Source organism: Lissotriton helveticus (assembly GCF_964261635.1).
Source record: "Lissotriton helveticus chromosome 1_1 unlocalized genomic scaffold, aLisHel1.1 SUPER_1_unloc_88, whole genome shotgun sequence".
Taxonomy (NCBI): Eukaryota; Metazoa; Chordata; class Amphibia; order Caudata; family Salamandridae; genus Lissotriton; species Lissotriton helveticus.
In genome coordinates, this window is record NW_027611734.1 from 572,670 (window position 1) to 716,848 (window position 144,179).

The following is a 144,179-nucleotide window of genomic DNA, read 5'->3' on the forward strand; positions in this document are numbered from 1 at the left end:
CCTTCATTGGCTGGTTTGATAGAAGTGCTTAAACCGATCCAGAATGTACGGGGTAGTACCTGCCCTGGACTTGGGAATAAAACTGATGGGCAATTTTGCAACGGTGTCCTCCATAATGTTAATTAACATAAAGAGGGAAGAGGCAAACGTTGGCTATATGCCAGCGTTTAAGGATTTGGCTCTTGCAGAGCAGGAGCGCAAATTTCCTATAATTATCGAAGAAACATAAGCTACGCTGGATAGAGATAATTTGAGTGCCAGACCTGGTAAACCACAACTGAAGAGTTATTCTGCAAATGATAACTCTAAACAAGCACCTGACTTTTCAACAAAGAAGTAGAAGGAGAATAAGAAAAACAAATATAAAATAAACTACAGGGTGGGTCTCCTACACAGGAAGCTACTGAAAAAAACTACAATCTGCTTAACTGCGATAACATTAGACCACCTAAGAGGTATCAGGATACTGATATATGTTCATCTCGTTCCTTTCAGGAGTTATCCGAAAAGCATTTGGAGAGAGGTGGATGGTCAAAGCCCAGATCGGAGGAGAACGTGAAACCGAAGGATCCCAATGCTCATCTGACTACATCATTAAACAGGTTAAACAAGTTAAACCTTCCAAACCTCAATTCAAAAAGATGAAAGTAGCTGGACTTACGGTCAGGGATGCCCAGCATATTCAGGACACTGCTTCTGAGCAGGGAATGGGCAGTGACCATGCTAAAAAGCGCAACAGAAGTCACAATAGTTCGCCAGAACCTGCTGGATTGTCTGGTGGGAGTAGCGCTGAGTGAGTACTTCACGGTCGAGGCACCCGATATTAGGTTAAGCGTCCCCCATATTTTATACGAAATGCAACTTCTATTGGAGGGGGAGGTACCTAGAAACATTAATTTTCTCTTTTGGAAGGACTTCAATAAAGGTTAAGAATATTCTTTTGGCTAAAAAGGTTTGTCGACCTGATTTTGTAATGGATGGCCTAAACGGAGAAACTGTGATTTTACCTGCCTTTTCCGAGCTTGTTCAAGAATCGGTTATACACTTGTATGCCAAGGAGTGGGCACTAACACTAGCTCCTGCGTTATACCCCAACCATGAGGGTGGTATGACAGTTGCCTTTACCATGAAGTACCACTAAGGACAATTCCATAACCTCAAAGATAATACCCCATTAAGCATGAAGCTAAAAAACAAGTTAGGGAAATCCTGCAAGAACTTGAGTACCGGGGTGTAATCGAAAGTTGCACCTCATCAATGAATAATCCCTTGTTTCCTGTGATGAAATACGATCATTCATATAGTCTAGTGTTAAACTACAGAAACTTGAACACAGAAAGTCGCACATTTGTAGTACAAAATACACATAGTGTCGCACTAATAAACAACATTGTGCGGAAAAAATACAAAACCAAACTTGATATCTCAAATGGATTTTTCTGCCAAAATATATCGCCTGGAAGCAGGTATTTGACCACATTTTTATTTATTTATTTTATTTATTCATAAAGTTTAATATAGCGCGAACAAGATCCCGAAGGATATCAGAGCGCTTTACAATAGGCAGAAAGAAAGAACAAGGGGGTAGTATAAACATCAATTTGGAAACAGCACCCAAAAATGGAGGATAACACAGTAATCAGGTGTACGCATGTGAAAAAATAAATAAAATAACATAGGAGATGATCCATTGTAGCTGGAGGTACCATGGTGATAAGAACAAAGTCAGACGAATTAAGTGTGCCTCCTCCCCTTACGGTAAGAATTTGCTCATTAGGAATCTTTTGGCTTCCAATTTGAACACCCTCGTCGAGGAGAGGCTGCATACTTCATGTTCAGAATTAAAGATGGAATGAGGAACAGCGTGCTTAACTTCCTTCAGCAAAGGAGAGGAAGGACTGCGATGGTTTATGTGTTATATAGCTTATCGGACTGTTACTGGATTGGACTATTGGTTCATGGGAGTTGTAGTATTGTTGCTGGGTTGTTTTTACTTTTACCTTTGAACTTGCTATTAATAAAGATATGCATAATCCTCGCCTCCGCATCCTTAATAGAACTGAAACTTTCCTTCATGCTAACTAGGACATTTTTCAATCCTCAGCACTGAACCCTGTTCTCAGGTTAAGGGGGAACTCGATCGTTAACTGCGTATGGGCAGATTTCACTCATCCTCACTACGCATGCGCAGGAGATTCACCCCCCATTGCACATGCGTAGTAGATTCTACTTGCCTCACTACGCAGGCGCATCAGATTCTGAGGAAAGACACACCCTCCCTTAGAGGCGCACGCAGGGTCTTGAGCTTCATTAAATCCTTGATTCAGCTGCAGCTTGTGTGTGTGATTTGTGGTATTAATTCAGCAGTGATGAGTGGGGTCGCCCCGTGCATGGGCTCAGAAGTGGGGCCCACCCTCTTCTTGCGGCCCTTCCGCAGAGGCGGCTTTCCTCTTGTGTTATCGTGCTTAGGAAGGAGGAGAGATGAGTCATCTGGGTTCAAGAAAGGCTCCGGTACAAGAGACGTGCTGCTGGATCCCGGATAAATGTGAAAGCAGCAGCACTAATTTCCATCTTTTGGAGGTGGAGTTGGGGCGAGGGGGGGGGGCAGGCACTGACTTGGAAAGAGTATAATTCTGGTGGGCACCAGGCAGTATAAGTCACTCAGTCCTGGTCTTTCAGGAACTGGTCCTTCTCGGTCTGGTCCCACAGGCTCTCCTTGTCCTCCATGGCACTGGTACTTGTACACTTGGCCGTCATGGTTCTTTTTTATTTACTGTATTTATAGAGTGCAACACTCATCCCTAGAGGGATATCACAACACTAGTCGTCCAGCTGGAACTCATTCTAGTCTCACTAATCCAGATCCTTGGTTTTCCTAGATCTGGTCCTCAAGGCCTGGTCCCAACCTTTAACATCTGGATATCCAGGTCTTGATCCATGTGTTCTTGCTTTTTTCTCCTGATCCTAGTCCTCAAGTGCCCACTGGTCCTGCTGTCTCTGCAGCTCGTTCTTGAGGTCAAAGTGCTTCTGGGCCATGTCCTAGTATTCTTTGTCCTCCTCGTCTTTGTTCTTGTAGCCGAGACTCCTGGTTCTTGTCTTCGCGGGTTATGGCTCCCTCTGTCTTCTCAGTCCTGCATACCCTTGTTGTCCTGGTCCCTTATCCTCCTGGCGTAGTCGCTGGCCAACTGACTCCAGTCCTCATGGTCCAAATGCTAAATGTCATGAATCGCTCCCTGCTCTCTTGTGCCCACCACCATTGTGCTGAATTGTGAGACTCTCCAGGGTTCTAATAAGCTTCTGGACCTTCCCATCTATGCATATCTTGACCTACAGCCATTTTGATGCTATTTGGAAATTCCCATCCATTCCCAATCCATGCCGGGTTTTGAGAAGCCAGTTTCTCTGATCATGCTTGAAACTCCATTACCTATAATGCCCTGCTCACTACTCCCTCTCCGCCCCTGCAGGACAAGCATGGGTGGAGGAATACAGCACACCTGTAGCTGGCAACTGTTAGCCTGCTCACTCCTGCTGCATGTCCGCAGTACAATTTTACAATTTTTATTAATTAACTGCACGATTACTTAAAATCTTTACAGTAAAAAATAGATAAAAGCTTGATAAACGTCCCGTCTCCCCCCCCAAATGTCCCGTCCACTCCTAAAAGTAAATATCACTTTAAGTTAAAATGCTAACAGTTAGTACAATTTAGTTGTCCAAAGCAAAGTTCTTTTAAGAGGAGTAGAGTGTAGGTTGCTCCGTTGTTTCACAACAGATGAAGGGAGGCACATGAGAGTTCGGTAAAATCTATTCGTACCCCACAGGCGGGTAACGATAGATGGATTCCTTGTTAGACCTTTGAACCAGCCCAGGTTGGATGACTGGGGCCGAAGAAATCCAGTTACTTTGCAGACACACTCGTTGAGTGGGAGTCAAGGGCTATTTTCACCTGGTGTATAAATTTGCCAACTCTGGCTATCAAACAGGTCGTGGAGACAGAGAGGCACCAGTCCGAGGCCTCTCTGCAAGTTCTGTAGCCCATATTCCGTAAAATTGGAAGCAACAGACGATGACGGTCATTGACCAGCTTTGTGCAGCAGCACAGCAAGTGTAGCCAAGATTCTCTGCGATAATTGCATAGACGACAGGCTATGGCGCCATCCGTTTGTGCCGATTTGGGGTTGAAATCCGCGATCCTGAGGGCCAAAAGGCGAAAATGCAGAATTTTCTTTCCTACGTGAGTGGATACTGGGTCTTGCAGGTATGGTTGGGGTTTACCAGGAGTGTATGATTTGTCCAGGGCCTCAGTTAATGGATCTTGCCGAAGAGATGCAAGGTCAAGCCCAAAAGAGATGGTCAGGACTTGGCGCTTAACAGCTTGGGCCCAGGCTGAGAATGGGATTTCGTGCAGGGGCAAACTCCTTCTCTTGATTTTCAATGCTTCAATGGCTAGTTCTACCTTTGAGTGCCAGGGAGAGCCCACCTCACCAAAGATTGATTTTAGGAAGTGCTTTAGGGTGTGTTGTGGCACTTTCAATACTCTAATATAGAATTTTAACAGGTCCCCCAGTAGTGCCAGCTCTGGTCGCTTAAGGCCTATTTCTAGCCTTAATCTGTTGTTCCTTGCATATCTGGGGGCCTGTAGCACCATCTTGTAGGCTTTCGCCTGGGCCGCGTTGACCACTTTGTCAAATGCGCCTGGATTGGCTATGTGCCCATACGAGATGGCGGGGATCAGTTTTGCCCTGAGCACTGTCAGCATTGGTTCGGCTGAGGGACTGTCCAAGCGATGACTTAGGCGTCTTAACGACAGAATGGTAATGTCTGTTTTTGGTTTAAGCTCCTTCAGGTGTTTGACTGCAGTGGCACTCTCAGAGACCCAGATGCCCAGATAGTTGTAGGATGGGGCAGTAACAATACGGTGCTCCCCCAGGGTCCATGAAGCTTCTTTTTTATGGGGGTATTTGCCAAAGATGACGATCTTAGTCTTGCTCACGTTGATCCGCAAGTCATTTGCCTTATTATATGAGGCAAGGCTGCTTAAGGCTCTTTGGAGCCCCACCCTAGTGTGGTCCATGATCACCTTGTCATCTGCATACTGGAGCGTTCCCAGGACAAGCTTCCCCAGTTTTGGGGGTGCTAAGTTGGCATCTTTCAGGGCTGTCCCCATGTCCGCAGTATACAAGTTGAAAAGCATGGGGGCCAGGACGCACCCCTGCTTAAGACCGGAATTGGTGTTGATTCTTGCAGTTGTTGTTGTAGGACTTAGCTTCACCTTGACCCAGGTACCCTCGTAGAGTGCTTTTATGGCTTTCAGCAGAGCCTGTGGTAACCCCCAGGACTCAAGTTTTGCCCAGAGCCGGCCTCTGTTCACTCGATCAAAGGCTGTGGAGTAGTCTATGAAACAGCAAAACAGGGGCGGCTTATTCCTCGAATTGGCCTTCTTCGCGAGGTAGGAAAGGGCTATGATGTTGTCGAGGGTGGAGCTGTAAGCTCTAAAGCCGGTCTGTGTGGGCGGGAGAATACCGTTCTTGACAACCCAGTCGTCCAGATCACTGAGAAGAAGGCGGGCGTATATCTTTGCTTCTATGTCGAGGAGAGCTACAAGCCTGTGATTGGCCGGGCTCGTATGATCCCCCTTTTTATGGATAGGGAATAGAATTGAACCTTTCCAAGAGGTTGGCAAAATTGCAGTGGCAAAGGAGTGGTTGAATAAAGGGGTAAGTCTAGATGCAAAAAAGGCTGAGGCGGTTTTCAGGACCTGGGCCGGAATCCCATTTGGGCCTGGTGCGCCATCAGTTCTAATGGCCTTGATGCACTTTGATACCTCCACCTCTGTAAACTTTCCAGGCCAGGTCAAATTTAGCCCTTCTGTCGTGGAACTTTCGGGTTCGCTGATTTCCGCCGCCACCTTGGACCATGCAAGGCTTCCTGGGGTGGACCGGTTTGACTCGCAGGTGTACAGCCCCTTGGCATATTGTTCCCACACTTTCCTTGCAACATTGTTTTCCTTTTGCTCTCCTCTGGGGGTCAGACTGTTAATAAAGCGCCAGAGCTTGCTGTTGTCTTTTCCTTTTATTAAGGAGAACACAGTCAACCAATTCTGTTCGGTCTGCAGTTTTTTGTGGTCCCAGACTTTCTTTTTATAATCAGTTCGCAAAGCGCAATGGAGTGCATCCCTGACAAGCGAGTGCCTTTCTTTTGTGCCCTAATTGCCTTGTTAAGAGCGCGCTTACTCTGCGATTTTAAACGGCAAGGCCCAGTGTGGTAATTGCGACTTCTTAAATGGTGGTTGTTGCCCAGACATTCCAGTAAGTCGGAGGTCAGAGTTTCCCAGAGGTGGATGATGTTTTCAGTGTGGACTGGGTTAGGTTCTTCCTCCCTTCTGTCTACATAATCTAGCAGTCTCTGGCTGAGATTGGTTGTCCATTTTATTCTTTTATGGACTTTATGATGTTCTTCCCCCGTGGTAGTTCCAATGACTACTTGTGATTCTGCTTGTACCCGCGCCAGGTTGAATGTGGCGCGGAGGGGCCTATGATCGCTTTCGGTATGCAGACAAAATATCGAAATTAAAATATCGATATACAATAATATCGATGTTTTAATTTCGATAGTATAGAATATCGATGTCCAAAATATCGACAGACAGAATATCGTTTTGTTACGGTATGTATGTTACTAATATCGAATTTTACTAATATCGAAATTTTGTTTAGTGTTATGTATTTTATTATGTTGTTTATATGTTTGTTAAACATGTTTTGTAATGTATGTTTGAAAATTTGTAAATTTGTTTACATTTTGCGTTTTAGTATCAGAGCGGGTTGTGGGTTTATAGGCGAATAGGGTGGGAAGTAATTTAATAATAATTAATTAATTAATATATGTTTGTAAATATTTTTAATTAATAATTAATTGGTAATTAATTCATATTAATTAGTTAATTAATTAATATAATTTTGTACATATTTAATTAATAATTAATTGGTAATTAATTAATATTAATTAGTTAATTACATTAATTAGAGTAATTTAATATATATAATTTTTTGTTATTGTTAATTAATTAATTGGGAAAAAATAATATTAATTAGTAAATTAAATTAATTATAGCTAATGTGCTAATATATTTACTTTATTGTTGTTAATTAATAATTAATTGGTAATTAAATAATGTTAATTAATTTTGGGTAAAGGAGTATTTTTAGGGTTCAGGGTCAGTTTTCAGTTCTTGGGTAAAGGGGTATTTTTTGGGTTCAGGGTCAGTTTTCAGTTTTTGGGTAAAGGGGTATTTTTAGGGTTCAGGGTCAGTTTTCAGTTTTTGGGTAAAGGGGTATTTTTAGGGTTCAGAGTCAGTTTTCAGTTTTTGGGTAAAATGGTATTTTTAGGGTTCAGGGTCAGTTTTCAGTTTTTGGGTAAAGGGGTATTTTTAAGGTTCAGGGTCAGTTTTCAGTTTTTGGGTAAAGGGGTATTTTTAGGGTTCAGGGTCAGTTTTCAGTTCTTGGGTAAAGGGGTATTTTTAGGGTTCAGGGTCAGTTTTGGGTTTTTGGGGTACAGGCGTACAGGGTAAAAATAAAATAAATTTACATTTAGTTTAAATCAATTAAATTAAAAAATATAAAATTACATTAAATTATTAAGTTTTTAATTTATTTTAAATGTATATGTATTAGTTTTAATTTTTTAATTATGTTTTAATGTTTTTATTTAATATTTGTAAAATTATATGTATTTTAAAATTATTTTTACATTATTATTAATACATTTAAAAAAACTATATTTTTAATTTCGATATTTTTGTACTACGATATTAATTTTTTGATATTTTTGTACTTACCTTTATGAAGATATGACTCCGATATTATTGATTTCGATATTTTTGTGTCGATATTTTTGTATGTAGATATTCTGTCTGTCGATATTATGTCATACATTCATCGCTTTCATCTCTGTCGTCCACTTTAAAGTTGCAAAGATTATGGGCCAGCCCTTCGTTGATGAAGATGTAGTCTATGGTAGAGACATTTTTAAAGGTCGGCTTGGCGGTCCATTCGGGGTGGGTCTTTTTTTGTATGCTGTGGGCGGAGTGCAGCTTAAAATTTGCGAGAAATTCATTCAGTGGGGCTGACTTCTTACTTGGAGGTGCCTCCGTAATTAGTCCCAGGCCTCTGTGATTGAAATCGCCCGCGATTATTACATCTTGGTCCTCATGATTTATTAAAAGGTCTTCCAAAATTGTAATAAGTGATTCCATGGCCTGGGAGGGCTGATACTTAATTGGTTTAAGATAGCAATTAATTAGTATAAGGGGGCGGGCTTTTTGACCCGATAGCAACCCCTCGATTAAGATGGCTTGAAGGTCAGGAGACCCCAGATTTAGTTCAGTTGTCTTAATTTTGCACGCATGACTTACATAGATGGAAAGGCCCCCTGACGAGCGACCAAAGATTGTCCTTTTGGTCGCTGATTTGAAATGTTCGTAAAAGCCACCAATGGCGGTTGTTGCCCTTGCCCAGGTTTCCTGAATGCACAGTATGTCCCCCTGTGCGAGGTAATCAAGTGTAGTTGTGTCCCTAAAGATGTTGCTCAGCCCGGCGATATTCCATGAAATAATGGTTAACTTGCGAACTAGACCCCTGAGTGGATTTGAACGGGCATTGTTTACATGGCTGTTTATTAGGTTAGGGACACTGTCTCCCTATGCCCTCCGAGTGATCTGAAGCCTGCTGAGGCCGCTGCACTCTCCGTTGCCAGTCATTTTGCTGGATTTTGATTTTTAACTGGGTTTTTGCCCGCCCCTGATTTCGCCCCCATATCTGGGCGGGTGGGCCCTGTGCCTTTGAGAATGGATGTCGGTTCATGTGTGTCGTGTTGCGGCATCAGGACATGTGGATATTTCAAAACCCTTGGCGCAACGACTTCAATGCCCCACTCAGCGAGTAGTGTTGCTTCCTTAAGGACGGCCTGTTGGGCTTGCTGGCTCACAAATCCGATTATAGTGGAGTCGTCGTGGGTGTCTGTTGCATGTGAATACTATGAGCTCTATGAAGCCCCAGCTCCTTTCACTCCAGTGTTGGTCACTGTAGCTGTGTTCCTGCGAGGCCGACCCTTGTTATCATTGTTTCCAGAGTTCCTGAGCTATACCTATTCCTTGCTTTCTGAGCTATAGCGATTCCTTGTTACTGAACTAGCACTGCTTTCACGGCTATCTTCACTCCTGAGCCTTAGCTACTCCTTGTTTGCTTGATTCCTGAACCAGTACTGTTTAGTGCACCCTTGCAGCCTCCCTACTGTATTTCCCTTTTGCCAGTCCTTGCTTACCCTCCCATTACCTTTGTTCCCGTTCCAAGTTTGCTGTCTTCCTGTGCCTACTGTCTTGCTACTGGTTTCCCCTGTATGTTTGTTACCTGCTTTCTGCCAAGTGTGCAATTTCTTTCCCCCTATTTTCCTGTACCTTGAATCCTTGATTTCTGAGATAGAGTTAATTCCTTGTTCCTTGAACTAACACTGCCTTCAGGGCTACCTTCTTTTCTTGATTCCTGAACCAGTACAATTTAGTGCACCCTTATAGTCTCTCTCCTTTTATTTATCTATTCCGAGTCCCTGCCTTTTTATTTTATTTACCTCTTATTCCAGTGCCTACCTTCTTGTCTTCATGTTCCTTTAGTCTTAGCTACCTGTATACTAGTGTTTTTTGTTTTTTACTTTCTGCCAAGTGTGTCCTTTGTTTTTAATTATTTCCTGTTAAGCACTCATCCTTGCTAACTCTTTTTCTATTGTGGCTGTATATTTAGTTAGTCACCCTTGCTGTTAGCATCTTGCGGGTTACGGTTTGATCGCCAGGATCTGTGGGCACAGCTGACAACCCTGGTGTGTTTCTTGTTATTTTTTAATATTGTGTTTTAGTTAAATTTCTATTGTCATTATAGGTATTTGCTCCACAGACCCTGTCTTTTCATGTATATCCTATATGAAGTTTGAAGTTTATTGACTTGTATAGCGCTGAATCACCCATGAGCGTATCTCGGTGCTTAAGACAGTGGGGAATACCAGAAACGAAGGAAAGATTAAAAGAGGTGGGTTTTTAACATCTTTCTGAACTGAGCCAGAGTAAGTCCAGAGCGCAGGTGTGAGGGTAAATTATCCCAAAATGCCGGAGCAAGATGAGAGAATGCTTTCCCACCACTACGTGCCTTTTTGACTCAGATGCTCAGAGCATGACCTAAGAGTTCATGCCGGGGTGTAAGCAGAGGGTTTAATTGCAAGATACGAAGGGCCTTGACCATTGAGGGCTTTGTGAATAATACAGCCTATTTTGAATTTTACCCTTTTCCCTATAGAGAGCCAATGTAGTTGGTTCAGGAGAGGTGCAGAGGGTGTTCTAGCTGGGGCGTTGACAGTAAGTCGGGCAGCGGTATTCGGCACCACCTGAAGTCTTTTTATGGCAGATTGATTAGCTGAGAATAGGAGGGCATTGCAGTAGTCAAATCTACTAAGCACCAAGGCCTGCATCAAAGTTTTCTTAGTAGAAGAGGGTATAAGGGGAAAAATCCTTCACCGGAGGCCAAGAATGTAAAAGCAAGATCCTGCAGTAGTGTTAGCGTGAGTATCAAAGGTAAGTTTGTGATCCATCCTGACACCTAGGTACTTAAACACTTCTTTAGGGGTAGGGGCAGTACCCAGCTCTTCCGGCCACCAGGTACGCGACCAATAAGTGGCAGCTCCTCCAAACGACATAATTTCAGATTTGCCCGCATTAAGTTGTAAATAGTTGGCACGCATCCAGGCAGCGATGGCTTTCATGCCTTCAGAGAACATCCATTCGATGTTAGGTGTGTTCTTATCTTGTAGTCATGAGGTTGGTGACTCCTCCTTCGGTCGACAATGTGCATGGGCTTCGGCTCCATCGTAACATTGTTTTGCCAGTAGGGTTAGATGGAGAAGTGAGAAATAGAAAGGTGTAAATGCGTGATGTATCCAATTCAGATAATACTGGATCAGATAAAAGTATCCGGGGAGGAGGGTGGGCGTGTACAACTCTGCAACTCTACATGCCAAGAACAGATGTATACAGGTAAGTAGCATTTTCCGTTCGAGGCATATGAGCTGCAGATTGCACACTATGCATAGACTATATAGCAGTATCCTGCTTACCGGTGGCTACCTGTACCTGTTGCAGTAGTTTGAAAAAGTGTTTAATACAGCCTGGCCCACACTAGCTTGTTGTTTTGCATGCACATCTACAAAATATTGTTTTGTGAAGGTGTGTGGCGTGGCCCAAGTTGCTGCTTTGCATATGTCATCTAGGGGAATGTTCCGTAAGAATGCCATAGATGCGTGTAGAATGAGCTCTAGGGGGAATGGTTAACGTGTATTTGGCTTTAAGGTAGCATATTTATATGCATTTTACAATCCACCTTGCAATTCCTGTCTTGGCTATAGGATTGCCTTTATGAGGTGGGGAGAAAGCTACGAAAAGCTGTTTGGTTTTCCTAAAGGGTTGTGTTCTTTCGATGTAGTAAAGTAATGCTCTTTTAACATCAAGGGTGTGTAGAGTTCTCTCTGCCACTGAGTCTGGTTGGGGGAAGAATACTGGTAGTTCAACAGACTGGTTTGGATGAAAGGCGGATACTACTTTGGGTAAAAAATTTGAGTTTGTTCTAAGAACTACTATGTTATGATAAGATTTGAAAAAATGTTCTTGTATGGTTAATGCCTGGAGTTCGCTCACTCTTCTGAGAGAAGTGATGGCGACTAAAAAAGCTACTTTCCAAGTAAGGTACTGTAGTTCACATTTGTGTAAAGGTTCAAATGGAGGACCCATTAGTCTGGATGCGAAGCTTGGGCATGTTGCTTTTTGGCGTGTGGCGAACAGCTCTATGTCTGGCTCTCCCCACATGTGAAAGAAAGGAAGAAGTATTTGAGGATGAAGTTACCATTTGTGGATCTGTTGTGTTTGGCGACTGACAAGATCCGCTATTTGATTGTGTACTCCTGATAGATGTTCTGCTAGGAGGTATATTTTCCGTGGAATGGCCCACCTCCAGTTGCTCTGTGCTAGACGGGGTAACTGGGGAGAGTGTGTCCCCCACCTGTTTTTGTATGTAATACATTGCTGTCATGTTGTCTGTACGACTTAGGACAGCTTTGCCTAGGAGTTGTGGTTGAAACGACTCCAGCGCTAGAGAGATTGGCAACAATTCCAGGTAGTTAATGTGGAATTGCTTTTGTTGAGAGTTCCATAAACCTTGAATGGTATGGTTTTGCAGATGTGCTCCCCAGCCGGTGAGCGATGCACCTGTTGTTAGCCCTACCTGTGGAACTAGCTCGAGGAACGACCGTCCTTTGGAAAGATTTTTTGTAATCCACCACTGCAGAGAGTGATGGGTGCGGTCGTCCACCAACATCAAATTTGTTAGTTGACCTTGAGCTTGGTTCCACTGGCGTGCTAGACATTCTTGTAATGGGCGCATTTGCAATCTTGCATGAGGGACGAGAAAAATGCAAGATGCCATCATACCTATTTGCTGCATGAACACTCTTGCTGATAGTGAGTGCTGTTGCTGAAATCTTTGAACTAGGTTTTATATAGCATTTATCCTGATGGGATTGGGATATGCTAGGGCTGTAGAAGTATTCACTGTTGCCCCATGATATTGTTGCATTGTAGACGGTTGGAGGTGGGATTTGTCTAGATTTACTGTGGATCCCAGACTGTGAAGCAACTGTATTGTCCGGAGTGAGCCAATCGTCTAGATAGGGGAAGACATGAATTTGTTGTCTTCTGAGATGGGCTGTAACTACCGCAAGGCATTTGGTGAAAACCCTGGGTGCTGTGGTGACTCCGAATGGGAGCACCTTGAACTGGTAGTGTTGACCATCTACCACAAATCTGAGATACTTCCTTTGAGCGAGATGTATTGGAATGTGGAAGTAGGCATCTTTTAGATCTATAGTGGAGAGAAAGTTGCCTTGCTGTAGTAGTGGAAGCACTTGTGACCATGTGGAAGTGGTCTGATTGAATGTAAACGTTGAGCGGTCTGAGGTCCAGTATTGGTCTTAGAGAGCCGTCCTTTTTTGGGATTAGGAAAAAAGGGAGTAGACTCCTGTCCCCTGATGAATTAGAGAAACTGGCTCTATTGCATCTTTTTGCAACATTGCTAAGACTTCCTGTTTGAGGAGCGTTAGGTGTTTTAATGACATTGGACACGGTCTTGGAGGAATGTTGGGGGGGAGTAGAAGTGAGTTCCAGGCAATAAGCATACTGGATAATTTGTCTTACCCACCTGTCTGTTGTGATGGAATTCCAGACAGGTAGGAACTGTGAGATGCGTCCCCCGACCGGAGTGGGCTGATCGGGGGGAAGCGCAGGGAAGTCACTCTTTATTGTTAGGGGAGATGCGGGTGTTATTACCTCTGCCTCTACCCTTATTGTTGTTACCTCTGTAACCTCCTCTATTGTATCCCCTAGAAAAGGAGCCCTGGTTGGGACTTTTATAGGATGATGTGGGTGTTCTTATGTATTAGTTTTGGAACTGGCTCTATAAAAGGAGCGACGAAGGGAGCCTCTGGCAGATGGTGACTGTAAGGCGCCCATAGACTTTGCTGTTTGTATCTTTTTTATTTTTTTTTAGAGATGCGTCAACTGCAGGTCCAAAGAGGTGCTGTTGATCAAAAGGTTGATTTAGGATCGTATTTTGCACTCTTGCTTAAATCCAGATACCCTGAGCCAGGAGTGTCTATGAAGCAGAACACTAGTATTTATTGCACGTAACGCGGTGACAGCTGCGTCAAGCGCACATTTGATTGAGGTAGTGGTTAATGTGTTTGCCTTCTTGTATAAGGTCATTGGCTTTGTCCTTATATTCTTGGGGCAGATGTTGAATGAGCTTTTCCAGCTCTTCATAGTGAGCACTATCGTATCTTGCTAGAAGGGCTTGTGTGTTTGCTATTTTCCAAGAATTAGCAGCTTGAGAAGCCATACGTTAACCTGATGCGTCTAATAACTTGGATTCTTTGTCAGGAGGTGATGTGTCACCTGACCCTTGGGAGTTTGCTCTTTTGCGTGCATTGGCAACTACTAGTGAATCTAAGGGAAGTTGGCCCTTAATGTACATTGGGTAACTGGGAGCTGCCTTGTATTTTTGATCTACTCTGGGTCTAAGACCCCTAGCTCTAACTGGGTATTTGAACACCTCAGGAGCATGTCTAAGGAGGCCTTGTAGCATGGGTACGACATGAGTAGATTTTTGTGGTTGGGCAAAAGTCTCCAATAAAAAAATCTTCTTCTACAGGGTCTAAATGAAGCTTGACCATGTGATATGTAGGGTTGGATGTGTATTGCTGCGTTGTGAAACCGCTCTTCGGGTGCCCCTCAGTGCGCAGTCCACTCTACCCTCAACGGTAATGTTTCAGTACCCGTTTATCTGATCTCCGTGTTTGAAATAGATCGACAAACTCTCCATTTTCAATAGAAAACCTCGTGGGCAACAGTCAGGCCTTGCTGCGTAGGGCCAGCCATCTGCAAATGGAACGGACTCCATTCCATTTCTGTCCTGGACGTTTTTAGAATTCTGGTGAGTCATGTCCATAAAAAACAAAGGTTATAAATTCAATATTGTGTCAAATACTTAAAAAATGGAACTGGATGTGCTGAATCGGATGTTGTCCCAGGTCATGTGTGACACCTTCCACCACTATTGCTTATGGGACTTGTAGTTTTGTTTTTCTCATTAAAAGGATGGTTTCTAAAGTCCCAGTGTTCTAAGCGATGTTGGTCAAAATCAGAGGCCTGACGGAGGATGAAGCATGACATGGCTCTGCTTAGCAGTGAGATGACTGACAGTTTCCCTACCCTTCCATTCTTTGACCTACAGAGGCTCGTTGGCGATTCATTTTTTTTGCAAAGACTGTGGAAAAGTAAATTTTGCCATGTTCTGTGTCCCTACGCCTCATCCATCATATGTTATGTGTGCATGACCAATATGCATATGTTATTCCCCATGTCCGATTAATGACGCAATTATAGTTGTGTCCACCTCTAGTATGTTAGTTTCCAGTCCTCGTGAATACTACGAATATCAGGCCTATGTAAAGTTATGTTGCCACGTTTCTTAGTGTGCACGTTATTCCATTATAAAGTCCCCGTTTCCAGGCCTCAAAAGGGCCCGGACCCTGGATTCAGCTCCTGTCTCCTGAAAGCCTCGCTGAGGAGCGATACAGCCCCCACCTGTATCCTCGACCCTTCACTTACTTCCTGCCTCGCAGTGCCCGGTGCAGCTTGGCTCTGCCTCTGAGTCTGCCAAAAGTATGTTATAGTTCCAGTTATCAGTTCAGTCCTTCTTCTCTGCATTCCTAAGCTACTGAACTGCATCAATAGTTTTCGTCATTGTCTAGCCTATTCGGCTCCACGTTAGAGAAATACTGTATTTAATGGTCATTTAATATTCTTCATCACGCACTACATGTAGAATAATGCATGGTCCAGTCTTAGAGTCAAGTTAGCTTTTCCCTTCATGACTTCTAGTTTATATCAACATGTTCCCTAAACATCAGATACCAGATAGGGTTTAGGTACATGTCGCTCCGACCCTCCAGACTCTAGTCTCTGCTCCTAGCACAGAGTTCGTAGCCCCCAGCTTCTCCTAGTAATACGTCATTGCCAGTTTTCGCGCACCATTAGGTTAGAGGTCCCGGCTCCTTAGGTAGCCCCCTCCTATGTTTCCGCCCATTCATGACATATTCTGTTACGTTTGCATCACATGTCTATGTATACTCCCAGTTACACCTCTTTTTACTGTTATCTTTCGCGACTGCTACGCGTCACGCCTTCTGCTCCACCCACTGCTACGCCTACTGCAATGTAATGCTATGTGTTTGCGCTATGTATATAAGTTGATGTATTGTTATTAAAAGTTAGCGCGCTCATCCCAGACCAAGCCCCAGCAGCTGCTGGGTCATCCTATGCAGGTTGTCCTGATCCTATCTTTATGCTGTAATAAACCTGCAGAAACTCCTACTACCTCGAATCTTGACTCTTATTTTATTGAGCTATCTGTTATTCATTCATTAATTCAAAAATAGATCCGGTATTATTTATTTATATACCACATAATGGCGCCCGAACAGGGACTTGCCCTTTCCCCACGCGTCGGTGAAGCCACGCCGACCCCCTGACCCTCTGCAGTCGTGACGGAACCATACCGTGCACTGGCAGATATTTCTGCTCCAAGTATCCCTCAGGCCCACGGAGGAGACGGAGGAGGCGGTCCAGCATCCAAACGAGACGGTGGAGGAACGCGGCGAGTCCCGACCAGAGCCCAAGCCGAGAGTCCAAGGTCCGAGGTATCCGGAGGCCCATCCGTAACTGAAGTCCGAAGTTCGTCGTCCGTCGTCCAGTCCAGTCCGAGGCCTTCCGTTCCGTGCTGCCCGGTGAGTACCATTGCTGGGGTAGTATCTAGACAGGACCAATCTAAATTGACTCCTGGTCCGTGGGTTGGTGGTGCCCAGACTCACAAACGAAGTGTTCACCTAGGTGGATACGGGTCTTGATGCGTCCCTTTATGGGACCGGTATGTTCCGTACTGTTACAGCAGTGCATCCAGTAACTCTAGTCTGTTCCGTTCTCGAGAAAATCTGTTCTATTTCTGTTCTCAGTATTCCAGGTAATATTCTGTTCGAACTGTTATTTATAATGTTCTTCATGTATTTTACTGTTGTGGTATGAGTGCGATGTGATTTCGTGTTTTCATTGTATATTGTATTGTGTCTAGATTACAGTTCAGTCATGCCGCTCTTTTCCAAGTTACGTCAGATAAAAACTAGAAAGGGTCTGTTAGAGGAAGCGGTTCCTGTCCCGCCCAGGGACAGTCCAGGTCACTTTATGTATCAGAAACATGGCATAAGTGCCATAATGTATCTAGATTTATGGGTAGAGTATACCAAACAGTTAGAAGAAAAGTATAGATGGCCCGTATCGGGTACATGGGATGCCGAATGTATCATGCGAGTAGAAGAAGCATTATGGAAAAAGAAAGCCAGACAGTCACAGAAAGATGCCATCGAGTTATGGCGTAAAGAAGCGCATAGAAGAACCGAAAAGGAAGTCAGAAAGTCAGAGTTAAGTAGAGAATCCCAGGAACGAGCCCAAGAAAGGGAATTAATCGAGATAGGTGAACAGGTCAAAGCCGAACAGTCAGACAGACAGAGGCATGCCCTTATTAGGGGTATGTATCCTCTTCTTGCCGAAGGTGTGCCAAAAGCGACCCCAGAGGCATCTAGTAATTTCCCGCCACCGTTAGTTCCGACCAAGCTACGTCACAAACCGACCGCAGCTGATATTTTTATTTCGTCCTACCTGGACGACACAGTCCCAGAATATGCAAATCCTGTTCGCGCTCCGCCAGTCCCTGTAAATCAGGCACTTCCCGCTCCTCCAGACACCGGAGTACCTGTTACGGTACCCCCGGTCCAGCCCGCCATACAAGTCCAGCCCACGTTACAATTACCGACCCTGCCAGGACGAAGAATGTCAATCGACGATTCTAGTCTAGGGGCCGCAGGAGGAGGTCTTCCTCAAACCCCGCCGCCACACAAGCGTTTAACATTACTCGAATTACATGCTCAAGCGTTACAGCGCACGCCCAAACATCAGTCTGTTACAGAAATCAGGCAAACCCTTAACGAATGTGTCTATGATCCAGTTCCAGGCGAATATAATATGGTTTTATATTCCTTACGTGTAAGGAGAGTGACCGAGTATCTAGTCACCTTGCCGAATATGAAAGAAGATCTAGACAGAATATATCGTTTCATCCGTACAGGGGATGATCCAGAAAGTATTGGCGAGATTATGTCTCAAAGGAAAGCCGAGATTCAGCTCATGATATTAAAGTTCCTGATCAATTGTCTAATAAGAGAACAAGATTACCCGTCTAAAGATTCTGCTGAAATGAGAATCCTGACAAGGTGGAGTGATAATATAGCCGAGGGTAAGCACAAGACCGTCGGTGCTATGGAGAGTATGTACAAGAAAATTCGTAAAGAAATAATAAGGTTACACGACCAGCGTAAAGCAGCACAAGTAAGCGAGAAAGAAAGTATCTCTGATCCTGAAGAGGAAGACGAGAATCCCGCCAGAATAGCGTATGTAGGAAAATCTAGATTTCCAGATCGTCATTTACGTCTAGAACACAAGTCTGTTTTTCATCATTCAGCACCAGAACAAGGTTCTCTAGAACAAGTATTTCAAGCTACCGATCACATTCTGAAATCACGAATCGGCTATAGTGAGTTAAGTACCATGCACGAACAAGAACTAGCCCGATCAGCAGTCCGATGGATTACTGATTCTACCACTTTTCCAGACGAAATAGTGGCACAAATGTTCCTGAAACTGCCCCCAGCCGAGCAACGACTGGTGGGTATGTATATGATCCAGCACCTCATTACTCTGTATGAGGGTCAACATTCTGATCCAGGTCCGTTGCATGATATCCTGAACGAGTTACTCCAGTATAGATGGAGAGGTCTAGGTACCGATTTAATTAGTGTAATTCTAGAACAGCGCCACAAATATAGAACGTTCCTGAACCCGCATTTTGTTCATGTCTCACCCCCAGAAAGTAAATCATTTTACATAGACAGACAGAATCCGTTACGAGAAGTCCACCCAGTCCAAGGGGCGGGTGGCGTAATGCAACGAGTGTTTGTATACACTCCGATTTCAAAGATGGAACTTCTTGAAATGAAGAAATTAATTCCCTGTCATGACAAAGATCCAGCAGGGTTCCATAGAGAATTAAAAGACATGCTCCGTATGGGAGAATACACTTACCCAGACATCATTAAAATGTTAAAGGTCCTGTTACCCGCAGGGGTGTATGAAAAGTTAAAGGAAAAGGAATGGGAGGTGGGAGAGAAAAAGATCGATTGGGCAGCTCTAGAAGCTGAAGACAAGGCACGAGTACCAGGTACCGGTCTTGGAGATAAATGTAAAGAATTACCAGAATTACTGATTCAAGTTTTACCCAGATTATTGACAACTAGGAAGGAAGACTGGGATGCAATCTCAGCCTGTAAACAGAAACAAGATGAAGATATTAGTGATTTTTATTCTAGATTTGAAAAATGTTTTAGTATTAACAGTGGTCTCAAGACAAGTAGTGAGTCATACCCTCACCTTTTCGTTACCAAATTAGTCGAGAATTCAAGCCCACAAATTAAAAATCGAGTTTTGAAAGTCGAAAGCACCTGGCAAGCAAATACTCCGTCCCAGATGCTCCAGATGCTCCAGTATCACCAGAATAGAATCAGAGAAGAGCAAGAACACGAGAGAAAACGTATGAAAGACACGAAAATGAAAGTGCTAGTTGCACAATCTGTTCCTCAAGACAGTCAGAAGAGGGGTCCGAATCAAGCCAGTCATCCTGCAGCTCCCGTTAAGGGGAACTGCAATTATTGTAAACAGCCAGGTCATTTTATAAACGAGTGTGCAGTTCTGAAACATAATATAGCTACTGGTAAGACTAAAGAAAGACCACGTCCGCCTAGACAAGAACAAGTTTCACAGATTCCTCAGTCACAGAATGCACAACAGACAGTTATAGTACCGCAGCCTATAGCTGCAACACAGCACGTTACATCGCAGATGTACCAGTATGCACAGTCTGAGTATCCAGAGTACCAGCCATATTCATGAAACAGCCTAGAGAGGGAGGTAGGCTTGCCTCTCATCGAGATACCTGTAGATCAAGAAGGTCCCTATGTTCACAGTCAAGTATTAGGGAAAGACAGAAAGTTTTTGATCGATACAGGGGCAAGTAGGACCACAATTAGTCATGCCGAAGTTCCAGGGGCTCCGCTCTCAGGCTCAAGAAATGTTTCCCTTGGATTTTCAGGAAAGCCAATAGTTAATGAGATATCAAAGCCAGTTACTCTAGAAGTAGGTCCATTGTCCCGCACTACTGATCTGTTACTTACTAAGTCATGTCCAGAAAACCTATTAGGCATAAAGACACTGAAAGAATTAGGTGCAGTTATTTGCTGTTCCCCAGAGGGAATACGATTGTTCCTACGTGACTTTAAGGGTCACTATGTATTACGAGATTTTGATTCCAGATTGTCTAATGTTCCACAGCACTTATGGGCGCAAGGTCCAACTGATGTAGGTTATATGCAAATCACACCCCATCGTGTGACTCTCAAACCAGGTGTAGTGTTACCACGAATCAGACAGTACAGATTGCCACCTGAGGCTGTAGCAGCCTTATCCAAAATTATTGACGAGCTCATGGCTCAAGGAGTAGTTGTAGAAACTGACTCCAATGTATGCAATTCTCCGATCATTCCAGTCATGAAACGTACTGACCCGAATGCACCCCCAGTATATCGATTAGTGATTGATTTACGAGAGCTTAATAAATGTATTATTCCTCAGTACCCAGTTGTTCCAGATATCTCTTCCCTGTTAACTGCTATTGATTCCGAAGCCATGTTCTTCACTGTCATAGACCTTAAGAATGCATTTTTTAGTGTTCCCATTCATCCAGACAGCCAGTTTCTTTTCGGATTTTGTTTAAATGGAAGGAGCTATATGTTCACACGCGCTCCTCAAGGTTTCACAGAAAGTCCTAGTATTTACAGTCAAGCACTTAAGAGACAACTAGACAATATTCACATGCCAACTGACACTGCCCTGCTCCAGTATGTCGATGATCTACTGATCACAGCCCGTTCTGAACATGCCTGCGAGCGAGCGTCCCTTACAGTCCTGTATTTTCTAGCCGAGATGGGGCACAAGGTGTCACCTTCGAAGCTTCAATTCTGTGTTCAGCAAGTGGTATACTTAGGACACTTGCTGTCCAAGAGGGGTAGGCAGTTGACACCCGACCGTATCCAGTTAATAGCGAGTCTTCCCCAGCCCAGAACCCAGAAGGAGGTACGTGCCTTTATCGGCCTTACTTCTTATTGTAGACAATGGATTCCCCAGTATGCATTTCTAGCCAAGCCACTGATACAGTTAACGACACAGGAGGCAGCCGTATCGACTGTCCTCCCTTGGACATCTGACCATACACTTAGTTTCAACGAGTTAAAGAAAGCCCTATGTCAAGCTCCAGTTCTAGCCACACCGAACTACAGTAAGCCTTTTACACTTTTCGTTACTGAACGCGAAGGTACAGCATTATCTGTTCTCACACAAGATCAAGCAGGACAATACAAGCCCTGTGCTTATTTTTCGAGCACATTAGATCCAGTCGCCCAGGCTTTGCCTGCGTGCCTCAAGTCAGTTGCAGCCACAGCTCTAGCTATCAGACAAAGTGATTCCATAGTTTTAGGACACTCCCTGACAGTACAAGTCCCACATTCAGTAGAAGTTCTTTTAAACCGAACACAGACTCAACACTTGACAATTGCACGTTTAACAGGTTATGAATTGACACTGTTCCAGCCACACATAGAAATTAGACGCTGCAACGTCCTGAATCCTGCTACACTGTTACCATCAGTTAATTCAAATCCAGACCCACATGATTGTGTGGAAGTAGTTAACATTACGACAAAGCCAAGACAAGACCTGACAGACATTCCGTTACCAGATCCTGACCTGACACTTTATGTGGATGGTTCATGTATGAGAACTAGTACAGGAGAACTAGTCGCCGCGTATGCAGTGACTACTGACACTGAAGTTATTGAAACACACCGTATTGACACCCTGTCCGCTCAAGCAGCAGAGCTAGTCGCTCTGACACAAGCCTGTATACATGCCAAGAACCTGAAAGTTAATGTTTACACAGATTCACGTTACGCATTCGGAGTTGTACACGACTTCGGAGTGCTCTGGCAGGAGAGAGGTTTCATGACTTCTCATGGAACCAAGATTCAGCATGGTCTCCTTATTCAAGCCCTGTTAGATGCCATACATTTACCGACATCCATTGCTATCATGAAGTGCAAAGCACATACGAAAGTTACTGACATTATTTCCCAAGGTAATGATCTAGCAGATCGCACAGCCAAGCTTACAGCACAGACTCCAGACATTCCAGTTAATCAGACACATACTCCAGATCCGACTACATGCATGACAGTTAAGGACCCTACACAAGATGTCATAGATATCCAGTTACATGCTACCCCCGATGAAATCAAGAAATGGTCTGAACAAGGAGGGGTCCAGACAGATCAAGGATGGTTAACGAAGGGTAGAGCCACATGGTTTCTCCCCGACTCTATGGTTCAAGTCATTATCAATACCGCACATAGTCCAGCACATTTAGGAGAAAAGGCTATGTTAGACAGTATCCAGAATATTTGGTTCAATAAGCATTTACGAGCTGCAGCCAAGCAGAAAGTTCGTACCTGTATGATATGTTGTCAGTTTAATCCAGGTAAAAGTGTCCCGGTGGAACAAGGTGGTTTCCAGCCCCCTGACCACCCTTTTGAGGTCCTCCAGATGGATTATATTCAGATGGAGCGATGTCGAGGTTTCAAGTATGTCCTTGTAGTTGTATGCGCTTTGTCCAGGTGGACAGAAGCATATCCAGTCCCAGATTACACAGCCGCGACCACTGCCAAGCAGTTGGTTCGTGAATTTTTCCCTAGATACGGACTCCCTAGAGTCGTATATTCTGATAACGGTCAGCCATTCTCCTCAGAGTTAATGAAGCACGTTTCCCTGTTGTTAGGGTACCAGTGGAAGTTCCATTGTGTACGCCATCCTGAAGCAGCCGGTCTCGTAGAGAGACATAATCAGACTCTGAAAATCCGAATTGCAAAAGTCTGTAAAGAAAAAGGTGTGGACTGGCTAGTAGCTCTGCCAGTCGCTCTGTTTTATATGCGCATGGTCGCACATTCCAGATCAGGTCTGTCCCCGTATGAGGTCGTATTCGGCCGCCCCCCTAACATGTGGGGTACTCCTAGACCCCGAAGTATTACCGATGTTTCATGTAATATGCTGACAGATTACCTAGCTTCCTTGATGTCTGCCCTCAACTCATGTCGTTCACAGGTTGCTGCCGCATTTCCAGACAATACCGAGGTGGCACCGCACGAGATCGTTCCAGGCTCCTTGGTGATGATCAGAAATTTTGACAGATCAAGTCCGCTGGAACCACGTTGGAAGGAGCCACGTCAAGTCCTCTTGACCACCCGTACTGCCGTCAAGTTGGAAGGCAGAAAAGGATGGATCCACCTTTCTCATGTAAAACTTTTTAAAGGACTGAAATCCGTTTCTAAAAACATTTCCCAGGATTTGAAGGACTGCCAGAATATTGCTCTTAAGGACTGTCCCGCACAAGACATTATTACAACCCCTCCCTTGTTAGAGAAAACTCTGCAACAGGAGTATAAGTTAAAGCTCAGGTCTAGTAAAATAAGTCAGTCAGTTTGATTGTATAAGTCCTCCCCTAGGTGAAACGGTTAGATTGTTTCTGACATGTATAAAATAGACCCCCATAGTGAGAGAGTCAGTCGAAGTTCAATTCAATGTATCGTTTTTCTAAGTTTCATATTATTCATCAGCATTATGATTTCCTGCACCAGCTATGCATTCTATCTGTATTTTCCAGTTCCTCATGTAAATATGTCTGCTAATGCTACAGTAGAGCACACGTTTAGTGATCTGCCTCCTCACGAATATTCTTACCGCCTCGCTATGCGCAACAATTCTTTCATCCGTATGTTACATTACTCACACCAGACCAGCAATGCCACTAATTGTTGGGTGTGTGGTCGACTCCCCCCTTTCCAGACACCGAAGGGAGTTCTGCCACTCTTTCCTTATCCATTCTCACACAATGGTTCGTGTGGAGCATGGTCCACGTTAACGTCATCCTCAACAGATATGTCTTTTCTTAACAGTACATGTTTCCCAGACAAGCAAGGTTTCCCCCACAGAACAGGTTTAGATCTAGAAAATGAAGTGTATAATTTAGGTAATTATTCGTCGAATTTCATGGTCCTGAATGTTCAGTCTGATACTACTCCAGACTTACCTGCTATTTCAGTACTACCAGTCAAAGGTGAATTATGTGTCCGTAGTTATGGTTCCATACATGTAGGTCATAGTGATTGTACTACTGTTATCCAGTATAGTGACAGTAGGAAATCTGTTTTCAAAGCTTCACGTCATTCTTATTTTGTTTGTGGTCAAACTGCATATGTCCGTCTGCCCCTCGATTGGGAGGGAACCTGTTACATTGCCTTCCTACTGCCACCTGTTTTCCTAGCCCCATCTGATTATCACAGAAACACACATCTAGTACACATTAGACATAGAAGGGAGTCCCCAATTGTCGATTATACTGAAACTACTCTAGAACAGTATACAGATTTCAATAAAGGTTTCTTCTTCTTTGTAGGACCTGTCCAGAATAGTAAACTGATCCGTAGGTTAACAAGAACCCTTGAAGCTGTAGTAAATGAGACTGCCTCTGCTCTAGGTAACCTAACCGAAGAACAATCTGCTATGAGATTTGTCGTTTTGCAAAATCGTCTCGTCCTTGACGTCATACTGGCCGATAGGGGCGGGGCCTGTAGAGTCATCGGATCTAGTTGCTGCATTTTCATTCCAAATAACGCGCCGTCTGTCTATTCAGCTATAACCAGACTCCATAAAATTGCCCATCTGTTACACCAAGATCCAGGCACCTGGACATGGTCCGGTTGGTTCTGGAATATAATTTCCGCATGGGGATGGAAAGTCCTGTCCTTTCTAGGTATTGCAGTAGCGATCATATTTAGCTGCTGCCTCTGTATACAATGTGGCCCTGCGATTTGCAGCATGTGTGCTACCTCTTGTATTCCTAGTCCCAAGCCCCGTTCTAAATCCCGTTCCAAGATAATTCGAGACGAGCAAATGGTACTGTATGAAATGATAGATGGTATCATGAAAATTGATGTTTCCTGATGGAAACGTAGTGACAAGGAGGGAATGTGGAAAAGTAAATTTTGCCATGTTCTGTGTCCCTACGCCTCATCCATCATATGTTATGTGTGCATGACCAATATGCATATGTTATTCCCCATGTCCGATTAATGACGCAATTATAGTTGTGTCCACCTCTAGTATGTTAGTTTCCAGTCCTCGTGAATACTACGAATATCAGGCCTATGTAAAGTTATGTTGCCACGTTTCTTAGTGTGCACGTTATTCCATTATAAAGTCCCCGTTTCCAGGCCTCAAAAGGGCCCGGACCCTGGATTCAGCTCCTGTCTCCTGAAAGCCTCGCTGAGGAGCGATACAGCCCCCACCTGTATCCTCGACCCTTCACTTACTTCCTGCCTCGCAGTGCCCGGTGCAGCTTGGCTCTGCCTCTGAGTCTGCCAAAAGTATGTTATAGTTCCAGTTATCAGTTCAGTCCTTCTTCTCTGCATTCCTAAGCTACTGAACTGCATCAATAGTTTTCGTCATTGTCTAGCCTATTCGGCTCCACGTTAGAGAAATACTGTATTTAATGGTCATTTAATATTCTTCATCACGCACTACATGTAGAATAATGCATGGTCCAGTCTTAGAGTCAAGTTAGCTTTTCCCTTCATGACTTCTAGTTTATATCAACATGTTCCCTAAACATCAGATACCAGATAGGGTTTAGGTACATGTCGCTCCGACCCTCCAGACTCTAGTCTCTGCTCCTAGCACAGAGTTCGTAGCCCCCAGCTTCTCCTAGTAATACGTCATTGCCAGTTTTCGCGCACCATTAGGTTAGAGGTCCCGGCTCCTTAGGTAGCCCCCTCCTATGTTTCCGCCCATTCATGACATATTCTGTTACGTTTGCATCACATGTCTATGTATACTCCCAGTTACACCTCTTTTTACTGTTATCTTTCGCGACTGCTACGCGTCACGCCTTCTGCTCCACCCACTGCTACGCCTACTGCAATGTAATGCTATGTGTTTGCGCTATGTATATAAGTTGATGTATTGTTATTAAAAGTTAGCGCGCTCATCCCAGACCAAGCCCCAGCAGCTGCTGGGTCATCCTATGCAGGTTGTCCTGATCCTATCTTTATGCTGTAATAAACCTGCAGAAACTCCTACTACCTCGAATCTTGACTCTTATTTTATTGAGCTATCTGTTATTCATTCATTAATTCAAAAATAGATCCGGTATTATTTATTTATATACCACAAGACAAAGAAACTTTTATTGCAGCTTGTGTCACTGAAGAGATTAAACACCTGGACATGTTTCATTAACTACTGACAAACATGAACTATCAAGAACATGAGTTTCTGGAAAACTATCAAGCACCCAATCAGAATCAGCCGCCCTTCACACCCAGGAATTCTTGAGGCTTTGGAGAGGGTGAATTGCACGTGGTATAAGAGGAACACTACATCAACTCAAAGCTCACTTCTCAGGGATGTACTGAAATGCCAGCTTCATGGCACACTTAGCCAGCTCTTCACCTCCTTCTCCTCAAACTGTTGACCAGCTATCAGGGCAAATGAGCCTACAGCAAAGCATCGCTGGCTTGGTTCCACACCAGACCAGGCAAGGTGGTCAACTCCATGCTCCTCCAAGTCAGCAAGCACTCTGGTCGAGCCAGTCCTAACTCCACATGAATGTTGCCCATCACAACTCTATTAATGGTACTAAGTTATGTTTCTGCCAAATGATCGAGTCAAAAATTGAAAGGTTTTACTATGAAGTGCTGAAAGGGAAGTCATGAAGTTTTTCAATATTTCGGAGTCTGCCACAGTACACAGGATCATTATTTCTCTACAGCAGCAAATCATGTATGTGCCCTGTAGAAATCACGTTTGAATGAAGCATTGCAGCCAACAATCTATGCAACATCATAGCAGAGTGCAAGATAACGTGTGTTATTATTCCAGCAGAACGAAATGCCATTCCTAATGTGTACGTCATTTTAAAGACAAACCCAGAAAAATGTATGGTCATTGTTGTTCTTCTGCCAGTTAAAAGACAATCTCCATTAATGTGCCAGGAAATAAAATACTATGAGAAATCCTACTCTATGGCAGGGTGCTGCCTGCCACTATATTGCAAGTTACTTCAACATAATCTGATTTATACATACATACTCCAGGGTGCTGCCAGCTATCGGGTCTGCACACAGCAGTCTGGAGCCACTCAGGAAGGAGGTAAGCTCTTCATTTCATCTTAACCCCTTCGACGCTCATGACGAGCTGGGCTCGTCATGAAGTAGCCTCCTCGCACGCTCATGACGAGCCCAGCTCGTCATGAATAATGGGATTTACAAATTCTCAGCACAGGAGGGGAATATGCTGAGCATCCAAAAGGTTAAGCCTTTAGGTTACATTCACAGCCTGATAGGTGCGGAGAACTTTATCCGCGCTCTAACTGCGCCGAGCAGATAGACGTAGCACATCATAGGCTGTGTTGTGTGCTGGCATCTTATTATCGTTGGCGGGGGGATGAAGCTCTGATAGGAGCTACTACAAGAAGAGCAGAGGAACAGGACCACAGATAGCCACAGAGTGACAACTGCCCAGAAGCTGAAGAAAGAACTCTGGAACAGCAAAACTCCTCCACCCTGGAGATTCTCCAGGATAAGCAAATGATGGTAATGAAATGCAAACTGCAGCATTAAGGTCACACACTACAACATCTTTCCCTTTAAACAGAATATAACAGCCTACAATAAAAAACGAACCAAAAAGCAACAAAATAAGAAAATGCATTTCCAAATGCTGCAAAAGAGAAACAGTTAATACAAATTAATAATATTAAACTTTGTTGGTACCTTAGTAATGTGCTTACTTCTTGGCTTCACTCCATCTGCAGCAATAACGCTCTGAAAGGAGAAATTACTGCTGTGAGTCTCAGTGTCTTCAGCATTACTGGTCTCAGTCACGAAGACTGCGGTGTCGGAAGATAGATTTCACTTATTTGGCTTTATAGTTCCACCAGTCACGCCATCGCTTTTAGCAGACACTGTCAGCAGCATCATAACTTCAGGCAGATCTGCAAAGCGGATATCACCACTCGCATTGGGTGAACAGACTCGTTTCTGCAACATACATCCACTCTGTTCTCAAATTTGCTTGGGGCTGTCAAAATGCTGCAATATATTCGCCACACTTTCCTGACTACCTTGTTTTAAAAAGTTATGACATTCAAGCGTAATTCTTGGTTCATCTGCAAACTGAAGTTTTTTAGCGATTCTATTGCCACACAATACTCATCCCATATTTCAATCTGTCCACATGGTGCTTCAACCCTGGTAGGTTATCAACTGCCTGTTTTGCAGATAATGTTAGATAGTTTCTGCAAGAAACTGAATTATTATTTGCGGTAGATGTGGAACAATCACAACCGTTGTCAGAGTGAACTTTCAAAGCCATTCAATTAACCTAGGATCAACCACCTGGTACCTAAGCACCGAACAGGCAGGCTTAACTTAAGGTAATATGTAAAATATGTATGCAGAAACCAAAAAACTAAAAGTCAAAATGCAAAACAATAAAAAACAAAAAAAGAAATAGAAAAATAAAGTAAAGTGTATTGAACAAAATGACACTAAAATGACAAAATCCAATAAGGGGAATGAGATATGAACTGTAACGCTGTAAGAATCACAAGGTGCCAATGGATGAGGGGCCCGGGCATGGATTAGTCTCTCTGGAGCTGACTGCCAAGTCAGAGGAAACCGGAGGCCACGGCCTGCAAGCACATAATGCAGGAATTAGCCGCAGTGGTACTAGAAGACATCTAGTGCTCCAGGCTCAGATAGGGCTGCTGGCCTACAGGGGGATTCACAGCAGGTTCGGGCGCAAAGTGCTTAGAGTATTGAGAACAAGCATCAGATGCCCAGCAGGGCAATAGCAGACGGTCGAAGACAGCATGGCCCGTACAAGACTGAAAGGGAGTGACACCTAGGGCCCTCACCATCAAGCAACAGCGTAGTGGAGCTCAGCGGGAGGACAACCCGGTGACAGCCACCCACTGGGGCTGGGACCCCCACGACAATGTATGCGGGTCTGGGGATGTGGTAAGAGATATAGCAGCCATGTCCTCGGCGAGAAGCAAGAAGGATCAGAATATAAAAAGATGCTGACCAAGCTCCCGATGACCGGGAGCGGAGAAGGGAGGCTCTCCCCAATGACACAAATCAGCCAAGATGTGGACACCTCTGAAGCTCCAGTTACCCACGCCTTTTTAGAGTCTATATTCGGTGCATTACAAGGCGACTTGCAGACGCTGTAAAGGGAAATAGCGGGGGAGATGAAGGAGATAACCGATGGAGGCCACACGTTCCCAAATGGCATCAATGTACCGCCTTTTGATAAGGCGGGACGTCGATGCCGCTGGGGACCGTATTGCCTCTGCGTCTTCGAAATCAAGGATTACCGTATTCTTTGGGTCACCCTTTCTGGCTTATTTTCATATGGCAGGGCATACTCCTCCAGCTCAGATCCATGCAGGACACTTACCCGGTGCTGGGCATTGAGAATCCAATCCAGGAGGCGACAGAGGGCCCACAGACCAAAACTCCTCGAGAAAGATGGCATAAGGTCTACGGGAGGCGTAGCACAGAGTGAGCAACGAGACCGGACCCCAAGACCAAAGCACGAGAAATTCTGGCAGTGCTGGAGACATTGTCGAAAGAGACATTCCACTATGATGACACCGTGAACGACTGAGGGACAGATAAGTGACATTTGCAAGGCTGGGTGGGCGGCGAAGAAATCTGCTGGGAGCGTAGAGACACGGGGAGTGCAGCGACACGGGGAACAAGCCACACACGTTCCCAACTATTCCGACTTCCAAGGACGCGCACGCACAAAAGGCGGGCCCTGGACAATTTGAGGTTAATGGGTTTCTAAGTTGGAGTTAGGGAGGGGAGGGTGGAGAACTGGTATGCAGGTTAAAGACGTTGAAGAGAGGATCAAAGGGCAATGGAGGCCGGGCAGACATTGGGGGCTCAGGGGGAAAAGGGATCACAGGGACCCAAATACAGGCTAAAGCTGGTGCACTCACTATGGCACGCTATTTCCCAGCCCACACTGAAAATTCTCACTCTCAATGTGAGAGGTCTCAACAATCCCAATAAAAGGAGGTCCATCCTTTCCTACCTGGATAAAATGGAGGCAGATGTGGACCTCCTCCAGGAGACACAGCTCCTCTCCAAAGATTGGCATAGAATGAGGTCACAACTCTTTCCCCAGCAGTTCTTTTCATCTACCCTGGATAAGAAGGCGGGTGGCTATTTTAGTAGCCAAGCGTTTTAAGGGGAGAATGGGGGAAAAGGTGGCCGAAATCAAAGGGGTTGATGGGAGAAGGGCCATCATTAGTGTAGGTGTTGGTATGAATATTTTAGATGCCAAAATTGGGTCGCAAACCGCCAGAGTTACTGCTCCCGCAATCACCCTTCACCCGATATATACGATCAATCCAGGGGCTGCCTCAATTGCCTATAGATAGAAACGGGTCCGCTCCCTCACCCCCCTATACCAATAACCATTTCAAATACCAACCCCACCAGGGATGGTGCTAATAGGTTAAACAGGCCCAGGGGCTCGAATCAGAACAGGTTGTCTAGTACCTCGTGCATTAATGACAGAATATGGTGCTGGAGATATATCACCATCCACAGATAACCGCAGACTGGTATGGCGATGCATTAATAACGCAGACCGATTCAGTTCTATGGTTAGGGGAAACATGAATCTTATTAAAATCTGCTTAGAGGCCCTGTTCCACACCCAGTGGCTATCAGCTCCTTTGCCGAACTCAGTGGAGCAATTAAATCCTTGCTGTCTAAACCCATTTGTACAGTAGTCCGCGAACCTAGATGGCTATCCAATTTATCTGAACAAGAGTCTCAGATAAGATGTTTATGTGTTTGTAAAGTGCATAGCTGCCCTTAGGCTTCCCAGCGCTAAGAGAAACATAACTACGGTAGACTGAGTCAAGTTGCCTCAGATCGGGAGTTTTTAGGGAAAGAGCAATGTTTTGAGTCTTTTCCTGAATGCTAATTTGTTGGTTATCATGCGCCTGTCCCTGGGTAGTGTGTTCTACATTTTAGGAACCAAGTGCTTGAAGGACCTTCCTCCCCATCTTGCTCTTTTTATTCTGCCCTGTTGCATAAGAAGATCCTCTGATGACCTTAGGGTCCTACTCGTGTTTCTCCTACCCAGACTTAACACCCTGCTGGCATCAGTGCGGCCCTCGGTCACATCATAGAGCAAACTTTGCGGCCCCGGGAAAATGTGAGTAGCCGTGATCTAGATCAACAAAAGGTGGGAGTAGTTAGACACGAGGACGAAACAGAAGCATGCATCTCTAAAAGGCACAAACAGAAACCAATGAAAACAAGCATTGGCATAGCCAATAGGTCTCGCCTTTGGGACCTTATAAGTGTTTAGCCATGCAACAGTTGATGTTGTTGCACCAAGGATATTATTGTGCTGGATAACTAAACACTTATAAGGTCCCAGAGGCGAGACCTACTGGCGATGCCAATGATTGTTTACCTGATGGGCATTGGCTGACCGCTGCCTGGTCACTGAGGCCCTAGTGAGGTTGAGTCATATTTGGGGGAGTTTTATCCTCATCAGATGATGCTGTGCAGGCCCAGGTGCAATGAGGCGCATTCGGTGCTGCCTGGTTACTGAGGCCCTAGTGAGGTTGAGACATATTTGGGGGTGTTTTAGCCTCATCAGTGATGCTGTGCAGGCCCAGGTGCAATGAGGCGCAGTCGGTGCTGCCTGAGAGTGCGTTCTTTCACTTTCGATTGACGGGGTCGCCCCCCTTCACTCTGGTGAAAGACACAAACGGGATTCAAGTCGATCTTCTCATCACAGACTTTTCAGGTGAAAAAATGTTGCCGTTTGCTGAGGCCTTCAAAAGAGACCCAACTCCAGCAGTGAGGGCCAAGGAGCATTGTTAATACAAAATAATCATCGATCGATGCAACAACAAATGAACCCCTTACAGCAGGCTCGAGACCCTACAGCACCAGACAATCTTTGTATCTCTGGACCTCACCTGGGGTTCAATGTGGGTCTTGTGCTCCCTGCTGTGGGTCTGGCCTCACCTGGGGTCCCAGGTCAAACAGGATTACTTTAGAAGCCATCCTAGAGTCATTCGATGGTCATCCAACTACATTAGAAGTCATTTTCACACCATCAGACATCATCAAGCTCTTGAAGTCATCAGCAAAGCTGAGAAGCTGAGCCTGATGATTTACGGATGACTTGAAAATGAGTACCCGATGACTTTAATAGGTGTCATTATTCGTAATGATTTAAGGATGACTTGAAAATCAGTATCTGATGACTTCAGAAGGTGTCGTTTTTCCTGATGATTTAAGGGTGACTTGAAAATGACTATCCGATAACTTTACGAGATGAGATGTTCCTGATGACTTTGGGATGAATTGAAAATAAGTATCTGATTACTTCAAAGGTACTATTGTGTTTTCTATTAGATGTTTTTGCTTCTGGTGATTTTAACAGGAATTGCTTGTCTATTTAAAGAGCCTGTCCACCCCTTTTTTTTCAGTTTTCCTAGAAAAATACAAACTGTTGGATGATTGCCAGATTAATTGCAGATAAACGCAAAACGACATCTACGTTTTCTATTATACACAACTGAGCATACAATGTGCTTTACCAAACTGTGCATAAGTCATAGGTTATTGTGTAACACATTTTTTTTTATGTTTGTCACTTTCTCTTTGTACAAAACATGTAAAATAAGTATCCACTGTAAAAGGATCAATGCCTAACATTAATAAAGATGAACATTGGCCATTGTATGCATAGTCAATGAAGTTAAGGGACAATGAAGTATGAAAATTTGTCGCAGGATAGACTAAATAACGTAACAGAAATAAATGCTGCACATTATGCAATCACTGGAGGCATATTATGCAGACAAATCTTTATTTATCCATGTCATATTTATTGATTTTCACCGCAAAATAATACACAAGATGACAGAAACAAGCATTCATCAAACAAATACACAAATTATTAAATATTTCATTGAATTCACAAACAAATGCAAACTTTTTTTTAATTTTAATGGGAAGGTTGAAGCTTTTCTAAACTCAATTGAGACCAGCCATTAGGCATACTATATTGTATTTGATGTACTTGCACTGCTTCACAAAATCAATGTGAGGATACCAAATTAATTATTTGCTGCACATTTATAAAAATGTTTAGATATTTCAGTTGTACATTTTGCTTCTATATTGATATGCACTTTATTATTTGGCCAACAATTCTGTGTTTTATGAGCAGTCTAGGACTCCTGCGTAGGTGTTGCGGACCCCTAGGTGTCCTTGGAGCACAGGTTAAGAATGCTTATCAAGATGATTTCTAATCAAATGTGCTATAAAAAGAGACGTGCATGTAGGAGAAATTTCTATCATGATTTGCCTTAATCTATTTCAAATCGATTTGGCATTTCACTTACAAATGATTCATGTTCTACCTGAATGTAAAAACAGGCACATTTTATCATTGATAGCCTGATAGCTGTGATGTTGTTATCTACTACTACCAGATGAACTGGTTCCCTGATGTCATAGTATTCACACTTAAGTGGAACCATGAGAGCTAGGTTAACAGACACGTCTGCCTGCTTACACTGAATGAATCTAGTGACTCTGCCATAAGCAAACACTCCAGGTTCTGTTTCATATTTTATTACACTTTGGTCTCTCCTCTGAATACGAGTGTAATTAGAGCTGTAAACAAGAAGATTGCTTTGTTCTAAAAATATTTTGTTAAAGGCTACTACATCCGAGCCTAAAATATGAGTGAGCTGAGTTACTGCTATATATTCATTCTCTGTTAAGCTGTAAGGGTATGTAGAACCAACACTGTAAATGCATTTTTCTATTTTTAAGTATCGCTGTCTCTTTCTATTATATGAACACATCATACTCTGGTAAAATTCAGCCTCCACACTATCAGGAGGCAAATGATTTTCCATTAACACAGGTATTACTTGTATCATATTTACTGCATCTAGAATTTGTGTTTCTATGCCTACTGTACCATGCACATGTTGTAAAAGAAAACCATTAAGATCTTCAAAAACAAAACAATTAGCAGTAAACAGAGGCCCTGTTGCTCTTACACTGTCTACTAAGTGGACCAATTGATGAACGTTCATTGTTAAAAATCTTTTTTCATATAAATCATTAAACAGTTGCACAAACAAAAGTAAACACTGTTCTGCTATATTTAAATCTTCCTGGCTAATGTCATCATTTAAAAGCTTATGAATTGCTTTCATAAGTAAACAAAAGTGTAAATAGCGTGATCTATCTAAAACATGTTTTAACACAGGCATTCCATAAAATAAAAGAAAGTTTCGAAACTCTGAGGCCTTCCAATATGGTAGTTCATCAACAGACCTTGGAACTCTACTAACGTCCAGTGTGGGTTTTATCTGTTTCAAATATACATTAACTATTTTGACTTTATCATAAAAAGAGTATGAATGATGCTTGTATTCTTTAGTGAACCAGATGGTCATCAACAATTTCATAATGCCACTGCAGACACCATGCATGTAATCAATCACAAACCCTCTGGTTACACAAAAATGTTTCAAAAACATGAACCACATGGGACCTTTGATCCCTCTTACACTGTAATCAGAAAGTCCACTCTCGATATTAGCTATTGCACTGTTTACATCAGATTTAATAGTATCGAGTGTCCTTGGTGGGCCTTTTGGGTTTTCAGCATTGTAAGGAAATACTCTACAGTGCCCTTTTCCTGAAACAGTCACTTCACCCTCTTGTAGACAATGCCAGCACCCAAATTTCCCATTAAACTGGGTACTGTTTGAAACAAGACAACGAGCTGGTAAATCACATGTGATTGTCAGAAGTGTAGCATGGCAAGTAAAACTACAATTGTTATGATCTTGAAATGACACTCCACTTTCCAGCTGTGCAAGTTCCTCATATAATGGTTTTAAGAAAGACCACATTATTGGCTTTTTTGTGGAAACCCAAATACCATACAGTAATATATTTTCACGCAGCTTTCTTTGGGATACAGGCAGCTCATTTACCATTAAGTACACTGGCCACATTGATATTTTAGAACTTTTAAATACAGGAACACCATCTGTGTTCATTGCAAATGAAAGGCTGTTAGGGTTTTTCAGGAATCCACTCTTGAATAAATCCAAATACATTTTCCCATCATATACATCTTTCATTGTTTGTTTCTCATTCTCCATATAGTGATCAAATCGATGTTTCCTTACCTTTTCTGTAAAATGTTTCCGCCTAAACATAGTCTGTAACTGTGCAATTAGGCTATGCTGAATGAAATAAGAGACTGAGTCACTTTGAATCAAATCTTTCAAACAATGTTGGTTAGGACAGGTCTGAGTGTTTTTATCAACATGTGTATAGCAAGTGGCACAATAGTAAGTAATATGTGGGGCCTTAACACTTTTTTTTATATATTTGTGAAGGTGATACATAGTTTTGAACATTCTATTATCACATGGCAAGAGCAAATAGATGAGATTAAGCATATAGCCAGCTGCCTCATCACTCAAGCGAAAACGAATAATAAAGCAACAAAGCAATAGTATGACCACCCCTAAACATTTGTTGGAGCCCTCAAAAATAGGTGTTGATTCATCTGTGGTATTAGTTTGATCAGAACAAATTTTAATTTCTTCGTACTCATTTTGAATGGTATATCCAACTTGATCCATAAGTTGTTCAAAACCAGAATCCGAGTCATTAATTAAATCATCTTTAAGCTGAGCATCCATTTCACCTTTTAAGCTGCTACAAAGTGTATCCCAAACAGCGTCAATTGGATCTCCATCTGTGTCATCTACTGGTGGGGTATAATCTGGTAATGCTGTACTGTTGTCTGAATGCAATGTACAGTGCTCTGCAGAAGGTGATGTATGAAGAACTGTAACAAAAGAAAATATGTTATTGTACATTTAGTAAGCAAAATATGTTTAATTTGATTGTAAATGTATTATGTGTCAGTAACCAAGTACATTTTATGTGGCAGAAACTCAATGTGGGTTGATGAGGCCCTTCATTTTTGCAGGTGATGCGCTTTCAAACTATACACTTTCATGCATCAAATTGTTAATGCAAGCGGTATAAAAGAGAGTATATAATTTCATACTGTACCTGTGGGGATACTGTCATCTGCTGTGCTTGAAGTCTGCAAGGATCCTTCTTTTACTTTCTTTGGTGCTGCATATTGTATAATGTTGTCATCTGCTTCCTTAATGAAATGTTCTGTCTACTCTCATACAGAAAAAGACCAATTAATTGAATTTAGCACTTATAACGTGTAGCACAGGACTTTTTGCAACTTCTAAAAGTCAAATCAGAGAAGATAGTTTGGTGACTTATTCGGTTAATAATGTATTCTCAAAACTGGACAATTTAACTTTGTGATCACGTTAAAATTACTGCGCCATTTAATTGCAAAACGCATTGTTTTGTCTCCGCAGAACATGAATTTGAAGACGATTACAGTAATATATTAAGTGCATAGACAACATTTACTTACTTACTTACATGTTTCTTCTATTAAGGACTTGCCTAACTAAACAGTCACACGAAAGAAATCAGCAGGGTACATCAAAAATCATGCAGAGCAGATCATTCTCTTTCCAAGGAAGCCTCTTTGACACTGCTGTTTCAAAAAGAAATATGAGCCATCTGAAGTACTATTAACTAGATCTTAGTGTCTCTGTATATTGGACAATTTATATCACCCTAATCTCTAAATACAAACCTCAATGCAATTCGAGGCAAATGTCCAGTTGAAAATGACTAGTGTAGAAAGCAGGCTTTAATATAATTGTCATTATAAAAGAGAGTGTCTTCTGAGGTTACTGGCCGCTGTGAGTAAAAATGTTTTGTAGATTGAAGTGTCCTCTGAACAGATTCAGTGTAATGTTTTATAATGTGCGCTTACCTCTAATAACCATTTTTTGTATGGCCCACGTTTCTTTCCTTTTCTAAGTTGTCCTCCTTCATTCACTTCCATCATTTTTTCTGCTTCCAATAGTCTTGAATAATTATTTGCACATTCAACAGATGTACATACTGTGGAGAACAGATTGAAACACTTTAAATATGGAAATTGAGCTGTGGGTCTTTCGCGCAGAGACAATACTTTGAGTTCCTCGCCTGGTATTATTCCACTTTGACTTGGCATTTAAAACTACTTGGTAAACAATGAAGAGAGAAAGGGTATTTGCCTGTACAGGCAGTAATGGGACTCCCTGTCTGTCCCCTGAATATATAGATAAACAACAATAAGGGAGATGAACCTTATGGGTAAATCCCAGCCTCAGTAGAGGGCAGGAAAGTAAGTGTGTTAGCCACAAACCAAAACAAGCATTAAAAATGCAATAGGTCTCGCAATAGAAAAGTTTGACCTTTTGGTGTTGCAAATGTAATTTTTTTTGTTTGTTTATATTTTTTCAAATTATAAAAGTATTAATTTTGTTTTTTGTAAAGTGAATAGTTATAAATCTACAAAATGTTACATTTATAGCATTAGTAAAGTTACATGTTTAGTTTTGTCCTTTTTTACATGTATTGATGTGCAAACTCACAATTTTGTGTAAAATGTTATAAATAAAGGATAGTGACCTAATATTGTTGTTTTTAATTTTTAATGGTAAAAGTTTTTACATGTAAAAAGTGTCTTGTTGAGTGTGTGGTTGTGTGTGTGGTTGTGTGTGTGGTTGTGTGTGTGGTTGTGTGTGTGGTTGTGTGTGTGTTTGTGTGTGTGGTTGTGTGTGTGGTTGTGTGTGTGTGTGTGTGGTTGTGTTCGTGGTTGTGTGTGTGGTTGTGTGTGTGTGTGTGGTTGTGTGTGTGTGGTTGTGTGTGTGTGTGTGAGATTGTGTGTGTGTTGTGGTTGTGTGTGTGTTGTGGTTGTGTGTGTTTGTGTGGTTGTGTGTGTGTGTGTGCGTGGTTGTATGTATGTGTGTGTGCGGTTAGAGAAGGATGTATGTGGAAGAGAGCAGCAGATCAGCACAGCAGAAGAGAACAGGGAGTTAAAGAAGGAGACAGGTGGAAGAGAGCAGCAGATCAGCAAAGGAGAAGAGAACAGGGAGTTAAAGAAGGAGGCGGGGTGGAAGAGAGCAGCAGATCAGCACAGGAGAAGAGAAGAGAACAGGGAGTTAGAGAAGGAGGTGGGTGGAAGAGAGGAGCAGATCAGCACAGGAGAAGAGACCAGGGAGTTAAAGACTGAGGCGGGTGGAAGAGAGCAGCAGATCAGCACAGCAGAAGAGAACAGGGAGTTAAAGAAAGAGGTGGGGTGGAAGAGTGCGGGCGGTAGAGTGCGGGCGGTAGAGTGAGGGCGGTAGAGTGGTAGAGTAGGTGCAATAGAGGGAGTGCGGTAGAGTGAGTGCGGTAGAGTGGTAGAGTGGTGAGGGTGTGTGAGAGGGTGAGGGTGTGTGAGAGGGTGAGGGTGTGTGAGAGGGTGAGGGTGAGGATGTGTGAGGTTAAGGGTGTGTGAGAGTGAGGGTGAGTGAGGGTGTGTGAGACTGAGGGGTGTAAGGGTGAGGGGGTGGGTGAGGTGGTGTGGTGGTGTGAGTGAGTAGGAGGGTGTGGGGGTGTGAGTGGGTGAGGGGGTGTGAGGCAGGGTGAGGGCGTGTGGGGGTGAGGGTGTGTGAGGGTGAGGGGATGTGAGGGTGAGTGTGGGTGAGGGTAGGTGAGGGTGTGTGAGGGTGTGTGGGATGAGGTGGTGTGAGGATGAGGGAGTGTGAGAGTGAGGAGGTGTGAGGGTGAGGAGGTGTGAGGGTGAGGAGGTGTGAGGGTGAGGGGGTGTGAGGGTGAGTGAGGGCGGGTGAGTGAGGGCGGCTGAGGGTGTGAAAGGGAGTGAGGGTGTGTGAGGGTGAGTGAGGGTGAGTGGGTGTGGGGGTGTGAGTGGTTGAGGGTGAGGGGGTGTGAGGCAGGGTGAGGGCGTGTGGGGGTGAGGGTGTGTGAGGGTGAGGGGATGTGAGGGTGAGGGTAGGTGAGGGTGTGTGAGGTGAGGATGAGGTGGTGTGAGGGTGAGGGGGTGTGAGGGTGATGGTGATGGTGAGGGTGTGAGGGGGTGTGAGGGTGAGAGGGTTGTGAGGGTGAGGTTTACAAATACCGGGCTTATGCAGAGGAAGGTGGCACCCGCAGGGTGGGATTGCTGCACGGCGAGGGGGCCTGCGGTTCGCTTTAGGTGCTTGTTAGGGGTAGTAAGCACTATGCATGCATTCCGTACAACCATGAGGGAAACACAGAGCAGAATAAACACTGATAAAAGTGCCCCCACATGAACACGCAGATTATTTAGTCCCTCGTGCAACAGAGGAGATGGACACGCTGTCACATGTGTAGAACACAAAACACGCGTCCGCTATATTTCAATGTAAATAAAAAATAAATAAACTAGGGTGAAATAATTTTAACAAGCGCAAAAGACATCCCCATCCCCATCCCCATATCAGCCACCATTCAGTTCCACTTTCATTATTCCCAGTAAAATACAATAGTAAAATCACCTTCAAACTTGAAACATTGAAAATAGCAGTAAATCTAATTAGCATGCATGTTAAAGTATGCTCCACAGTTGTCCTAATCGTCCGGCTTTAGTGCTGGAGCAAAAGTGTTTTTGACATCTTCTTTCACCTCTTTCTCTGTAGATAACTTAACTACCAACCTCAAACAGTGCCCCTCATCTCACCGTAGCCACTCCCTCTCACTGCCTACTCCTCAGTCACCCTAACTACCACCCTCCACCAGTGCCTCTCATCTCTCCGAGCTCCCCCACAGCCCATGACCTCCTCCTCAGATCCCCTCACTGCCACTATCCACCAGCGCCCCTCATCGCTTCGTAGTCCCGTCCCCCCCGTGACCTCCTCCTCGGACTCCTTAACTGCCACCCTCCACAGGTGCCCCTGATCTCTCTGTAATTTCCCTACCCCATGACCCCTTCCTCAGATTCCCTCACTGCCACCCTCCGGCAGTGCCCCTCATCTCTCTGTAGTACCCCCACCCCATGACCTCCTCCTCGGATTCCCTCCTTGCCACCCTCCACTAGTGCCCCTCATCTCGCCGTTGGCTCTCTCTCATATCCATGCCATTTGTTGTAGAGCGTTACTCATGAGTGTAGGGTCTCACAGTACTTTACATAACAGCACACATTATACAGAGACAATAAATCAGTCTACGGGGAATTTCACATAAGCCAATGATGATTACAAGGTTTAGAAATCAAGTCATCCACAGATGGTGGGCAGTATATTATACGAGGGTTTTTTTCTGGAGAAGCACAAACTCAGGATTTAAAGAGTATATAGTGGTTGGGGGTTGGCTTTACAGATAAAAAGTTATAACTGCCCAAAAAAACTCTTTTTTGTAACATTTGAAAGAATGGAGAAGTTCTAACTATATCACAACACAAAAAAACAAATTTTGTATGCAGCTCTTTGATGATAGGTCAGTCCGATAGTAACTTCTAAACTGCACACAAGGATATCTGTGAAAGAGGCAGAAACACAGCTATACACATTCAGTTAGTCTGAATTTAAAAAGTACCAGACAAATGGTTGCTCGATCGGCAGCAGGATCGTAAATCATCATTTTAAGATTTCAACATCGGAAAACCTGATTTCCCACGAGCACGCTGCTCATGTGGAGTCAGCTTAGGATCCAATCAGATGCAACTGTTTCAATAAGGAATAAAGCAGCGAGGCTCAGCGAGAGGAATTCAAGGCCCTTGCACACCATATTTATCAGTTACATATTATTTACTAAAAGTCCCCACAAACTGAAATAACTTTTTTACAGAAACGCATCAAAACCTAATAATGCCTGCCCGCGCTGGGACTCGAACCCGGGTCCTCAATAGACAGCAGTTCTGCGCTCCCTTAACTGTTTAATGCAAATACACATGCAACAATTAAATACCCAAAATGTTAACATTACAGCATGCTTGCGCTCACCTTTAGGCATATACCTGAAGTAATCAGGTAGGCTCCCGAAGACTACGCACATCCGGGAACGCCGGAAGTGACGTCATTGGTCTGCTGCAAGGACGAATTCAGCGAGGGTGCAATGGCCATAAAAAGGGCACGATGGATCGGCTTCGGTCTCTATATTTTCAAACTTGACCTTCTGAAAGCAGGAAAACTTGAGGGATTCCACATTTATTCAGGTAAGACATGCTGCAGCTGAGGTCCAGCTTACTCGAGATATAGGCTGATGTGCATCGACACGATAGCGCGCGCACGTGCAGTCAACGCACCCCCGAGCTGAGACCAATACCCGGATTCTGCAAGAGCGGGGCCTCCCTCGCCTATAAGAGCAGGCACCCTAGCTGACCCGGACCCTGGGGCTGGGTCCTACCAGTAATGTGGCCTAGCTTCTACCCAGTTCCCCATCAGGGACTAGATTTAGTTTACAAAATAGCGCATGGTGTGAGGCCAGTAAATCGAGCCTTCTTTAATTATAGAGCGCAAATGGAAGGGAAACTTTTTGAAAAGCATAGGCGCAGTGCAGGCTCGAACCCGTATTTGATACTTCTAAGTCGATTACTGTAACTATGCCACAGCGTTTCCCTTTTGAAACCTGCTCGAATATTTAGTGTAAGTCTGGGTTGCTGCGTGTTTCTCAAACACATTACACCCATTGACAAAGCCTATAGCCCTGGCTTGTTGTAGGTGAAATGTTAAGTCTCTGCTTGCCAGATCAACCCCAATTTTGAGCCCCAGTCCTCTCATGGTAAACAGAGCAGGTACAGCTCCTAGGCTCACGAACCCTGGGCTTAGCGCTGCTGGGTCCTGCCAGTGATATTAAATATTTATGTGCCCCTCTAGTCCCAGTGCCCCAGGGACTAGATTTACTTTACAAAATAGCGCATGGTGTGAGGCCAGTAAATCGAGGCTTTTTTAAATATAGAGCGCAAATGGAAGGAAAACTTTTTGAAAAGCATAGGCGCAGTGCAGGCTCGAACCCGTATTTGATACTTCTAAGTCGATTACTGTAACACTATGCCACAGCGTTTCCCTTTTGAAACCTGCTCGAATATTTAGTGTAAGTCTGGGTTGCTGCGTGTTTCTCAAACACATTACACCCATTGACAAAGCCTATAGCCCTGGCTTGTTGTAGGTGAAATGTTAAGTCTCTGCTTGCCAGATCAACCCCAATTTTGAGCCCCAGTCCTCTCATGGTAAACAGAGCAGGTACAGCTCCTAGGCTCACGAACCCTGGGCTTAGCGCTGCTGGGTCCTGCCAGTGATATTAAATATGTATGTGCCCCTCTAGTCCCAGTGCCCCAGGGACTAGATTTACTTTACAAAATAGCGCATGGTGTGAGGCCAGTAAATCGAGGCTTTTTTAAATATAGAGCGCAAATGGAAGGAAAACTTTTTGAAAAGCATAGGCGCAGTGCAGGCTCGAACCCGTATTTGATACTTCTAAGTCGATTACTGTAACACTATGCCACAGCGTTTCCCTTTTGAAACCTGCTCGAATATTTAGTGTAAGTCTGGGTTGCTGCGTGTTTCTCAAACACATTACACCCATTGACAAAGCCTATAGCCCTGGCTTGTTGTAGGTGAAATGTTAAGTCTCTGCTTGCCAGATCAACCCCAATTTTGAGCCCCAGTCCTCTCATGGTAAACAGAGCAGGTACAGCTCCTAGGCTCACGAACCCTGGGCTTAGCGCTGCTGGGTCCTGCCAGTGATATTAAATATTTATGTGCCCCTCTAGTCCCAGTGCCCCAGGGACTAGATTTACTTTACAAAATAGCGCATGGTGTGAGGCCAGTAAATCGAGGCTTTTTTAAATATAGAGCGCAAATGGAAGGAAAACTTTTTGAAAAGCATAGGCGCAGTGCAGGCTCGAACCCGTATTTGATACTTCTAAGTCGATTACTGTAACACTATGCCACAGCGTTTCCCTTTTGAAACCTGCTCGAATATTTAGTGTAAGTCTGGGTTGCTGCGTGTTTCTCAAACACATTACACCCATTGACAAAGCCTATAGCCCTGGCTTGTTGTAGGTGAAATGTTAAGTCTCTGCTTGCCAGATCAACCCCAATTTTGAGCCCCAGTCCTCTCATGGTAAACAGAGCAGGTACAGCTCCTAGGCTCACGAACCCTGGGCTTAGCGCTGCTGGGTCCTGCCAGTGATATTAAATATTTATGTGCCCCTCTAGTCCCAGTGCCCCAGGGACTAGATTTACTTTACAAAATAGCGCATGGTGTGAGGCCAGTAAATCGAGGCTTTTTTAAATATAGAGCGCAAATGGAAGGAAAACTTTTTGAAAAGCATAGGCGCAGTGCAGGCTCGAACCCGTATTTGATACTTCTAAGTCGATTACTGTAACACTATGCCACAGCGTTTCCCTTTTGAAACCTGCTCGAATATTTAGTGTAAGTCTGGGTTGCTGCGTGTTTCTCAAACACATTACACCCATTGACAAAGCCTATAGCCCTGGCTTGTTGTAGGTGAAATGTTAAGTCTCTGCTTGCCAGATCAACCCCAATTTTGAGCCCCAGTCCTCTCATGGTAAACAGAGCAGGTACAGCTCCTAGGCTCACGAACCCTGGGCTTAGCGCTGCTGGGTCCTGCCAGTGATATTAAATATGTATGTGCCCCTCTAGTCCCAGTGCCAAAGGGACTAGATTTACTTTACAAAATAGCGCATGGTGTGAGGCCAGTAAATCGAGGCTTTTTTAAATATAGAGCGCAAATGGAAGGAAAACTTTTTGAAAAGCATAGGCGCAGTGCAGGCTCGAACCCGTATTTGATACTTCTAAGTCGATTACTGTAACACTATGCCACAGCGTTTCCCTTTTGAAACCTGCTCGAATATTTAGTGTAAGTCTGGGTTGCTGCGTGTTTCTCAAACACATTACACCCATTGACAAAGCCTATAGCCCTGGCTTGTTGTAGGTGAAATGTTAAGTCTCTGCTTGCCAGATCAACCCCAATTTTGAGCCCCAGTCCTCTCATGGTAAACAGAGCAGGTACAGCTCCTAGGCTCACGAACCCTGGGCTTAGCGCTGCTGGGTCCTGCCAGTGATATTAAATATGTATGTGCCCCTCTAGTCCCAGTGCCCCAGGGACTAGATTTACTTTACAAAATAGCGCATGGTGTGAGGCCAGTAAATCGAGGCTTTTTTAAATATAGAGCGCAAATGGAAGGAAAACTTTTTGAAAAGCATAGGCGCAGTGCAGGCTCGAACCCGTATTTGATACTTCTAAGTCGATTACTGTAACACTATGCCACAGCGTTTCCCTTTTGAAACCTGCTCGAATATTTAGTGTAAGTCTGGGTTGCTGCGTGTTTCTCAAACACATTACACCCATTGACAAAGCCTATAGCCCTGGCTTGTTGTAGGTGAAATGTTAAGTCTCTGCTTGCCAGATCAACCCCAATTTTGAGCCCCAGTCCTCTCATGGTAAACAGAGCAGGTACAGCTCCTAGGCTCACGAACCCTGGGCTTAGCGCTGCTGGGTCCTGCCAGTGATATTAAATATTTATGTGCCCCTCTAGTCCCAGTGCCCCAGGGACTAGATTTACTTTACAAAATAGCGCATGGTGTGAGGCCAGTAAATCGAGGCTTTTTTAAATATAGAGCGCAAATGGAAGGAAAACTTTTTGAAAAGCATAGGCGCAGTGCAGGCTCGAACCCGTATTTGATACTTCTAAGTCGATTACTGTAACACTATGCCACAGCGTTTCCCTTTTGAAACCTGCTCGAATATTTAGTGTAAGTCTGGGTTGCTGCGTGTTTCTCAAACACATTACACCCATTGACAAAGCCTATAGCCCTGGCTTGTTGTAGGTGAAATGTTAAGTCTCTGCTTGCCAGATCAACCCCAATTTTGAGCCCCAGTCCTCTCATGGTAAACAGAGCAGGTACAGCTCCTAGGCTCACGAACCCTGGGCTTAGCGCTGCTGGGTCCTGCCAGTGATATTAAATATTTATGTGCCCCTCTAGTCCCAGTGCCCCAGGGACTAGATTTACTTTACAAAATAGCGCATGGTGTGAGGCCAGTAAATCGAGGCTTTTTTAAATATAGAGCGCAAATGGAAGGAAAACTTTTTGAAAAGCATAGGCGCAGTGCAGGCTCGAACCCGTATTTGATACTTCTAAGTCGATTACTGTAACACTATGCCACAGCGTTTCCCTTTTGAAACCTGCTCGAATATTTAGTGTAAGTCTGGGTTGCTGCGTGTTTCTCAAACACATTACACCCATTGACAAAGCCTATAGCCCTGGCTTGTTGTAGGTGAAATGTTAAGTCTCTGCTTGCCAGATCAACCCCAATTTTGAGCCCCAGTCCTCTCATGGTAAACAGAGCAGGTACAGCTCCTAGGCTCACGAACCCTGGGCTTAGCGCTGCTGGGTCCTGCCAGTAATGTTTTTGCCCTTCTACCCAGTGCCACAGAGAATAGATTTAGTTTTAGGTTTGTTGTAAGTGTAATGTTACTTGCGTTTTAGAGCACATGAATGGACAGAAGCAGCGAAATACTAGTGGGGCAGCACACTATGCTAAGCACAGATTTTAGGCTTTAGAATTTGTTACTTAATACATGGACCGGTTCCTTTTTTGGTGACACCTTCAACCTCACGGTATGCCCCTGTGTGCACATTTGTGGTGCCAGATGCATGTATATCTGAATGCATACTGCATAATAGCTTAGTGCATTTGTATAAAGATGGGCTGCAAGGCCTTTGTTACACCCACTGAGTCGGGGTGCCTTCATCACTGCTGCATAAATGTTGATGTGTAGCTTTACTTCAATTGAAGGGGATATGCTTCGTATGGCCAGCTTCCCAGCAGGTTTTTATGTCCCAATAATTTTCGAATTAGCATGCTGTTTCTGAGCAAACAGGAGGCTGTGTGTAACTAAGGTAGAATTAAGTTCTCAGCAGTTAAATGTCAATTGTCACTTCTATTAATCCAGGTGTTTAGATTGAGGAGGGTGGGTATTTACAATAAAATGTCTGATTCTTCAAAATTGGTAACTCCCCGCTCTGATGTTTTTTTTTTAACACTTTCTGTCCTCTTCCTGGTTTCTACTTGCTTCCCAACCTCTCTCTTTGCTCCTGATGCCTTGAAATACCTGGGTAGGGTGGCTTAGTGGAATAAAGCATCATGGTCAAAGCTTCAGATTGTGGTGGGTCTACTCAACCATTGGCCCTGCTGAGGAGGGCAAGATGAATAACATTGAGTTGGGCAATGATAAACATGTTAAGCGGCCAGATACCTCAGGGTGAACGTGCACTTTACAGAAGCATGTTATGTTGAACTTACATGTGGTCGGTATATGATGCTTTGTGCATGAGACCACTAGGAATAACTTATTTAAGTTATTCTATGGCATTTCCCACACTGTCTACAGTCTCCAAATCTCTTTGCTCATGTCGCCTTGAGGTGCATGTGGTTTGCATATGGTGCATATATATGTGAGCTCCCTTGCCCCAACTACCTTTCATTCCCCTTTCTTCCAAGAAATACCCACTCTAGCTATTTTTTCCCTGTCAAACAGCATCAGAAGTCTTCCCGTAGTCCTATGGGGTTTACAGTGGTCCCTTTCTACCATTAAAAGCATGTCATTTAATGGATGAGATGGGGCATGGTTAATGGTGTGTACAGCTGTATTGCGTTACCAAGCCGTGCCAATTTAATTGCTTTCTGCTTGATGACAATGAGTCAAATTATTGCAGCTCTATAGGGAGTTGCCTACCATTATATCATATGAATGTATTCCCTTTACCACATAATGGCTAGGGCGGTCAACCTCGAATCTGGGTAACTGGATTAGTCTCGGCAATCACTGAACATTCTGTGATTCTGGGCAAATCGCTTCATCTCCCCATGCCTAACAAAATAAAAGACTACAAAAAAAAGGAATGTGTCCTCATGTAATGCAACTGGTACTATGTTAAGCGCTCTGATATCAGATTCCGGTCAAGTTCGCGCTAAATAAAACTCTGTAAAATATATATATTTATTTAAACTGCATAATCAGGCTATTTCCTTAGTGGCCTTCAGTGAATGCTTAACACTTCTTTGAATTGCAAAATCTACGCATCTTACTTATAAAGTGCACCAGGTCAGTGTACTTTTAGTGATTAGTTTCTCAAATTAAATATGTGAAACAGTTAGATATGCTTTGTATGATAAGTCTGAAACTTAAATCTGCCCCAAGCTAATTCCTGTTTTTTATATCTAGCAGGACATCATCATGTTTTCATTCAACGTCCTATTTTTCGCTTGCGATCGCTCTGTGTGTGTTAAAAAAGATGGAGAGTTTCTGGTTTTGGACAATTCCGGAGAAGTTGTTTGTAAATGGCTGGTAGAAAATGTAGATGAAGCTGGTCGGACATTCACAGAAGAGAGAGATTTTATAGCTATGATTCTTTTCCAATCATCTGGTAAGCACAATAAGTACATTTTTATATTAGATTGCAACTGCAGGATAATGGTACTAATTACCAACATGATTCAGTAAAATCCTACATTTGGGAATATGTTAATCCAATAATGGTCAGTGAAAATGAACATGCATGGCCCTACATATGCCTTGCATTGCTCTCCAATGACAAATGTACCACTTATGAAAAGAGCAGAAACTTTTAGCTTGTGGCACTACTATAAGGCAGCCATTTCTGGATAAACTATTTTACTTAGGCAACGTTTTTCAGGAGGTTCAAGTTCAGGCTTACAATGTGTACTGTCTAATAAGGAATACTTTCTTTGTTATGGATAGATTATACATGTCCTTTAATATCAATCCATGTTTATTTATATATTCTGGCTAGCGCTTGAAGATATATTGCAAGTGATCAATGTGTTATCTCTGTTTAGAAGTTTATATCTAAAATGTTTTTTTTTTTTTTTTTAGTGAAGAAACAGTGTCTCACGATTCAAAATATTTGTGAAGACTTAATTGCAAGCTATTCTGGCACAACGGAGGGCCTAAAACAGGTGTTGCTTCAAAGGGCACAGGAGGAAAAGCAGTTGATGATGGACTGTGGCAATCGGGGAAGCGCTGGAAGACTTAAGAGGGTGTTACGTGAGCTCCAAGAGGAAGAAATTGCCGAGAAAAGATGCAAGGACAAAAAAGCCAAGCAGAGTGGTCAGGATTACATAAGAGTTGCTAACCATACTCATGCCGAAAGCACAGCTTCTCAGCCTGGTGATGCGAGTTCGCGGATGAATTTGCAGAAACTGGAAAACCTGGCCCTTTTAGCAGGGATGGCAAGTGTCCTTCATCCAAAATCTACAACTAAATATGACGGAGTAGAACGTGAAAAAGAACTTGTCTTGGAGTCCCCACTTAAAGCCAAATATAAAGGGCAAAAACATGCCTCTCTTTCACCACCAGGCCAGTTAAAACCCAAAAAACTTTTTCCTACACAAGAGCTGGCTGTTTCGCGCAGTGGAGTAACTCCTACAAGACCCTGCAAACAAGATCCTAAAATGATGGTTCACTTTGCACAACATAGTTTGACACCACATGGTTTTGTGGCTAACGGCTCACATTCACACACCCCGGCCTACAGTGACTTTCCACCTGCAGTAACGCCTGTGGATGTGAACCGTACCCCTTGCCAGGATGACCCATTTGAAAGTAACGGAAGCTGTGACCATAATGTAAGCAGAGCTAAATGAGTGCTGCCATTATACACATTTGCATATTGTTAGGCCTGTATGCCAGCCTTTTTTCCTTTGTGAACGTAACATGCCTTTTTTTTGCCCAAACCACCTAAGTTCTACCAGTTATCTCTGCAAAAAGCCTTCATACTTATTTAAAAATTGAATTAATATGGTGCATTCATTTCATCAACAATAGGGTACATATACCTATTAAAATGCGAGTAAACAAATGGAAAACTTTTTGATATGATCAGTATAAATGATGGACTCATGGTTGCTTTTTTTTTTACTCCCTCAGGACAATGAAGAATCATTTCATTTGATGACGGAGGAAAGTCCATCATTCAACACTGGGGTAATTTTCTTATTTTTTTTTTAAAGGTACATAGGAAATGGCATTTCCACTTGTATGACCTAATTATGATTTGCTTTCTCTCTAAGGAAATGGTATACAACTCCTTGTCCATAATTAATGAAAACGAAAGCTTTTCTGTTGGCCCTGGTTCCTGTCAGGGGTGTGTACGGTTACAAGCCGAAAACGAACACTTAAAAGGTGCGTGCTTCATATTCTACCTTTCCACGTAAACTGCAAAAAATTCCCATTAATAATCCTTTTTTTTCCCATCCAAACACATGCATTGCCAAAAAGTATGCTTGTTAAGTGTATATTGGATGTATTAACTGCTGCCTTTAACAAGTGTATTTATTTGATTATAGCACAGTTGCAAGGCACTTGCAATAGTGAGTTGGCTGTGCAGTATTTGCAAGATGCGCTGTCTGTTTTGACCAATCCACGGAATGTAACAGATATAACAGCGTCAAAAACATGCAGTCGATCATTCACTGTACAAAAGGTATGCTTTTCTTTGCCACTCTTTTAACACAGTTAAAGTTTATATAGGACAAACCTTGTAGATTTCCTGCATGAGGACTTTGAAATCTTTCTGCTTGCAATGTATTTAAGTATGGCTGATTTATACTCCTGGAGCTAACATAGCAAATATTACATTGTTAGCCATGTACCAGATGCCAAATCAAAATGCATATTTTTTGAGATTGTAACCTAACATATTGGCAAATAGTTAATAGTTGTGTTATTTTGCAGACGGATATGCAGCAGTTGGTAAAGGACTCAAACGATCCTTCACGGTTCAGAGATGTACTCGTGCCAAAGAGAAAATTGCACAAACTCTTGGAGGAAGCCAAGTCAGCGCGGGACAATGCGGGTTTTCTTCTCAATGGCATCAGTGAAATACTTTTTTCTCCTAACGAACTTGCATCTGCAAAAGGTGTAACGAAGGCTCGTGCTGGAACAGCCGTCCTTGACGAGGAGAAGGTTGATGCATTGTTTGGTAAGATATTACAAATGTTCAAATTAACATTCAGTCAAGCTGGGATTGTGACAATTCATTATACATTGTGTTAAGTTATGTTTGCATATGTGAGGTTGTATCATAATTGAACGATGACTCCATCATTGCTTAACAGCTGTCTGCAAAAGAACAATAAGAGCAATGGGGGTGGCTTGTAATTTCTTAACAGTTTGTGCTGAGCTTGTGCTAAAAATAGCATGCAAAGCTGGCACAAAGCCTTGAGTTGGGATTTCATTTGTAAATCTGTAGGTCCAGGTGTGAGGTTCTCAAACTGGATGAATGAGTGATAGCAAACTGCACTTATAAAATATACTGTGCTCGCAGCTTTTATTTCGACCGGATCAACTCCCTAATAATTAGATCAGTTGGTCCTGGTCCTAACACTTGGTTGTAAGCTCCTATTTTGATTTCTGGTCACTATGCTAGTTTCTTAGAAGACTGTTTTCCAAATATGATTATTGCAAGTACAGTTCAGACTCGCCCTGGCTGCCTCAATGATGGTTTTGTAAAGAAATCTGGCACGGATTACTTTCTGTTTGCAGAGGAAGCTTGCCCGCGTCTAGTGAACAGGACTATGGCCCATGCTTGTTTCAATGCATCTTTATTTGTACAGTCTTTCTTCTTCCAAGTACCCCAGCATTTCAAATGGGTGAAAGAGCCAGAGAAGACACACTGCTACTTGGGGCTAGAACTGTCATTGGGGACCAGGGGCTCATAGTTCATAAGGGAACTTTTTTTTTCTTCAGCTTCTGGCCCCCTCTTCATCAGTGCTTTGCTCTAAGCTGTGCCAAACTTTGACCAAGTGGCCTTAATGTTTCACTTAGGAACCATGTAACGCTAACCATATCTCATCTGGCAGACTGTATGAAATAATGGAATTGGAACTTTTGATAGGCAGCCCAGCCGTATTAAAAACCATAAATGATGGTGGTAACATGATACTGATGTATGTTATTTTGTTTTTCTAGAGTTTATGAAGTCTGTGTGCAGTGCCAACGGCTGGTCAGCACTGGACAACAGAAGTATGAGAAGGAAGCTGGCAATAAAAATTTGCAATGCCAGAAGAGGATTAAGGAAATCTCCGCATCTAGAATCCAATCACGAAGTTGCTGGTTTTCGTTGAGCTATTTGTTCTTGTTGCATTAGTCTGGCCTTTCTTCCCTGGATCTTAATTTTTTTCTGGACGTTTTCTCTTGTTTGGTATCCTGGCCCCTGTGGGGCCAAATATGTGCTTTAGATAAATAAAATGACATTGAAACCTCCCTTTTGATTTTTTCCTTTACCACTGTTTTGTTTAGTGTTTTGCAAATGGTCACCATATCAAACAGCGTCCGATAATGCTCTGTACCTCTAAATAAGGCAAATCCCAGTGAGTCAGGAGTATGGGAGTAGTGGCACATGTTAAGCTGATCTGAATACAAAGGTATAACATTGCTGCAGGCCTCTTTTATATAAAGGTGCTTGTGGTATTTCTGCAATACAAACATAGCCAAAAATAGCAACTTGTATTTTATACATGTGTCTACCTCTCACTTTAGAGTTTAAAAAGTAATCTTTCCAATGCAGGACAAAAATAATCTGAGTATTAGGACCAGATTTAGAGACGTTTTGTGTCTGGTTTGCTTGAGTTTTATAATGCAGACCTGATACAAAATTTTCGGGATTTGCAAACAAGAGCAAATTGGTATTTGGTACAACGCATCCAAAATGGGAAAAGTTGCACTTTTGTGTAGACATAGTATTACAAAACCTAAACTAGACTCTGGCAGACAACATTGCATTATAGTACTGGCACTGGCCAACAAACTGAACTGTGTGTGAAGCGAGTAACACTGAACCACATCGACCATGATGCATGAGGTAATTCAGCTGTGACGTGTCAGCAGGGTGCTCCAAATCCCTTTGAACATTATAGTGACAATGTGTGGGCATGGTTCTCAGCTGCCTAATGGTGCAGCGGTGCTAGTGAAAGAGGTAGACAAGACACTTTCCTACTCTCCTAGTGGCACCCTGCAAGGCAATATTGGCAGTCTGCCAATGTGCTCCTAACATGGAATTGTCAAGGTGTAATCCAACCCGTAATGATTTATTAGTGATCCACAGGCATACTATATTGATTAAATCATCCTTATGTAGTCATCATTTAGTAAGCCACACATTCTTTAGTTGTCCTTAACACCTTCAATGCTACAGGCAATTCCGGCTGGGTGCTGGAGTTATTCAAATCCCATTGTTCATGACCAGGCCAGCTCGTCATAAGCACAGCTCCAGTGGTACTGCATGACGAGCTGGCCATGTCATTAGCATGCAAGGGGTTTTAAATAATCCTGAGTAATACATGTTCATTTTTAAGTTGACATAAAATCATCCGAGAGTAATCTACACTCACACTGAAAATGTCATAGGGCCATTCGAAAGTAATCAATAGCCATCCTGAAGCGGTCATAGGATCATCAAGGAATAATCCACTCTCATCCTGAAAATGTTATGGGATCATCCCAGAGTAATTGACTTCCATCCTGAAGCGGTTATGGGATCATCCAGGAATAATCATCAGTCATCCTTAAATTGTCTAGAGCCCATCCTGGAGTCATTCTCACTCATCCTGATGTTGTCAGTTAGTATTCGTGGAGTTGTAAAAGGTAATCACTCCCTGTCAGTGGAAGTCATCGGAACACCATCCTAGCGTAGTTTTTGTGATTACAGTAAGTCATCATCAGAACACCATCCTAGCGTAGTTTTTGTGATTACAGTAAGTCATCATCAGAACGCCATCCTAGCGTAGTTTTTGTGATTACAGTAAGAGTCATTCCATTTAAATAATCGGCCCTGTGGGCAGACTTCAGGATGGCTTGCGATGACGTCCACAGGAATGGCTGGCTGACGTCATCCAATGACTTCAGAATCACTCCAGGATGATCTTCCTTTTTGACTAGGGGTGGTGTGGGTGCTGTGCTCCCTGCTGGGGTCTGACCTCACCTGGGGTGGTTTGGGTGCTGTGCTCCCTGCTGGGGTCTGACCTCACCTGGGGTGGTTTGGGTGCTGTGCTCCCTGCTGAGCCAGAGGCCAGGACTGCACCATGAGCGCGGGGTTAAAAGGGGCCTGTTCATGGACAACTGCGCATGCGCTGGGGATAGACACCGCTTCCCACAGTGCAGAGTAAGGAGACATTGGATTAACTGCGCATGCGCTGAGGACAGATACTGCCTCCCGCCGGGGAACGCGGATTAAAGAGGTACTGATGGATGAACAACTGCGCATGCGCGGAGGACAGATGCATGTAAGAAAGATTTCTTTCTTTCGTTCACAGCACAGTAAGTGGAAAGCTCCTCGGTTCGGCTCGTCTATGGGGAGGGGGTAGTGTCCTTTCTCTGCGCAGCCGCAGTGACACGGAGCGTCATCTGTTCAGGGCAGTTCAGTCTGTACCCCGTGCAAGGTCCTAAATCGGAGATAGGAGGTAGTGTCCGCCCTGCACATGAGCAACTGTGACGTGCACAGAACACGAGCATTTGACAGATTCCCCATTCCAAGATGTCGCCCCTTCCACGACCGTAGTCCTTTGTTTATTGCTCTGTCGGGATACCGGAAGTCACCCAAAACGACGGCCGGTTCCTCTGCTGATGCCGCACACCGCGCTCGGGCTGCGGGTTTGGACACACCGGCTCCTCTGCTGATGTTTGGATCCTCTGCTGGACTCTGCGACGGTAGAAAGGTGAGACTGAGATCCTAGGCTTCATGTCCTTTGATAGCTTCCGGGTCATCAGGCTCCAAAGACCCGGAGGGAGCACGAGGGAGACATGAGGATGAACGTTTGGATGAATGTTTATACCTGAATGAACGCCTCCCTGTGGGTTTCGAGGGGAGATCCAGGCTGACCATAGACCCAAGGACCCTTCCTTATACAGAGCCGGCGCAGGTCACTGTCAGCGTTTGCATCAAGAGTGAGGCCTTGATAGAGTTCAGCCGTGTGTGGCCGGGCTCGGGTAAACACGGCTTTACATTGAACCCTGGTTCACCCCACACTTTATGGGGCTGTTTCTGTGCCTCGTATTGAAGCAACCGAGAGAATGAGTTCCCACATAGAGCCGGGTCTCGGCTGAGAGGGGATCCCCTGATAACAGAGCGTTTGAAGGAGTGCTTGAATAGCTAACTTGGGGATTAAGAGCACTATCAGACATTTGGTTCATTGGGACGCTGAACACACTAGAACATGACCATAGTATTTGATTTACAGCTATAGCCTGATTCTTGGAAGAAAACAAGAACACATGAATCAGAGGACCCATCATTTGGACTCATCGTTGATACTTAACGGAACCCTGTGTGGGTCGGGATTAACACCACATTGAAAGTAGGTTTCTTTGAAATATCCATCACGCTGGAACTTTACAGAGCTGGATTTTCAGACGTTTAAAAATACCCCTTCTTTATTTACAGAAAGTTATACTGGGACGGTAGAGGTGTTTATTTCTCACCTTCATGCTTGATACACTTGGGGCTCTAAGGTTTGGGACTTATGACCCCTAGACTAGAGCACACGACATGAGAGCCATCACTCGGACCAAATCACAGACACGAGTTTTCACACTTGAAATTTCCAAGGATTTTGTGCAGCAGGGCTATGAGGAGGTCATTTTGCCATTGGAGTTTTATCTAGATTCGCTCTCTCCGTCGTATACTGTATCTTAGAATGCTTATTTTACATGTATCTTCTCAACAAGGTTAGGTTACTATTGTTTGTATACCTAACATAGACAACCCCCTTAGTTTATATGCGCTGTGGCCGTATTTAATTTTACAAAAAATAATACCAATGCCTGAGAAGGATGTGACTTCTATTTAGACCATGGTTCTGTACCTTTATTTTTTACACAGCCTTGAGAAAGTCGCGGAATCACACCCTGTAGCGACGAAACAAATGTTGGTTGTGGCCGAGAACACCAGAAAAAAACACAAACAAGACAAAAGAAAGAAAGAATTGTGTATAATCTGTGACTCATTTACTGTACTTTGTTTTAACTTAGAGGGAAACCACATATTACTTAAATACGTGTGCTGGGGAGTTGATTTTCTCAGGGGTGCAGAGGAGGTGAGGCCTGTCCATGGGGTGCAGAGGAGGTGAGGCTTGTCCAGGGGTTGCAGAGGAGGTGAGGCTTGTCCAGGGGGTGTACAGAGGATTTGAGGCTTGTCCAAAGGGTGCAAAGGAGGTGAAGCATGTCCTTTTCAGGGGTGGAGTGGTTGCGAAGGAGGCGAGGCCTGTCTAGGGGTGCAGAGGAGGTAAGTCCTGTCCATGGGGAGGAGAGCAGGTGAGACCTGTCCAGGGGGAGAAGAGGAGGTTAGGCGGGTAATGAGGGGTGCAGAGGAGATGCCTGTTCAGGGGGAGCAGAGGAGGCGAGACCTATCCAGGGGGTGCAGAGGAGGTGAGGCATGTCTTGTCCATGGGGGTACAGAGCAGGTGAGGCCTGTCCAGGGTTCAGAGGAGGTGAGGCATGTCCAGACCAGGGGGTTAACAGCAGGTGATGCCTGTCCGGGGGTACAGAGGAGGTGAGGCATGTTCTGTCCAGGGGGTTAAGAGCAGGTGAGGCCTGTCCAGTGGTGCAGAGGAGGTGGTGCCTGTCCTGGGCTGGGGGTGCAGCATATCTGGGAGTGGTGCAGAGGAGGTGAAGCCTCTCCAGGGGATGCAGAGTGGTTGAGGCCTGTCCAGAGGGATGAAGAGGAGGCGAGGCCTGTCCAGGGGTACAGAGGAGGGGCGACCTGTCCTGAGGGGTGCAGAGGAGAATGCTTTCCAGGGGGAGCAGAGGAGACGAGGCCTGTCCAGTGGTGCATAGGATGTCATACTTGCACAGGGGGTACAGTGCTGGTGAGGAATGTCCAGGGTTCAGAGGAGGTGAGGTATATCCTGTCTAGGGGGGTAAGAGTAGGTGAGGCCTGTCCAGGGATGAAGAGGAGGAGGTTCCTGGTCTGGGATTGCAGAGGAGGTGAGGCCTGTGCAGGGGGTGCAGAGGATGTGCGGCCTGCCCCAGGGTGCAGAGGAGTTGAGGCCCATCTTTAGGGGTGCAGAGGAAGCAAGGCCTGTCCTGGGGTGCAGAGGAGGTCAGGCGTGCACAGGGGTTGCAGAGGAGGTGGTGTCTGTCCTGGGCTGGGTGTGCATAGGAGGTGAGGCTGATCCGGGAGGGGTGCAGAGGAGGGGAAGCCTGTCCAGGGGGATACAGAGTGGTTGAGGGCTATCCAGGGAGATGCAGAGAAGTGGAGACCTGTCCCCTGCTGGGATTAAACTTGCTCGGTAGGGATAGGAGTTGAGGCCTATCGTGTCCTCTGTGTATGAGGAGTGTGGACCGCCTCAGCCGCTTCTCTCACCGCCCAGAGATGCTCCTTTCCATGCAATGTATTTTATTGTAAGGGCTAGTAATCCGAGTTTTTGAAAAGTATCCAGAGTTACCATTGAGCCCCAGATGGCTCATGACAAAGGCATGTTAAATCAATGAGAACTAGTCTGTCAAGACGTGATATGAGACTCAAAACTATGTTGTTAGTGATAAAAAGAAAAGGGTTCTTTCTTTTTATGAAGCCCCCATCCACCAACCTAGTTGGTGGCATGCTTCATCATCGGGCCTACCCGGTGACACCAAGTGTGTCCCTGCTGTGCTACAAGGCCTGTATTACAGCAGAGCAGGTATATTTACTGAGTGTGCAGTGATAGTGATGTGAAAGTGAAGTTTAAAAACTGTCCAGTGTTCCCATTATCCAAAGGGATTATTTTTAATGTTTGGGCCTCTGGCAGTAGTAAAAGCAAGGCAATGGATGTAGGTGGAGTAGTAAGCGAACCCAGCCGGGGGAAAGGGGAATGGGACAGAGAAGAGACTATCTGACCTTCTGGCTCTTCTACTCTACTTCTTCCTTTCTGCCGTACTCCGTTTATGCCTTTCTTATTCCCTCTCTATCTTTAAGCATGAGTGGAAATTGCTGTAACAGAAAAGCACACCATTACTAATTTCCTTCTCCACTTTCTTACTCTCTCTCTATTTCCTTACCCAAAGTGCCTATGGCTTTGGCTCCTCTTCTATTCTACAATATAAGTATTCTATTCTTTGGTAAACTGCATTATAAACACATTTTTAGCACCCTTTAACTCGTGTGAGTTCATTTATTCTTTTTCACTCATTTGTTCGTTCACTCTCTGCCTTACTTTCTTATCTTCTGAATTCTTCTTACTTCTCCCTTAGGAACCTTCAGGAGCTTCCGCCGTCAACCAAGCGACGAAGAAATCAGGAACTGAAGTATTCAATGAGTAAGTATTAATTCTTCTCTTTATATATTTTTTTCCTGTTTACTTTAAATTGGTATTTCTAACTAGACTACAGAAAGAACGTTACATATCTCTGAAAATCCGTTGGTGAAGTGCGTGGTTCTAAAATCAACCGGCGCTCTTCACAGCTTGTCTAGACCTCGCACCCGTGTCCAGGAGCGCAGGACTAGACCGACAACTTCTACCGCGGTCCTCCCTGTTGGTAGTACAGGGGAGAATACCCAGTTCCGCAGTATAATCACTTGCGACCATTTGCGAGCGGGTAATCTTTGCAATGCCCATTTAATGGCAGAGACTGCGGGACAAAGAAGAGCTTTGATTTCTTTTTCCTACACCTTGACAGTACCCCTTCGCAAGGTTAAGCCTCCGGGCTGAGGTTTGTGAGGATTTTGCAAGTGAAAAATGTTGGTTAATCGGGGAGCATGAACATCTGATTGTTCCACCCACGACCTATCCTCTGGGCCAAAACCCTTCCAGTCTACAAGATAGAAGATTTTCCCTCGAATGGACTTTGAAACTAAGATTCTTTTAACTTAAAATACTTCTCGTCCTTTCACTAAAATAGGTTCTCTATTCCTCAATTCTTTCAAATGGGGTGAAACCTTTTTAAGAAGAGAAACATGAAACACTGGGTGTATTTTTAGCTGTGGTGGTAGTTTTAGTTTGAAAGTCACTGGATTCACTACTTGCTCCACAGGAAATGGACCTATAAATCGGGGTTGAAACTTTCTATTTCCTTTAAGCTTTAGGTTTCTTGTGCTTAACCATGCCCTGTCCCCTGTACTCAAATCTGGTTCAGGTCTTCTTTTTCATCTGCACTTTGCTTGTAGCGTTCCTTAGCTTTCATTAAGTTCTTGGTGGCAGACTTGTGTACCTTGCTAAGATGCAAAGTTTTGTGCTGCAGGCACCAACACTTCTTGAGAGGAAACCTCAGAATTAGGATGCCTTCCATAATTCAAGTAGAAAGGGGGAAAACCAGTAGAGGCATTCTTAGCATTATTATGTGCAAACTCTGCAGTCCAAAGAAGATCAAGCCACTCTCCCTCTTGATCCAAAAGAAACAGTCTGAGATACTTTTCTAACTCTTGATTGGCCCTTTCAGTTTGACCATCTGTTTGTGGATGAAAACTCGTTGGGTAACGTGTCTCAATTCCCAAACCCCTTGTACAAACCTTCCAACAATGGGATAGAAATTGAGATCCACGATCTGTGATCAAAACCTTTGGAATAATACCATGTATCTTACAACACGTTAATTGAATTGTGTGGCTATTTGTTTTGCAGATGACTTCCCTTTCAGGGCAACAAAATGCGCCATTTTTGAGAACGAGTCTTCCATGAGTAATACTGAACTGAATCCCTGACTAGAAGGCAATTTAACAATCAAATCCATAGTCACAGTGTGCCAGGAAAATGGAGGGGTAGGCAAAGGTCTCAATAGACCCAGAGAAGCCAGCTTATTTGTCTTCCCTATTGGACAAATCTCACAGCCTTCCACATAAACTCGAACATCTTTGGACAACCCTGGCCACCAAAACTGTCTCCTTAACAACTCCTCCGTTCAGTGGATTCCAGGGTGACCAGCCAATGGACTGTCATGACAGTCGATCAACGCTTGTTGTTGAAGTTCTTTGATTGGTAAGTACAAGGCCTTGGAATGAAACGGTAATCCATCGACAATTTCTTGAGTTGACTCCTTCTCTGCCAAGCCGCGTATTCCTTCAGAAGGTAAGGCTTCTTTGACCTTGTCTACAAGAGTTTTCTCACTAGTGGCTCCAACGATCTTAGTTTCAGGAATTATCTTTTGATCACTAATGGGACTCTTTCTTCCATCCGTGTCAATGCGAGACTTGGCATCTACCTTTCCATTATTTCTTCCTGGCCGATAAGTTATTACAAAGTCATAATTGGCGAAATACAGGGACCACCTAAGTTGGCATGGTGTGAGCGTTCTGGCAGACTTCAGAAACTGAAGATTCCGGTGATCGGTGATTACCGTCACCACATGTTTTGCTCTGACTAGGTAATGTCGCCATTCTTGGAACGCATCTTTGATAGCGAGGAGTTTTTTATCTGAAATAGTATACGTTATTTCCACTGGTTTCAATTTTCTAGAGTAATATGCCACCGGATGCAACTGTTCGGTCTCTTTGTGTCTCTCTGAAAGTACCTCTCCGATGGCCTGTTTAGAAGCATCAGTCTCCAAGTAAAACAGTTGAATAGGATGCGCATGCAGCAGAATTGGTGCAGTGGTAAAACTCTTCTTCAAGAACTGGAAAGCATCTTCTGCCTCAGCAGACGATTAAAAAGGTACTCCTTTCCGTAGCAATTTAGTAATTGGTGGTACCTTCAGGGAAAAATCTTGAATGAATCTCCGATAGAAATTTGCAAACCCGATGAAGCTCTGTATCTTTCACAGAGGTTGGAGGAGGCCAATTTAAGACTGCCTCAATGTTTTTAATATCCATGGTAAGACCTTCTGGAGCAATTACAAATCCCAAGAAATCCACAGGTTTCACCCCAAAAGCGCATTTTTCAAGTTTTATGTAAAGCTTGCTTTCCTTCAGGCAATGCAAAACTCTTTTGACCCGTTGGTGATCTTCTTCTGATGAGGAATAAATCGAAATGTTGATGTAAACAATCTTGCATTGATCAATGAACTCCTTCAGGACATCATTAATGAAGTACTGGAAGGCTGCAGGAGCGTTGCTCAAACTGTAGGGCATCACTTGGTACTCATATAATCCATACTTTGTTCTGAATGCTGTTTTTCATTCCTCTCCACTTCTCACTCAAATTAAATGGCACTCCCCATGTAAATCTAACTTTCTGAAGATTTTTTCATCTTTTAGTTCATCTAGAACATGGGTACTCACAAACTTTCTCTCGGGGGCCAAATTTACAGTGTGGTTTGTGGCCACGGGCCACACCGGTGGAGGCGGAGTCAGTGGGGGAGGGGGAAGGGGCTAGAACGAAAAAAACTGAAACTGTGACCATGAAGTTGAACACAGGCCCCTGCAGCTGACGCGTTCATCCACTGAGCCAACAGACCAGTATACACACACATCTCTCTTTCTCTCTCCCTATCTCTCCCTCCCTCTCTCTGTCTCCCTCCTTCTATCTCTCTCGCTCCCTCCTTCCCCCTCTCTCTGTCTCCCTCTGTCTCTCTCCCTCCGTCTATCTCTGTCTTACCTCTCTTTTTTCTCTCTCTCCCTCCCTCTATTTCCTTCCCTCTCTCCGTCTCCCTCCATCTGTCTCCCTCTATCTGTGTCCCACTGTCCATCTCCATCTGTCTCCCTCCCTCTGTCTGCCCTCTGTCTGTCTCCATCCCTCACTCTGTCTCCCTCCCTCTGTTTCCCTCCCTCTCTCTGTCTGTCTCCCTCCCTCTGTCTGTCTCCGTCTGTCTGTCTGTGTCTGTCTCCCTCTGTCTGTCTCCCTCTCTCCCTCTGTCTCCCTCCCTCTGTCTATCTCATCCCTTCCTATGTCTGTCTCCCTCTCTCCCTCTGTCTCTCTATGTCTCTATCGCTGTCTGTCTCTACCTCTATCTGTCTCTGCCTCTATCTGTCTCTGCCTCTATCTGTCTCTGTCTGTCCCTGTCTCTGACCCTATCTAGCTCCGTCTGTCCCAGTCTCTATCTGTCTCTGCCTCTGTCTCTATATGTCTTTATCTGTCTCTATCTGTCTCACCTCACCCGGCTCTCACTCCCTGCTCTGTCCTCCACCTCCCTCACCGGGCTCTCACTCCCTGCTGCCCTCCACCTCCCTCACCCGGTCTCTCACTCCCTGCTCTGCCCTCCACCTCCCTCACCCGGGCTCTCACTCCCTGCTCTGCCCTCCACCTCCCTCACCCGGACTCTCACTCCTTGCTCTGCCCTCCACCTCCCTCACCCGGGCTCTCACTCCCTGCTCTGCCCTCCCACCTCACAGGGCTCTCACTCCCTGCTCTGCCCTCCACCTCCCTCACCTGGGCTCTCACTCCCTGCTCTGCCCTCCACCTCCCTCACCCGGACTCTCACTCCCTGCTCTGCCCTCCACCTCCCTCACCCGGGCTCTCACTCCCTGCTCTGCCCTCCCACCTCACCGGCTCTCAGTTCTTGCTGTCCTCCCCCCTCCCACCCCCTCTCCCCTGTTTGTCAGCCTGGCTGACACAGCCTCCCGGGCACCCCAGTACTTCACAGGTCTTTAAACGACCATTTGTCTGTTAATGAGGCTTTGTTCACCTCTTAGTGCCCCTGCAGCTCCACTCTTGACTGTGGCTGGAATCGCCCGGGGCCCCCACAGAGCAGGCTCTCTGATTACGCACTGCTGCTCCCCGAGATGTTTGCTGAAGTTAAAAAAAACAAACACACAGGTGCGATGTGTCTCAAGCTCCGCGGGCCGCCACTGAAGGCTTGCCGGGCCGTACTTTGAGTACCCCTGATCTAGAATAACTGAAATCAGGGGAAGAGGCTAACGATTCTTTATTGTAATCTTGTTCAAGGCACGATAATCTATACACAGTCTCAGATCTCCGTCACATTTTGGAATGAAAAATAACGGTGAAGAAACGGGGGACTGTGAAGGTCGTATGAACCCGTTTTCTAAGTATTTCTTAGGATGACGGTTTTCAGCTTCAGTAAGCGCATACATTCGGCTACAAGGAAGGTTAGATCCAGGTTCCAAATCAAATTTTGCAGTCATACCAGTGATGTGGGGGCAACTTCTTTGATTCCAAACCACTGAAAACTTCAGCAAACTATTGCTATTCTACCGGAAGACTCAGTTTGCACCTCAAACATCTGATTGTTCCACCCACGACCTATCCTCTGGGCCAAAACCCTTCCAGTCTACAAGATAGAAGATTTTCTCTCGAATGGACTTTGAAACTAAGATTCTTTTAACTTAAAATACTTCTCGTCCTTTCACTAAAATAGGTTCTCTTTTCCTCAATTCTTTCAAATGGGGTGAAACCTTTTTAAGAAGAGAAACATGAAACACTGGGTGTATTTTTAGCTGTGGTGGTAGTTTTAGTTTGAAAGTCACTGGATTCACTACTTGCTCCACAGGAAATGGACCTATAAATCGGGGTTGAAACTTTCTATTTCCTTTAAGCTTTAGGTTTCTTGTGCTTAACCATGCCCTGTCCCCTGTACTCAAATCTGGTTCAGGTCTTCTTTTTCATCTGCACTTTGCTTGTAGCGTTCCTTAGCTTTCATTAAGTTCTTGGTGGCAGACTTGTGTACCTTGCTAAGATGCAAAGTTTTGTGCTGCAGGCACCAACACTTCTTGAGAGGAAACCTCAGAATTAGGATGCCTTCCATAATTCAAGTAGAAAGGGGGAAAACCAGTAGAGGCATTCTTAGCATTATTATGTGCAAACTCTGCAGTCCAAAGAAGATCAAGCCACTCTCCCTCTTGATCCAAAAGAAACAGTCTGAGATACTTTTCTAACTCTTGATTGGCCCTTTCAGTTTGACCATCTGTTTGTGGATGAAAAGTCGTTGGGTAACGTGTCTCAATTCCCAAACCCCTTGTACAAACCTTCCAACAATGGGATAGAAATTGAGATCCACGATCTGTGATCAAAACCTTTGGAATAATACCATGTATCTTACAACACGTTAATTGAATTGTGTGGCTATTTGTTTTGCAGATGACTTCCCTTTCAGGGCAACAAAATGCGCCATTTTTGAGAACGAGTCTTCCATGAGTAATACTGAACTGAATCCCTGACTAGAAGGCAATTTAACAATCAAATCCATAGTCACAGTGTGCCAGGAAAATGGAGGGGTAGGCAAAGGTCTCAATAGACCCCGAGAAGCCAGCTTATTTGTCTTCCCCATTGGACAAATCTCACAGCCTTCCACATAAACTCGAACATCTTTGGACAACCCTGGCCACCAAAACTGTCTCCTTAACAACTCCTCCGTTCAGTGGATTCCAGGGTGACCAGCCAATGGACTGTCATGACAGTCGATCAACGCTTGTTGTTGAAGTTCTTTGATTGGTAAGTACAAGGCCTTGGAATGAAACGGCAATCCATCAACAATTTCTTGAGTTGACTCCTTCTCTGCCAAGCCGCGTATTCCTTCAGAAGGTAAGGCTTCTTTGACCTTGTCTACAAGCGTTTTCTCACTAGTGGCTCCAACGATCTTAGTTTCAGGAATTATCTTTTGATCACTAATGGGACTCTTTCTTCCATCCGTGTCAATGCGAGACTTGGCATCTACCTTTCCATTATTTCTTCCTGGCCGATAAGTTATTACAAAGTCATAATTGGCGAAATACAGGGACCACCTAAGGTGGCATGGTGTGAGCGTTCTGGCAGACTTCAGAAACTGAAGATTCCGGTGATCGGTGATTACCGTCACCACATGTTTTGCTCTGACTAGGTAATGTCGCCATTCTTGGAACGCATCTTTGATAGCGAGGAGTTTTTTATCTGAAATAGTATACGTTATTTCCACTGGTTGCAATTTTCTAGAGTAATATGCCACCGGATGCAACTGTTCGGTCTCTTTGTGTCTCTCTGAAAGTACCTCTCCGATGGCCTGTTTAGAAGCATCAGTCTCCAGGTAAAACAGTTGAATAGGATGCGCATGCAGCAGAATTGGTGCAGTGGTAAAACTCTTCTTCAAGAACTGGAAAGCATCTTCTGCCTCAGCAGACGATTAAAAAGGTACTCCTTTCCGTAGCAATTTAGTAATTGGTGGTACCTTCAGGGAAAAATCTTGAATGAATCTCCAATAGAAATTTGCAAACCCGATGAAGCTCTGTATCTTTCACAGAGGTTGGAGGACGCCAATTTAAGACTGCCTCAATGTTTTTAATATCCATGGTAAGACCTTCTGGAGCAATTACAAATCCCAAGAAATCCACAGGTTTCACCCCAAAAGCGCATTTTTCAAGTTTTATGTAAAGCTTGCTTTCCTTCAGGCAATGCAAAACTCTTTTGACCCGTTGGTGATCTTCTTCTGATGAGGAATACATCGAAATGTTGATGTAAACAATCTTGCATTGATCAATGAACTCCTTCAGGACATCATTAATGAAGTACTGGAAGGCTGCAGGAGCGTTGCTCAAACTGTAGGGCATCACTTGGTACTCATATAATCCATACTTTGTTCTGAATGCTGTTTTTCATTCCTCTCCACTTCTCACTCAAATTAAATGGCACTCCCCATGTAAATCTAACTTTCTGAAGATTTTTTCATCTTTTAGTTCATCTAGAACATGGGTACTCACAAACTTTCTCTCGGGGGCCAAATTTACAGTGTGGTTTGTGGCCAAGGGCCACACCGGTGGAGGCGGAGTCAGTGGGGGAGGGGGAAGGGGCTAGAACGAAAAAAACTGTGAAACTGTGACCATGAAGTTGAACTCAGGCCCCTGCAGCTGACGCGTTCATCCACTGAGCCAACAGACCAGTATACACACACATCTCTCTTTCTCTCTCCCTATCTCTCCCTCCCTCTCTCTGTCTCCCTCCTTCTATCTCTCTCGCTCCCTCCTTCCCCCTCTCTCTGTCTCCCTCTGTCTCTCTCCCTCCGTCTATCTCTGTCTTACCTCTCTTTTTTCTCTCTCTCCCTCCCTCTATTTCCTTCCCTCTCTCCGTCTCCCTCCATCTGTCTCCCTCTATCTGTGTCCCACTGTCCATCTCCATCTGTCTCCCTCCCTCTGTCTGCCCTCTGTCTGTCTCCATCCCTCACTCTGTCTCCCTCCCTCTGTTTCCCTCCCTCTCTCTGTCTGTCTCCCTCCCTCTGTCTGTCTCCGTCTGTCTGTCTGTGTCTGTCTCCCTCTGTCTGTCTCCCTCTCTCCCTCTGTCTCCCTCCCTCTGTCTATCTCATCCCTTCCTATGTCTGTCTCCCTCTCTCCCTCTGTCTCTCTATGTCTCTATCGCTGTCTGTCTCTTCCTCTATCTGTCTCTGCCTCTATCTGTCTCTGCCTCTATCTGTCTCTGTCTGTCCCTGTCTCTGACCCTATCTAGCTCCGTCTGTCCCAGTCTCTATCTGTCTCTGCCTCTGTCTCTATATGTCTTTATCTGTCTCTATCTGTCTCACCTCACCCGGCTCTCACTCCCTGCTCTGTCCTCCACCTCCCTCACCGGGCTCTCACTCCCTGCTGCCCTCCACCTCCCTCACCCGGTCTCTCACTCCCTGCTCTGCCCTCCACCTCCCTCACCCGGGCTCTCACTCCCTGCTCTGCCCTCCACCTCCCTCACCCGGACTCTCACTCCTTGCTCTGCCCTCCACCTCCCTCACCCGGGCTTTCACTCCCTGCTCTGCCCTCCCACCTCACAGGGCTCTCACTCCCTGCTCTGCCCTCCACCTCCCTCACCCGGGCTCTCACTCCCTGCTCTGCCCTCCACCTCCCTCACCCGGACTCTCACTCCCTGCTCTGCCCTCCACCTCCCACACCCGGGCTCTCACTCCCTGCTCTGCCCTCCCACCTCACCGGCTCTCAGTTCTTGCTGTCCTCCCCCCTCCCACCCCCTCTCCCCTGTGTGTCAGCCTGGCTGACACAGCCTCCCGGGCACCCCAGTACTTCACAGGTCTTTAAACGACCATTTGTCTGTTAATGAGGCTTTGTTCACCTCTTAGTGCCCCTGCAGCTCCACTCTTGACTGTGGCTGGAATCGCCCGGGGCCCCCACAGAGCAGGCTCTCTGATTACGCACTGCTGCTCCCCGAGATGTTTGCTGAAGTTAAAAAAAACAAACACACAGGTGCGATGTGTCACAAGCTCCGCGGGCCGCCACTGAAGGCTTGCCGGGACGTACTTTGAGTACCCCTGATCTAGAATAACTGAAATCAGGGGAAGAGGCTAACGATTCTTTATTGTAATCTTGTTCAAGGCACAATAATCTATACACAGTCTCAGATCTCCGTCACATTTTGGAATGAAAAATAACGGTGAAGAAACGGGGGACTGTGAAGGTCGTATGAACCCGTTTTCTAAGTATTTCTTAGGATGACGGTTTTCAGCTTCAGTAAGCGCATAAATTCGGCTACAAGGAAGGTTAGATCCAGGTTCCAAATCAAATTTTGCAGTCATACCAATGATGTGGGGGCAACTTCTTTGATTCCAAACCACTGAAAACTTCAGCAAACTATTGCTATTCTACCGGAAGACTCAGTTTGCACCTCAAACACCATCATCTTTTGCTTGCATAATAAAGCTGCTAGATTTCCATCTTGCTCGTTCTGCTTTTTTCCGAAGCAATTCTCCAACCAATAACTTGGTTGTGTTCAGTTAACCAAGGCAAACCCAGGATGATTCCAAACTGAGGAGCATCGATCAAGTTAAATTGAATCTCTTCCTTCTGACCTTCAACAGAGACAACTTCCACAACTTCTGTGTGACTGGTTATTGGGCCGGAAGATACATTTGTACCCTCAACAGCCCTAACTGCCTCACTTCTCTCTTTAGGTAATGCCTCAGACCAATTTTCGAGGCATATTTGAGGTCACAAAAGTTCCCCGTAGCACCGGAGTCCAGCATCACGGCCACTCCTGAAAGAACTCGGTCTTGAAATCTTAGGGTCCTCGTCAGAATAAGGTGTGGATCGGAAGATTGTAGAATATTGGCCACCTGATGAGAAATTGGAGTTGTATCCTTGTTAGCAACCACCAGCCCAACTCCTTCTACTAGTGGTGCAGAGAGTTTTCCTTCTTGAAGGTTTTTGGCTTCTTGGGACATTTCTTTACAAAATGTTCACTGATACCACAATAAAGCCATAGATTATTCTGTCAACGCTTTGCTTTCTCTTCTTTGGAAAGGCGGCCTCTAATAGTTCCAATTTGCATAGGTTCGACTGCATGTTCTTTATCACCAGATTTAACAACCTATGTGTTGACCCGGTCAAAGCGTGGTACACTGGGCCGAAATTTGCATTGTCTTTCACCCCTTCTTTCCGTTTGTCGATAGTCTATCTCAAAAACGAAATCAATCAAAGCTGAAACTTCTGTAGGGCGATTTGGGATCGGTGACACCGCATCCTTTAAGTTCTCTTTCAAACCCCAATAGAACAAGGCTGCCCTTTTGGCCTCCGGCCATTCAGTTTCTACAACAAGTTTGTTAAATTGGGCCAGGTAAGTGACACGCTCTCGATTCCCTTGCCTCAACTCCAGTAATTCATTACCCGACTATCAAAAATTCACAAAAACACTTTCTTGAATTCCTCGAAGTTCTATAAAATTGGGGAGTCTTGGGTGACCAGGGGCATTGACCATGAAGCTGCGTCTCCATTGAGATACGACAAGATGGAAGTTCTACAAGATTGTGCATCTGGGAAGACAGTAGGTCGACATATGTGGTACAATGAGCACTGAGTTAAGAAATGTGGGCCTTCGTTTAAAATTTGATTACCATATTTTTCTCCCTGACTCCCATCAACTCTTGTTGAATCTCCTTAAGAATATTTCCTAATTTTTTATAATTGAACCCTTTAGCCATTCTGCTCAGGTGAGTATTGACGTGGGCACTTCACTCTGATAAGGGTCGTGGTTACTCACAGTGCCAACACTCCCAGGAGCAGAACTATGAGATTTTTACAAATTCGGAGCAGAACTATGAGATTTTCCAAAGTCCACCACTGGTTTTCCCACAGCCACCAACTGAAGAGTGTACTAGTAGCCGTGTGAACACAGCCGGGAAAAAGGGGAATGGAACAGAGAAGAGACTACCTGGCCATCTGGCTCTTCCACTCTACATCTTCCTTTCTGCCGTACTCCGTTTTATGCCTTTCTTACTCCCTCTCTCTCTTCAAGCATGAGTGGAAATCGATGTAACAGAAAAGCACACCATTACTAATTTCCTTCAATTCCTTCTCCACTTTCTTACTCTCTCACTTTCTCTCTCTCTCTCTCTCTCTCTCTCTCTCTCTCTCATTTATATATATATATATATATATATATTTCCTTACCCAGAGAGCCTATGGCTTTTGCTCCTAATCTATTCTTCAATATAACTATTTTATTCTTTGGTAACCTGCATTATAAACAAAATTTTCGCACCCTTTCGGTGAGTTAATTTATTCTTTTTCACTCATTCGTTCATTCCCTCACTGCCTTACTTTCTTATCTTCTGAATTCTTCTTACTTCTCCCTTAGAAACCTTCTGGAGCCTCTGTCATCAACCAAGCAACAAAGAAATCAGGAACTGAAGTATTCAATGGGTAAGGGTTAATTATTCTCTTTATATTTCTTTTTTCCTATTCACTTTAAATTGGTATTTCTCTCCAGTTCTAAATTACCGAACTAACCGAGGCACCGAAGCGCTCTAAAATCAATCGGCGCACTTCACAGCTGGTCTAGACCTCGCGCCCGTGTCCAGGAACTCAGGACTAGACCGGCAACTTCCACCGCGGTCCTCCCTGTTGGTAGTATAGGGGAGAATGCCCGGTTCCGCACTATAATCGCCCGCGACCTTTTCCGAGTGGGTGATCTTTGCAATGCCGGTTCAATGGCAGATACTGCGAGACAAAGAAGAGCTTTAATTACTAGTGCCTGACCTGTGTTATTGCATTGTTTGCATCAGATTCTCCTACTGCTTGGCCCGTGCTATTGCATTATTTGCATCAATCCTAGTGCCTGGCCCGTGTTATTGCATTATTTGCTTCAATCCAAGTGCCTGGCCCGTGTTATTGCATTGTTTGTGTCAGATTCTCCTACTGCTTGGCCTGTGTTATTGCATTATTTGCTTCAATCCAAGAGCCTAGTCCGTGTGATTGCATTGTTTGCATCAGATTTTCCTAGTACCTGATCTGTGTTATTGCACTGTTTGCATCAGATTCTCTTAGTGCTTGGCCTGTGTTATTGCATTGTTTGCATCAGATTCTTCTAGTGCCTGGCCTGTGTTATTGTAGTGTTTGCGTCAGATTCTCCTAGTGCCTGGCCGTGTTATTGCATTGTTTGCATCAGATTCTCTTGGTGCCTGGCCTGTGTTATAGCATTGTTTGCATCAGATTCTTCTGGTGCCTCGCCCGTGTTATTGCAGTGTTTGTGTCAGATTATCCTACTGCTTGGCCCGTGGTATTGCATTATTTGCATCAATCCTAGTGACTCGCCCGTGTTATTGCATTATTTGCTTCAATCCAAGTGCCTGGCCCGTGTTATTGCATTGTTTGTGTCAGATTCTCCTACTGCTTGGCCCGTGTTATTGCATTATTTGCTTCAATCCAAGAGCCTGGTCCGTGTTATTGCATTGATTGCATCCGATTCCCCTAGTACCTGATCTGTGTTATTGCATTGTTTACATCAGATGCTCCTCGTGCCTGGCCTATGTTATTGCATTGTTTGCATCAGATTCTCCTCGTGCCTGGCTTGTGTTATTGCATTGTTTGCATCAGATTCTCCTCGTGCCTGGCCCATGTTATTGCAGTGTTTGTGTCAGATTCTCCTACTGCTTGGCCCGTGTTAGTGCATAATTTGCTTCAACCCTAGTGCCTGGCCCGTGTTATTGTAATGTTTGCATTAGATTCTCTTGGTGCCTGGCCCGTGGTATTGCATTGTTTGCATCAGATTCTCTTGGGGCCTGGCCCGTGTTATTACATTGTTTGCATCAGATTCTCCTTGTGCCTGGCCCGTGTTATTGCATTGCTTACATTAGATTCTTCTGGTGCCTGGCCTGTGTTATTGCATTATTTGCTTCAATCCTACTGCCTGGCCCGTGTTATTGCATTGTTTGCATCTAGTGCCCGGCCTGTGTTATTGCATTGTTTGCATCTAGTGCACGGCCTGTGTTATTGCATTGTTTGCATTAGATTCTTCTAGTGCCTGGTCTGTGTTATTGCATTGTTTGCATCACATTTTTCTAGTACATGGTCTGTTATTGCATTATATGTGCTGCTTTTGGTATGGTATTATTCTAATAGTTGCAGCTTTTCTAACAAACATGGTACCTTTTATCCCAATCAAGTGCATCTAACTGCAAGGTCACTGCCCTCTTCCTGCAGTGTTGTGTGGCCCTTTAGGCTCCGAGTGAATTTTCCCGATTCATGCCCTTATATAGGTAGGATTCACATTGCCCTTATATAGGCATAGAAATCAAGTCCTTACTTAGACATATCCCATGCAGACCAAATATAGGCATGGCTACTTCCACCCGTACCAAACGTCATAACGATTACTTGGAAAATCAGCTTAAGCAGTTAGGGAACTTCTCCTTGCTCGAATATTGATTTGTCCAAGAACTCATGTACTTTGCAAAGAACAACTGTTCCCTAGGGGTTCTTTCCTGACGTTATTATGCCCGACTTCATGTCAAAATGTGGCATTCCTAGACACCTTCAAGGTATAAATATACCTCCACTTGCTCTAGAAAGACACGGTGGTTCGGAGCAGTTCGACTATACACTTGCCCGACGGAGCTCGCTAAAGAAAGTGCCGAAGGAAGCCGACCTTCCAGCTGACGCACTGATCGGGAAGCTGTCACTTCTCCTGCAGAGAATCCAGCTCCAGTGTTTCCAAGCTCCCCTTGCGGGGAGTTGGGAAGTCGAGTCCCAAGACAGAGATACCAGACCTCCTTCATTCTAACGAAGGTATGGAGCCTATTAGAACCTAGAGAAATCTTGGATAGATTCTTGGCAAAGAAATCTAAACCTATTCTACACAATACTTACTTCTTCCCTTGTACTAGACTTAGGTTAGGTACATTGGAGTAGGCGTATTTTAGAAGCACCAGTTGAGTATTTTAGCCTGTGTATTTATGTATGTATTTTTATATGGCTTAGAACCCATACAATGCTCTTACAGTATTATTTTATAATACTATTCTCGCTGTACGCATTATACTTCGCAGTCTGCTTAACGATTGTAGCAGTTCACTTCTCTTGTATGAGAAAGAAGACTGTTCAATAAACCTTTTTATTGAAAATGCCTGTCTTACTATTTCTCTGCAACTCTGTAGAAACGAAGCATGCACGATTGACTGAGTAAAATACGTATCTATTGTTTCCTCCACTCTAGAGATATGTTTCTCATTCTTGGGAAACAAAGTTCTCATGTTTATGCGGTTATCAGAAACTAATCCCTTCTTGTGAATTCGAGAAAGTTTCTAGTGACCACTGAGCTAGCTGACACTCACTATTAAGTTTAGTATATTCAATAGAGACCTAGTCGACCTCAGTCCTACGTCTAATCTATAGGATATATTATTCCAATGCGTAGAGCCTATTGGGAATATAGGAACTACGCTACAGCAGTAGCAATCTACTTCCCATTTATGAAGCAACAGACAGCACAGCATGCCTGCCAGAGATGTCGTAGGGTCAGAAACAGTACATAGGTAAATAGGTATAATGGAAAACTAACTGATGAGTACGATTTTAAATGAAGAAGCTGCTGTGATAGACGGCAAAACATCCATGTCGAAACATCAGTAGTAGGACAATGGTACATGGAACGATAATAGTAGATTTATTTATACGTCTATGCAGTGCGTGTCACTTAATGTTCTTTTCTCCCACTCTCATGAGATGGTTTTACAAGGCAACTCCGAGCTCACTGAGTGTGGAGCTTCCACGAATCCCAGAGACGGGCCGTTCCAAAGACGGTAACAGAGAAGGTTGAAAGATCTGAGTCTTGATCCTGGCAGATGGACTGGTGATCCCTGAGGGGGTGTAGTTGGTCTGTGTGTTGCCATGGCTGTCCAGTGGATGTAAGAAAATGTCAGCAATTTGTGGAGGGCCCTCTTTTGGGTGAGAACCTCCCAGCTTCATGCAATACGGACTAGAGGGTTTGTGTCTGCGCAGGATGAGTTACATTCTGATAGCTAAATGGAGGACCTTGTCCAAAGGGGATAGATGTTACCAAGGATTAACATCTTCAGTTACGACAGATAGAGAAAGTCCATTTACCTCCAGGTGCTAGAAAAGCTTTCTGCACTCTGCTGGTGCAGGCAGGCAATGGTAAACAAAAATTGGTTCTGTCGGAAAGTGAACAATTTCTTAGTTACACAACATATATTCCTATAACTTTTCTTACTTAGTTATACTTGGAAGTATTTGAATAGGAAAATCACACACCACACATTTTTTATCAAAAAAGAGAGAAGGGTTGTTATTCATCAATCCCTTTACAGAAATTAATTTTCAACACTTAAAAATTGGTTGTCCATACAATAGATTTTCAAAACAAAGTGCACAAGTGAATAAATTGTGATCAAGTGATTTGAGTGTATAATACAGTGAAACAATTTTTACAGCTAAAATTAAAAGAAGTACAGGTCCAACAATGGTTTCAATTTCCACAGACAGTACAATTATTTCTATTTTTCTGCTGGGATATAGCAAGGACCAATTGGAAAGTTAACGTCGACGTTTCGACCCTGGAGTACGGTGCTGTCTTATTAGCAACCAGTTCGGGTCTTCATCAGGACGAAAGAGAAGAAGGGACAACCTACAATTAAAAAAGGCGTGCCTGTTTTAGTACGGGGTGTGTGAAATTGACAAGTGGGTGATAACACCCTTCATTTAATTGCTCACCTGAAATTTCGTATTTTGGGGTGGGGGGGGTTGCTTGGTTTAGGCGTCCTATTTCTGCCTCTATAGGACGCCTAAACCAATTGGTCCTTGCTATATCCCAGCAGAAAAATAGAAATAATTGTACTGTCTGTGGAAATTGAAACCATTGTTGGACCTGTACTTCTTTTAATTTTAGCTGTAAAAATTGTTTCACTGTATTATACACTCAAATAACTTGATCACAATTTATTCACTTGTGCATTTTGTTTTGAAAATCTATTGTATGGACAACCAATTTTTAAGTGTTGAAAATTAATTTCTGTAAAGGGATTGATGAATAACAACCCTTCTCTCTTTTTTGATAAAAAATGTGTGGTGTGTGATTTTCCTATTCAAATACTTCCAAGTATAACTAAGTAAGAAAAGTTATAGGAATATATGTTGTGTAACTAAGAAATTGTTCACTTTCCGACAGAACCAATTTTTGTTTACCATTGCCTACCCAGGTTCTGAGGGTTACTGGGTTACCCCATTACAAGTAATGGTGCAGGCAGGCAGGCGGGTCAAGAGAGCGACCCTTGACCCTTCCAGGTAGGTCGCTCCCCCTCCGCACAGCACCGCCTGTGCCCGTTCTCTCCCTCCCTGCCCCGTGTCTCTCTGCCCGGTTTTTCCTTCTGCTCCACATGCGACCCCTGTGGCTCTCTGCCCGTGGTGCCTTCTGTTGCTTAGCTGCCCCTGCACTTCTGTGACGTTTCTACCCTTGTTTGTGACCTTTGTGCCCTCTGTCCACTCGTTTCCCCCCATTTTTTGTGACCTTTTTCTGCCATTTCTTGTGACTTTTGTGCATCTGTGCTACTTGTTTGCCCCCGTTTTTTGTGAACTTTTCTGCCCTTTCTTGTGACCTTTGTGCCTCTGTTTACGACAAGGGGGAGGGGGTTTCGATGGGCAATTTCCACTCGTTAAGAGTGGTAGGTCCAACCTCAGCGTGTGCCCTAAAGTCGTAAGTTTTACAAAAAGGCTTGGCTGTTCCTCAAATTGGTGAATGTACGTGTCACACTAATGTTTGGATACTGTTGGTCTCAATGAGTCCTACAGTTGGGCATCCATTTTTTGGGATGTAATGCCCTCACACACCCTTTCAGGTGTCATGCTTCATCATCTGAGATGCTCCTCGTTGGGTCGGCGGTGCAATAACCAACGGGCAACACCTTAAAGAGGGGCACTTTAGCGGAGATCTTTTATCCAACTGCCGTCAGATGAAGTGAGGGTGTGGGGCCAGAACAGCGTAGACGTATATGTGAGTTAAAATAAAGCTAGGAGTACCAGTATCAAGTTTATTCTCGTGGTCCCCTGCTTTAATTAAAATGAAAGACTAGCCGGTACTCGTTGGAATTCAATATTTCCTGTATGAGTCTCAGTTAGTGTGTGATCTAAATGGTCAACATGTTTCTCGCGTGTGTGTACAATGACAGGCGATTCTTCAGGACCTTAGTAATGAAAGTATCTATAGTAGAAGACTGTCTACGTTCGCAGGATCTATCTGAGTTTCTAGTGTACTATTCTAAAAATCTCACAAAAGGAAATGTGTTCCATGTGGTAATATACCTGTGTTGTGCTGCTTCTGCCTAATGTGTCAAGTACACACGCTACAACAGTACCCGGCGGACTGTACATCGGGTTCATACATCCAAAATTTGGTTAAAGTCTCCCGTGCGTCCAGCTTCTCGACCTACCCACGCCGCTGGGTCTGGGTGCCTCTTTTCCACTCGTTTCCCCCCGTTTTTTGTGACCTTTTCTGCCCTTTCTTGGGACCTTTCTGCCTCTGTTCCACTCGTTTCCCCACGTATTTTGTGACCTTTTCTGCCCTTTCTTGGGACCTTTCTGCCTCTATGCCACTCGTTTCCCCCTCAATTGTTGTGCCCTTTTGCCTTCTGTTTCCTTCGTCGCCCCTCGCCACTGTGTCCACCGCCCCCCCTGACTGCCCATTTGCTGCCCCCACCTCCCGCCTCCCAGCTGCTCCTCCCTTCCACCTCCCCATATAGGCTGGCCCCTTCGTGGTGAGGAGAGCGACCCTTGACCATTCCAGGTAGGTTGCTCCCCCTCCGCACAGCACCACCTGTGCCTGTTCTCACCCTCGCTGCCCCCATGTCTTTCTGCCCGGTTTCCCTTCTGTTCCCCTCGCTGCCCCCATGTCTCTCTGCCTGGTTTTTCCTTCTGCTCCCCTCGTGGCCCCCGTGTCTCTCTGCCCGTTTTTGCCTTCTGTTGCTTAGCTGCCCCTTCATTTCTATGACCTTTCTGCCTTCTGTGTCACTCGTTTCCCCCAGTTTTTTGTGACCTTTCTGCCCCTTCTTGTGACCTTTGTGCCTCTGTGCCACTCATTTCCCCCCGTTTTCTGTGACATTTTTGCCCTTCCTGTGACCTTTTTGCCTTCTGTGCCACTCGTTTCCCCTGTATTCTTATGACCTTCTTGCCCTTTTTATGACCTTTCTGCCCTCTGTGCCATTTGTTTCCCCCTCAATTGTTGTGCCCTTTTGCCTTCTGTTTCCTTCGTCGCCCCTCACCACCCCCGCAACTGTGTCCCCTGCGGCTCCGCCCCCTGACTGCCCATTCGCTGCTCCCGCCTCCCAGCTGCTCCTCACTCCCACCTCCCCACACATGCCGGCCGCTGCGCGTTCGCGCTGCTGGCATGCAGCAAGCCTGTCTGCACCTGCCCGCGCCTGGACCGCGCCCAGCGCAAGAACCCCTGGCCCCCACACCCGCCACCACTATGATGCCAGCACTCTGCAAGCTCTCAACCCCGGACGGACCCACAACTGCTTCAAGGCCGCCCCGAAACGCACACACGCTCCCTTCACCTGCCAGAACTGAAGCTACACCAGCCACAGAGCCGACAAACCACTCGCCAAGAAAGACCTCAACCACCTCCGATGCATACTACTGAACACCCGCTCCGCACGCAAACACTCCGTCGAGCTCTGGGACCTGCTCATCACAACCTCCCCAGACGTCACCTTCCTGACAGAGACCTGGTTGAACAACTCCTCCGCACCCGACATCGCCGTAGCCATCCCACACGGCTACAAGATCACCCGCAGAGACCGCATCAACGGAGGTGGAGAAGGAATCAGCATCAGGGTCTCGACTAGCACTGACGACGCGCTCAGCACCGCCGAACACATGCATTTCCAGATCCACACAGACCCTAATTCCACCCTCAGAGGCACCCTCGTATACCGGCCCCCCAGACCCCGCCCCCAGTTCAGTGACTCCATCGCCGACTTCATCAGCACGCACGCCCTGACCTTCACCGACTACATCCTGCTCAGAGATCTGAACTTTCACCTTGAGAACAACAACGACAACAACTCCACAACCCTGATCGATAACCTCGCCAACCTCGGACTGAGACAACTCGTCACAACGCTTACCCACTCCGACAGGCCACAGGCTCGACCCTGTCTTCTCCTCAAGTCCGCATGTCTCCGTCAGCCACACAACCGAACTCCTCTGGACCGACCACCGCTGCATCCACATCACCTTCCAAAAACCCACCACACACCACCGCACCCAACAGATCCCCCACCGCTGCTGGAGCAAAATCACCGAAGACCAACTACATGCAAACCTTGCTCTTAGCCCACCCACCGAACCCTCCAACACCGACGTCGCTGCCCACAACCTCAGATGCTGGATCGAGGACTGCGCCAACACCCTCTCCCCACTGAAGAAACCCCCCCACAGAGACACCAGCAATAGGGCCAGCTGGTTCACCCCAGAACTCCTAGATTCCAAGCATGCCTGCAGGAAATTAGAGAAGAAATGGCAACGTGAACAAACTCCGGACAGCAACGCAGCACGCAAGGACGCCGTCCGCAACCACCACCACCTCATCAGGGCTGCCAAGAAGACCTCCTTCAAAGACCGCCTCGACATCAACGCACACGACAGCAAGGAGCTCTTCAACATCGTGAAGGAACTCTCCAACCCCAGCTCCAACACCAACGACATCCCGCCGTCGCAAGCCCTGTGCGACTCCCTCGCCACCTTCTTCCATCGCAAGATAGCAGACATACACGACCGCTTCAACACCCAGACAGCCCCAACAGACAGCAACACAATAGACCCTCCGCACACCATCGAACACATGCCTTTGCTAGCCTGGACCAGCGTGAGCGTCCATGACACCATCAAGACCATGCTTTACCTATCCCAAAGTCAGAAAACATATAGTAAGCAAAGTAAACAAGTCAGGAAAAGGGTTTACCAGGCAAAAAACGTTGGAGCCAACTGTCGCTTGCAAAATGTTACACAATCTCAGCAAGCTTCGACATACAGTATCTACAGGGCAATATACAGATGAATTAACTGCAGAACTGTTTAAGCGTCTGTAAAAGCTTTTCAGTAGCGAGGTCCATAAACACATTTAGCTGGCAGCTAGTGATTAAACAGGTGACCTTAGTTTGTGGCTATGTGACATGTTCAAGGCGCAAACATGCAAGTGAGGGCCGCCTGGTAAACCACAGCTTAGTGCAAATATATATTAGTGCACCGGTATTGAGGTAATGGCCTGGTTGCAAATATCAGAATTGTCTGAAAGCAAGGAGGGGCCAGAGCTAACAGTCCACCACGATCATTGTAACTCAGCACCCACCCACCCACTCACAGTGACGGTAAAGGTTGGTCTTCCTACCCATGTCGTGACCTCCATTTGCACTAAGCTGTGGTTTACCAGGTGGCCCTCACTTGCATGTTTGCTCCTTGAACATGTCACATAGTCACAAACTAAGGTCACCTGTTTAATCACTAGCTGCCAGCTAAATGTGTTTATGGACCTCGCTACTGAAAAGCTTTTACAATTGTAGGCGGATGCCTTATGTTGTTCCCTTATTATTTTTTCCATCTGTACCCCAACAGGCTTCTGCAATTAAAACAGGCAATGATTAATACAGTCCTGATGATGATCCCGGTTTATTAGGAGCCAGGGGATTGAAACGTCGACGCTTAAACAGTTCTGCAGTTAATTCATCTGTATATTGCCCTGTAGATACTGTATGTCGAAGATTGCTGAGATTGTGTAACATTTTGCAAGCGACAGTTGGCTCCAACGTTTTTTACATGTTAAACCCTTTTCCTGACTTGTTTACTTTGCTTACTATATGTTTTCTGACTTTGGGATAGGTACAGGATTGTGCCCTATCTAAATGTGTGTATGTGACCTCCCCTAGGTCAATTGATTTCTCCTTGATCATACATTAAATATTTCCTCACCCGGCTGTGTGGAGAAAATTTTATTATAGTACTGATTTCGGTCTATAATTTCATTGTTTATTTTATTGAACTATCCTTAGGACCTTTGTTCTCTATAATAATTGACTACCCATGGTCCAGGGTATCCATTGGGCTCCCTTGTTTACTTAAAAAACCATCAAGACCATGAGCACAATCCACTCCGGCTCACCGTCAGACCCTTTCCCGCACCACGTCTTCAACAAAGCAAGCAGCTCCATCGCACCCCACCTATGCAACTTCATCAATCTCTCCCTTGAGACCGCGACCTTAACAGAGAGCTGGAAACACGGCGAGTTCACCGCCCTACTCAAAAAACCCAAGGCAAACCCAAGAGACCTCAAGAACTTCCGACCCATCTCTCTGCTCCCCTTCCCGGCCAAGGTCATCAAGAAAATTGTTAACAGACAGCTAACCCGATACCTCGAAAACAACCGAATCCTGGAACCTTCCCAGTCAGGGTTCCGCAGCAACCACAGCACCGAGACAGCCCTCATCGCCGCCACCGACGACATCAGGACCCTGCTAGACAAGGGGAAGACTGCAGCCCTCATCCTCCTAGACCTCTCCACCGCCTTCGACACAGTCTGCCACCGCACACTACGCGCATGCCTCCAGGCCGCAGGGATCCGAGACAAGGCCGTGGAATGGACCACCTCCTTCCTCTTCGGCAGAACCGAGAGCGTCTGCCTCCCCCCGGTCCATTCCGAAGCCTCAGAGATCCTCTGCGGCCTACCTCAAGGATCCTCCCTCAGCCCGACACTGTTCAACATTTACATGGCCCCGCTCGCACACGTCGCCTGACAGCACGACCTCAATATAATCTCCTACACCGACGACACTCAGCTGATCTTCTCCCTCACCAAGAACCCCATCACCGCCAAAGCCAAATTCCATGACGGAATGTAGGCTGTTGCCAACTGGATGAAGATCAGCCGTCTGAAGCTGAACTCGGACAAGACGGAGGTGCTCATCCTCGGCTCCAACCCGTCAGCCTTGGCGACTCCTGGTGGCCAACGGCACTGGGGGCAGCCCCGACCACCAACCTCCACGCACGCAACCTGGGAATCATCCTCGACTCAACACTTCCAATGACCAAGCAAGTCAACATCGTCTCCTCCTCCTGCTTCAACACCCTCCGCATGCTCCGCAAGATCTACAGATGGATCCCGACAGATACAAGAAAGACAGTCACCCAGGCCCTCGTCAGCAGCAGACTCGACTACGGAAACGCCCTCTAAGCGGGAGCCCCAACCAAGCTCATCAATCGACTACAATGCATCCAAAATGCCTTGGCACGACTGAGCCTCGATGTACCACATCACCCCCACCTGAGAAACCTACACTGGCTCCCCATCAACAAGAGGATATCCTTCAAGCTCCTCATCCACGCACACAAGGCACTCACAAGAACGGCCCAGCCTACCTCAACAGACGGCTCTCCTTCTACACCCCCAACTGCCAGCTACGCTCCGCCGACCTCACTCGCCACCGTCCGTCGCATCCGAAGAACGACCACCTGCGCGAGATCCTTCTCCGACCTCGCCGCCAAGACATTGAACACCCTCCCACTGAGCCTACGACAGACCCAAGACCTGCTGACCTTCAGGAGGATACTAAGACCTGGCTGTTCGATCAGTAGCGGCCCCCGGCTTAATAAATGACTGATTGTTTCTCTAGTTGGCATTTGCCAGGGGATGTTCAGATACATTGGTTGAATTAAACCTTGGAGCAGCACTTGTAGCGTTGACTCTTGGAGTCTTGTAGTGTGTGCTGGAGGCGGTAGAACTGTCTTAATGTTCCATAGAGCTCAGAAAATCCAGACTCTCTATCTCAGAGCTCGACCTCTGTGGCTTGACCAGTAGAACTGCAATAAAGAAGATGACCTTGACCAGTTCTACCTCTCCCAACCTTTGAACGGATCCATGAGGAAATAAGTCCTTGTCTGGAAAGCAGATCCACACAAGGAGCAGCTGACAGAAGACCCTGCCTGGGAGGAAGATCTGCACAAGGCGCAGCTGACAGAAGGTCCTGCCTGGAAGGAAGATCTGCAGAAGGTGCAGCTGACAGAAGCCCCTGCCTGGAAGGAAGATCTGCACAGGGCACAGCTGACAGAAGGTCTGCCTGAAAAGAAGATCTGCACAAGGTGCAGCTGACAGAAGCCCTGCCTGGGAGGAAGATCTGCCCAAGGCGCTGCTGACAGAAGTCCTGCCTAGAAAGGAAGATATGCACAAGGCTCAGCTGACAGAAGTCCTGCCTAGAAAGGAAGATATGCACAAGGCGCAGCTGACAGAAGTCCTGCCTAGAAAGGAAGATCTGCACAAGGCACAGCTGAGAGAAGTCCACCCTGGAAGGAAGATATGCACAAGGTACGACTGACAGAAGTCCACCCTGGAAGGAAGATATGCACAAGGCACAGCTGACCGAAGCCCCTTCCTGGAAGGAAGATCTGCACAAGGCACAGCTGACAGAAGTCCTGCCTAGAAAGGAAGATATGCACAAGGCACAGCTGGCAGAAGTCCTGCCTAGAAAGGAAGATATGCACAAGGCGCAGCTGATAGAAGTCCTCCTGGAAGGAAGATATGCACAAGGCACAGCTGGCAGAAGTCCTGCCAAGAAAGGAAGATATGCACAAGGCACAGCTGATAGAAGTCCTCCTGGAAGGAAGATATGCACGAGGCGCAGCTAACAGAAGTCCAGCCTAGAAAGGAAGATATGCACAAGGCACAGCTGACAGAAGTCCTGCCTAGAAAGGAAGATCTGCACGAGGCGCAGCTGGCAGAAGTCCTGCCTGGAAGGAAGATCTGCACAAGGCACAGCTGACAGAAGTCCTGCCTAGAAAGGAAGATCTGCACGAGGCGCAGCTGGCAGAAGTCTTGACTGGAAGGAAGATCTGCACAAGGCGTAGATGACAGAAGTCCTGCCTAGAAAGGAAGATATGCACATGGCACAGCTGGCAGAAGTCCTGCCTAGAAAGGAAGATCTGCACGAGGCGCCGCTGGCAGAAGTCATGACTGGAAGGAAGATATGCACAAGGCACAGCTGACAGAAGTCCAGCCTAGAAAGGAAGATCTGCACAAGGCGCAGCTGACAGAAGTCCACCCTGGAAGGAAGATATGCGCAAGGCACAGCTGAGAGAAGTCCTGCCTAGAAAGGAAGATCTGCACGAGGCGCAGCTGGCAGAAGTCTTGACTGGAAGGAAGATCTGCACAAGGCGTAGATGACAGAAGTCCTGCCTAGAAAGGAAGATATGCACATGGCACAGCTGGCAGAAGTCCTGCCTAGAAAGGAAGATCTGCACGAGGCGCCGCTGGCAGAAGTCATGACTGGAAGGAAGATATGCACAAGGCACAGCTGACAGAAGTCCAGCCTAGAAAGGAAGATATGCACAAGGCACAGCTGGCAGAAGTCCTGCCTAGAAAGGAAGATCTGCACAAGGCGCAGCTGACAGAAGTCCACCCTGGAAGGAAGATATGCGCAAGGCACAGCTGACAGAAGTCCAGCCTAGAAAGGAAGATATGCACAAGGCACAGCTGGCAGCAGTCCTGCCTAGAAAGGAAGATCTGCACGAGGCGCAGCTGGCAAAAGTCCAGCCTAGAAAGGAAGATATGCACAAGGCGCAGCTGGCAGAAGTCCTGACTGGAAGGAAGATATGCACAAGGCACAGCTGAGAGAAGTCCACCCTGGAAGGAAGATATGCACGAAGCGCAGCTAACAGAAGTCCTGCCTAGAAAGGAAGATCTACACAAGGTGCAGCTGGCAGAAGTCCTGACTGGAAGGAAGATCTGCACAAGGCACAGCTGACAGAAGTCCTGCCTAGAAAGGAAGATCTGCACGAGGCGCAGCTGGCAGAAGTCCTGACTGGAAGGAAGATCTGCACAGGGCGCCGCTGACAGAAGTACAGCCTGGAAGGAAGATCTGCACAAGGCGCAGCTGACAGAAGTCCTGCCTGGAAGGAAGATCTGCACGAGGCGCAGCTGACAGAAGGTCTGCCTGGCGATGACCTTAAAGCAGTGAGAGACCAACAAACCACAAGATCCGTCAAGCCCAGCTAGCCACACTGGACACAATGTACACCAAAGGCCTCATTTAGATTTCAGCGGATGGTTTATTCCATCACAAATGTGACAGGTATCCTGCCCGCCCCATTAAGAATGCATTACATCCTGTGGCAATTATAATAAGGCAGGCAGGATATCTGTCACGTTTTGATAATGCCTTGCCGTCGTTTGCAGAGTTTTACTCCGCGGAACTCCACGAAGTGCCATAGAAACTCTGTCGCACTCTGCAGACTTCCGCTAGTGCAGAGTTTATTAAGTTGCACTGCTCTCACTGATTTTTAGTGCCAGTACTATAAAAGCCTGCTTTAACAATTGCATCATTTAATGATCAAGAATTTCTTTTTTCAATTTTCAATCTTAGAAAACAAATATATATACTGTGTGTACAACAACATAAACAAGTATTATATATACTATTATATACAATAAATATACAACACATTTGAAATGACAAATTTTTCACTTATACCACATCCATACTTCTTTCATCCTTCCCAAACATACTACAAACAAAACAATCCCAAAGGGCACCAAAATCCAAATATAAAATGAAAATAGATTTAAATCCAAATCATCAATGGTCGAAATTATTCTGAAATGATGTTTAAGGCACTTTTTTTGTAACAAATTCTTGACAAAAAAGCGGATTGAGATGAGCTATGGTGATTCCTTAGAAAGGGTGACCTGGGATAATGGTCGACGCGTTTCGAACCCTGAAACTTGTGGGGTTCTCATCAGGACCAAGAAGACTCTACAAAAAACAAAACATAACCATTTGTAGGTGAACTAAAAAATTAACTTAAGTGTGCCTCCCCAATGGCGCTTCCCCTACCTTGAGTCTTTGCTACCATTCTCCTATGTAGTGGTGGTATATGGGAATCTAAAAAAATTGTTGAAAGTTCTGATTAGGTCCTTCTTTACATGACAAACATTGCAGGTTAGTCATATTCATGCATCACATCTCTTATTCTCTCATTCTCTACCCCGACACTTACCCCAATGGGAGGAAGATGATCTGATGGCGGACACACAGCGTGGGCGGCTCGCCTAAGGCTGTTGAGTAGTTTGGATGATCTTTTTCTGTAAGGTTAAAAAAGTAACCACCAATTACGGACTTGTGACCTGCGTTAGCACTTGGTTAGCGCCGAACTGGAAACGCGCTCGCATATTGAAACCTTTCTTTGCTGAGCTGCGCGCCACAACCGGTATTAAAATAGAAGTGATTCCACAATTTTCTTTTGCTTAGCGTCCTGCTTTCTGTTAAAGCAATCTCGGACTTGGATGCAGTCTTACCTGAATCAAGCAAAACTTTCTGAGTTAATCAGAGTCCTAGTTCGACAAAAACGTCCTGGTGAGCCATGGCACAGATTGAATTCAGTCAGTGCCTGAGTGAGTGTGGAAAATTACTTCCTGTATGTCACATGATCGGTCTCACGTAGCAAAGCATTCTGGGACCAGAAGTCCAATGTATATAAAAGGTGGTTCTAAACGAAATGAAAATGTTTTTAAGGTCGTCCTATTGTACCATAGATGGGGCTGTCTGTGTGGGTGTAGAACAATATTCCCTTTATATCGCATAGTCGTTGTTGCGTGAAGCATTGTGGGAACTGAAGTCCTGTATGTCCTGAGGTAGTCCAAATGAAGTGACTGTTGCGCATGGGCAGTGGGGGTTCTTAGAATTCAAGATATTGCTTTAGGTGAATGTTGCGAGGCACAGGTAGGTGGGCAGTTCTCATGGTGAACCCAATATTTAGTATGAAGGAAAAATATAAAGGTTCGCAGTTCAACACTTCTCAATCAGTATTCATAGTGTTAGAAAGGCAATGTATATCTTGATGTTATCATCCAGGGGTGCCTTCTGAAAGTTTTGAGGAGGGCCCTCTCAAAGCTTGAAAATTTCTGAAATTTCATTGAGGCCATTTATTGCGGTATTATATTTCATAATTAACAGAGCTTCCCGCTGGCTCAGTCTGGCATCCAGGTCACTGCCGCGTTTGTCATTTTCGATTTTTGATATTACCGTCCATGAGAGTTCAGATTCCTTATGCTCATTTGACATCCAATGGTTGACGAGTGGTGCATTTGCCACATGTCTTCTTATCCGAGATTTGTGCTGGGTAATCCTTTGACGGATCTCTTGCGTGGTCTTCCCAATATACAGTTTTGGACATGGGCATAATATCCCATAAACTACATTTTTCGTTTTGCAGTTAGTAAAGCTTTCATGCTTCCAATGAGTGCCTTCAAAAGAGAAAACTGATCCTTCTACTGTTTGCTCACAGCATGTACAGGTCCCACATTTATGATGTCCCAATATTGGAGGGAGTTGAAGCATTTGTCTGAGATTGAGTTGTTGTTCATTGGGCAATGCTGCCCTGACCAGATGGTTTGCCACGTTCATATCTTTCTTAAATGCAAACAATGGCAATTCCGAAAAGTCCTCATGTAGATCTTTAACTAAATGCCAGTTGGTATTGATCATTTTCTTTAGTTGGTGTGCATTGGGACAAAAAGCTGTTACGCACACGATTCTAGTGGATTCCTGTTTTTTCTTTTTTTCAAGCAGCGAGTCCCTGGGGACCCACCATGCTCGTTTAAGGGCGTGTCTCACAAGTTTCTTTGGGTACCCTCTTTCAACCAGTCTTTCGACGAGCTGGGAGGCATGTGCAAAGTACTCATCCTTACAACAACAATTCCTCCGTATCCTCAAGAATTGTCCGAAAGGCAAATTCTGTCGTAGACTTCTTGGGTGGTAACTTGTGTAATGGAGGCTTTTATTTCTGTCCGTTGTTTTCCGATATAGAGTTGTTCCTAAGCCGCCTTTAAGGGAAAAACTTTAACATCCAAGAATGTAATTGCTCGATTTGATGATTCCGCAGTGAATTTAATGTCCTGTGTTTTTGAATTAATCCAGCCGACAAATTCCTCCAGAAGTTCTTGGGATCCGGTCCAGATAAAGAAGACATCGTCTATGTACCTCATATATTTAGAAATGCTGTCCGAGTATGGGTTGTTATTGTAAATGAATTTTTCTTCATATAGTCCCATGTAGAGAACTGCCAGCTCAGGTGCAAAGGGGCAGCCCATGGCTACTCCTTTTACCTGGAAGAAGAATTCGGAGTCGAATGTGAAGAAGTTTCTCTGTAAAGCAAATTTTGCTAAATTTAACAAAAATTCTGTGGGGACCCTTCTGGGGCGTGGTCTAGAATCCAGAAAAAACTCCAACGTCTCCAATGCTTGTTCTTGTGGTATTTGAGTATAAAGTGAAGTGACGTCCATTGTCACCAATAATTGATTTGTAATGTCAAACTGTACAGTCTTTATTCGGTTCAAAAAAGCTGTGGTGTCTTTCAAATGAGCTGGTACTTCGTTGACAAATGGCTTCAGAAAGAAATCAATATATTTCGCCACTGGTTCTATGAGAGAATCACAGCCCGAAACAATTGGGCGTCCTGGCAGATTTGTGTCATCTTTATGTAACTTGGGGAGAACATAGAACACCGGTATTCTGGGACTTGTATTTTGAAGGTAGAGAAATTCTTTAGGACCAAGGATCCCACACTCAAAACCACTTTGAATGATCCTGAAAAGTTCGGATTGTAGATCATTTGTGGGGTTCTTTCCGATCCGACGATAACAGTTGGTATCATTGAGTTGCCTAAATATTTCTTCCTTATATTTGTTTACATCCCAGACCACTATTCCTCCTCCCTTATCGGCCTGTTTTATGACCACAGTTTTGTCATTTTTTAATGTCAATGGGGCATCCTTTTCACTTTTTTGAAGGTTGTATTTGATGTATTGCTTTTTATGTTCAATTGCTGATATTCCTGAAAGCAAAGTCCTTTCAAATGTTAAAACCTCTTTTCGAATTTTATACCCAGGAGGGATAAAGGTAGATTTCTTTTTAAGTCCAGTGACTTCCAACATATTGGAAGGGGGAGAATCTTTAAAGAAAGTTCTGAGTCGAATCATACGGCAAAACTCCATTGCTTCCAATTTCATCTTAACGAAGTTTGTAGGTTTTGTGGAAAAGTAAATTTTGCCATGTTGTATGTGCCTACGTGTTCCCCATCTTATGTTATATGTGCATGATCGATATGCATGTATTCCCTCCTGATCGATTAAAGACGCAATTACAGTTGTGTCCATCTCTAGTATGCCAGTTTCCAGTCATCGTGAAAGCAACGAATATTAGGCCTATGTAAACCTACGTTGCCACATTTCACAGTGTGCACGTTAATTCATTGAATTGTCCCCGTTTCTAGGCCTCAAAAGGGCCCGGACTCAGATTCAGCTCCTGTCTCCTGAACCCTCTCCGAGGAGCGATACAGCCCCCACCTGCATCCCTGACCCTTCACTTACTTCATGCCTCGCAGTGCCCGGCCCGGCCTGGCTCTGCATCCCAGTCTGCCAAGAGTATGTTATGCTTCTAGTTATCAGTCCAGCCCTCCTTCTCTGCATTCCTAAGCTACTGCATCGCATCAATAGTTTCCGTCATGGTCTAGCCTTTATGTCTCCATGTAAGAGAAATACTGTATTAATATTCATAGAATATTCCTCGCACACGCAACACATGTAGAATTATGCATGCACCAGTCTTAGTGTCTAGTAGCCTTTGCCCTGATAACTTTTGGATTCTATCAATATGTACTCCAAACACCAGATACCAGATATGCCTTGGGTACATGTCGCTCTGACACTCCAGACTTTAGTCTCCTCTTCTAGCGCAGATGTCATAGCCCCCAGTTCTCCCTGGTAACACGTCATTGCCCGTTTGCGCGCACCACTAGGTTAGAGGTCCCAGCTGCTCAGGTAGCCCCCTCCATGTTTCCGCCCCGTTTATGACATTTCTGTTACGTTTACATCACATGTCTATGTATACGCCCTGTACACGCCTTCTTGTTACATCATTTTGCCCTTATCTTTCGCGACTGCTACGAGTCACGCCTACTGCTACGCCTACTGTATTGAATGTAATGCAATTGTTTTAATATATATATACTGTGGACTGTTACAAAAAGTTACCCATCCTCTCTTGTCCTTTCCCGTTTCCTGGCAGCTGCCATTCCGTTCTATTGCAGGCTGTCCTGTTCCTGTCCTTTATGCCTGATTAAAGCCTGTCGACTCAAGATACCTCGAATCCTGACTCTTATTTATTGAGCTATCTGTTTTATTGATTGTATTAAAAAATAGTACCGGTAATTAATTATTTATTTACCACATAATGGCGCCCGAATAGGGACTTGCCCTTTCCCCACGCGCCGGCGAAGCCACGCAGGCCCCCTGACCCTCTGCAGCCGTGACGGAACTCTACTGCGCACCGGCAGATATTTCTGCTTCAAGTATCCCTCAGGCCCACGGAGGAGACGGAGGTTGCGGTCCAGCATCCAGACGAGGCGGTGAGGAACGCGGCGAGTCCCGACCAGAGCCCAAGCCGAGAGTCCAAGGTCCGAGGTATCCGGAGGCCCACCTGTAACTGAAGTCCGAAGTTCGTAGTCCGTCGTCGTAGCAGTCCAGTCCGAGGCCTTCCGTTCTTGCTGCCCGGTGAGTACCGTTGCTGGGGTAGTATCTAGACAGGGTCAATTAATTTGTCTCTGGTCCGTGGGTTTAGGTACGCAGATCCAACACGAAGTGTTCACCTAGGTGGACGCGGGTCCTGACGTGTCTCTTTATGGGACCGGTAAGTTTCGTGCTGTTTTAGCAGTGCATCTAGTCATTCTAGTAAGTTCTGTTCTCGAGAAATTCATGTGTTCTGTCCGAATTGTTATTTTAAATGTTATTTCATGTGTTTTCAATGTCGTGGTATGAGTGATTTGTTTTTCCAGTTATTATTGTGTTTATCGTGTATTGTATTGTGTCCAGATTCCAGCCTAGGCAATGCCTCTATTCTCGAAATTACGTCAGTTAAAAACCAGAAAAGGATTGCTCGAGGAAGCAGTTCCTGTCCCGCCTAGGGACAGTCCAGGTCATTTTATGTATCATAAGCATGGCCTAAGTGCCATATTATATCTAGACTTATGGGTGGATTACACCAAGGAATTAGAAGAGAAATATAGATGGCCCGTATCAGGTACGTGGGATGTCGAGTGCATCATGCGAGTAGAAGAAGTATTATGGAAAAAGAAAGCCAGACAGTCCCAGAAAGACGCCATCGAGTTATGGCGCAAAGAATCTCATAGAAAAACCGAAAAAGAAATCAGAAAAACAGAATTAAGTAGGGAATCCTCAGAAAGAGCCCAAGAAAGGGAATTGATCGAAGTAGGTGAACGAGTTAAAGCCGAACAGTCAGACAGACAGAGAAATGCCCTTATTAAGGGTATGTATCCTCTTCTTGCCGAGGGCTTGCCGAAAGCAACCCCGGAAGCACCATGTAATTTTCCGCCGCCATTAGTTCCGATCAAGCTACGTCACAAACCGACCGCAGCTGATATTTTTCTCTCGTCCTATTTGGACGACACAGTCCCAGAATATGCAAATCCTGTTCCGCCAGCTCCCGTAAATAATGTAATTCCTGTTCCTCCAGCCACCGGGGCACCCGTTACAGCACCTGTTACGGTACCCCCGGTCCAGCCTACAGTACATGTACCCGCTACATCAGTCACTCTCCCAGCACGTACAATACCCGTCGACAATTCTAGTCTAGGGGCCACGGGGGGAAGTCCTCCTGGAACCCCGCCTCAACACAGACGTCTAACGTTACTCGAGCTACATGAACGAGCGTTACAGCGTTCGCCCAAGCTTCAGTCAGTTGCAGATATCAAGCGAGCCCTTACCGAATGCCGTTATGATCCAGTCCCAGGCGATGATGATATGGTCCTGTATTCATTGCGTGTAAGACGGGTGACCGAATATTTGGACACCCTGCCGAATATGAAAGGATATCTAGACAGAATATATAGTTTCATCCGTACACGAGTAGATCCAGAAAGTATTGGCAACGCCATGGTCCAAAGAAAAGTCGAGATTCAGCTCATGCTTTTAAAGTTTCTAATTAATTGTTTAATAAGGGAACAAGATTATCCGGATAAAGATCCGGAAGAAATGAAAGTCCTGACCAGGTGGAGTGACCATATAGCCGAGGGAAGACACAAGACACAGAACTGTATAGAGAGTATGTACAAGAAAATCCGTAGGGAAATAATAAAGTTACACGAGAAACGAGAAGCAGCACAAGTAACCGAGAAAGAAGACAACTCTGATACTGAAGAGGTAGACGACGAGAATCCCTCCAGAATAGCGTATGTAGGTAGAACTAGACTTCCCGACCGACATTCACGCCTAGAACACAAGAACGTTTTCCCTTCTCCAGCACCAGAACAAAGTTCTCTTGAGCAAGTATTTCAAGTTACCGATCACATTCTGAAATCACGAATCGGTTATAGTGAACTTAGTACCATGCATGAACAAGAACTAGCCCGATCAGCAGTCCGATGGACTACTGATTCTACCACTTTTCCAGACGAAATAGTGGCACGAATGTTTCTGAAACTGCCCCCAGCCGAGCAGCGACTGGTGGGTATGTATATGATCCAGCACCTCATTACACTGTATGAGGGACAGCATTCTGATCCAGGTCCGTTACATGATGTTCTGAACGAGTTACTCCAGTATAGATGGAGAGGTCTAGGTACTGATTTAATTAGTATCATTCTAGAACAGCGCCACAAATATCGAACGTTTCTGAATCCGCATTTTGTTCGTGTCTCACCTCCAGAAAGTAAATCATTTTACATAGATAGACAGCATCCGTTACGAGAAGTACACCCAGTTAGGACAGCGGGTGGTGAGCTAGAACGAGTATTTGTTTACACCCCTATCACAAAGATGGAACTCTTAGAGATGAAAAAGTTAATTCCCTGTCACGACAAAGATCCAGCAGGGTTCCATCGAGAATTAAAAGACATGCTCCGTATGGGAGAATACACGTATCCTGATATCATTAAAATGTTAAAGGTCCTGTTGCCCGCAGGGGTATATGAAAAACTCAAGGAAAAAGAATGGGAGGTGGGAGAGAAAAAGATAGATTGGACAGCTCTAGAAGCTGAAGATAATTCACGAGTACCAGGTACCGGTCTTGGGGGTAAAGTTAAAGAATTGCCAGAGTTATTGATACAGGTTTTGCCAAGGTTACTAGCCACGAAAAAGGAAGATTGGGATGCAATCTCAGCTTGTAAACAGAAACAGGATGAAGACACTAGTGATTTTTATTCTAGATTTGAAAAATGTTTTATTATTAACAGTGGTTTGAAAACAAGTAGTGAATCGTACCCTCATCTTTTTGTTACCAAACTAGTCGAGAATTCAAGTCCACAAGTTAAAAATCGAGTATTGAAAGTCAAAAGTAGTTGGCAAGCTAATACTCCGTCACAGATGTTACAAATGCTCCAGTATCACCAGAACAGAATCAGGGAAGAGCAAGAACACGAAAGGAGACGTATGAAAGACACGAAAATGAAAGTATTAGTTGCACAATCTGTTCCACAAGACAGTCAGAAGAGGGGTCCGAATCAAGCCAGTCATCCTGCAGCTCCCGTTAAAGGGACTTGCAATTACTGTAAACAGCCAGGTCATTTTATAAACGAGTGTGCAGTTCTGAAACACAACATAGCTACTGGCAAGACTAAAGAAAGACCACGTCCGCCTAGACAAGAACAAGTTTCACAGACTTCTCAGCCACCACAGAATGCACAACAGACAGTTCCAGCACCGCAGCCTATCGCTGCAACACAGCATGTTACACAGCAAATGTACCAGTATGCCCAGACAGAGTATCCAGAGTATCAGCAGTATTCATGAAACAGCCTAGAGAGGGAGGTAGGCTTGCCTCTCATCGAGATACCTGTAGATCAAGAGGGTCCCTATCTACACAGTCAAGTATTAGGGAAAGACAGAAAGTTTTTGATTGATACAGGGGCAAGTAGGACTACTATCAGTCATGACGAGGTTCCAGGGGCTCCGCTCTCAGGCTCTAAAAATGTTTCCCTTGGATTTTCAGGAAAGCCGATTGTTAATGAAATTTCGAAACCAATCACTCTAGAAGTTGGTCCATTGTCCCGAACTACTGATTTGTTACTTACGAAATCATGTCCAGAAAATTTGTTAGGCATTAAAACATTAAAAGAATTAGGTGCAGTAATTTGCTGCTCCCCAGAAGGGGTCAGATTGTTTCTGAGAGACTTTAAAGGTCATTATGTATTACGTGATTTTGATCCAAGATTATTGAATGTACCACAGCATTTATGGGCGCAAGGTCCAACTGATGTAGGTTGTATGCATATCACACCCCATCGTGTGACTCTCAAGCAAGGTATAGTTTTGCCACGAATCAGACAGTACAGATTGCCACCTGAGGCTGTAGCAGCCTTATCCAAAATTATTGACGAACTTATTGTTCAAGGAGTGGTTGTAGAAACTGACTCCAATGTATGTAATTCTCCTATCATTCCAGTCCTGAAACGTACTGATCCAAATGCACCTCCAGTATATCGATTAGTGATTGACCTTCGAGAGCTTAATAAATGTATCATACCGCAGTACCCAGTAGTCTCAGATATTTCTTCCCTATTGACAGCCATTGATTCTAAAGCTACATTCTTAACAGTTATCGATCTCAAGAACGCATTTTTCAGTGTCCCCATTCATCCAGACAGCCAGTACCTTTTCGGTTTTTGTTTAAATGGAAGAAGCTATAAATTCACACGAGCTCCTCAAGGTTTCACAGAAAGTCCTAGTATTTACAGTCAAGCACTTAAGAGACAACTAGACAATATTCACATGCCAACTGACACTGCCCTGCTCCAGTATGTTGATGATCTACTGATCACAGCCCGTTCTGAACGTGACTGCGAGCGTGCGTCACTCACGGTTCTGTATTTTCTGGCCGAGCAGGGGCACAAGGTGTCCCCTTCCAAATTACAATTCTGTGTCCAGCAAGTGGTCTACTTAGGACACTTACTGTCCAAGTGGGGTAGGCAGTTGACACCAGACCGTATCCAGTTAATAGCGAGTCTTCCACAGCCCAAGACACAGAAGGAGGTACGAGCTTTTATTGGCCTCACTTCTTATTGCAGACAATGGATTCCTCAGTATGCATTTCTAGCCAAGCCACTGATACAGTTAACGACACAGGAGGCAGCCGTATCGACTGTCCTCCCTTGGACCCAGGAACATACACTTGTTTTCAATGAATTAAAGAAAGCCTTATGCCAAGCACCTGTTCTAGCAACACCGAACTACAGTAAGCCTTTTACACTTTTTGTCACAGAACGTGATGGTACTGCATTATCTGTTCTCACACAAGATCAAGCAGGACAGTACAAACCCTGTGCTTATTTTTTGAGCACATTAGATCCAGTAGCCCAGGCTCTGCCTGCGTGCCTCAAGTCAGTTGCAGCCACAGCTCTAGCTATCAGACAAAGTGATTCCATAGTATTAGGACACTCCCTGACAGTACAAGTTCCACATTCCGTGGAAGTTCTTTTAAACCGAACACAGACTCAGCACTTGACAATTGCACGTTTAACAGGTTATGAACTGACACTGTTTCAGCTACACATAGAAATCAGACGCTGCAACATTCTAAATCCTGCTACACTGTTACCGTCAGTTACTTCAAATCCTGCCACACATGAATGTGTGGAAGTTGTTAACACTATGACAAAGCCAAGACAAGACCTGACAGACATTGCATTACCTAATCCCGACCTGACACTTTATGTGGATGGTTCATGTATGAGAACAAGTACAGGAGAACTAGTAGCCGCGTATGCAGTGACTACTGAAACTGAAGTTATAGAAACACATCGTATTGACACCCTGTCTGCTCAAGCAGCAGAGCTAGTTGCTCTGACCCAAGCCTGCATACGTGCCAAGAACCTGAAAGTAAACATATATACAGATTCACGTTACGCATTCGGAGTCGTACACGACTTTGGAGTGCTCTGGCAGGAGAGAGGTTTCATGACTTCTCATGGAACCAAGATTCAGCATGGTCTCCTCATTCAAGCTCTGTTAGAGGCAATACATTTACCGACAGCTATCGCTATCATGAAGTGCAAGGCACATACGAAAGTTACTGACATCATTTCCCAAGGTAACGATCTAGCAGATCGAACAGCCAAGCTTACAGCTCAGACCCCAGACATTCTAGTTAACACGACACAGACACTCACTCCAGATCCGACTACTTGTATGACAGTCAAGGACCCTACACAAGATGTCATAGACATACAGTTACACGCTACTCCCGAAGAAATCAAGAAATGGTCCGAACAAGGAGGGGTCCAGACAGATCAAGGATGGTTGACGAAGGGAAAAGCCACATGGTTTCTCCCCGACTCTATGGTTCAAGTCATTATTAATACCGCACATAGTCCAGCACATCTAGGAGAAAAAGCTATGTTAGACAGTATTCAGAACCTTTGGTTCAACAAGCACTTACGAGCTGCAGCCAAGCAGAAAGTCCGTACCTGTATGATATGTTGTCAGTTCAATCCAGGTAAAAGTGTCCCGGTGGAACAAGGTGGATTCCAACCTCCTGACCACCCTTTTGAAGTCCTCCAGATGGATTATATTCAGATGGAGCGATGTCGAGGTTTCAAGTATATCCTCGTAGTTGTATGCGCTTTGTCCAGGTGGACAGAAGCATATCCAGTTCCAGATTACACAGCCGCGACCACTGCCAGGCAGTTGGTTCGTGAGTTCTTTCCCCGCTATGGACTCCCTAGGGTCGTGTATTCAGATAACGGCCAGCCATTCTCATCTGAGCTCATGAAACATGTTTCCCTTCTGTTAGGGTACCAGTGGAAGTTCCATTGTGTACGCCATCCTGAAGCAGCCGGTCTCGTAGAGAGACATAATCAGACTTTGAAAATCCGCATTGCAAAAGTATGTAGAGAAAAAGGTGTAGACTGGCTGGTTGCCCTGCCAGTTGCTTTATTTTATATGAGGATGGTTGCACATTCCAGATCAGGTCTGTCCCCGTATGAGGTCGTATTCGGCCGCCCCCCAAGCATGTGGGGTACACCTAGACCCCGCAGTATTACAGATGTTTCCAGTAATATGCTGACAGATTACCTAGCTTCCTTGATGTCTGCCCTACACTCTTGTCGTTCACAGGTTGCCGCCGCATTTCCAGACAACACCGAGGTGAAACCGCATGAAGTCGTTCCCGGTGATCACGTATTTGTCCGGAATTTTGATCGTTCAAGTCCGCTGGAGCCCCGCTGGAAGGAGCCTCGCATGGTGTTGCTTACAACAAGGACCGCCGTCAAACTTGAAGGCAGGAAGGGGTGGGTCCACCTGGGCCATATCAAAAAATTCCATGGATTACGAGAAAAGACTTTTGCTAAGGACTGCCTTATTCCTAAAGACTGCCTAAAAACAGACTCTGAACTCAAGCTTCCCCTGTTAGAGAAAACTCCGCAACAGGAGTATAAGGAGAAGCTTCGGTCTAGTAAAAAAAAGTCAGCCAGTTTAATTGTCTAAGTCCCTCTCGGGTGAAACGGTTAGACAGGTTCCTGACATGTATGAGATAGACCCCCATAGTGAGAGAGTTAGTCAAAACTCTAAAAGATGTATTATCATTTTATTTTTCTTGATATTTTTGAGTCTTATGGTTACCTGCACAAGTTATGCTTTACATTTTATGTTTTCCAATTTCACATGTACATATGTTTTCTAATGCTACAGTAGAGCACACATTTAGTGATCTGCCTCCTCACGAGCTATCCTATCGTCTTGCTATGCGAAATAACACATTCATTCGAATGTTACACTATTCACACCAGACCAGCAATGCCACTAATTGTTGGGTGTGTGGTCGACTCCCCCCTTTCCAGACACCGAAGGGAGTTCTGCCACTCTTTCCTTATCCGTTTTCACATAATGGTTCATGTGGAGCATGGTCCACTTTAACGTCATCCTCCAATGATATGTCCCTTCTGAATAGAACATGTTTTCCAGACAAGCAAGGTCTCTCCCATAGAACAGGGTTAGATCTAGAAAATGAAGTATATGATTTAGGTAATTATTCCTCGAATTTCATGGTCCTGAATGTTCAGTCTGATACTACTCCAGATTTGCCTGCTATTTCAGTACTACCGGTCAAAGGCGAATTATGTGTCAGAAAGAATGGTTCCGCACATGTAGGACATAGTGATTGTACTACTACTGTCGAGTATAGTGACAGTGGGAAATCTATTTTTAAAGCCTCACGTCATTCTTATTTTGTTTGTGGTCAGACCGCATATGTTCGTCTGCCCCTCGATTGGGATGGAACATGTTACATTGCCTTCCTACTGCCACCAGTTTTTCTAGCCCCATCTGATTATCACAGAAACACACATCTAGTACACGTCAGACCTAGAAGGGAGATCGAGTCCCCAATTGTCGATCAAACTGAAACTACCCTAGAACAGTATCAAGACTTCAATAAAGGTTTCTTCTTCTTTATAGGACCTATCCAGAATAGTAAGTTAATACGTAGGTTAACCAGAACCCTTGAAGCAGTAGTGAATGAGACTACTTCTGCTCTAGGTAACTTAACTGAAGAGCAATCTGCTATGAGATTTGTCGTGCTCCAAAATCGTCTCGTTCTTGACGTCATACTGGCCGATAGAGGAGGAGCATGTAGAGTCATCGGATCTAGTTGCTGCATTTTCATTCCTAATAACGCGCCGTCTGTTTATTCAGCTATAACCAGACTTCATAAAATTGCCCATCAGTTACACCAGAATCCAGGCACCTGGACATGGTCCGGTTGGCTCTGGAGTATTATATCTGCCTGGGGATGGAAAGTATTGTCATTCCTAGGTATTGCAGTAATGATCATATTCAGTTGCTGCCTCTGTATACAATGTGGCCCTGCGATTTGCGGCATGTGTGCTACCTCTTGTATTCCTAGTCCTAAATCCCGTTCCAAGACAATTCGAGACGAGCAGATGATGCTATATGAAATGATAGATGGTATCATGAATATTGATGTTTCCTGATGGAAACGTAGGGCACAAGGAGGGAATGTGGAAAAGTAAATTTTGCCATGTTGTATGTGCCTACGTGTTCCCCATCTTATGTTATATGTGCATGATCGATATGCATGTATTCCCTCCTGATCGATTAAAGACGCAATTACAGTTGTGTCCATCTCTAGTATGCCAGTTTCCAGTCATCGTGAAAGCAACGAATATTAGGCCTATGTAAACCTACGTTGCCACATTTCACAGTGTGCACGTTAATTCATTGAATTGTCCCCGTTTCTAGGCCTCAAAAGGGCCCGGACTCAGATTCAGCTCCTGTCTCCTGAACCCTCTCCGAGGAGCGATACAGCCCCCACCTGCATCCCTGACCCTTCACTTACTTCATGCCTCGCAGTGCCCGGCCCGGCCTGGCTCTGCATCCCAGTCTGCCTAGAGTATGTTATGCTTCTAGTTATCAGTCCAGCCCTCCTTCTCTGCATTCCTAAGCTACTGCATCGCATCAATAGTTTCCGTCATGGTCTAGCCTTTATGTCTCCATGTAAGAGAAATACTGTATTAATATTCATAGAATATTCCTCGCACACGCAACACATGTAGAATTATGCATGCACCAGTCTTAGTGTCTAGTAGCCTTTGCCCTGATAACTTTTGGATTCTATCAATATGTACTCCAAACACCAGATACCAGATATGCCTTGGGTACATGTCGCTCTGACACTCCAGACTTTAGTCTCCTCTTCTAGCGCAGATGTCATAGCCCCCAGTTCTCCCTGGTAACACGTCATTGCCCGTTTGCGCGCACCACTAGGTTAGAGGTCCCAGCTGCTCAGGTAGCCCCCTCCATGTTTCCGCCCCGTTTATGACATTTCTGTTACGTTTACATCACATGTCTATGTATACGCCCTGTACACGCCTTCTTGTTACATCATTTTGCCCTTATCTTTCGCGACTGCTACGAGTCACGCCTACTGCTACGCCTACTGTATTGAATGTAATGCAATTGTTTTAATATATATATACTGTGGACTGTTACAAAAAGTTACCCATCCTCTCTTGTCCTTTCCCGTTCCCTGGCAGCTGCCATTCCGTTCTATTGCAGGCTGTCCTGTTCCTGTCCTTTATGCCTGATTAAAGCCTGTCGACTCAAGATACCTCGAATCCTGACTCTTATTTATTGAGCTATCTGTTTTATTGATTGTATTAAAAAATAGTACCGGTAATTAATTATTTATTTACCACAGTTTCGAGGGGACGAAGGATAAACCTTTGTTCAATATGGCAATTTCTGATGAGGTCAATGTGCGTGTGGACAGATTGAAAACTGAGTAGGTTTTTAATTCTTGTAATACTGTCAGCGCGTTCTCATTTCCCATGGTTGTTGGTTGTAGCGCATCCGTCCTCGTCCTCTCCGTTGGCCTCTCCCTAAAAAAGTAGTTTGATTTTGTTGTTGTTGTTGTTGGGGATGAGGTTGCTGATCTTGTTGGTTATCCCTTCTGTTTTGTTTGTTCCTTGATCCACCAGAATCAGACTCGCCTCCTGATGAGGATGATGAAGTGTCCGAAAATGTAAGGAATTTGTTCCGTGATCTCCCTTGGTTATCTCCAAGGTAGCGTCTTGATTCTGATCTTAAATAGAAGTCTTTGTGCAGATACGGATATGTTGATTCCAGAGAGAAATTCTTTTTGTCAAGATCAAATGTATTACTTTTCTGATTTACTGTAAATTCCTTAAATTCTAAAATCTCTTTTTCAATTTTATCCAAAAGGGCTTTTGAGTCCGTAATTAATTGGTTGTTTTGGATTTCAGTTTCCAACACATTGATTTCCTCCAATTGTTTAAGTGAAATTCTGTGTGCCGTTTCAACAGTTAAGACCATGAGGTCTCTGCTGCATTTGGTCTCAATGCAGCTAAAGTTTCTTTTATATTCCGGGTCGTCCGTGAAAACCACTGGAATATTGTGTATTTGCAGTCCAGTTGGTAGAGTCCCTGCCTTCAAATGTAACAACAAAAAATGTCCGTGCAAATCCGTCCGGATTTGTTTTTTGCATAATCTAATTAATTTTTCGGATTCGTTCTGAGTTTTAGCTGAGGTGCTCAATGTAGCAGAAGCGAACACCGGGGGGGCACTAATAAGGTTACGAATATGCTCTTCACTATAAGCGAAAGTATCTTTTTCAGCCATACCCAATATTCAGATATTCCACATAAAAATTGGTTAATGACAAACAAACATACAAACAAATGACACTTACTACCACAGTGGGCCCTACTAATGGGACATGTGTATTACGAACCTATAGCAGGGTTCTTAACTGCCTATTTGAAGTGGTAGCTTGTCACACTTCAAAGTAAGCCTCGCGAGCAGCTGCTCGCTCTTAGACCAGAAACCGGGAATGGGCTTTGGCTCTTAACCAGTCAGGCTAAACCGACCAAACTTTAGATAACAAAACGTGTGCCAGGACTGATAGGTTTTTTAGAGACTATTTACTCATGACCTCTATGAACATAACATAAACGTCTGCTTTAACAATTGCATCATTTAATGACCAAGAATTTCTTTTTTCAATTTTCAATCTTAGAAAACAAATATATATACTGTGTGTACAACAACATAAACAAGTATTATATATACAATAAATATACAACACATTTGAAATGACGAATTTTTCACTTATACCACATCCACTCTTCTTTCATCCTTCCCAAACATACTACAAACAAAACAATCCCTAAGGGCACCAAAATCCAAATATAAAATGAAAATAGATTTAAATCCAAATCTCAATGGTCGAAATTATTCTGAAATGATGTTTAAGGCACTTTTTTTGTAACAAATTCTTGACAAAAAAGCGGATTGAGATGAGCTATGGTGATTCCTTAGAAAGGGTGACCTGGGATAATGGTCGACGCGTTTCGAACCCTGAAACTTGTGGGGTTCTCATCAGGACCAAGAAGACTCTACAAAAAACAAAACATAACCATTTGTAGGTGAACTAAAAAATTTACTTAAGTGTGCCTCCCCAATGGCGCTTCCCCTACCTTGAGTCTTTGCTACCATTCTCCTATGTAGTGGTGGTATATGGGAATCTAAAATTTTTTTTGAAAGTTCTGATTAGGTCCTTCTTTACATGACAAACATTGCATGTTAGTCATATTCATGCATCACATCTCTTATTCTCTCATTCTCTACCCCGACACTTACCCCAATGGGAGGAAGACGATCTGATGGCGGACACACAGCGTGGGCGGCTCGCCTAAGGCTGTTGAGTAGTTCGGATGATCTTTTTCTGTAAGGTTAAAAAAGTAACCACCAATTACGGACTTGTGACCTGCGTTAGCACTTGGTTAGCGCCGAACTGGAAACACGCTCGCATATTGAAACCTTTCTTTGCTGAGCTGCGCGCCACAACCGGTTTTAAAATAGAAGTGATTCCACAATTTTCTTTTGCTTAGCGTCCTGCTTTCTGTTAAAGCAATCTCGGACTTGGATGCAGTCTTACCTGAATCAAGCAAAACTTTCTGAGTTAATCAGAGTCCTAGTTCGACAAAAACGTCCTGGTGAGCCATGGCACAGATTGAATTCAGTCAGTGCCTGAGTGAGTGTGGAAAATTACTTCCTGTATGTCACATGATCGGTCTCACGTAGCAAAGCATTCTGGGACCAGAAGTCCAATGTATATAAAAGGCGGTTCTAAACGAAATGAAAATGTTTGTAAGGTTGTCCTATTGTACCATAGATGGGGCTGTCTGTGTGGGTGTAGAACAATATTCCCTTTATATCGCATAGTCGTTGTTGCGTGAAGCATTGTGGGAACTGAAGTCCTGTATGTCCTGAGGTAGTCCAAATGAAGTGACTGTTGCGCGCGGGCAGTGGGGGTTCTTAGAATTCAAGATATTGCTTTAGGTGAATGTTGCGAGGCACAGGTAGGTGGGCAGTTCTCATGGTGAACCCAATATTTAGTATGAAGGAAAAATATAAAGGTTCGCAGTTCAACCCTTCTCAATCAGTATTCATAGTGTTAGAAAGGCAATGTATATCTTGATGTTATCATCCAGGGGTGCCTTCTGAAAGTTTTGAGAAGGGCCCTCTCAAAGCTTGAAAATTTCAGAAATTTCATTGAGGCCATTTATTGCGGTATTATATTTCATAATTAACAGAGCTTCCCGCTGGCTCAGTCTGGCATCCAGGTCACTGCCGCGTTTGTCATTTTCGATTTTTGATTTTACCGTCCATGAGAGTTTAGATTCCTTATGCTCATTTGACATCCAATGGTTGACGAGTGGTGCATTTGCCACATGTCTTCTTATCCGAGCTTTGTTCTGGGTAATCCTTTGACGGATCTCTTGCGTGGTCTTCCCAATATACAGTTTTGGACATGGGCATAATATCCCATAAACTACATTTTTCGTTTTGCAGTTAGTAAAGCTTTCATGCTTCCAATGAGTGCCTTCAAAAGAGAAAACTGATCCTTCTACTGTTTGCTCACAGCATGTACAGGTCCCACATTTATGATGTCCCAATATTGGAGGGAGTTGAAGCATTTGTCTGAGATTGAGTTGTTGTTCATTGGGCAATGCTGCCCTGACCAGATGGTTTGCCACGTTCATATCTTTCTTAAATGCAAACAATGGCAATTCCGAAAAGTCCTCATGTAGATCTTTAACTAAATGCCAGTTGGTATTGATCATTTTCTTTAGTTGGTGTGCACTGGGACAAAAAGTTGTTACGCACACGATTCTAGTGGATTCCTGTTTTTTCTTTTTTTCAAGCAGCGAGTCCCTGGGGACCCACCATGCTCGTTCAAGGGCGTGTCTCACAAGTTTCTTTGGGTACCCTCTTTCAACCAGTCTTTCGACGAGCTGGGAGGCATGTGCAAAGTACTCATCCGTACAACAATTCCTCCGTATCCTCAAGAATTGTCCGAAAGGCAAATTCTGTCGTAGACTTCTTGGTGGTAACTTGTGTAATGGAGGCTTTTATTTCTGTCAGTTGTTTTCCGATATAGAGTTGTTCCTAAGCCGCCATTTAAGGGAAAAACTTTAACATCCAAGAATGTAATTGCTCGATTTGATGATTCCGCGGTGAATTTAATGTCCTGTGTTTTTGAATTAATCCAGCCGACAAATTCCTCCAGAAGTTCTTGGGATCCGGTCCAGATAAAGAAGACATCGTCTATGTACCTCATATATTTAGAAATGCTGTCCGAGTATGGGTTGTTATTGTAAATGAATTTTTCTTCATATAGTCCCATGTAGAGAATGCAATATAAAGGGAATATTGTTCTACACCCACACAGACAGCCCCATCTATGGTACAATAGGACGACCTTAAAAACATTTTCATTTTGTTTAGAACCACCTCTTATATACATTGGACTTCTGGTCCCAGAATGCTTTGCTACGTGAGACCGATCATGTGACATACAGGAAGTAATTTTCCACACTCACTCAGGCACTGACTGAATTCAATCTGTGCCATGGCTCACCAGGACGTTTTTGTCGAACTAGGACTCTGATTAACTCAGAAAGTTTTGCTTGATTCAGGTAAGACTGCATCCAAGTCCGAGATTGCTTTAACAGAAAGCAGGACGCTAAGCAAAAGAAAATTGTGGAATCACTTCTATTTTAAAACCGGTTGTGGCGCGCAGCTCAGCAAAGAAAGGTTTCAATATGCGAGCGTGTTTCCAGTTCGGCGCTAACCAAGTGCTAACGCAGGTCACAAGTCCGTAATTGGTGGTTACTTTTTTAAACTTACAGAAAAAGATCATCCGAACTACTCAACAGCCTTAGGCGAGCCGCCCACGCTGTGTGTCCGCCATCAGATCGTCTTCCTCCCATTGGGGTAAGTGTCGGGGTAGAGAATGAGAGAATAAGAGATGTGATGCATGAATATGACTAACATGCAATGTTTGTCATGTAAAGAAGGACCTAATCAGAACTTTCAACAATTTTTTTAGATTCCCATATACCACCACTACATATTGGGGAGGCACACTTAAGTTAATTTTTTAGTTCACCTACAAATGGTTATGTTTTGTTTTTTGTAGAGTCTTCTTGGTCCTGATGAGAACCCCACAAGTTTCAGGGTTCGAAACGCGTCGACCATTATCCCAGGTCACCCTTTCTAAGGAATCACCATAGCTCATCTCAATCCGCTTTTTTGAAAAGAATTTGTTACAAAAAAAGTGCCTTAAACATCATTTCAGAATAATTTCGACCATTGAGATTTGGATTTAAATCTATTTTCATTTTATATTTGGATTTTGGTGCCCTTAGGGATTGTTTTGTTTGTAGTATGTTTGGGAAGGATGAAAGAAGTATGGATGTGGTATAAGTGAAAAATTCGTCATTTCAAATGTGTTGTATATTTATTGTATATAATTGTATATATAATACTTGTTTATGTTGTTGTACACACAGTATATATATTTGTTTTCTAAGATTGAAAATTGAAAAAATCAATTCTTGGTCATTAAATGATGCAATTGTTAAAGCAGACGTTTATGTTATGTTCATAGAGGTCATGAGTAAATAGTCTCTAAAAAACTATCAGTCCTGGCACACGTTTTGTTATCTAAAGTTTGGTCGGTTTAGCCTGACTGGTTAAGAGCCAAAGCCCATTCCCGGTTTCTAGTACTATAAAAGCAGCACGAACGGCACTACGCGTTGTGCCAGAGGGCGCTGCTGCTTTCTGCCGCTCAAATTGACATTCTAATCGAGTAGCAGCTTCATCAACGAGAATGGCAGATTTCTACACTCGAGTGGTCGCGACCTACCGCAATGAGAAATCTCGCCAGGAGGAGGTCTAGTGCATTATATTTTCTCACAAGCGCTCGCCACCTTACCGTTGGAGAACTGCTAGAGAAAAAAACTCAGTTCTGCATTACTTCATGGAGTTTTTTGGAACTCCGCACTCTGGGCAAAAATTCGCGAGCTCCGCCGGCAGAGCTGAATTCTTCGCCCACCCCTAGTTTTGAGGCAATAATCTGTTGGACAAACTCTAAACTAGGACACAATAAGTGTTGTAGAAGAAGTGAGAACCACGGCCTTGTGAGTATCAGGCCGTTATTTGACTTCTGATATACCCCACAGAGTGAGTGAGCAGCCAGAGAGCAGTAGAGGGACCGAAGGCAGGAAATGAGATAAACTAGAAGATGGGAAATATGGAAAGGTGGAAATGCCGCATCACCTGTGGATAACTGAGACCTCCTCCCGCTCTGCCAAATGCCCATCCGGTCACAAAGTGGCATCCTGGGCCCCAAACGGACAACGTCATACCAGATGCCATGTAATGGTGGAAAAGGGGGGAAAAAAAGTAATATGCACACATCTGCTGCGGGGATATGGCAGGTAAATTATTGGGTGTGATGGATTCTCTATAAGTACAAAATGACTGATATTGTTGAATATTAAATTATATGAATCAACGTTTGTTTGCCATATCTGCGCTTATAATGTAAAGGACGGGCCTTACAGTGAACCCCTCGTTCGGTTTTACACAGAAGCCCCGGAAGGAGCTGCATCTTACAGAACTTTATCTACTTTAGGAAGAACTAAAGACCGCTTTTTAAAGTTGTCTTTCAGGCCAGAACCAGGCTCTGTAAGCTGCACTAGTTTCAGGGAGATGGACAGATGTTATGGTGATAGGAACCCCCCCAACCCACAATAATGTTCCAATCTTCTAGGGTAGAAGAAACCAGAAATGCTTCAACCAAGGTAGCTGTTGAAAGTGTCAATGGTGACTTATGAACAGCGAGGTAAAGACAGGAGTTGGTATTTGAGATGATCGTAAGTGAATCGGAAAGAATAAGAAGAAGTGTGTAAATGGAGTTACTTTCGTTGTATACTTCGTAAAGAGTTACTGGAAATTTTGCAGCCCAGCCTGATCCATCTCTTTTTCTAAAATCTATTCTTGTTTAAATTAAATCTTGACCATATGCGTCTATCTTAAGCAAAACCTCAAGCACTTGGGTGCCCCGTGAGCGCCTTTACTTTGCTCAGTTACTCTGTGAACGCTGGTAAATCACCTCCTTTTCAGACATTAATAAGATATCACCTGATCAACAGAACCTTTAGTTAAATATCTGTGTATGATGAAATATTTCTTGCTAATTTTTAAAGGTGGTAAAGAAGAAGAGGGAGATTTACTAATATTTTGCGCCGTATTTGCATCACAAAAGTGGCACAAAACAGCGCAAAATCTTTTTTTCCTAATTTACTTTCCAGCGCAAAATTTTTTTAGCGCTGGAAATAATGTAAAAGTAATGTGAAACTGCGCATAGCACTGCTTCGCATTACTTCACACATTGGGACCTGCCAAGGGGGGTGCATGGGCATTCCCGTGCAACCACCCAAGATTTCTCATGCTAAACCCATTTTACCAAAATCAGTAGATTGGGTTAAGCATGAGAAAACTGCACCCTTTTAAACAAGACACAAGGAAGGAGAACTGAATTAATTTCTCCTTCCTTCTCTGACTTTGCATGTGTGCTGCACTGTGCAACATGCATGCAAAGTGGGAAAAGCCTTCCCTCATGTCTGACATAGTATTTTGTACAGGAACGGTGTCCTTCCTGTACAAAACCGATGCTGGACTCACACACACACCCTAGCGCTCTGGTGCTAAGGTGTGTGCATGGCGCACGGCTGCTGTAATCAGTGCCGACGCAAGGGAAAGGGAAGGAGAGAGCCATATCTTTGAAAATATGGTGCTCTCCTGTTCCCTTCCTGTCACGCCACACAGCGCTGCCTCGCGGGGGGAGGGCTGTGCTGCATTGTGTGGAGATTTGGTAAATCTTCCCCGAAATGTCTTTTACCACTATTGTGAATTCTCATTCCATTATGTTTCAATTTAGTAATTTTAAATATTTTTACATCCAACAGAAAACAAGCCTTGAATGTGTGAAATGACCATCAATAATAAAGCGAATGCTGTAAATCTTCAATAATAGCAGAAATATTGAGCTACAGTATTCAGGAAAACATCAGCGCAGTCGGCGACAGAGGAACCTGCACACAAACTGACAGATCCCGGATCAAGCATCAAGGGCAGTTCAGTGATTGTAAGACGCTGAGCTGTGCACCTCCATGCCACAAGACGAAGAAATGACCTTAGGAAAATTAAGGCAACAACAATAACAAACCGCCTCCTGTATAAACAAGTGTCCAATATCATGGGATCTGTATGGTGTGATTACCGCAGAGCTCTGTTTTATAAAATGATGACAAGCCATCATTCCGTGCTCTAGGAGAATTGTAAACTCTTTCCTGACAAACCACAGTAACCAGAGAAAAGCACAACAGAGCAGAGCCGGACAACTGACGGGTAAAGGAAAGAGGAGTTCTTGTAGCTACAATACAATAGACTGTCCTAATTTGCACCGGTCAGAAGGAAGATACATCTTTACCCGCAATCGTGCATAGCCATAATCCAATCTAAAGGCACAATCGCCTACAAAGACACCTTCTACGTATTAGGAGTGTGGCAAATATTTGGTGGCTATCGCATTTTTTGTGAAAACAGAAATAAAACATGCAAAATACTGCACACATATAAAGTGTGTGAGAAAAACACAAGTGCTTTATAAGCCATGTCGGCCCATCAGGAAATGCAGTCATGGGATGTAGACAAATATGTACCCGACCCACAGACACTAACCAAGAAAGAAGAATCATACACATGCAGCAAGAGCTTTAGTTTGTCATCACTACGCAAGCTTCATCAGCACATGTACACAGGACAAAAACCATTCAAGTGCAGTGAATGTGTAAAGAGCTTTAGTAGGTTATCAGAACTACAAAGTCATCAGCGAACACACACAGGGGAAAAGCCATTCAAGTGCAGTGAATGTGCAAAGTGCTTTAGTCACTTATCAAGCCTTCAAAGTCATCAGCGAACACACACAGGGGAAAAGCCATTCAAGTGCAGTGAATGTGCAAAGTGCTTTAGTAGGTTATCAGGACTACAAAGACACCAGCGAACACACACAGGGGAAAAGCCATTCAAGTGCAGTGAATGTGGGAAGTGCTTTAGTCAGTTATCAAGCCTTCAAACACATCAGCGAATACACCCAGGGGAAAAACCATTCAAGTGCAGTGAATGTGGGAAGTGCTTCAGTCAGTTATCAAACCTCCAAAGTCATCAGCGAACACACACAGGGGAAAAACCATTCAAGTGCAGTGAATGTGCAAAGTGCTTTAGTAGGTTATCAGAACTACAAAGACACCAGCGAACACACACAGGGGAAAAGCCATTCAAGTGCAGTGAATGTGGGAAATGCTTTAGTCAGTTATCAAGCCTTCAAACACATCAGCGAATACACCCAGGGGAAAAACCATTCAAGTGCAGTGAATGTGGGAAGTGCTTCAGTCAGTTATCACACCTTCAAAGTCATCAGCGAACACACACAGGGTAAAAACCATTGAAGTGCAGTGAATGTGGGAAGAGCTTTAGTTGGTTATCACACCTTCAAAGTCATCAGCGAACACACACAGGGGAAAAACCATTCAAGTGCAGTGAATGTGGGAGGAGCTTTAGTTGGTTATCAACCCTTCAAAGACATCAGCGAACACACACAGGGGAAAAACCCTATCATTGTAGTGAATGTGACAGTAGTTTTTGCTTCTCTACAGCATTAAAGGATCATCAGCGAACTCACACAGGAGAAAAACCATTCAAGTGCAGTGAATGTTTGAAGAGCTTTAGTCGATTACCATACCTAAAAGAGCATCAGAGAACACACACTGGAGAAAAACCATATAATTGCACTGAATGTGGGAAGAGCTTTAGTCAATTATCAGTACTACAAAGACATCAGCGAATAAAACACAGAGGGAAAACGCTATAATTGTTCGGAATGTGACAGTAGTTTTCGCAGCTCTTCAGCATTAAGGTATCATCAGCGAACTCACACAGGAGAAAAACCATTCAAGTGCAATGAATGTGGGAAGAGCTTTAGTCATTTATCACACCTTCAAAGTCATCAGCGAACACACACAGGGGAAAAACCATTCAAGTGCAGTGAATGTGCAAAGTGCTTTAGTCAGTTATCACACCTTCAAAGTCATCAGCGAACACACACAGGGGAAAAACCATTCAAGTGCAGTGAATGTGTAAAGAGCTTTAGTCAGTTATCACACCTTCAAAGACATCAGCGAACACACACAAGGGAAAAACTATATGATTGCTGTGAATGTTTGAAGAGCTTTAGTCAGTTATCAACCCTACGAAAACATCAACAAACACACACAGGGGGAAAGCCACTCAAGTGCAATGAATGTGGAAAGAGCTTTAGTCGACGATTAGAGCTACAAAGTCATCAGCAAACACACAGGGGGAAAACATAGAAGGGCACTGAAAGTGAGAAGTGCTTTTGTCAATTTTCAATCCCACACAGCCCTCAGTGAATTCACTCCTTCATTTAACTCACATGGAAATAATCCTAGAGCTGCAGAGATTCCGGAAAGAACTTAAGAACATCAAAAATAATATTGACCCTTGTAAATGTAAATGTAATTTGTACTTGTAAAGTGCACTAATACCCCAACTGGGGTGTCCTGGTGCTGTAACGCATACCGCTGTGGAACCCTTCCTGGCTTTCCTGTGAAATGTCCACTCCTGGGCACCCCCAGGGTGAAGCCAGTCATCCCAGCGCTGTTGGGGTCGTTGTGGAGATTAAGCAAGCTATTGCCCAGAGTTGCAGAGTGGGACCCATGATTAGAATAGGCACCGAGGCGAGAATTATCAGGTCCGAGGAAATTGAGCCCAAGACCCGCCGAGGCGGGAATTGAACCCAGGTCCCGGGCCAGACCTCTGCATCAGGGTCTGCCGCTCTAACCATTGAGCCACATTTCTCCACTTCTGACCCTTCTGAGGACATAGAAAAGAGCAAAACAGTGCAGTTATTGTGAGAGGAATGAATTACAGAAAAAGATCCAATGCAAATTATGTGGGACATTGAAATACCAGATGATAAAAGACCCGAATAGCAGTAAAGAAGTAAAACAGATAACAGTATTTGCAGGATTATAAAAGTGTTTGTTTCCAGTGATTGTTCACTTCCGTACACATAGCAAAGTGACATTATGTACCAGGATACACAGTGGGAGACAAGCACAATGTGGATTAAAAGAAAAGAAACATTGTTGATTTTTATTTGGTGAAGAAGAGATACAAAGAAAAACATTTAATCGCACCTGATCACACAACCTGTAAAAGCAACACTGAACAATACTGGGACTAACAGTGGTATTTTCAGCTAACTTGTCGGATTAGTGATAAAACCTATAAACCCAACACACCCAGAGTGGACATGTTGTCAGGGATCTGGAGATGAGAAACTTCATTGGTAAAATGCATGTATTACTATTAACAAATGCCACTGCAGTGTAGATAAAGAATTAAAGCGAAGCACAGGTGTTCAAGAAATAACCTATTTTCAGATATAAAAGAGCATATACCTTGTTTTTAAGTAACGTTTGCTGCATCTCTTACACACTGTTTTCGGTCGATGGCTCAGCTCGTGTCTCGGGCCTTATAACTAAGTGTGACCCATGGCTCCTCCCCGACTTGGCTCTCCCTATTCATTTTGTGACTTGCCAAACTCTACTTTTTACCAGAATTGAGCCACTGTAAGCAGTAGACTCTGTTTGAAGAATGTGGTGAAATAGCGAAATCCCACATCAAAAGCATATATGTGCCAGGACAATCAGTTGCACTCCCAGCAACTCATCTTCCACACTTGATTGTCCCTTGTCCTCAAATGTTCTGAAGGATTTGTCGTATGAATGCCAGAAGTGGCAGTGACATTCATGAAGCTAAAGCTAACAGGAGTGTGTGGGAAATAAAGAGGGGGAGAGATAAAGAGAGTGAGAGAGACAAAGAAATGGGGAGAAAAAGAACGAATTGGAAGGAGGGGGAACGTACGTTATTTGTACTCATCTAAAAATAGAAGAAGCAGCCGAATACATGCCAATATGTGACATCACCAGAGAAATGGGCTGAACACCTGTGAATTTAATGTTTATTTTTAATACCTATAGACCCATGTCATGCCAATAAACAGGGCACAAGTAAGGAAAATAGTGAAGGAGCCCATTATCATATGCAAATCACAGTGACGTCACAGGTAGTGACATCACAAGAAGTGATGTCAGGCCCTTATAATTTTCACGTGAAAGGTTGATGGACTGTTTTAAAAACAATAAACAAGAAACATAAAATAATGTAAAAATAAGTTTTTGGTTTCAGTTTTTATACATCATGTGTTTTGCCCACTATTAGTTTGTAACTAAACTCGAAAAAGGACTGAAAGTGTAAATATTTTTAAACAGATATGTGGAACTTGGAAATTGCATTTTTAAACAGTTTTCAGCGAATAAATAAAATATGCTTTTAATTTGCGCTTGTTTCCTGACGTTATTCTTTATCCAGCCAATGTATTAAGCAATAGAAGAACTAATTGTGTCAAGTTCTCTGTTCCTCTCTTGCGCCACTCACACAAACAAACACTCAGAGGCCTGTGTCTGCAGTGCTGGGGCACGAAGTAACAATTACCAGTTGCAGGCTAAGGAGCTATGTGGAACTGAGTCCCGTTTCTAGATAATAGTTGGGGGACCGCTTCAAACTGTGGCTACCCCCCGACTTGTGCCGTGCTGATAAAGCAATAATGAATTTGAGTAATTTGCTATGAATTGAAATGAGAGAAAGAGAAGAACAGAGCAAGGTGCAGGATATATTAAAGAAAATGAAAAAAAGAGACACAAGACTGTAACCTGTTCTGTGTACTAGCACTTTACGTAAACAAGTTGTGCTGTGCGTTGTGAACAGGCTGTCACCCCCTTTGTATGTAAATGAGCTTCTGTGACCAGACACCCCAGGCTCCCATCTCTTCTAGCGTGGATGATAATGTGAGCACTGTAAGGTAATCACAAACTAGTACTATATTGAGAAACAATCGGCTTCCAGGTCACCCAGCTGTTGTTATGCAGTTCTTTATTATTATTTTTTCATTTACAGCAATCCTCCAGGTTACTTTTTCTCAGTATTACACTTCAGGTCGCTCATTTGTCGGCATGGGTTTTGTCCTCACACTGGTCTAGGACGGGCCTTCTCAAGGTAGAAGGCAATGTAATAGGAATAATAAATCAGACATATATGAAATTGTATGTAAACAAATGTGTGCCTTTCAGTTATCAGGCACCACCAGACTTACATCTACACATGGAATTGAGCACCAAACTAAAGTGACTCCTCCCTGAATAAATATGTGCCATCAGTAATCGGGCTGATCGTTCTACTGATGCGCACAGCAAATACAGTTTCTGGCATTGTGCGCATAGGCCGAAATTTTAATTGCTGAAGTTTCACGCAGTTCCCCTGATGCGCACAGCTTACAAGGTATGTGGATATTGTGCACTGTACGCAGATCACTGAAAATCACCCTTAAGTAGTAACTAGGTCAAACATAGCTCGTACATCATGCAAAATGTCACTGCCCCTCCCTTCTTGTTGACATCTCCAGAAGTTCCTCCTCTCTCGTGGAAGAAGGTTTCCACACATTATGCTCGTGTCTGTGGCACTTCCTTAAGTGCAGAGAGGAAAGCCTCATTGTTAATGCATTGCTTGGGCTCTGAGGGACAAGAATTCTTTGAGTACCTTCCTGAACTCTCTGATAGTGACTCCGGCACTCTTAAAGAATACGAGATCTGCTTCAACAAGTTGGACTTGCACCACCTCCCCAAAGTGAGTACTGTCCTTGTAAGATATAACTTCGGGAGAAGGATGCAAAGGCAGGATGAGTCGGTCGAACAGTACATAACTACCTTGTGCACATTGGCTTCCACATGCAATTTTGGTGCCGCTTTAGAGGATCGCTTAAGAGATTAGTTCATGTTAGGATGCGCCCTCGACAAAACGAGACATGCCCTGTGGCAAAAAGACACACCATCGCCTTAAGAAGTGCTGACCATATCCAAAAGTCAAGGGCATTCAAAAGTGTGTGTTGATATTATACGCAAAGACAGTTCAGGTGATAAAAAGGAGAACATTAATGTCAAGGTGGTGGTGGATAGATTTGTTAAACCCAAATTGAGCACCACTTCAAAGCCCTTTAACACAAATAATTTTCAGAGGAAGTGCTTCAGGTGTGGCAACTCTGGCCATATGGCCAACTTTAACCCGTTGCGTGCATCGGACGGCCCCCTAACGTCACAGTGGGCATGTGCGGAGGACGACTAGGGGCTGTCCGAACTGCACCCACTCATTAATATGCCCGCACAGCGGTGAAATTTGCGCCACTGTCAACGGGTTAAAGACTGCCCAGGTTGGAAGGCCATGTGCAAAAAGAGAGAAAAGGTCACGTATCAAAGAGCTGCAGATCGGGCCACGGGCATAAAAAAGTCAGGGAAGTTTATCTTTATGAAGAAGATTTGGAAGGAATCAACGTTCTCCCTGTCACAGGGAATGCTAGAGATGGCCCTCAGGAGCTAGTTTTGTTCAATGATGCTCCAGTGAGCATGCTCTTCGACTTTGGGGCCAAGATACTGCTAGTCCCCAAAACATTTTATGAGTGTAATCTGCTGGGCAAACTCACCCTGTTGAAGCCAGACATTAGACCAAAAGGTTAAGGTATGGTGACTATTGAGTTGCTGGGTTATTTCTGGGTCACAATTGATTTCAAAGGGAGAGTCATCCCTGGTAAAATCTATGTCTCGATGAAGCAGGACTCGCTCATAAGTTGCTTCCATCAACGTGATCTACATAGCTGCCTTTATCCCAATGAGATCTGTCTGCCTAAAATAATTACCACCAGTTAGGGTTGTTAGTAATGCTAATCGAGACTGGATCAAGGAATTCCTTGAGGTCTTTGCTGGTGGACTGTGTTTGTTTCAAAAACTATGTACATTGGATAAAGGTCAAATCTAACTCTGTTCCAAAAACAGCTAAGGTCAGAAATCCACCTCTGTAAGCAAGGGAGAGCATGAAAGTTGAATTAGGCAATCTCTTAGCCAAGTTTATCATTCAAGAAGTTAAAGCAACGGAGTGGGTCTCTCCTGTTGTTATGGCCTGCAAAGCCAATGGGGAGGCTAGGCTCTGTGTCAGCTTGAGGGAGCTCAACAAAGCAGTTATTGTTGATCATTATGCTTTCACCCACATAACTAAAATGCTGTGTTCTCTTGAGTGGGCAAGGCATTTTTCTTCCTTGGACTTGACCTCCGCCTATCACCAGGCCGGCCTTCACTCCTCTTCAGAACATTCAGAGCATTCACACCTCTTCCCAGGACCTTACCTCCTGGATAACACCCTTTGGTACCTTTAGGTTTCTAAGAATGCCTTTCGACTGATTTCTGCAGCCTCCATTTTTTAGAGGGCGATGGAGGGCATTCTTGGAAGCCTTCAGGGTTTCAAGGTGTACCTAGATGATGTGCTCATCTTTGGTGTGGATCTTGAGGAACATAATGGGAGGCTGAGGTCAGTATTGAAGAAGTTATGTGATGCTGACCTCACCCTTATTATTGACCAGTGCAAATTTGATGTCAAAGAATTAGAGTACCATGGGCGTTTTGTGTCCGCTGCAGGCATCAAACCTAAACACTCATTGGTAAGCACCATTTTAATTTGCACAGCCCTTTGAACAAAGAAGAGTTTGTAAAGTTTCTAAGCATGGCTGAATTTATTACAAGTTTGTTCCGAACTTTGCAGGGAAAACCTCTTGTTTGAGGTCTCTCCTCAAGAAGGGAGGCACATGTGTTTGGTCCAAGGGCTGTGAGGAAGAGTTTGAGTGCATTAAGAAACATCTGAATGAAGCACCTTGTCTAGGAAGGTTTGACCCCACAAAGGAATCTTATCTCATCACTGATGCCAGCTCAAAGGGGTTAGGAGCAGTTCTTTTGCAAAAGGTTGATGGGGAGGTTAAAATGATTATTTTCCTCTCTAGGCCCTTGAGGTGTGCTGAATGCAACTGTTCTGTTGTGGAAAAAGAAGCTCTGGGTTTTTCCTGGGCGGTGCACAAGCTGAGAAAGGATTTGTGGGGGAAAAGGTTCAGAATTCGTACTGACCACAAACCTCTTAGGGAGGTCTTCTCCAAGAAAGGCATTGACTCTGTCTCCCATGGGATACGGAAGTGGGTTGTGGCTCTACAGTTCTGGCACACCGTCTGTCAAGACTCGTGGTGTGGAGTATGAAATGACAGATGATGTTGAGAGGTTTGGAGGTGAATAATTGGAGGAAGGAATTAATTTGTGTGTGATTAGCGAAGGGTTGATTTCAGAGAGAGAGTGGAGGGAACATCACATGATCGATTTAGACTTGCAGAAAGTCCTCACCTTGGTCAAAGGTGGTTAGTGTGAGAAGAAGGACTGTGAGGAGGTCCTCTAAGGCTTTTGGCAAGTTAGGGAAGATCTGGCGGGGGAGGATGGTCTCCTCGTGTGTGGTAGTAAGTTGGTTGCACCCCTTGCACTAAGGGATAAGCTAGTAAAGACTGCTCACACCTCGCACATGGGCATTGCCAAGACAAAGCAAAGTATCAGGTAAGAATATTGGTGGCCTGCCATGGATGTACATGTAGAGAGGTTGGTGCGTGAATGTGCTGAATGTGCGTGTTATGACAGGATATTGAAGTGCAGGACTCAACCCATGGTTATTAGAGAACAGGCTAATGGTCCGTGGTGGACACTTCTATAGATATTTTGGGACCTGTGAAGTTGAAGACTCAGGATCTCTATTTGATCGTGTGTATTGATATGTTTTCCCATTGGCCTGATATCAAAGGTGGTTTATTCCGTTGAGTCTGGTGAAGTGATTGAGTTTCTAGAAGAGTTATTTGAACGTGAGGGTTTCCAGTTAACACTCTTGTCAGACAATGGTGTTCAGTTCACAACCTTAGTCATGGAAGAGTTTCTGAGTTCCAGGGGGATCAAGCATAAGAAGGCGTCCCTGTACCATCCACAAAGCAATGGTGTGGTGGAAAGGTTTGTCAAGGTTGTTAAAGAGACTCTGCAACAAGCTTTTGTCTGTGGTGAAAGTTGGGAGATGGCCATGAGGAAGTAGATTAGCGAGTATAGGTTCACTTCTTGTTCGTCCACTGGTGAAATTCCCTTTTGTTTATTTAAAGGAAGGGTCCCCAACATGGAGGTCACTCTGTTGTGGGTAATGATCAAAAGAACCTTAGTGGATGAAAAGGTGGGTTTTAGAACTGGGGGTCTCAGACTCTCTAGTCGGCAATGGCTTGCACCTTTGTCCAAATAGGGACCCTTGATTCTAGTCAGAGTAAGGGAGTGACACTCATAAAATAACCCCTGCTCAACCCTGTGGTACCTTGTCACGAGCAGGAAGGTTTATCTCAGAGGCAGTGTGTGAAGCATTTGTGAACACTTACAGTAATACAGGGAAAACACTACAGATGTACACCACACAGGTTTTATAAAAATAAGTATTCTTAATATAGACTTAACACAAGACTCAAATGACAAAAATCCACAATACTGTAAGCAGAAATAAGATGGTAGAAGTAGCTCAAAAATAGGTTATTCAATTAAACGCAGTTTTTAGCAACAGACGAGTTATCACAACGTCGAGGTCAAAGAAATCCCAAAGTACGGCGCCGACCGTGAGGTGCAAGGCTTTGAGCGCGTAGTCAAAACAGACCCACAAAGAACAGTACCTTGGGAAAAGTGAAAACAAAGACAGCTCGCAGCGTAGTTGGCGCTGTGCTGCGTCGGTTCCTTGTTTCAGGGGAGGTGACGCGTCAGGTCCTCGATGCTTGCACAAAGCAGGGGAGTTGGTTCCTTACGATAGCGCCAAAACCACGGTTCTGTACAATGTCACGATGTCGATGGATTCTTGACCACCCACGTCGAGGATCGGCTCCACAATGATGTCGGCTTTGGAGGCGATGCAGCATAGCAGCTGGCATCGGGTCTACGTCACAAAGTCGGAGCAGCGCTCAGGGCTTGTGGCAGGTTACGATGTCGCTTGTTGGTGTCGATATGGCACGGCGGCCGGCGTCGGCTCGACGTTGTAAGTCAGAGCAGCGCTCACGGCTTCGATGCAGATTATGGTTTTGCTCGCCGGCGTCGGTTTTTGCAATTTCCTTCTGTAGCAGCAAGAAAAGAAAGTTCCAGATGGGGTGAAGTCTTTGTATCCCTGAGATTTCAGACAGAAGGCAAGCTCAAATTCTAGCCATTAGAGATTTTCTGTAAGATGATGAAAGTTTCAATAAAAGTCTTTTCTCCTTTCCGTGGCAATAAAGAAACCACTGCAGGCCATCCCCAGCAAACAACACACTGGTATAGGGGTAGTCAAATAACTCCTGCTGATTCTCTTGTTCTTCTCCTTGTTTCCCAGAAGGGATCTAAAGTTCTGGGGTCTAGGTCCCCCTTTTTATACACACAAATCCTTTGTCTCTGAAGGCAGAGAGTGTCTGTACCTAGTATAAACCAGTTCTGGGTGCATCCTGCTAGTGCACAGCTTCTTCCTTTGTCGGGGTGGGCCAGGGTCATCAGACACACCACAGGAGGTGGAGCCAGCATTGTGGAAGGCAGACACAGCCCTATTCAGGCCCAGGTGCTACTTCCCCCACCACTCTACATGCAGATAGGTCTATTCAGCCCAGTGCTGACTCACCCTGTCTCCTGGAGCCCCCTCAGCCCCTGTCACTCACAAACCAGACATGGAATACACAGCCTTGCAGAAGCAGGCTTGGATGGTTAGGCAAGAAAATACCTATTTCTAAAAGTGGTAGTTTCAAACACAGAATGTTTAAAACCAACTTCACTAAAATATGTATTTTATCATACTGAGTTCAGGCATATTAAATTCGTTTTTCTACCATGTTCCTTGGGATAGTTAAGATTATAAGGTGTTATAACCAAACTGCCATTCTGGCCATTCTTGCAGTAGTGAAAAACAAAATTGGCTGTAATTCACTACCAGGACATGCTACACACATCAGTACATACAATGCACCCTGCCCTAGGGCCTACCTTACGGGTGGCTAACATGTAGAAAAGGGACGGTTTAGAGACTGGTCAGTGGGTGCATTTTATAAACAACATAAGGCCTCACCTAAAAGACACTTAGTCCTAACGTAAATAACAAATCCAGGGTTTTCAATACTCTTCTCAATTCCCTCAAGTGTGTACAGTTCAACTACTCTTGTTTGTCACAGTGTCTCACTAAAAACAACAACTGCTACCATCCAGACTCCCCACCTTCCAGCAGTAAAAAAATGTGAGAGAAGGGAGAAAGTACCTCATGGTAGAACCGCCAACGGGGTTTCTGACTAACAATCGCCAGCTTACCCACTTCTCATCATCGGTAACTCTCTCTCTGAGTGTGTAAGAAGTAAAGAAAAGACAGGAAAAAACTGTGTTTGTTCTCCTTTTCGAGAACCACAAAAAAGTGGTGACACAAGTGATAGTGAGACAAAATAACCGTGCTTACTATTGTGTATATGTGCCCAATGAACCCCTGTGAGAAATAATGAACGTAATTCTGTGAGTGGGTGCACTTACCAAGTCCACATGGCAGTACTAGACTGCATACAGGCTCTGCAATGGCAGGCCTGAGACACACTTTACAAGCTGTTTCTGTGGGTGGCACAATCAGTGCTGCAAGCCCACCAGCAGCATTTGACTTACAGGCCCTGGGCACACGCAGTGCACTGTACTAGGGACTGACATGTAAACCAAATAAGCCAATCATAGAGTCATTAATCCATGACATCAAATTAACATAGGGAGCACTTGCACTGTGGCACTGAATAGCAGTGGCACAGTGCTCACATACAATGCACCCTGCCCTAGGGCCTACCTTAGGGGTGGCTACCATGTAGAAAAAGGAAGGTTTAGGGACTGGTCAGTGGGTGCACTTACCAAGTCGACATGGCAGTACTAGTGGAAGGGAGTCTCATGCCAATGCTACCAGGTCTAACACTGGGCAGTATTGAGGACTGGAAAGAGAGAAAGAGCTGATGAAAAAAATACAGATCTTGTATGATAAAAGGAGGGCTGTAAAGAGAACAGTGGTTGACGGGGGAGACTGGGTCAAGATGAAGTCTCCCAGATCCAAATTCAGTCTTCCGTTTAAGGGTATCAAGGTTTTCAAAAATGCAATAAAGATGAGTGAGCCTGATTCGGGCTCTGAGGTGGAAGACCCTGTTGCAGGAGAAAGGGGCTCTGGGCCACTTCACTTGAAATGTATTCCCCGATGTTTTGCACGGTTGTGTTTATTAAAGTGAGCTCTTTCCCATTTGCCATGCACCCCAGTTTTCTCTTTGCCTATAAAATCGCTTTGTTGTGTTCTTCAAAGATCGTAACTGCATTCTCTATTATGTTCTTTGTATCCTTTGCATTCATAGTTAAGTTTCCTTTTATTTTCTTTAAGTTTAGAATGTGTGAGGGGGATAAGGTGTGTCGTCCTGTGTCATGATACTCTGGAATGTGAGGATGGGTGCTGGGCCTTGGGCTGGGATAGAGACATTTGTCATTCGGTCTCAGCTTGATGATGGATGGGGTCTCTGTAGCTGTGATACTTAAATAAACCTTTCTTGACCCCCGTATGATCTACTCTGCTTTCTGGAGGGACACGCTTCCACAGACGTCCATGGTAAATCTAGCAGCGCACAACCCACTGAGCATTCCTGCATGCTTGGTACTTGATGGCAAAGGTTTATTGTCAGCGGTTTATGCCATAACGCCTAAAACATTGATATTTACAGCACGTAATAAAACAATCACAATTCTTGTTAATTTAAAACGACTTAAGCACAGATCATATAAATACTACACTTTGCGCATAATCCATGATCTGACGTGAAGTGCAAGTGTAAACGGATGACATACATCACTATTAAAACCAATCAATTAGATAGAGCGGTCATTAGAACTTACAAAGTGTCCCAACTAACAAGCGCATACCGAGGTACACCGGCGTCTCCGTCTGCTTGTTGCCTACTCAGAGCAATTAAACCTATTAGGAAGCCTGAAAGCTGTCTTATAAACAACAGAAATAAAACAAGAGCACATGCCTGCTGCACATTATCTATTATCTATTATGTTACAAAAACAAGGATTTGACCAAATAATTACAGTTTTGCTGACAGCCCTATGGAAATTAACCCTTAGATATGGGCCAATAGACGTCCAACACCCAAGCGAGCATTTTATAAAGTGCAGGTGCAAGTAGAAATGTGCAACAATACCTCTCAATGCTCTGTCCAGTCGATCGATAAGGGGCTCCTGGTCGTCCTTTTTGCCCTAGTGCCTTTAATACCGGAGTTGAGCCACACTCCAGTTTATGGGGGCAGATATATCAAAGGATGACCACAGCCCCCAGAAACAACTCGGAAAATGGCAAAGCCATCACTACAGTTGGTTTATGGTTTGCACCCACTTCCTTTGCTGCTGTTTGTAGTAGGTCTGCATATGCGAAGCAACTGCCTGGCAAATCTCCATACGATCAGTTCTATAACATAAGAAAAGTGCTGCACTGCAGCATCTCAGATTACGTTTTAGAAGAAGAGGACGTAGGTAGTACCTTTGGATTTTAAGCGACATATCACACAGCAGCATAAAACACATAAATGAATCAAGGCCCCCTTATGTACTGGCACACATGTTAGATCCGCCTCCAGGGGCTTTACCCATGATTTAGCAAAGGCACCCACCTGAAGAGTCCCTAATCTGAACATGAGATATAAAGCCCTTTTCTCAGGAGGGAACAGCGCTCCCAGCGCGGTTCACATTTTACTTTCTGGTAATTAGTCGGAAGGATACCTTTCCTGGATTCTTGCTTGCGCCACATGAATGGGCAATATTTCTTTTTAACCAGTTCTATGGTTGCCTTATTCATCAGTTCCAGGTTATTCTATTGCTTTACTCAACTAGTGTATGTTAGAAAGTTCATAATGTACTTGAACCAGGGTAAACTATTGTAATCCTGCATCGTCGCAGTTCCTTCCGGACCATTCTATATGAGGGAAGAGCTGGAGTCGACCACACTCGCACCCGGTGTCTTACAGGGTGAGATCCTCCGGTGAACCCCAGCTCAGCTGTTAATACTGTCATTGGGGTGCCAGGACCCAGGATCAGTACACATAACAAGAAGATGTTTCACAGTTTTTGAACAGCGTGAACCTTCGTAAAATCCCACAGTTAGCACCATAAGAGCAGGCCACCCGTGCATTTGTCTTGAATGTGTCAGTGCTAGTTTTATTGGTCTCTTGCTGCTTGAGTTAGCAAAATGTAGAATCGTGGCGACAAGTTTGTTTCCGGCTTCGCCAGATGAGCTTTCCAATATAAATGGTCATCCATTCGTATGCCGAGGTAGCCATGTTTTAATTAGCTAAGTTGGTTTACTATCAATCCTGAATGTCAACAATAACTTTGATTTAGGATTAATGATCATATATTTTTCTCTTTATTGATTATTAACTTCTGTACTTTAGAGAATAGCTCGAAGCCTTCCAAAAGTTGATGCATTGATTTTTCAGTATGCGCTAATATTACTGTATCATCTGCAACCAGCGGATCGGAATATTCTCCTTCTCCAATATCGGAACATGGAGACCAAGATTCCTGAGAGAATCAGTTCCATTGATGTGAATGTTGAATAAAGCTGGGGCAAGTACGCAACCCTGCCCAACGCCAATGTTTAATTTAAACTTCTCTGTGCATTCTGCTTTTACACTGAATCTTACTCTGGAATGATTGCCGCGGGGCAGATCCTTTCGGATACTCAAATAGTTGCTTGGGAACTTCCTTCCTCCAGAAGACTCCGAAGGATGGAGCGGCAACAGAATAGAATCCTATTTTTAGGTCTCCAAAGACCACGAAGAGCGGGGAGTTTCCAGGGACACGTACTTCATACAGATCATGTACAACCTCAGAGCCGGGTCGATTCTACTTTGGCCTTTTCAGGATCCGGCCTGAAGTTTAAAGAGAATATAGTTCTCCTCTGTCCAGGTCTCGAGTCGTGACTGTAAGAGTTTCCCAAAGATTTTCCTGATGTTGTCTAGGAAGGAAATTAGCTGATAGTTGGAGGGGTCATCTTGCCCCCCTTTCTTGTGAATCACCATAGATATGGAAGACTTGCATGGTTCTGGAACCAAACCAAGAGTCGTTACGGTGCTAAATAAAGCTGTTAAAGAACCTGAAGCACTGAACGTCTGAACTGGCCATCCCTCCTTTCCTCTGAATCCATGCAATAGCGCTTAGTGGAGGTGTGGAGGAGGGAAGTCCATGTTACCGCACAGTAAACAAAGTCATGCTATCAAGAGTACAAAGGTATGCCCAAACTAGTAGACCAGGGACCTGGGGGAACAGCAGGTAACCAGAAACAATGCTTCGCTGTAGACTGATTTCTGAAAAATACCAACTCTGACTGTGTGGATGCCGCCGCTCTCCACGAACGGTTCATTAACCAGAAATGTACAGTTTTGACATTTGCTGACACGACTTCGACAATTTGGAAAATACAGTTAAAAAGCAAAGATCGAACAATCACACTTGATTCAATCTATTCACAGAATTTAGCAGATTATCCCACCCACCTGTAGGATCATGAGACCACAATGAGCGAGACCTGATTACCCCCCCCCCCCCATCGTAGGATCATGAGACCACCATGAGCATGACCAGAGGAATCCACCCGTAGGATCATTAGACCACCATGAGTCAGGCCAAATTACCCCACCCGTAGGATCATGAGACCTCCATAGCGTTTGAGCAAGAAGCAACAGCTAAGACGCAGACGTTCGCTGTATCTGAAGTCCACAGTGGCGGGTCGAGGAGATGTGGTCATGGAGTGACTCGCGTGTATTCTCTTCCTCAGCATTCTCTTTTTTGTGTTTTCTTTCCTTTCATTCTTCTCCTTCCTGCCTGTTTTTCTTCTTCCCCTTACCCCGCCCGATTGCCCTAAATTCTTTCATTTATCAACCAAGGGGTAAGATGTTGATTAAAGCTTAATTTGAGCCCGTGGTCGCAGGTGGGGCCCATCTGCACTCTCGTTTTGGAGGCCGGCACTTATTTTCCCTCATCAGACTTTGACTCATAACAAGGGAGTGAAAAACACATGAGCGGGAAGAAAGAGGAAGAGAAAGATGAAAAAAGTGCCAAAGCGAGAATGCAGGGACCTACAGGAGTGAGATAAAGATGCAGAGAGTGTCAGGGGTGGACTAAAGAGCCAAGAGGTGGAATCAAGAGTGAGATGAAGGTGCCGAGATTGTCTGGGGGTGGATTAAAGAGCCATGAGGTGGAATCAAGAGTGAGATAAAGGAGCCGAGAGTGTCTGGGGGTGGATTAATGAGCCATGAGGTGGAATCAAGAGTGAGATAAAGGAGCCAAGAGTGTCTGGGGTGGATTAAAGAGTGTCGGTGGTGGATTAAAGAGTCATGAGGTGGAATCAAGATGAGATAAAGGAGCTGGGAGTGTCTGGGGGTGGATTAAAGAGCCATGAGGTGGAATCAAGAGTCAGATAAAGGAGCCAAGAGTGTCTGGGGGTGGATTAATGAGCCATGAGGTGGAATCAAGAGTGAGATAAAGGAGCCAAGAGTGTCTGGGGTGGATTAAAGAGTGTCGGGTGGTGGATTAAAGAGTCATGAGGTGGAATCAAGATGAGATAAAGGAGCTGGGAGTGTCTGGGGGTGGATTAAAGAGCCACGAGGTGGAATCAAGAGTGAGATACAGGAGCCAGGAGTGTCTGGGGGTGGATTAAAGAGCCATGAGGTGGAATCAAGAGTGAGATAAAGGAGCCGAGAGTGGCTAGTGGTGGATTAAAGAGCCATGAATCAAGAGTGAGATAAAAGAGCAACCCTTGACCCTGATCCAGGCAGGTCGCTCCCCACGCCGCACAGCTCAACCTGTCTGTGCCCATGTCCCTGATCTCGCTTCTGCTGCGAGTTCAAGATCCTCCTCCACCCGCAGGCTCCCACCTTCCCCTCATCCCTGGTGGCCCAGTGGTGAGCCGTAAGTATCTGTGTGTTCGCTCTGTTCCTTTTTCCCTGTTATTTGTCTGCTGTTGTATTAATTTTTGCGGTATCTGTTACTCACTGTTATATTACTTTTTAGTATTCTGCTGCTGTATTATATTGTGCCCACTGTTGTATTACTTTTTTGAATTCTGCTGCTGTATTATTTTGTGCCCACTGTTGTATTCCTTTTCTTTGTATTCTTTGCTTCTGTCCCCATTTTTCGCTCTGTAGCTCTCCAGCATTCCAGCCTTCCTCTCCCCTTCCCGCCGATGCATCCCCTGCTACTCCCTCCCACCTCCCCTTCTAATGGCGGCCGTACCGAAAGCATGCCAAATGTAAACCTGCCTGCGCTCGTCCGCGCCTGGACCGCACCCAGCGCCAGACCACCTGGCAACCCCGAATACCACTACAACGCAAGCACCCTCCATGCACTCAACATCGACCGATTATACACCTGCTTCCTGGCCACCCCAATGCGCACCCAAGGATCCTTCTCCTGCCGGAGCTGCAGCTTCACCAGCCTTCAATACGCCACCACCTCAGATGCATACTACTCAACACCCGCTCCGCAAGCATGCCATTGCACTCTGGGACCTACCTGGCTCATTCTCTACGGACAATACCTACCTGACGGAGACCTGGATGAACCCTTCCCCTTCACCCGTCATCGCCATAGCCATCCCGGACGGCTACTAGATCACCCGCAGGGACCGTACCAACAGAGAAGGAGGAGGAATCACCATCATCCACAGGAACACCCTCAGAATCTTGACCAGCACCGCCGACACTCTCAGGGCCTCCGAACACCAGCATTTCCAGATCCACATCGACCCCAATACCACCATCAGAGGAACCCTCGTCACCAGGCACCCCGGCCGAAGTGCAGCGACTCCATCCCCGACTTCGTCAGCACGCATGCCCTTGCATCCATGGACTACATCCGCCTCGAAGACCTGAACTTCCACCTCAACAGCAGCTCTACCACCCTGCTCGACAACCTCGACAACCTTGGACTCAAACGGCTAGTCACGACTCCCACCCACTCCGCCGGACACATGCTCAACAGCATCTTGTCCGCCAGCAACTATGTCACCTTCAACCACACCACCAAACTCGACTGGACCGACCACCGCTGCATCCACTTCACCTTCAAGAAACCCACCATGCACCACCACACACAACGGACCCCACGCTGCAGCTGGAGCAAAAGTCACCAAAGACCAGCTAATCGCCACCCTTTCCCGAAACCCACCAACTGACACCACCGACACCAATACAAATCAAAACACAATGGTTCAGCACTCCACAGTGAATAATAATGAGCCAATACATTTTGAAGAATTTTTCCTTATTCCTTATTTTTCCTAATACAGAGAATGATTGACCGTTCCAAAACGGCGCTATAAATTGGACTTAGTTACACGTTCCTTTCCCTTTGTATACAACGGACATGCCTTGATTCCTAACTTAGAAAAGTACTTAATCTTGATGAACCGTTCCCTTTAACCTCTTTAAATGACATCTATATGGATATATTCCTAACTTAGAAAAGTACTTAATCTTGATGAACCGTTCCCTTTAACCTCTTTAAATGACATCTATTTTGTGTGCCTTAATCGTACTACATGTATATATGTCGACTTCAAGATGGCGACTCTAATCGAGTGGTCTCGTTACCACTTGGAAGTTGATCAATCACAGCTGAGTGCAAATTGCGGGATATTTAAACCTGCGATACTGAGATGAGTGTGTATCGACTTTTCCTGAAAGCGGTGACGTGTGAAGGATGATACTATAAAGAACAAAGGAACCCACTAGGTAGGCAAGGACCTGGGGTATCAATTTTACGAAAAACAATGGCCCTTGACACAAAGATAGAAGGGTATAATAATTTTAGGCCACAATGTGCACTATAATGGCAAAAAAAGTCCAGCCGGACTTGCAAAATGTATTCAATAATTCATATAACCAGTTGAAAAGGAGCAATAAAACAGTGGGACACAGTCCTGTATCCACAAAGCTTACACAGACTCAGGGACAATACAGACATATACAAATACATCAGGCATGTAAACGAGAAATAGAGCAAGAAGGGGACTCTGTAATATACTTGCTTCACATATGTGGGGAACAAAACATATTATGCACATAATAGAGAACTAGTGTTAAGCCCACATATCATGTCGACGGCGTTTCGATCCTTTCATGGATAACGGATCATCATCAGGACTACCATTGTTTGCCTGATAAAAGCATCAAAATAGTGAGTGGGACATGGAAATTCCAATGGTGCTCGGGCAGACGTGGTCACGGCTAATTAACCGAGGTGCGTCAGGGCGCTTGTATCTGCGTCAACAATAAAAAAGCTGAGCGTAGAACAAAGGGTAGCTGTAGACTGAATATCTCGAAGAAGGCTTCGTAGGTCTTGAAATAACCTAAAGCATCACGGGATCGGGCAACTGTATGCCGGTCATGGATTGCTGAGCGTCCTGTGGTCTGCAGCGTGGGTCTTGTGGAGACCAGAGTGGTAATGCTAGAAGGGGTAATGCATGGGCACTTCTAGATTAGTTGAGGGATAGCGCTAGTGAGGTAGATATGAGGTCGTGAGCGGCAATCCAATTAGGTAATAGCCCGCAACTTCAGCAAGGAATTAAGCTGAGTCGGTACCTGCGTTCGTGGTAGAACGGCATGAAGGCGTCCGCAGGACGCTCAGCAATCCATGACCGGCATACAGTTGCCCGATCCCGTGATGCTTTAGGTTATTTCAAGACCTACGAAGCCTTCTTCGAGATATTCAGTCTACAGCTACCCTTTGTTCTACGCTCAGCTTTTTTATTGTTGACGCAGATAGAAGCGCCCTGACGCACCTCGGTTAATTAGCCGTGACCACGTCCGCCCGAGCACGTCCGCCCGAGCACCATTGGAATTTCCATGTCCCACTCACTATTTTGATGCTTTTATCAGGCAAACAATGGTAGTCCTGATGATGATCCGTTATCCATGAAAGGATCGAAACGCCGTCGACATGATATGTGGGCTTAACACTAGTTCTCTATTATGTGCATATGCATAAGTATATTACAGAGTCCCCTTCTTGCTCCATTTCTCGTTTACATGCCTGATGTATTTGTATATGTCTGTATTGTCCCTGAGTCTGTGTAAGCTTTGTGGATACAGGACTGTGTCCCACTGTTTTATTGCTCCTTTTCAACTGGTTATATGAATTATTGAATAAATTTTGCAAGTCCGGCTGGACTTTTTTTGCCATTATAGTGCACATTGTGGCCTATAATTATTATACCCTTCTATCTTTGTGTCAAGGGCCATTGTTTTTCGTAAAAGTGTGAAGGATGATGACACTATTTTTAAGTAAGTGAGGACCTTAAGGGTGGGGATGTATTTTGACTTAAAACAGGCTCCACTTATAGTAGACTAGTCTTTAACTTTGCCATGAGCATTATATATTACGAAATAGAACCAATCTTGGGAGCACTTTGCTTCATTGTTGGGTGTCCCTATTGCTTTGGAATCCAACGGTCCTGTTTAAATAGTTGCTTCCTTTGGTACTCTATTTTTTATCTAGAATTGTCTTTAACGTGCATTTATGTGCAGGTTCGGGGTTACAAATTAGAACCAATGTCACCACGAACGGAGCTTGCTTCACAGCAAAGCGATATGTCTTGGAACACAACTCTGTTAACACTGAGTGTTCCCACTGATTTGGACCACTTTTATAAGTGGTTGTTTGAGCACGGGCTTCTTATATTTTATGATCGTTTTGTAAGTCGCGGCCATTCTGGAATTGAAAACATGACCGGTGAAATACTAGTTGAGGGCGGTGCGAATTGGTGCACCCGGGGGATCTCCTGGAGCTTGGTTGCCCATGTTTTGATGCGGGTCCGCCCGCCGGCGGCTGTGGAGCACGTAATATGCTCTGTGGCCGCTGGTGGGACCCTTGTTTGATCGCGGGTTTCTTGGGCTCTTGGGACTGTCCATGGATGATCGAAGGAGCAGTGCACCCTACATCTGATATTTCCTGATCCTTATCATTACGTGATGGGTAACAACACACGTTTGGTGGCTCAGTCCTTCTCTATGCTTTTAACATAAATATGTGTAGGACATATAATGCAAACAAGTCTATACACGACTTTATTTATTTATCCTTTTACAAAGGGGGATTACAAGCGCCACAATGACTGGTTGAGAAACCTGGAACAATCCAAGGAACCCGTTGTTGCTAAACATATTGAAGCAAATAATCGAAGGACGTACAAATAACATATTGACAAGGTATGTAGAAACCTTAGTGTTGAATACTGGGACAATCATAATGTCCATAAAATATCAGTATGAGTAAGAAGAACATTCCTCTCTATACACTAGGTGGCCATCCCTGCACACTTTTGCGTCTCTGAACCATTACATCCATGAATGCACCTATTGGTCGTTAAAATCAACAGTTGACATCTATTCACTACCTTTGGTAAGCAATGTTTTAAAAATCTGAAATTAGAATAACGTAGAAAATTCTAGGATCAACATAGTATCTACTTGATAAGTAAACATAACATACATATGTATGATTAGCTCCTTCCCATTGGAAATGTAAAGACAAAGAAATATGTAAATAGGCTCTCTTTCTCTCCTTCTGTTAAATTCTGAAATATCACTGTGCTCTGATGTGTTTTGTAAAACGAATATGAAATCTGTCTAGTAGGTGACTCTATTCCGCTTACAATGCAAAAGTCTAATTTTTTTAACTTGTACTAAGTAATCATGTATTTTGAAGTTATGGTGTATTGAAGTATTAAAATATCTGTTTTTTATCTGTAAATAGTGGTTTGTAATATGTATATTTCTGTATATTTAATTTTGTAGCCCTGAAGAAGTCCTCTGGACGAAACGCGTTGGCTACGCTTTGCATGAAGAAATAAGAATAAAAGAATTTTTTAAGCCCTACTGAACGGATTCTTCAAAATTTATTGGCTCATTATTATTCACTGTGGAGTGCTGAACCATTGTGTTTTGTTGTGAAATTTGGGGTGAATTCCCTGGGAAGCCTAGGGGTATGTGGCTTCAGGTTCTTGCACCCATACTCATTGTACACAAGAGACCAAATTGTAGATAGGTGCGGTCATATTGCCTTGTACCCTTGATTCTTTTTTGTTGTTTAAACCGACACCAATACTGCTACCCGCAACCTCAGGCAATAGATTGACGACTGTCCCAACACTCTCGCCCCGATCAAGAAACCCTCAAACAGATGCACCAACAAAAAAGCCATCTGGTTCACCGCCGACCTCCAGGCATCCAAGCAGACCTGTTGAAGGGTCAAGATGAAGTGGCACCTCGAACAGACACCGGACAGCAATGCAGCCCAAAAGAGTGCCATCCGCAGACACCACCAACTCATTTGAACTGCCAAAAGGACTTCTTTCAAGGAACGCTTTACAACAACGCACACAACAGCAAAGAGCTCTTCAACATCATGAAGGAACTCTCCACCCCCAGCTCCAACTCTAACAACATCCTGACAACATCGTGCCATCGTAAGACCTATGCGACTCCCTAGCCACCTTCTTCCACTGTAAGATCGCAGACATCCACAACAGCTTCAACAACCAGGCCCCCTCAACAGCTACTGACACCTCCAACTCACCGCCCCCAGCCACACCAACCCCCTGCTCTCCTGTACCCATGTCAACGACGACAACACCATCAAACTCATGAACACCATCCACTGCGGCTTACCATCAGACCCCTGCCCGCACCACATCTTCAAAAAAGCAAGCTCCACCATTGCACCCCATTTCCGCCAGATCATCAACAACTCCTTCGAGACCGCCACCTTACCGGAGAGCTGGAAGGACGCAGAGATCAACGCCCTACTCAAGAAATCCAAGGCGAACCCTAAGGACCTCAAATACTTCCGTCCCATCTCCCTACTCCCGTTCCCAGCAAAAGTCATTTGTGAAGATTGTCAACAGGCAACTGACCCTCTTCCTCAAGGAGAGCAACATCCTGGACCCATCCCAATCTGGATTCCGCAGCAACCACAGCATCGAAACTGCCTTCATCGCCGCCACCAATGACATCAGGAACCTGCTGGACAATGGAGAAACTGCGGCCCTCATCCTCCTGGACCTTTTGACTGACTTCAACACCGTCTGCCACCACACCCTACGCACATGCCTCCCCAACGCAGGGATCTATGACAAAGCCCTGGACTGGACCACCTCCTTCCGCACTGGTAGAACCCAGAGTGTCCGCCTCCCTCCGTTCCGATCTAAAGCCACCAATATCGTCTGCGGCGTACCCCAAGGATCATCCCTCAGCCCGACACTCTTCAACATCTACATGGCACCTCTCATCCACATAGCCCGATCGCATGACCTCAACATCATCTCATATGCCGACAACACCCAGCTGATCATCTCTCTCACCAAGGCCCCCACCACTGCCAAAACCAACATCCACGAAGGAATGAAGGCCCTCACCGAATGAATAAAGAACAGCCGTCTGAAACTGAACTCGGATAAGACGGCTGCACCCTGTCCGCCCGGGATGACACCTGATGGCCGGCCACACTGGGAGCTTCATCGCCTCTCATTGACCACCCGAGCAATCTGGGGTCCATCCTGGACTCATCGCTGTCAATGGCCCAGCAAGTCAACGCCGTATCCTCCTCCTGCTTCAACACCCTCTACATGCTCCGCAAGATCTACAGATGGATCCCCACCGGAACCAGAAGGACAGTCATCCAGGCCCTCGTCACCTGCAGGCAGGACTACGCCAACGCCCTCTATGTAGGAACCTCGGCCAAATTCCATAAAGACTTCAACGCATACAGAATGCCTCTGCATGCCTCAGCCTCAACATCCCCCGCCACAGCCACATCACATCCCACCTGAGAGCCCTGCACTGGCTCCCCATCAACAAGAGGATCACCTTCAAGCTCCTCACCCACGCATACAATGCACTCCACAACACCGGACCAGCGTACCTCAACAGACGACTCAGCTTCTACACCCCGAACCGCCAGCTTAGCTCCGCTGACCTCACCCTCGACACCGTCCCTGTGTGGGTGAAATACCCCCTAAGTCCTCAGACCCCATCCACTGAGTGAGAGACACCTGTGTGGGTGAAATACCCCCTGCATCCTCAGACCCCGTTCACTGAGTGAGAGACCCTTGTATGGGTGAAATACCCCCTCCATTCTCAGACCCCATCCACTGAGTAAGAGACCCCTGTGTGTGTGTAATACCCCCTCCGTCCTCAGACCCCATTCACTGAGTGAGAGACCCCTGTGTGGGTGAAATACCCCTCCATCCTCGGACCCCATCCACTGAGTCAGAGACCCCTGTGTGGGTGATATACCCCCTCCATCCTCCGACCCCATCCACTGAGTAAGAGACCCCTTTGTGGGTGAAATACCCCCTCCATCAGACCCTATCCACTGAGTGAGAGACCCCTGTGTGGGTGAAATACCCCCTCTATCCTCAGACCCCATCCACTGAGTGGGAGACCCCTGTATGGGTGAAATACCCCCTCTGTCCTCAGACCCCATCCACTGAGTGAGAGACCCCTGTGTGGGTGACATAACCTCTTCATCAGACACCATTCACTGAGGGAGAGACCCCTGTGTGGGTGAATTACCCCCTCCATCAGACCCCATCCAATGAGTGAGAGACTCCTGTGTGGTTGAAATACCCTCTCCATCAGACTCCATCCACTGAGTGAGAGAGCTCTGTGTGGGTGAAATACCCCCTCCATCAGACCCCATCCACTGAGTGAGAAACCCATGTGTGGGTGATATACCCCCTCCGTCCTCAGACCCCCTCCACTGAGTGAGAGACCCTTGTGTGGGTCACACCTGATGGTTCGTGACTTTATTGTGACTACAACCTGCTTCTTTCCTTGTTTTATGAGTGAACCCCTGAAGGGGGAGGTGGACAAGAAAGCAGCAGAGAAATGCAAACCCTGATGTGGTGCAAAGCAGCGGGAGAGTGTTGATTGTCGGAGGTAGTCATTGCGGCGAGGTCCGGCCCGTACAATTGCTGCTCCTTGAGAGGTATCAGTTTTATTCAAAGTGAACTTTACATTTTATTGATAGCGCTAGCACGCTGCCAGTGCTGCCGTTCCTAATACGTTCAGTGCCAGTTTGTGACCTGAATTGTTTGTACTAAATAGTAAAAGGTTGTGCTAAGTAAAAATGTCTTTAGTTGCAAATTGTCCTTGATTTATGTGTGGTACGACGTTCCCGTCCTGCGCTCTCTTTCATCATGTAACTAGCGTGTGTGACAGAGCTTTTTTTTTTTACAAGCCATGCAAATACATTGCAGGTGTCTTATTCCGTTGTTGTAAAGACAGAGGCCTCATTTGTCCCAATTGTCTAAGCTATTCAGCTAAGTTGTGCCAATGTAGCTTTGTTTTTAGACTGAATTAATCTATTTAGTAAACGGGTTCTCTTGGTTTCTTCTAGCGAACTTAATTCAGCACAGCTCACGTGCTCAGTATCTATGTTGTAGCTCTCCGTGACAGCAACTTCTGAAAACAAATGTGTGCAGGGCCTTCTGTTCATCTGGGCAGTGTGCGGGCTCTGCATTCACATCATAATGTTATGCAATTATTTCATAACCTGTTGCAGAAGCCTGCTTGGGAATTGTTTAGCAGTGATACGAGTGTATTTAATACCGAACCTCTCTTGTTTTGCACATACTCCGGTTCTTAGCTACATGACTGCGTTTTTGTCAAAACTATTGCATTTTATTTTCCATGGGCTGTTTCTTTAGTACATTGTGGCGTCTCGAGGTCACCTAAAAGCGATCATGGGAGTTCTGTCCTTTGTTTTTATGTTACTCCTGACCTAGCGCAGTCATCCGTGCTGGAGTGTGCACGTGCCCTGCTCTCCACATGCGGCCTAAGCAGAATATTGCTTGTAAGACCTGAACTCTTCTGTTTTTATAAACGCCAAAACAAAAACCTTTTTTGAAACGCAGTATGAAGACGGAAAAGGGAGAAATGGTCCCTTAAATAAAACATGCTTGGATGAGTTACAGTTCACACTTAATGCTTCTAAAAATGGTTTCTTAATTACCATGATTGATCATCTGTGTGCAATTTATATCCCATGAAGTTTAAAAACAGATGCTTACAAAACGCCCTGGTGTAGCCACACTCAGGGCGGAGCATAAGGGAAGGGGAAAAAATAATAAAATATTGAGAAATGACAAGACACAACACAAATGTAACATACCAAGTGATAGAACAGTGAATATCACCCTGTGACTGGGAACGGTGATAAGACAAAGTGCAGTTAATGGGAAAGTGCTTTAAAACTGGTTTGTGGATACCAATGAAACCTTTATTTATAGGTTCCACAACCCGGATTAAAAAGAATGAGGATGGGTCGTGTTAGAAGAGAAGACTAGGTTCTCAAAACATTATTAGTTTTTCCCCTTCCCTTATGCTCCGGCCTGAGTGTGGCTAAACCAGGGCGTTTTGAAAGGAGACCCGATGATGAAGCATGTCACACACTTTTGTGTGTGGGTGAGAGCAGTTTTCAAAACAGATTTCTTTTTTTCTGTCTCGTGTTGTTACACGTGTACTCTAATCTCTCCACCCCTTCTTGTGTGTATACTTTGCCTTAGGGGGTTCGGGGTGGTGGAGTTGTATAATTTCTTTGACCCTCTCCCCTGTGAATAGTGAGTTTTAAAACATATGTCTTTTGTAGCAGGCCCCCTTCCAGTAACATTCATCTTAGAAAGGGGCTGTAGGTTAGTAAGTTTGCACTTCAGGGGCTTTGTAGAAGCTTGAACGTCTTTCTAAAGCTTATTACTGTTTTAAAGGGCGTAGTAATTTCTGATATTTCTCTTTTTCCATGGACTTATGTGTTTGGTTTTATTTCAGGGGGAAAATGTCTCTGTCACTGAGAGCTGCGGTCATGCTGCTGTCTCTGAGAGCTGCAGTCATGCAGTCTGTCTCTGAGAGCTGCAGTCATGCAGTCTGTCTCTGAGAGCTGCAGTCATGCAGTCTGTCTCTGAGAGCTGCAGTCATGCTGCTGTCTCTGAGAGCTGCAGTCATGCAGTCTGTCTCTGAGAGCTGCAGTCATGCAGTCTGTCTCTGAGAGCTGCAGTCATGCAGTCTGTCTCCGGTTAGTGCCCTTCCTTCCATTTCTGGTGCTTTGCTGCAGTTTTAGGACTTTGTTAGAGTTTCTTGTTGCTCAAATGGTGGTAATTTCTGATATTTATCTGTTTCTCTAATCTTCATTTCTTGATTTTGCCCGCTGCAAGACAGTGTCACTCATAGTCATTAAAATGTCACTCATAATTTCACGGAAATGATGAAAATGTCACCCACAGCAATCTGAAGCCTTGGCAGCTATGGGTTGAGGATTCACAGCCCTGTCAAATATAAAAAATCACCCCCAGGAACAGGAGCCTTAGAAACGCTGCCCAGTCACATTGCAGCAGCTGTGTCTACATTGCACACATTGAATGAAATACAAGTCGTCATTTAAATTCACTCATGAATGTCATGTCTGTTCCTTTGCAGGCGCCAATGCTTGTTTCCCATACAAGACCCTGTCATGGTCTGTGTGTGTCCACACCTCTGTGACATTTAAAAACCCAGGTCTTTACAGTCACCAAAGCTTGTTTCTCTGCTGGAGCCTGGAGGCGGCGGTTCCGTCAGTGGCCACCAGAGACCGCTCCTCGCCTGCTGACGAAACCCACTGAGCTGTACATTGTATGAAAGCGGAAGGGTTTCCTCTTCCGGGTCAGCGGCGGCAGAGACAGCACTAGCAGCGGGGCTGACATCACTTCCTGCCTCTCCTTGTGTGCCCTGCTGTTATGTTGTGTTTTATACTTTAGTACAGCTTTAAGGCTCGTGCTGTTATAGGCTTCTAGAATGTTTATCTTTGCATGCATCGACTGTATTCTCTTTGGTAGTCAGTTACGTCCTGCATTGCTTGGCTATGAGATGTGTTGCTGGCTCCGCCTGTGCTCCTATATTCTGACTTCAATAAACTACTTGAAGAATCTCCACTTGGACTCCTTACTTAACAACTGGCGACGAGGATGGGATCTGAACTTTAATCTCTTTATTATTTTTTTTTAACGTATTTTTTTTTTTTTCAAAAAAAAAAAGAGAAGGAAAACATCTTGGGACACTTCAACCCATACCGGAGGATTCATCAACCTTCTCTACTCTCCCCGCGCCTATGGACCGCTACTTCGCCCTCTCTAGCACAACCACAGATGGACTTTGTAAGGCTGCTTAAGGTAGGCCAAGAAAAATCGTTACCACTTACGATCTTAGACGGCACCCGCCGGCATCTTTTAATTGCCGAACAAAGTTCCACTCGCGCTCCATGCTGCGCGACCACTGCTACCTACGCGACTCTCCTACGTCATTACACTCGCAATAACGGAGTGACGGAGGCGCGTAAGGTCACGCTGCGTGACCCTGCGTAGCGGCCATTTTGGGGAATTACTTCAGCGATCGGCGTTTGTCTATTTCACACGCTGTTTCACGCTGCCTTTCTTTCAGCGGTCAGCGTTCGTCAATTTCACACGCCGCTTCACGCTGCTTTTCCTTCACAGTGCCGACACGGAACAGGCACATTCATTATTACAAGCGGGTTATTTATTGACTATTCTTCACGAGGAGCACAGGTGAGACTGTCGGAACACTTATTTTTACATTTACGTGCAGTATCTTATTGTACTTGTACTACCTTTCTTTCATTTTATTTCGTTTATGGATACTGGTGATCAAACCAAAGATACTGCAATGGCCCAACAAAATTTTGTTATTAGTCCCCCACAACCTTTTTGGGCTACAGGTTCTCAACCTGACATGAAGTGGGTGGAATGGAAGGAGTATTTTAATAACTATATTTGTGCCATTGATGAAAACGGAAAAATGAAGCCTGAGCAAAAGAAAAGGATACTATTACATTCCTTGGGGCCTAAAGGTTTAAAAACTTTCTCACGAATGCAAAAAGTGGTGGATACTGACTTAAGTGAGTTTGATAATGCAATTGCTGATATGGACAGGTATTTTGCTCCCAAAGTATGCATAGGTGTGGTAAGGCACAAATTTTTCCAAAGGAAACAGAAGAAAGAAGAATTGGTTGATGAGTGGTTAGATGATTTAAAAAAACTAGCTATTGACTGTAAGTTCGACAACCTTCATGATGACCTCATTAGAGACCAATTGGTTATGCATAATGACAATTCACCAATTCAAGATCGACTTTGGGTCAATGGTGATGCACCTCTTGATGATGTACTTGCAATTATGAGGAAGTCGGAAATGTCAGGGAGGTGTGCTACTATTGTCAAAGACACAGTGAAAGAATTGGACAAAACGTCATCTGCAGTTTTCAAGATTCAAGGTACAACAAAGAATCAGACCAAACAACTTCACAACAAGAACTTTAATCAACCATTCAGAAATCAAGCAAGGGACAACAAGCCAGAGGACAGGAAATGTTACCGTTGTGGTAGCAAGGATCATATGGCTTATTTCAAGTCGTGCCCTGCCTTACGGAAGAAGTGTAGTGTCTGTGGTCTAATAGGACATTTTAGCAAAATGTGCCGCAAACGCAGCAATGTCAAATGTATTTGGATTGATGATGGCAGTGCAAGTGAGAGTGGTGAGGATGAGGATGTTTGTGTCAAAAATGTAAGTGGTAATTACATGTTAAATATCACTGATGAAGCAATGGAAGGTAAACCAATTTGCGAAGTGTCCTTGGGTGGTATTAAGGTAAATGTATATGCTGACTCGGGATCCCCATACACGATTATAAATGAGGAGGTATGGAGGAAGAAATTTATTCACAAATTAGGAGATAAGTTAAATCCTTCAGATGTCAATCCTGTGAGTTACACAGGTGATAGAATAGGTTTATTGGGTTTTAGGTGGCTCACTTTCCTATTTAAAGGTAGACTTTCTAGAGGTAAAGTGTACATAGCAAAAACGGGACCATCTGTCCTTGGTTGGTTCGACCAGAAAAACCTCCACATCATCCTAGACCCTAATAGTAAGGAGAAAGTCTTAGTTGTAGATGAGGGCAGTAAGATTGAAGACGCCTTGAAACGTAAGTTCACTAAAGTTGTGAGCGGTCAATTAGGCAAATTAAAGGGTTTTGAGCACAGGATCATGCTCAAGAGTGACGCTCTACCGAAAGTACATAAGGTCAGACCAATTCCCTTGTTGATAAGGGATGAGGTAAAAAAGGAAATTCAAGGCCTTCTTACCAAGGGTGTTATAGAAGAGGTAGATTCCTCAGAATGGATTAGTCCAGTAGTGGTAGCTAGAAAATCCAATGGCAAGATTCGTTTGTGTATCGATTTACGCCACCTTAACAAGAACATAGTAATCGAACGTTTTCCTTTACCAAAAATTAACGAGATGGTTTCTTCCTTAAGAGGGGCAACGTGGTTCTCCACGGTGGACCTTTCAGCTGCCTACCACCAGGTAGTTTTAAGTCCTGAATCTAGACACTTGACGGCTTTTATCACGCCGTTTGGCTGTTTTCAATTCATAAGGATGCCATTCGACCTTGCATCAGCCGCGGCTGTTTTTCAGCGTCTAATGCACAAATTATTTGGCAATATGGAGGGCATTTGTTTCTTTCAGGATGATGTTTTGATTGCAGGTAATGACAAGGAGGACCATGATACTAAACTCTGGAAAGTTTTTGAGACACTTAATTCTGCAGGGTTAACTGTTGAATTGTCCAAATGCAAGTTCGGTGAGAGAAGCGTTTCTTACCTTGGCCACATAATCAGCGAGGAGGGTGTCAGGCCGAAGGCATCTCTTATTGAAAGCATTGTTGCTTCGCCTGCACCTGAATCTAAGGAAGAAATCAAATCCTTTTTGGGAATGGCAGAATACTGCGCTAAGTTTGTTAAAAACTTTGCTTCTAAAGTATACCATATCAGGTCCTTGCTTAAAAAAAATGTGAAATTTGAATGGACCAAGGAGTGTGAACGTGAGTTTGCTGAGATTAAGTGGGAACTACAGAAAGTGAATGCCTTATCTAGCTTTGATCCCAATTTAGATTGCTGTTTGACAACCGATGCTAGCGACAAAGGGTTGGGCGCTGTCTTATCACAAATTGGGAAAAATGGAAAGGAGAGGATCATTTTGTTTGCTTCCAGAGCCTTGTCACCAGCAGAGAGCAGATACCCTATCATAGAAAGGGAGGCCTTAGCTTGTGCGTGGGCTTTAGAACACTTTCGTGCCTTTGTATGGGGTAAGATGGTCAGTATCAGGACAGACCATAGACCGTTAGTCCACATTTTGTCTTCTGAGGGCACGGCAACTGCTTCGGCTAGATTAGCCAGGATCTCCATGCGCATGAAGGAATATATATATAACATCACTTATGTACCTGGGAAAGACAATGTGGTAGCCGATTGTTTATCAAGGCTACCTTCCCCTCTAGAGGAGTGCGTGGATGACCCGTGGGGCAAATTCACTGTGGCGTTTGTACACGATTCTGGAGCTCCAGCCATCAGCAGGGAGGATTGGTCTAAAGAGCATGGGCTGGACAAGGATTTGGTACAAGTTTCTAAGTTTATCTGTCAAGGGTGGCCTAAAGAAAGGTATTTGTCAGGCTGTTTGAAGTCTTTTTGGGAGATCCGTTCTGAATTATCATCAGAAGGAGACATGTTGTTATGGGGTGATAGAATCGTCCCACCTGTAGGTTTGAGGAAAAGGGTTTTACAAATGTGCCATGAGGGGCATTTCGGCATAGTAAGGACTAAATTAGCGGTCAAAAATTTGTTTTGGTGGCCGAAAGTTGACAAAGAAGTTGAGACCTTTGTTAAAGCGTGTCCTGTGTGTAGTTCAGCCGACAAGTCTTTGAAGACTTTGAGACCAACCATGAGTGAGGGACTTATTCCTAGTCTTCCGTGGGAGACTATTGCGGTGGACATTTTTGGTCCAGTTGGGGATGAGAAAGTATACGGATTAGTTGCTATTGATCTTTTTACCAAATGGCCTATAGTTAAGTTCGTAGGGAATGTGGACACTAAAACTGTGTTAAAGTTTTTAGACAAAATTTTTGTAGTGGAAGGACTACCAGTTAATATCCTAACGGATAATTGAGTTCAATTTTTATCAAAGGATGCTAAAGAGTACTTTATTAAATGTGGCATCACACATAAAACCACCTCTTTGTACAATCCCAGCGGGAACGGGACAGTAGAGCGCTTTAATAGAGTTATTAAAGGTATTTTGCAAGCTGCTAACAACAAAAACTTGGATTGGAAGTTGGAGGTACAGAAGGCTGTGTGGTCCTACAAAGTCACTTTGAATAATTGCACTGGTGTCTCCCCCTTTGTTATGATGAGAGGTAGATTGCCCAGATGCAAGTTTAATCCAGGTTGGGTTTTCAAAGACAGTGTTCAAGAGTGGTCCCCTGAGGAAGTTAAGAGAAGTCTGGTTTTGGCTCACGATAAAAGCAAGATTTACTATGATAGACGTCATGGTGCTAAGGATGCTGTTATAAACGCTGGCGACTGGGTAAGAGTTAGGAAACCTTATAGAGTAGCGAAGGGTGAGAATAAATTTGATTCACCTAAGATGGTTGTTGAGGTTCTCAGGAATTCTGTCAGACTTAACGATGGCAAGGTTTGGAATTTAAAGGATGTTGCTTTTGATGGTTGCCAAGACCACGGGGTTGAGAACGTGGAGCCAGAGAAGGTATCTTCTGGTGATTTTGGTTGGATTGAGGATTATTTTGAGAATACTGATTTACAGTCTCAGCTAGCCCCGAATTTGTCACTTCCTCATTTAGGGGAGGGGGAGGAGGTGATCAGTGATCCTAATGTGTTGGATACAAATGCATCTTCTTGCCCTGCTCTCACTCATGCTGATCCTGTTCCAGCCTTACCTGTCTCTGACAACGCTCTCACTCATGCTAACTCTGTTCCTGCTTTACCAGTCGCAGATAACTCTAAGAGGTTAAGAGTTTCGCCTGGTTGGCTTAAGGATTATGTTAGGTAGACCGTATTGGTAGACTCCTGTTTTTTTTTTATTGTCCTTGTGTCCTCTCCCTTTTCCCGTCTACCCCTTTTTCCCGGTTTTCCTTTTGTTCCTTGTAAGGGGGGGGGATGTGTTATGTTGTGTTTTATACTTCAGTACAGCTTTAAGGCTCGTGCTGTTATAGGCTTCTAGAATGTTTATCTTTGCATGCATCGACTGTATTCTCTTTGGTAGTCAGTTACGTCCTGCATTGCTTGGCTATGAGATGTGTTGCTGGCTCCGCCTGTGCTCCTATATTCTGACTTCAATAAACTACTTGAAGAATCTCCACTTGGACGCCTTACTTAACACCTGCCTGCTGCAGAGGAGGGTGGAGCCCTGTCTGTCCGCAGCGACCTTCATCTACAGACCCCAGTTCTGCCCCCGCCCCTCCCTCAGCCCCCAGGAGGAGGAGAGAGCCTGGACAGGTTTCTGCTCAGGTAGGAGAGCTGCCAACTCACTTGGCTGCAATGTATGAATCCATGGATCAGACCCCCCCTTGGCATTCATGGTGAGGTCAGGAGATCTCAGCTCTTCCTGCTGCTGAGGCTGAGTGGGGAGCAGAGGAGGAGGGGCCTGTCCATGGGAGCAGATGAGGTAAGGCCTGTCCAGGGGTGCAGAGGAGGAGAGGCCTGTCCAGGGGCGAAGAGGAGGTGAGGCCTGTCCAGGGGAGCAGAGGAGGAGAGGCCTGTCCAGAGGAGGGGCAGAGGAGGTGAGGCCTGTCCAGAGGGGTGCAGAGGAGGTGAGGCCTGTCCAGGAGAGAAGAGGAGGTGAGGCCTGTCCAGAGGGGTGCAGAGGAGGTGAGGCCTGTCCAGGGGTGCAGAGGAGGAGAGGCCTGTCCAGGGGAGAAGAGGAGGTGAGGCCTGTCCAGAGGGGTGCAGAGGAGGAGAGGCCTGTCCAGGGGTGCAGAGGAGGAGAGGCCTGTCCAGGGGAGCAGAGGAGGTGAGGCCTGTCCAGAGGGGTGCAGCCAGGGGTGCAGAGGAGGAGAGGCCTGTCCAGGGGTGCAGAGGGGGTGAGGCATGTCCAGGGTGCAGAGGAGGTGAGGCCTGTCCAGGGGTACAGAGGAGGTGAGGCCTGTCCAGAGGTTGCAGAGGAGGTGAGGCCTGTCCAGGGGTACAGAGGAGGCGAGGCCTGTCCAGAGGTTGCAGAGGAGGTAAGGCCTGTCCAGAGGGGTGCAGAGCAGGTGAGGCCTGTCCAGGGGTGCAGAGGAGGAGAGGCCTGTCCAGGGGAGAAGAGGAGGTGAGGCCTGTCCAGAGGGGTGCAGAGGAGGAGAGGCCTGTCCAGGGGTGCAGAGGAGGAGAGGCCTGTCCAGGGGAGCAGAGGAGGTGAGGCCTGTCCAGGGGTACAGAGGAGGTGAGGCCTGTCCAGAGGTTGCAGAGGAGGTGAGGCCTGTCCAGGGGTACAGAGGAGGTGAGGCCTGTCCAGGGGTGCAGAGGAGGAGAGGCCTGTCCAGGGATGTAGAGGAGGTGAGGCCTATCCAGGGGTGCAGAGGAGGCGAGGCCTGTCCAGGGGGCAGAGGAGGTGAGGCCTGTCTTGAGGCGTGAGGAGGAAGTGAGGCCTGTCCAGGGGTGCAGAGGAGGTGAGGCCTGTCCAGAGCCGTGAGGAGGAGGTGAGACCTGTCCACGGGTGCAGAGGAGGAGAGGCCTGTCCAGGGGTGCAGAGGAGGTGAGGCCTGTCCAGGGGTGCAGGGGAAGCGAGGCCAGTCCAGGGGTGCAGAGGAGGCAAGGCCTGTCCAGGGGTGCAGCAGAGGTGAGGCCTGTCCAGGGGTGCAGAGGAGGAGAGGCCTGTCCAGGGGTGCTGACGAGGAGAGGCCTGTCCAGAGGAGTGCAGAGGAGGCAAGGCCTGTCCAGGGGTGCAAAGGAGGAAAGGCCTGTCCAGGGGAGCAGTGTCTCTCTTCGGGGCCTGTGCATAGCGCCCCGAGGCTCAGGGCGGAGTCAGAGGCGCTGTATGGGGTGGAATGAACTCTAGGCTCCTCTGGCCTTAATGAAAATCCTTCACCGAGAGGCCTGTCCAGGGGTGCAGCAGAGGTGAGGTCTGTCCAGGGGTGCAGAGGAGGAGAGGCCTGTCCAGGGGTGCAGAGGAGGTGAGGCCTGTCCAGGGGTGCAGAGGAGGAGAGGCCTGTCCAGGGGTGCAGAGGAGGTGAGACCTGTCCAGGGGGCAGAGGAGGTGAGGCCTGTCCAGAGGCGTGAGGAGGAGGTGAGGCCTGTCCAGGGGTGCAGAGGAGGTGAGGCCTGTCCAGTGAGTGCAGAAGAGGTAAGACCTGTCCAGAGGAGCAGAGGAGGTGAGGCCTGTCCAGGGATGCGTGCAGAGAAGGAGAGGCCTGTCCAGGAGTGCCGAGGAGGAGAGGCTTGTCCAGGGGTGCAGAGGATGCGAGGCCTGTCCAGGGGTGCAGAGGAGGTGAGGCATGTCCAGGGGTGCAGAGGAGACGAGGCCTGTCCAGGGGTGCAGAGGAGGAAAGGCCTGTCCAGGGGAGTGCAGAGGAGGTGAGGCCAGTCCAGGGGTGCAGAGGAGGTGAGGCCTGTCCAGGGGTTCAGAGGAGGTGAGGCCTGTCCAGGGGTGCAGAGGAGGCGATGCCTGTCCAGGGGTGCTGAGGAGGAGAGGCCTGTCCAGGGGTACAGAGGAGGTAAGGCCTGTCCAGGGGGTACAGAGGAGGAGAGGCCTGTCCAGAGGAGTGCAGAGGAGGCGAGGCCAGTCCAGGGGTGCAGAGGATGAGAGGCCTGTCCAGGGGTGCAGAGGAGGTGAGGCCTCTCCAGGGGTGCAGAGGAGGTGAGGCCTCTCCAGGGGGTGCAGAGGAGTCGAGGCCTGTCCAAGGGGTGCAGAGGAGAAGAGGCCTGTCCAGAGGAGTGCAGAGGAGGCGAGGCCAGTCCTGGGGTGCAGAGGAGGTGAGGCCTGTCCTGGGGGCAGAGGATGAGAGGCCTGTCCATGGGTGCAGAGGAGGCGAGGCTTTTCCAGGGGAGGAGAGGAGGTGAGGCCTGTCCAGGGGTGCAGAGGAGGTGAGGCCTGTCCAGGGGTGCAGAGGAGGTGAGGCCTGTCCAGGGCTTCAGAGGAGATGAGGTCTGTCCAGGGGTGCAGAGGAGGTAAGCATGGGCGGATTTTGCGGATTGGCAATCCGCGAACTTGCGTATTTACGGATTCGCAATCCGCGAAGATCCGCGAACTCTAGCGGACTTGCGGATTTTTCCGTTTTTTGTGTTGGCGCGTGTTCGCGCCGATTTTGGGACAAGTTCGCAATTGCGAACTTACTTTTCGGCTTGCAACGGCCGCGACTATGTTGTTTCTACGTCTGGTTTATCATCACAGGTTCACAGCACCCTCTGTTTCACCACTGCCACCCTCTGGGACACCCATGCCACCCTCTAGTACATCCTCACAGGCACCTATTAGGTTTATTTATTACTGTAGATTATGGTGGTTGAAAAAAGCTAGCACACCTGCCCTTCTTCAACTGCCATCAATTAATTTGTGTTTCATTAATGTGTCAGTAATTTTGAAAGTTCCAGTCTGGCTGGCACCTGCTTCCTTCCTTATCTGTAATTTGCTATTTGTTGCAGTGATTTTTTTTTTTTACAGGACCTTTATGGTGCTATTCTATGAGCCTGCTGTTTGGGTCATAGCAGGGTCATAGAATTGTTGCAAACTCTGGAGGGGCCCATCAGGAAGCACTACCTTGAATGTTACTAATGTTAAGTTTGAACTTTTGCACCTGCTCATTGCTTTCATTTTAGCTAAAATCGTTTTTTTTGCAATTTCGCGCGTTATTTGGGGCGCGAATCCGTGCGAGATCGATTTCGGAAGCCGCGAATACGTGCGAATACAAAATTGTTTTTGTTGCGACGTGTATGTTCGCGTGATCTTGCGCGTGTTCGCGAGGCGCTTCTAGCTATTCGTTTGCCAAGTTACCCTATCGGTCGTACACGGGCGCGGCCATCTTGTTGGCGTGACGTAATTCCGTTTCCGCCCGCTATGTGTAATCTCGCAAAGTGTGCTGCTCGCGAGTACAAGTTCGCGCGTACTCGCAAGGAAAATCTCGCGCGAACTTACCCACGCGGTCGTGAACGGGCGCGGCCATCTTGTTTCTCATTCATTGCTATGGTTCTGGGCATGCTTTCTCTATCCTCTCTCAATCTCTGCCATCCTTTGCTTGTTTGAAGTTTTTTTGATCTAATTTTACTTATTATCTAACCCTCTATTTTTCTAGCTCTATATTTTTGTGTTTTCTGCAGCTTTTAGTTACTTTTAAACTACTTTTTTAAACTCTTTTATTTTCTTCTTCACTATTCTATTTCTTCTTTATCATTTAAGTTTATTTCTGCCCAGACCATGGTAAAGGGAGCCGGGAAGCACCCTGAGAAGGGGAAGGGTCCCGCACCCCGTGCCCGGCTCCCGTGCGGGCGTTTAAGGGGGGAGCAAGTGGTCCCGAGGGAGATCTTTAGCGCGGAGGAAGTGGCGGCACTGATCTTCCATGTCCAGCGCCGCCTCCCCAAGACGATCCTGGGAGGCGGCAAGATCGCGACCGGCTATGGCATCCGGGAGCGCCGCCAGCGGTGGGAGAAGGTGTGCCGGGCCATGTACAAGATCTCTGGGGTCCGGCGCACGTATAACCAGGCCACCCACCGCTGGACCGATGTCATGGACCGGGAGCGGGACTTGCTGGACGCGCTCGGCGTAGAGGTCCCCGGGCTTGGTGAGTAGTAGTAGTAGTACATTTACTACTCTGTTTTATCCGGCTCTGTTATTTGCAAATCTTTGTTCTTTACCAAGAGCAATAATGCTGCCGATTACATTGAGGTAAATTATATTTCAAAATCTTCTATGCATTTCATTTTCAGGTGCACTGCTCTCCTTCTCAGTAGCCTTGCTTGCTACTATGCTTCTTTGTTTTGTATGTTGTGTTCAGAAGCATTTCATTGGCCTGAGAAATTATGTATCAGTGTACTGTAAAGAAAAGAACTGCGTAATGCTAGACAGTAAGGGTCATATTTTCAATTACCGGCGCATCCCTGCAAAGTAGCAGGGATGCGGCAGTAATTGTGTGCCATGCCACCACCACCCATTGGCCCAAAACGTCACAGAAGCCTTACGCATCTGTGCCGTAAAGGCAGCGCATTGCTGGAGTTGCGTGCCAACGATGGCGCAGCTCCAGCAATGCTCTGGGGTACCCTATCTCCCCAATGCTGCATCAAGCCGTACGTCGGCTTCAAGCGCGCAGGGTTTGAGTCATGCATCATTGTCATAAAAATGACTGATTGACATCTTGTAGATTTCCCTCAGCCACTTTTAGGATTCGTTCCTGCGCAGGTACGCCCTCCCTTGCGCCGGAACGCCCCCTGATGGCGCAGGGCTTTACAACGTGATGCATCGCCCATATGCCCATATGTGTTTTTTTTTTAATATATACGCCGCACCAACACCATGGCGAGTCTTTTGTTCTGCCGCTGCGTCAGAAAAGGCACGCAACAATGGAGGAAAATCAGCCGCAACTTCCGCAAGGGACTTATAAATCAGCCCCAACAGACTGAAGTCCAGTGTCCTTCCTTTAGACAGTCACATGGCTATCAGAAGAAATAGTGGCGGTGGTGGCGGGTGGATTGATAGTTTGAGTATTCACTGATCTGCAAGCAGGATGGACTTTGTCTGTCACGTGTTGTGCACTACTGCCTGCAGTGCCAGGCCTAGGCAAACCTCTTTAGTAGTCTGTTTATTGAGTTACATAGGAACTTTCTAAGTCAACGTTCCGCAAATCAGGCAATACGAATAACGTAGTATACCACATGAGATAGATCCCGTGGAATAGTTGTCTATCTATTTGCTATTTTTCCAAAATATGTTGTTATTGTTCTTTTGAAATGTTTGATTTGGTTGAAAAATCTCATCCATGTTTTATGGTTTTTCTTTCTTTCATGTTGTACATCAGCTCCCCCCAAGGGCAAGAGGACACAGGAGGAGGGTGCTGAGGATGCAGGCCAGGATCGGGCAGGCGAGGGCTCCTTTGCTGGCCCCAGTAAGTTTACATTTTACTAAACAGTACCTATTTTTTCCTAGCGTTCCTCATTCGATTTTTTCTAAATCGTCTTTGATCTTCT

The 144,179-nt window shown here is 45.0% G+C and overlaps 2 protein-coding genes and 1 pseudogene across 2 annotated transcripts; 2 read left to right on the top strand and 1 right to left on the bottom strand.

The window, feature by feature from the left end:
• Window positions 1-32,134: 32,134 nt before the first annotated feature.
• LOC144806569 (uncharacterized) lies at window positions 32,135-37,622 on the bottom strand. The gene is made up of 3 exons (XM_078672904.1): window positions 36,944-37,622; window positions 36,145-36,259; window positions 32,135-35,914 (listed from the first exon to the last, which is right to left on the bottom strand). The coding sequence occupies exons 1-3, from the start codon at window positions 37,184-37,186 to the stop codon at window positions 33,393-33,395; spliced, it is 2,880 nt and encodes a 959-aa protein (XP_078529030.1). The 5' UTR covers window positions 37,187-37,622; the 3' UTR covers window positions 32,135-33,392.
• A 9,146-nt stretch (window positions 37,623-46,768) lies between these two features.
• LOC144806568 (uncharacterized) lies at window positions 46,769-51,188 on the top strand. Its single transcript, XM_078672903.1, has 8 exons — window positions 46,769-47,412; window positions 47,883-48,643; window positions 48,936-48,992; window positions 49,079-49,190; window positions 49,355-49,491; window positions 49,743-49,989; window positions 50,979-50,992; window positions 51,031-51,188. Exons 1-8 carry the CDS (start codon window positions 47,223-47,225, stop codon window positions 51,154-51,156), a joined length of 1,644 nt encoding a protein of 547 aa, XP_078529029.1. The 5' UTR covers window positions 46,769-47,222; the 3' UTR covers window positions 51,157-51,188.
• Window positions 51,189-53,606: 2,418 nt separating this feature from the next.
• LOC144806567 (uncharacterized) lies at window positions 53,607-109,415 on the top strand (annotated as a pseudogene).
• The last annotated feature ends 34,764 nt before the right edge of the window (window positions 109,416-144,179 follow it).

Coding starts and splice junctions, on each gene's coding strand:
- LOC144806569 (XM_078672904.1), bottom strand. CDS start 37,186: ATGCCAAGTCAAAGTGGAATAATACCAGGCGAGGAACTCAAAGTATTG. Junction 36,260..36,943: donor ACAAAAAATGGTTATTAGAG/GTAAGCGCACAT, acceptor GTATGAGAGTAG/ACAGAACATTTCATTAAGGA. Junction 35,915..36,144: donor AGATGACAGTATCCCCACAG/GTACAGTATGAA, acceptor CTTTTGTTACAG/TTCTTCATACATCACCTTCT.
- LOC144806568 (XM_078672903.1), top strand. CDS start 47,223: ATGTTTTCATTCAACGTCCTATTTTTCGCTTGCGATCGCTCTGTGTGT. Junction 47,413..47,882: donor GATTCTTTTCCAATCATCTG/GTAAGCACAATA, acceptor TTTTTTTTTTAG/TGAAGAAACAGTGTCTCACG. Junction 49,492..49,742: donor GATCATTCACTGTACAAAAG/GTATGCTTTTCT, acceptor GTTATTTTGCAG/ACGGATATGCAGCAGTTGGT.